Here is a 144,179-nt window from a genome sequence, read left to right on the forward strand (position 1 = left end):
TTGCACGACGCGGGTTCGGGTGTAGCTCGACTATTTGCAGCTTCGCTTGCTGAAACATGTACAGCAGCTCTGGTTCTATAGACATCTGTTTTATCTGGAAAGAACTTTGATGGCAGACGCAACTTATCTCTGTATATCATTTCAGCACTTGAAGCCCCAAGTTCAGTTTAACTGCTGTGTATCGTCCTGACAAAACTAGTGGCAGTGCTGCTGTCCAACAATTATCATGGTACAGAAGTGCAACCTTCAGAGTTCTACGCCATCTCTCCACCATTCGCTGCCTGTGGTATAGTGATGTTGGTATTCACATAATCTAGATGGCCCCAGAAATAATGTTGATTCAAATTGTCGCCCCCAGGCTGTTGTGAAATGTGTGAGACAACTGAATTTCGAAATCCATGTAGTCAAGAATGTCCTTGCTGTCGTCTCTGTTGATATCTCCCCATCCAGAATCACTTCTGGCCAGCATATGTAAGTGCTCACAGCCATTAACAATTAACAGTATCCCTCCGATAGCCACTCATTGAAGTCTTAAAGGGCACTGTTCAGAAAATTCCGAGAAAAAGGGCTATGAAGTTTTAAGTGCAGCTCATAAGGACCTCATATACGGTCAGAAGTAGCATTGCATCATGCAGGTCAAATGACTCAGTCAGTTACATGCCAGAATGTCATACAGCGAATCGATTTTATCTTGTTTTCTTAACTGTTTTATTGTAACAACTTTTAGATACAGTTAATGATCTAAAATATCACCGCTTAAATCATAAATAATTTTATATTGTTTATGAAATGACTGTCACACGCTACTTAAAATATGCATTACACTTGTCAATACTTTTTTCTTAAAAAGTTGAACAATTTGAAATGCATTTTAATGGAGGTGGATTAAAGCGTTAATCATTGTCATTACAATGTCGTTACAAAATTGGGCGATATTATAAGACGTGGAAATGTAAATATTAGTTGTGAATTCGAGGAACCGGTGTCTTTGTGGAAGAGCAAAATATAGCTGTTCCCCTATGTGTATACAAACAGGCAGACGGTCAGGAAGTGTTAAGGCCCGCACGGAAATAATTGAAGAATGGGCCTTACCTGCTATAGTGCCAGTTCATTCCTGGTTTTCGCAGAGACTGGAGCGCTCTGTACTGTGAAACATTATCAGAATTTTTACAATATTGTGGATTAAAAATGTCTGTCACTGAAGACATCGCGAAAGTATGAGACGCATCAGATTCAGTATACAGTGAAGTGTCGAAGGCAATGTTAAAAGATGCTGTTTTTTATTACGGAAGTTTGCTTGCTGCAAATTATTTGACTGCATCGGAATCTTCAACGACAATTTCTCGTGAAGGACTGTTGATGGTTGATGGGTGAAGAAATCTGCAGACGTACTACGGACATGTTGACTGAAAAATACTTGTGACTGATGATGAACTAGCTCACGAAAAAATGAAAACTGGGAAGGTGAACCTATCGAAAAGTAAGAAGACCACAGCTCATCGGATGAATATGAAACTGAAGAAAAGACAGCAAGAGAAGTAGGGCATCTTTCTTTGGATTACAAAATTGATGTTGTTAATATCGCAATGGCTCACCCCACGTGGAACTACAGAAAAGAGGGTGCAGCCGATTAAGAAAGAAGAAATATTCATCCCAACGGGAAGGAGAAAGAAAAAAGAAGGTAATCGATTTGGTATGCAGCAATCAGTTCCTGAATGTATGATCGTTTTGTTGAAGGCCGGAAGAATTATCAGCAAGTGACTACGCGGTATTTACAATAGTGGGCCTTAGCAGCAGCACAAGAGTACATATTTTTGAATTTAAAACTTCCGACAGCTGGGTTCATAGATTGAGAGAGAAACGCGGACTTCGGCAGCAAAAAGTTACGAGATTTGTTTCAAGAAGAGAAATAATGACGATCGAAGAAATCTTGACTGCTGCAGACACTTCTTGAACCCAGACGTTAAAACTGATACTGAATTTCAACAAAGATTTTGTTATCAACACTGACCAGACAGATATTTATTGAAGGGTATCTAAAAATTCATTTTGCTCTCTATTTTTGAGATTCTCTAACAAAATATTGAAACTTCGGTTGTTTTTCTTTCCAGGATGTCAGTATGAGTTACTGTACAACAGGACTCTGGCTGTCAAAAAAAGGCAAATTATTTTCGTCAAAAGACACCACAGGAATAAAGTGACGCATACATACACGGCTCAGTATGCTCTTACGCTGTCTGGAAACCACCTACTTCAAGCTTTTGTTTGCAAGAGGCAACTGGTAACTTTGGTCCCCGAGTTCATAAAACAGCAAAAGAATATGAGCAAAATGATAAAAACGTTGTAATAACATCTTCCAAATGTGGGAAGCTAATTACAGAACTGTATACTGATTTTCTCAACCGGTGTTTGAAGTCTTATGCGAGTCAAGAACAGTTTCTGTCAATTATTGACTCTTGGGATGGACAAGCAAAGTCTGAATTATACGACAAAATCTTTCAGGATTACGAGAAATCACAAGCATGCACAATTAAAGTGATTCCTCCGAAATGTACTCCACTTGTTCAGTCATGTGACATCTACTTTTACACACAAGTAAAAAATCTGATAAAGCATAAACGAAATTGAATTGCGCTTGTCTTATTGAAAGTAATAGGGAAATAAATTCTCGTGAAGACTGTATAAAAATGCAATCAATAGCCCGTCATCAGCTGCCATCGCCATTTTTTTAGGAAATGATCCAATATGCCTGGTGTGGTGTCACAGCCAGACACCACACTTGCTAGGTGGTAGCTTAAATCGGCCGCGGTCCATTAGTACATGTCGGACCCGCGTGTCGCCACTGTCAGGATCGCAGACCGAGCGCCACCACAAGGCAGGTCTCGAGAGACGTACTAGCACTCGCCCCAGTTGTACGGACGACATTGCTAGCGACTACACGTACGAAGCCTTTTTCTCATTTGCCGAGAGACAGTTAGAATAGCCTTCAGCTAAGTTAATGGCTACGACCTAGCAAGGCGCCATTTGTACCATTGCATGTATGTCAAGATAGTCTCACTTGCATCATCAAGAATGCTGTATACCAAAGGACGATAAGTGTTCTAGTAGCTACGTTCTTTTCTTTATCACATTCATTACGAATCCTGTTCCAGACTTAACGCCAGACGGCGTGAGTTGACGCGTGCCCTTTCGGCTACTTCACTGTGGACTGGCTGCCTTAACAGTCCACTACACCTGGTATGCTCCCAGACTTTCTGATGAAAGAGAAGTTTTCAGGAATGCCAACCAAGAATACTTTTCAACAGATCATTTTTTAAAATAAAAAACGTTGTTTCTGTAAACAATCGCCCTTCATAAATTGTGCAAGATGCCAAAATATTTTTTTTCAATGCTTTTATGACAATTATCCTAGTCCTTGCACATAAAATACAAAATTGACAAATGAACATAATGTTGTAAAAATATTTTATGTAATTGAAACTCCACCCAGAATTTTGTGACACACACACACACACACACACACACACACACACACACACACACACACACACGCACGACTGCAGTCTCGGGCAACTGTAGCGACACTGTGAGCAGCAGCACCAGTGCGTGATGGGAGTGGCGACTGGGTGGTGATAAGGAGGAGGCTGGGGTGGGAGGGGGAGGGATAGCACGGTGGGGTGGCAGACAATTCCACTGTCTAGCCACAAAGGAGCACTCCCCTTGTAAGTCAGTACTACCCAGGACTGGAGCAACTGAATTACATTCTCTGCCAGGATTTCAACTACCTGTCATCTTGCCCTGAAATGAGAAATGCCCTGCCCACTATCCTTCCCAACACTCTGACAGTGGTATTCTGGCATCCACTGAACCTACACAATATATTCGTCCATCCCCAGACAACCCTTACTCCCAACCCCTTACCTCATGGCACAAACCCCTGTAATAGATCTATATGCAAAACCTGTCCCATACATCCTCCCATTACCACCTACTCCAGTCTGGTCACAAACATCACCTGTCCAATCAAAGACAGAGTTACCTGTGAAACCAATCATATGATCTACAAGCTAAGCTGCGACCATTGTGCTGCATTCTATGTGGACATGACAACCAATAAACTGTCTGTCCTCATGAATGGCCGCCGACAAACTGTCGCCAAGAAACAAGTGGACCACCCGGTTGCTGAGCATGCTGCCAAACATGACATCCTTCATTTCAATGACTGCTTCACAGCCTTTGCCACATGGATCCTTCCCACCAACACCAGCTTTTCCAAAATGCGCAGGTGGGAACTTTCCCTGTAATATATCCTACGTTCCCGTAACCCTCCTGGTCTCAACCTTCGTTAGTCATTGTCCTCACCCATCCAGCCTCCCTGTTCCCATTCCACAACTTTACAGCCCTCATTCCACCATCACGCATGGTCTTTTTACTTCTCTTCTTTTCTGACACCCTCCCCCTTCACCATCTTTCCTCCGCCCTATGTCTAACCTCCCGACGACATGTAGCTGCCCTATCCTCTCTCTTCCCTGCACACTCCCCAGCAGCCTATACTGTCCACCATCCCTACCCTACTATCCCTCCTCCTCCTTACACCCACCCAGTCACTACTTCCATCATGTATTGTTGTACTTACCTGAGACTCAGCATCTCCACTATATGGTGAGTGGCAACTTTCCTTTTCATAATATTGTTAAGATTTCTATGAGTGGACACCACTGAGATATACTACTAACCTGTGAAGTCTCATACTGAACTGAATTTCTGAGGCCGGAATCTCCCCTTGGAGCTTCTGATACCTATGTGGAGAAAAAAAAAAAAAAACCCACAACTAATGGTTTCCACCAACTCACTTCCACACTTTGCTAAAATACTGCAACAATATTCAACTGTGTGGCATCAATGACAATTGCCAACGGTACATTATGAACTATGTGAGACAGCAGTATCACTTTTTGCAAACATGCTCTTATCTTTTTGAAGGCTTGCTGCGTGATCGGAGTCTAACCAAGGGTTGCTTGCCTGTTGCGCTGCTCCCTGCCATAGCATCCAGCAGCACTGCCTGTATGTCTGCTCCCCAGATAGATGACACCTATAAAAACTGCTGATCTCTAGGAATCATTGCAATTGCAAATCTGTCATTCACAGAATATACTTGACAGTGCGGATACCCACAGCTGATACGTTGAGCCTGAGAAATGTCATTTGTTTCATTTACCACTAGGGAGAATTTCCTTATTTTGTCAAGTCTACTTTAAGGTGCTCTTCATGCAACTCAGATGTCCTAGAGAATATTAATGTGTCATCAAAATAAACACAGCAGAAAACATATCCTCAAGTCTCATCTCCAAATCTCTGCCAGGTCTCATCTGCATTTTTCAATCCAAATGGCATATGGTGGAGTTCAGATAGTCCAAAAGGTATTATCATGACCATCTTGGGAACGTCTTCTTCTGCGACCAGAATCTGAGTATACTGTTTTTTGCAGTTTATTGTAAAATCCCGCAAGTTTGGCACTAAATAGCTGTCAGGTATTGTTCTTACATTAAGCACCTGGTAATCCCTATCATTTCTCCATGTGTCATCTCTTTCTAACAAGATGCAGTGGTGATGTCCACGGGTTATCTAACCTTCATATAATTCCTACCTGCAACATTTTGTGAAACTCCACTTTCACCTCAGCAAACCGTTGGAGGACTGGTTGGCCCACAGCAGTTTCAATATGATGCACTGTTTTACATACTACCTTCTGTTCTATCTCATGTGAGACTGCTTCTTCTGGTAATGCAGCACCTGCATATCATGCCCAACACAACTTCAATTCTCCACCAAACTTGTGCTGGGCTCAGCTGTAATCCCAGCTTTTGGCGGAATATGAAATCTCCTTCAAGAATTGGTTCATGCATGAATCTCCATTTAAAACTCTTGCTCAACCTGATATCCATGGCCTCTGCTCCCCACACATCCCCATGGGGTGAGTTGTTAGGGACGTTTACATTGAGTGTTGTAACTACTGCCTCTTACTGTTTCTGCTCCAACAGAAGTACACTAATGTCTGAGCCAAAATCGATCATGTAGAACTGATTTGTGCCCTTGTGCGTCACATACAAGTAGCAGTAGTAGTAGTAGTAGTAGTAGTAGTAGTAGTAGTAGTAGTTCATTCATCCAGAGACAATGTACATTGCATGGATTTCGTCAAATATATATAAACAAATATGATGTGACTTACCAAACGAAAGCGCTGGCAGGTCGATACAAAATTCAAGCTATCGCAACCAACGGTTGCTTCATCAGGAAAGAGGGAAGGAGAGGGAAAGACGAAATGATGTGGGTTTTAAGGGAGAGGGTAAGGAGTCATTCCAATCCCAGGAGCGGAAACACTTACCTTAGGGGGGAAAAAAGGACAGGTATACACTCGCGCGCGCGCCCACACACACACACACCCAACCGCACATACACAGACATATACAGAACTGTTGGTGTCTGTGTATGTGCGGTTGGATATGGGTTGTGTGCGAGTGTATACCTGTCCTTTTTCCCCCTAAGGTAAGTCTTTCCGCTCCCGGGACTGGAATGACTCCTTACCCTCTCCCTTAAAACCCACATCCTTTCGTCTTTCCCTCTCCTTCCGTTGGTTGCGAAAGCTTGAATTTTGTGTGAATGTTTGTGTCTATCAACCTGCCAGCGCTTTCGTTTGGTAAGTCACATCATCTTTGTTTTTAGATTTATTTTTCCCACGTGGAATGTTTCCCTATATATGCAACTTTGATTAATTACATTAATGTATGAGAAAGACTTATTACATGAAATACACAGTTGATATTTAGATATAACACATAATAATTCTAACAATTTTGTACATATTATTTATTTAGGTCATAGCAACAGTAGGGTAACAATTTCTATTGGCACAGAGTACATAACTCTAATTGCTTTGTATGTAGCTATTCCAGGTATTCGTTTACACTATAATAGCAGTTGATCATTAAAAATATGAGTACTGCTTCATTAAATGAAGACAATTTTTTTTTAATTCTTTTATCTTTACCGGTAGTTTGTTATACAGTCTACTTCCTGGTTTGTTTCTGCACCAAAGCCTTGTTAACTCTTTTAAGATGAATGTCATTGCACTTTCTTGTGTTGTAAGTATGTAGATCCGAGTTGGATTTGAGATTGTCAATATTTCTTTTTACATTAATTACGCTTTTTTGTGTATAGAGGCACAGTAGGGGTAGAATATTTAGCTGTTGAAATAATTGCTTTGAAGGTGTTTGCCTTGAACTGTTAGTAATTATTCTAACAGCTTGTTTTTGTAGAGTGAAGATGGTTTTGTGATTTTTCTTACTATGACCCCAGAAGGTGAGGCCATAGGTAACAGCAGAATGTATATAAGAAAAGTAAACAGTTCTGCTACATTCCCTATTAGATACAAAGCTAATAACACGTAATGCAGAGCTTAACTTATGAGAGAGATATAGGATGTGGGATTTCCAGTCTAAATTTTCGTCTGTATGTATACCTAAGATTTTTGTGGTAGCAACTCGCACAATTTCTTTATTTTGTATTCTGAGATCCAGACCAGAGTGTGAATTTGTTTTCCTGTAATGGATATAATTAGTTTTAGAGATATTTATGGTTAATTTGTTCATTTCAAACCAATTCTGCAAATATTCTATAACTCTGGTTGCAGATGTTGGCAATACCCGGTTTATGTGAGTACCATTTACTGGAATCCTGATATCATTTATGTAAAGAAGAAATAGGACAGGTCCTAGAACACTCCCCCGCGGTACCCCAATTGGCACAGTCTGAATATCCGATCTGTAAACAATACTTTGGTTTTTACTGTTTATTTTTGCAATTTCTACTACCTTGTTCCTATTACAGAGATATGACTGAAACCACTTTTTTGCCACTCCTCGTATACTGGCATATTCTAATTTGTCTAGCAGGATATCACGTTGGACAGTATCAAATGCCTTTCATAAGTCCAAGTTTATTCCTATTGTATTGTTGTTCCTATCTAGTCCCGTTACAATATTTTCTATGAATTGGGTGATGGCTGACTCTGTACTCATTCCTTTGCGAAAGCCATGTAGGTTTACAGACAATAGGTTGAATTTCTTGAGATAATTTGTAATTCTGTTTTTCATGACTGTTTCTACTACTTTTGAAAATAGTGATAATAATGCTATTGGTCTATAGTTTCCCACTTCATGTATATTGTCCTTTTTATACAATGGTTTTATTTTTGCAATTTTTAATCGTTGTGGAAAGACTCCTGTCAACGATATGTTTATGATGTGTGAGAGTGGTTCTGATATGACACTAGCACATCTCATGACTGAACAAAGTATCTCATCAATCCCTGAGAACATTTTATTCTTCATTGTTTTTATTATTCAATTAACTTCCAATTTGTTCATGAGAGGTAGCAATATTGAATTAACACTTTGTTCTCCTGGGATTGATGTTCTACTAATCCTACAACAATGTTTACTCAGTTTGATTGGACTATTTATGAAGTAGTCATTAATGTAATTGGCTAAAGTAAGATTTCTGACTAGGGCACCTTGATCATCTTTTAAAACAAAGTCATCTAGATTTCTAACATTTTTGCTTGGGCGTATTTCTTTATTACATTCCACATAGCTTTTGATTTGTTTGCTGACCCAGCAATTACACTGTCATTGTGCATTGTCTTGGCTTTTTGGATCACCTTCCTGTAAATTTTCTTATAGGTCTTAACAAAATCTGTGAAGTGTTCATCTTTGTTGTCTTTTTTGAGTTGACTGATATGTTTTAGTGTTTGACTAGATACTCTAATAGCAGGTGTTATCCACTGGCTTGTGTTCTTAGGCATGACATTGATCTTTGTTGGAAAACACATCTCAAACAGGGTCATGAATGTACTAGAAAAAGCATTGAAAGATTCCTCGGTTGTTGTTTGTGCAAAGACATCTTCCCAGGTTTCATTAGCTAACAACTGGATGAAAGTATTCACTTTTTCTGTATAGAAGTGCCTGTTGTATTCCCACTTATATTTTACTGCCTTTGGTACAGAGGAATTTATGTATGCTATTAGTGTATTGTGATCCGAAAGACCTAAGTTTACATTTACTGCCTCAGTGATACCATTATCCATACTTGTGAAAATATTGTCTAAAAGAGAAGATGACAGTTCTGTTATTCTGTTGGCATCTGTAAAGAGTGGTTTCATGTGAAATCTGCTTAGTATACTCAAAAGCTGTCTTTTTTCATCACTTTCAATTAACAAGTTAATATTAAAATCCCCACATAACAATAATTTCACTTCATTACTATAAAAAGTGTTTAATGCTGCTTCTATTTTTTTGAAGAATATGTTTTGTCACCCAGTGGTGATCTATATATTGTTATGACAACTAGTTTTTCACTCTTCTCAGTTTTTAACTCTATGGCACATGATTCAAAATGTTTTTCTGTATTTAGATGGTCCAATTCTGTTTTCACTTTGAACTGCAGTCACACTCTAGAGTAAATGCATACCCCACCATTTTTAAAAACACTTTGGCAATAATGTGATGCTAAATGAAAGTTGCTTATATTTATGAGACTTAATTCACTAGCCTTGCACCAGAGTTCAGATGAATACAAGAGACATCAGCAAGATTGTTTAAAGCTACTTCTAGATCTAGCGCTTTGTTTTTGAGGCACTGAATATTCTGATACAAGATCCTAACTGGTTAGCAAGTATTTTTTTCTTTTGTCATTACCTGGTAATGTGCTGCTTTTTCCATATTAGTTGTGACTTATCTGCAAATTTTCTTGCTGGTTTGCCACAGTCTTTTCCTTTTCTTTGTTTGAAGCCATAAAAATCCTTATTTAATGATGTAGATGTACCTTGTCTTTGACTCCTCCTTAAGCAGTGCAGTGTAGCTGCTACTGTTTTTGTTGGTTTTGTTGCTACTGTTATTGTTGGTTCTGTTGCTACTGTTACTGCAGCCAGAGGTGGTGCTGACAGGGTTCTTCATCCGGTTGCTGCCTTTTTTTCTTTTATTGGCACTATTTTTGTTGATGGTGGATCTGTTGGTTTTACTGTTGTTTCTGCTGATGGTTTTGTTGCTGTTACTGATGGTGGTTTTATCATTTGTGATCATTTTACTGCTGCTACTGGTGATGATGAGCCTGCTGTTATTGATTTTTGTGATGTTACTGTTGTCTTTGGTGCTGCAGATGTTTGCTGGTGCCTTTTTATTTCATCCAATATTTTTTGTGCTACAATTTTCTTCCCTAGGCCACCCAAATGAAGGCCATGAGAAGTGTGGAATCTCCAACCAATGCCACTAACATCAACAACACAAACATTTTTGAATTGGCTGTATATACAGGAAAAACTCATTAGCAGTACTAATCTGTCTGATCACACAAGAACAGGGTGGCAGATCATAGCGATGTGGGATGCTGACAAAGAGAATGTTTGTTTGTGACAAATTAGCCAGATTTTTTTTTACCCCCCAATTCTGAGCAGGCTGTAGAGGTTTCATTTTTGTAGACATCGTTAGAGCCACCAAACAAAGCTACAAAGTCTTTTTAAGTCAACTTGATAATTTCATCAGTGTAAACATTCTTAATTACCTCCGAAAGGGAAACCCCAGGCTTGACATAACTCGTGGATTTCACAACTGATGCCTCATTATCAAGAGAGGCTATTCTGCGTCAGTGGCTATCAGCTAAAATGTGCAGTTTTCCCATGTGATTATGTATTTTTTGCTGTGACCTAGGCATACGTTGACATGGATTGTGCGTAGGCCTATCCAAGGGAGCAGCAACGGCTGAAACATGTACCTGCGTATTTTCAAAAATATTTTATGAAGCACCATCATCACTTATTTCGCTTAGCACTTCGTACCTGTTTTGTAGTTGAATAGGTGAGTTTAGTCTGACCCTGTAGACATTGGTATCATATTTCCATTCCGACAATGATTTTTCGTGTGTTTTCGGCGATGGATCAAATTTTGCACACCAAGAACGGAACTTTGTTTCACATACACCATTACTGCCAACTCTCCCGTACTTTTTACACACACTATGTCTTATATTTTTGCTACTATAGTTTATGATTCCTGCGTGAAGTTCACTGAATGATTTATTTATGCCTGTTGTGTTCAGCTGCGGGGATCTGTTGCACTTGTGTTGTAAAATGCATATCTCTTCCACTAACTCTGCAATGATATTGTTTGTGTAATCCATCTTAAGTTTTTGCACAGGTTCGTCTCTGCTACATTTTGCGCAGAACCATATCTTACGTTTAGGATCTATGTAAACACATGAACAATGAAACAGTTTTACATATCGTGCACATTACACCTTTAACTGCATGTTTTTTGCAGTGGCAGGGATCTGAACCTAATGTTACACGTCTTTCCCCGAAAGACGATGTAGATGCTCCACATGTGTAATTCTCCTTTTTACTTGTGGTTCCACAGGTTTTTTTTTTTTCTGTGACTTTATTATGTAGCATGGCATGCACAAGTTTTCACAATACATACTGACTATATTGCAAGATAAACACTTTTCCTCGCTATTTTTACTCTTTTACGGACTTTACACACTCGCGATCCTCACTCAGCTCTAGTTGTCCAGTGTGACAATGCAAGTGGGCAAGCTATCTTAGACATCTGTGTATGTACAGAGAATCCCCCTGAACGACTGTGCCAATCTTGAGTGTTGTATCCTGGTTGCCTTTGATCACATCACCATCTCTGTTGCTGTAATACCTGTATCTTTGTCACTATTCTGGCATTCTAGTGTCGTGCCTACTGCAGACCGCTGTAGCCATTTGGGAATGAACAAGGCAATGTGTATCTGGTGGCCTGCGCACCAAACCTTTTGTGGTTCCAGCAAACTCTAGTAACTACACTTTCAGGATCTTGCTTCCTTTGTACAGACATACCACTGCTGCTTTTGTTTAGAAAAACAAGGATATTTATGTGTGTGGCACAGGGGCAGATGAAATTGGCAGTTGTTTACTGAAGCACTTAGAGTGACATGCCACTCAGGGAGAGAAGTTGATAGCCACATCTGGCAACTGCAGAGGCCAAAACAAGAAGTGGACCAGTGTTGAAGCTTGTAGCAGATGACAGATTCGAAACTATCTCACGCACATTTCTGCAAGTAGGGCGTACAATGTTGCCTTCTGCTGACGATTTTGGTGTCGGGAAGTATGTTCAGAATCATTGTCAGTATGTATTCTCACCCAAGGAATGGGGAGAGGTCTGAAAAAGTGTCAGAAGAGGATACCTATGGTTGTGTACAGCATGAACACAGATAATTTTGTGAAGATTTCAAACCTGCAGGAAAACTTCAATCAGACTCCGAAACAAAGGGTGTGCTGATATGAGACTTCCTGGCAAATTAAAACTGTGCCGGATCGGTCTCAAATTCGAGTCTTGGTCCTGCACAAAGTTTTAATCGGCCAGGAAGTTTCAATCAGCCTTGTACAACATATTCTGGTGAAAAGTATGGAATCAGAAATGTGAAGATCGGGTTTTCAAGTGAGGAACCTGAAAAATGATGGTATGTCATTCATACCCATGGGGAAATGGATCCTGTATCACTAAGATGAGGTGGTCGCCAAGTGTAGTCCCTCGAAGGCTTCAAAAGCTTTCTTCCAATTCTATTGAAACAGTTCTTTTATGATTGAGTCCCAGAAGTTTGAGATCTGAGGCACAACCATTGTTTGACACCAGGTGAGGTAAGATAGTTTAAGGCCCAAATAATTGGAGAGATTGAAGTACCTGCAAGCCTGGTACGAAGAAAAGACAAGCATATCTCAAGTCCTGTTACACTGGACAAACATCAACATATATATAACATCACTGTTCTGTTAGTCCTAAAAACTGACAGCCAGGATGATATATACACGAGAACTTGAAATTACTGAAAAAATAATAATAATGATGCTGAAGGCCTCTGAACCGGGGAGGGGGAGGGGGATGTAACAAATGACTGATGTTTGCAGGTGAGCTCAAAACTGATACGTGTTGGCGGCGGCGGCACATATCTGTACCTTTAATTCTGACACGTTGATCAGGCTTTTTTGTAACTTACTCAAGTCTCATCCTGAGCAGTCTTCTAGACTTCTGTTCGTGGTGTTGGTTTAGCATTCATACCTGTTCTCAGAGATTATATCTCATAAGCTATTTAGATTTAAGATATTCCCTTTGGACAGTTAAGCTGTGATCCTTCATTCCCTATCACAAAAACTATTCTGCCATTGGTACAGCATGATGTCAAAGGAGTGTGCCATTATATGGGATTGTGACACACAGCAGCCTTCAGTTCAGCAACCCTGTCTGCACCAATGCTGTATCCAGCTAACACTAAGAGTTCCCAGAAGCACATAGAATTTAGCACAAACAATGAGACACTAGTGGCTTATAAAATGCTACAGATGCAGCAAGCAGTATCCCTCTACAAAAGATGCACATCAAACTGAAACCTGTACCTCCACTCGTAGTTCATTCCATGATAATATACAAATGTATCTGAAATACAAGAACATGAGAGAAACCTCAATTTAATATTATTCATTCTTTCCAACAAACTTCGTGCAGAAAGTTAGTATTGTAAGCAACCCTGTACAAATATAATACACAGATTTCCATTAAAAAAATCATAGAATAATTTCATACATGTTCTCGATAATTGTGCTGCCAAAGCTGTTCATACTTTAGTCTATGTAAATCAACACACACCTTTAGGTGACTTGCAGTACGGGGGACAGACAGCACTACAGCATCTTCTCCCAACCCTGCAGACAACAGTAACCAGGTGTGTGCCACACATTTAGACATGTAACTATCAGTGTACGATAAAATATTTGAGAATGTTTCTTCTCTTTTGAATATTCAAGTGCCTGGAAGCTTGTGGAGTACTGGTATTTTGACACACATCATCAAAACTATCAGGCCCACTCAGTTTTCTGCAAGTGTCAACATAGTACTGAGATCCACAATGCAGATGGTCGCTAGTTTCTGTACATGTATGAAACTAGTAGGATTACTTCAGCTTGGCTTTTTGTTATTATGTTATAATGGCATTTGTACCTGATGGAGCTGTATCATAAGGCTGTGAATAGAACTAGATGCTACTGAAACTGTTTCAATGAATGTTAAATCACTCCACAAGGTGCCAAGTACTTTGATGTTTTTTGTGTCATCAGTCTACTGACTGGTTTGATGCGGCCCGCCACAAATTCCTTTCCTGTGCTAACCTCTTCATCTCAGAGTAGCACTTGCAACCTACGTCCTCAATTATTTGCTTGACGTATTCCAATCTCTGTCTTCCTCTACAGTTTTTGCCCTCTACAGCTCCCTCTAGTACCATGGAAGTCATTCCCTCATGTCTTAGCAGACGTCCTATCATCCTGTCCCTTCTCCTTATCAGTGTTTTCCACATATTACTTTCCTCTCCGATTCTGCGTAGAACCTCCGCATTCCTTACCTTATCAGTCCACCTAATTTTCAACATTCGTCTATAGCACCACATCTCAAATGCTTCGATTCTCTTCTCTTCCGGTTTTCCCACAGTCCATGTTTCACTACCATACAATGCTGTACTCCAGACGTACATCCTCAGAAATTTCTTCCTCAAATTAAGGCCAGTATTTGATATTAGTAGACTTCTCTTGGCCAGAAATGCCTTTTCTGCCATAGCGAGTCTGCTTTTGATGTCCTCCTTGCTCCGTCCATCATTGGTTATTTTACTGCCTAGGTAGCAGAATTCCTTAACTTCATTGACTTCGTGACCATCAATCCTGATGTTAAGTTTCTCGCTGTTCTCATTTCTACTACTTCTCATTACCTTCATCTTTCTCCGATTTACTCTCAAACCATACTGTGTACTCATTAGACTGTTCATTCCGTTCAGCAGATCATTTAATTCTTCTTCACTTTCACTCAGGATAGCAATGTCATCAGCGAATCGTATCAGTGATATCCTTTCACCTTGTATTTTAATTCCACTCCTGAACCTTTCTTTTATTTCCATCATTGCTTCCTCGATGTACAGATTGAAGAGTAGGGGCGAAAGGCTACAGCCTTGTCTTACACCCTTCTTAATACGAGCACTTCGTTCTTGATCGTCCACTCTTATTATTCCCTCTTGGTTGTTGTACATATTGTATATGACCCGTTTCTCCCTATAGCTTACCCCTACTTTTTTCAGAATCTCGAACAGCTTGCACCGTTTTATATCGTCGAATGCTTTTTCCAGGTCGACAAATCCTATGAAAGTGTCTTGATTTTTCTTTAGCCTTGCTTCCATTATTAGCCATAACGTCAGAATTGCCCCTCTCGTCCCTTTACTTTTCCTAAAGCCAAACTGATCGTCACCTAGCGCATTCTCAATTTGCTTTTCCATTCTTCTGTATATTATTCTTGTAAGCAGCTTCGATGCATGAGCTGTTAAGCTGATTGTGTAGATGATGCTTTTCCGAAAGTCAGACGGTATGTCGCCAGACTCATATATTCTACAGACCAATGTGAATAGTCGTTTTGTTGCCACTTCCCCCAATGATTTTAGAAATTCTGATGGAATGTTATCTATCCCTTCTGCCTTATTTGACCGTAAGTCCTCCAAAGCTCTTTTAAATTCCGATACTAATACTGGATCCCCTATCTCTTCTAAATCGACTCCTGTTTCTTCTTCTATCACATCAGACAAATCTTCACCCTCACAGAGGCTTTCAATGTATTCTTTCCACCTATCTGCTCTCTCCTCTGCATTTAACAGTGGAATTCCCGATGCACTCTTAATGTTACCACCGTTGCTTTCAATGTCACCAAAGGTTGTTTTGACTTTCCTGTATGCTGAGTCTGTCCTTCCGACAATCATATCTTTTTCGATGTCTTCACATTTTTCCTGCAGCCATTTCGTCTTAGCTTCCCTGCACTTCCTATTTATTTCATTCCTCAGCGACTTGTATTTCTGTATTCCTGATTTTCCCGGAACATGTTTGTACGTCCTACTTTCATCAATCAACTGAAGTATTTCTTCTGTTACCCATGGTTTCTTCGCAGCTACCTTCTTTGTACCTATGTTTTCCTTCCCAACTTCTGTGATGGCCCTTTTTAGAGATGTCCATTCTTCTTCAACTGTACTGCCTACTGCGCTATTCCTTATTGCTGTATCTATAGCGTTAGAGAACTTCAAACGTATCTCGTCATTCCTTAGTACTTCCGTATCCCACTTCTTTGTGTATTGATTCTTCCTGACTAATGTCTTGAACTTCAGCCTACTCTTCATCACTACTATATTGTGATCTGAGTCTATATCTGCTCCTGGGTACGCCTTACAATCCAGTATCTGATTTTGGAATCTCTGTCTGACCATGATGTAATCTATTTGAAATCTTCACGTATCTCCTGGCCTTTTCCAAGTATACCTCCTTCTCTTGTGATTCTTTAACAGGGCATTCGCTATTACTAGCTGAAACTTGTTACAGAACTCAATTAGTCTTTCTCCTCTTTCATTCCTTGTCCCAAGCCCATATTCTCCTGCAACCTTTTCTTCTACTCCTTCCCCTACAACTGCATTCCAGTCGCCCATGACTATTAGATTTTCGTCCCCCTTTACATACTGCATTACCCTTTCAATATCCTCATACACTTTCTCTATCTGTTCATCTTCAGCTTGCGACATCGGCATGTATACCTGAACTATCGTTGTCGGTGTTGGTCTGCTGTCGATTCTGATTAGAACAACCCGGTCACTGAACTGTTCACAGTAACACACCCTCTGCCCTACCTTCCTATTCATAACGAATCCTACACCTGTTATACCATTTTCTGCTGCTGTTGATATTACCCGATACTCATCTGACCAGAAATCCTTGTCTTCCTTCCACTTCACTTCACTGACCCCTACTATATCTAGATTGAGCCTTTGCATTTCCCTTTTCAGATTTTCTAGTTTCCCTACCACGTTCAAGCTTCTGACATTCCACGCCCCGACTCTTAGAACGTTATCCTTTCGTTGATTATTCAATCTTTTTCTCATGGTAACCTCCCCCTTGGCAGTCCCCTCCCGGAGATCCGAATGGGGGACTATTCCGGAATCTTTTGCCAATGGAGATATGATCATGACACCTCTTCAATTACAGGCCACATGTCCTGTGGATACACGTTACGTGTCTTTAATGCAGTGGTTTCCATTGCCTTCTGCATCCTCATGTCGTTGATCATTGCTGATTCTTCCGCCTTTAGGGGCAATTTCCCACCCCTAGGACAAGAGAGTGCCCTGAACCTCTATCCGCTCCTCCGCCCTCTTTGACAAGGCCGTTGGCAGAATGAGGTTGACTTCTTACGCCGGAAGTCTTCAGCCGCCAATGCTGATTATTTATCAAAATTTAGGCAGTGGTGGGGATCGAACCCGGGACCGAAGACGTTTTGATTATGAATCAAAATACTTTGAGTACTGAACTGCAAAGCAGGGCCACCCTGTTCCTGAGTATGCCAAGCAACACAATGTGCTCAAGTTCCATGACTGCTTCACAGTCCACGACAGCTGCATTCTTCTGTATTGTGCAGGTGGGACCTCACCTTTTCACATATTTTTAGTTCTTGTAACCACCAGGCCTCAACCTTTGCTACTTGTCCCCTCCCCCCTCCCCTGCCTTTGTCCCCGTTCCTAATCCTACTGCAGCTTTGCACATGCCTTCTGTACCCTCCAACTCACCTGCACAGTCCTTTTCCTCTCTCTCCTAACCCCCCCCCCCCCCCCACTACTCTCTCGATGCTGCAGCTAGCAGCCCATCATCCTGTACACACCATGCCTCTGCACGCTCCTACAAGCAGCACTACAGCATCTTCACCCACGACTACGCTGTTATCCCTCCTCTTCCTCCCTGCCTCATGCCTCTTCTGGACCCCCACTACCCACCCCAGTGGTGCCAAAGCACCTGGAGGTGACAGTGGCCACACGTTTTTGTCTCTCATCTGATGAAGGACTTTGCCCAGAAGCTGATATTTTCACAGTTTACTTTTAAATGTGTGTCTGCTGCTGAACACTTCTTTTATGCAGTGAAACGCTATCTACCAAACTCATATTGTTGTTCAAAACAATGGAAACTTCAGATTGGAATATCAACAATGTAGGAAAACATAAGTTTGCTACCTACTGTAAATGTAAGTTGCAAACAGGCACAATTAAGACACTTACACATAAGCTTTGGCCACAGCCTTTGTCAGAAAAAGAAACACACACACACACACACACACACACCATTCAGTCACACAAAAAAGCACTCCTCTCACACATGACTGCCCACTCCCGCAGTTCAGACCACAACACAACTGTTACATGGAATCAAAGCAGCAATCTTAAGGTAGTAGAGAAGGAAAAGAGATAGCAGTGTATGGGTGGCGGGACAGAGCAGCATTGTTTGGAGGAGTGTGCAGGGACAAGACTGTCAGCAGTCCCAGTGTGAGGAGGTTGTGACAGGGAGATAGGAAAAATTGAACGGAGAAAGTTAGGCGGGTACGTTGGGAGAGGGTGGCACACAAAGAAGGTAGGAGACAAGAATGGGGAGAAGGTGACAGAACAGAGGGGCCGGAAACTGTTGCGTCGAGGATATGGGAACAGTATGTTACCGTAGGTTGAGACAGGGATAATTGCAGGAGCGGAGGATAAATCTCATCTGCACAGTTCAAAAAAGCAGGTGGTGGATCTAGATGGGTCGGGTGGTGAAACCATAGAAATCAAGCCCGTTATATTCAGCTGTATGTTGTGACAAATTGTGGTCTACTTTGCTCTTGGTCACAGTTGGGCAGTGGCCATTCATCCTGGTTGACAGCTGGTTGGTAGTCAGTCGAATATACAAGGCTATTACAAATGATTGAAGCGATTTCATAAATTCACTGTAGCTCCATTCATTGACATTTGGTCACGACACACTACAGATACGTAGAAAAACTCATAAAGTTTTGTTCGGCTGAAGCCGCACTTCAGGTTTCTGCCGCCAGAGCGCTCGAGAGCGCAGTGAGACAAAATGGCGACAGGAGCCGAGAAAGCGTATGTCGTGCTTGAAATGCACTCACATCACTCAGTCATAACAGTGAAACGACACTTCAGGACGAAGTTCAACAAAGATCCACCAACTGCTAACTCCATTCGGCGATTGTATGCGCAGTTTAAAGCTTCTGGATGCCTCTGTAAGGGGAAATCAACGGGTCGGCCTGCAGTGAGCGAAGAAACGGCTGAACGCGTGTGGGCAAGTTTCACGCGTAGCCGCAGAAGTCGACGAATAAAGCAAGCAGGGAGCTAAACGTACCACAGCCGACAGTTTGGAAAATCTTACGGAAAAGGCTAAAGCAGGAGCATTTCTTAAACAGGAGATTGGAAAACCGATGGATCGGTCGTGGTGGAGATCATGATCAACAATTCATGTCATGGCCTCCACGCTCTCCCGACTTAACCCCATGCGATTTCTTTCTGTGGGGTTATGTGAAAGATTCAGTGTTTAAACCTCCTCTACCAACAAACGTGCCAGAACTGCAAGCGCGCGTCAACGATGCTTTCGAACTCATTGATGGGGACATGCTGCGCCGAGTGTGGGAGGAACTTGATTATCAGCTTGATGTGTGCCGAATCACTAAAGGGGGCACATATCGAACATTTGTGAATGCCTAAAAAAACTGAGTTTTTATATGTGTGTGCAAAGCATTGTGAAAATATCTCAAATAATAAAGTTATTGTAGAGCTGTGAAATCGCTTCAATCATTTGTAATAACCCTGTATAAATCTGTGCAATGACTGCAGCCTGGTATATGACATGGCTGCTTTCACAGGTGGTCTCTGATGGGTAGCAGAAGCCTGTAAGAGGACTGGAGTAAGAACAGCTGAGTGGATGGATTGAGCAGGTCTTGCACCAGGGTCTTCGCCTGGGATATGATATCCTTGTGGCAAGAGGTTGGGATTGGGAGTGGCATAGGGATGGACTAGGATGTTGTGGAGGTTGGGTGGACAACAGAACACCACTTTAGGAGAGGTGGGAAGTATCTCAGGTAGGATGTCCCTCATTTCAGGCCATGATGATAAGTAATCAAAGCCCTGGCGAAGGATGTGGTTCAGTTCCGGTCTGGGTTGTTACTCGGTGATGAAGTGGGCACTCCTTTGAGGTTGGTTCTTGAAGATGGTGAAGAGATTGGGGGTGTGAGGGGAAATGGCATGGGAGATCTGTTTGTAGACTAGGTCTGGGGGCTAGTGCCAGTCCGTGAAGGACTTGGTGAGACCCTCAGTGAGGACAGAAGTTTGGATGGTGTCATCAGAGAGGAGAAACTCAACATCTAGGAAGGTGGCACACTGGGTTGATGAGGACAAGGTTAAGCAGAGAGCAAGTGTTGTGGTTGTGAAGAAATGAAGATCGAGTGTCTTTGCTCTTGATCTAGATGATATAGACATCACCAATGAACCTGAACCAGACTAGGGTATTTTGGGAGGCTGGAAGGTCTCCTCTGAATGGCCTATGAACAGGTTGGCACAGGAGGTTGCCCATGGCTATGCCATGGATTTGTTTGTATACCTTCTCTGCAATGGAGAAGTAGTTGTGAGTTAGGATGAAGTCCGTAAGGTGTATGAGGAATGGGGTAGTGGGTTTGGTGTATGAAGGATGTTGGGAATGGTAGTGTACAATAGCGGTAAGACAATGGGAATGATGTATGTTGTTGTCCAGGAAGGTATCATCAACAGTGATGACTAGAGATCCAGGTGGTGAAATGGTGGGGGTGGTAGAGTGTCAGTGGAGAAAATGATGTGGGAGGCTGGATTACTGGCAATAGGTTGGTGGTGTTGGTGTGTGTGAGGGCTAAAATTCTTTCAGTGTGGGCACAATAAAAAGCCACAATGGGGTGTCCATGATTGTAAAGTTGGATTTTAGGGAGCATGTAGAAGGTGGGCTTGGGGTGTGTCTTAGGGATGAGGAGGGACATCAATTTAGGGGAGATGCTCTGGGAGGGCCTATGGCTTTAAGCAGTAACTGGAGGTTGTGTTGGACTTCTGAGATGGCATCACACTGGCAGAGTTTGCAGGTGGAGGAATCTTAACTGGCACAGCCTTGCACCAGGCAGCCATTGTGATTCATAACAACCTTCCCAGAACCTCCCCCTTGAATCCATTTCTCTCCTCACCCCTACGACACCCCACACACCCCTGTTCTATATGCTCTCCAAAATCCAGAAATCCAACAATCCTGGGTGCCCCATTGTGGTTGGTTATCATGCCCACATTAAAATAATTCTAGCCCTCATTGACCAACACCTTCAACCTATCGACAATAGTCTAGCCTCCCACATCAAAGATACCAACCACTTCCTTCACTGACTCTCCATAACACCCATGCCTTTACCTCCTGGATCCCTACTCATCACTGTTTGCAACACCTCCCTGTACACCAACATTTGTCATGCCCATTGTCTTATCACTATTGAAACTACATTTCCCAACTTCCAGACTCATTCCTCATACATCTCACTAACTTTTCTCCACTTAAGGGAAAGTATATAAACAAATCCATGTCACAGTCATGGGCTCCCTCCTCTGCCAACCTGTTCATCGGCTATCTAGAGATCTTCCTAGCCTCCCAAAATGCCAAAACTCTAGCCTGGCTCAGGATCACTGATGATATCTTCATGATCTGGACTCATGGCAAGACTCCCTATTTTCATTTCTTCACAACCTGAATAGCTTCTCTCCCATCCACTCCATTTGGTCCTCCTCAACCCAATGTGCCACTTTCCTAGATGTTGACCACCTCCTCTCTGATGGCTCTATCCACGTTATACCCACCAACAGAACCTGTATTTCGATAGCTGCCATCCCTTTCTCACCAAAAAATCCCTCCCATACAGCCTGGCCACCCAGGGACAGTATCTGCAGTGACAAGAACTCCTTTGCCCAGTATGCTGAGGGCCTCATCAAGGCCGTCACAGATAGGCACTATCCCCCAGACCTAGTGCGCAACAGGATCTCCTGCACCATTTCGCCTCACACCCCCAATCCTCCCACCACACCCAAAAACCACCCACAAAGGAGTACCCCTTCATCACCCAGTACCACTCCACACTAGAACAACTGAACCGCATCCTTTCCTAGGGCTTTGATTACCGATCATCATGCCCTGAAATGAGGGGCTCTACCAGAGACCCTTCTTACATCTCCTAAATTGGTGTTCTGTGGACCACCCAACCTCCTAGTCCATCCCTAACCCACTTCCAGTACCAACCTCTTGCCACGAGGATCACATCCTTGTAGAAGACCCAGATGCAAGACCTGCTCAACCCATCCACTCAGCTCTTCTTGTTCCAATCCTGTTTCAGGCTTATCCTACCCCATCAGAGGCCAGGCCACCTGTGAAAGCAGCCATGGCATACAGCAGCTCTGCTGAAGTCATTGCACATCTTTTTATATTGGTATGACTACCAACCAGCTGTCCACCAAACTGTGGCCAACAGCAAAATAGACCACTATCAGTCACAACATGCAGCTGAACATAATATGCTTGATTTCTATGGTTTCATTCCCCAGCTGTATGGATTCTCTTCTCCACAACATGCTTTTCTGAACTGTGCAGATGGGAGTTATCCTTAAAACACATTCTCCTGTTCTCCACTTCAATAATTATCATGGCCACAACCTATGGTAACATATTGCAACTACATCCTCCAACCAGCAATTTCCAACCCCTCTGTCCTATCACTTTCTCTGCAGTCTGTTTTGCACCCCACTTTGTGTGCTACACTGTACCAGTGCACCCACCCACCTTTCTCCGCTATGGTCCTTTTCTGCTCTGTTTTCCCCACCTTCTTGCCCTATGACCTCCCAACGCTGCACCTGCTGGCAGTCTAGTCCCTGCGCACTCCTCCAGACGCACTCCTCTTTCTCCCAACCCATACACTGCTATCCCTTCCCATTCACCACCCCCTCCAGACTGCTGCTTCCATTCCATGTGACAGTTGCATGAGGTGGCGGTCATGTGTGCATAGGGTGTGCTTGGCCTGTGTGACTGATTGGTGTGTGTTCTCTTTCTTTATCTGATGAAGGCTGTGGCTGAAAGCTTACGTGTAAGTGTTTTTTAATTGTGCCTTTCTGTAACATAACAGGAGGAGGAGATTAGTGTTTAACGTCCCGTCGACAACGAGGTCATTAGAGACGGAGCGCAAGCTCGGGTGAGGGAAGGATGGTGAAGGAAATCGGCCGTGCCCTTTCAAAGGAACAATCCCGGCATTTGCCTGAAGCGATTTAGGGAAATCACGGAAAACCTAAATCAGGATGGCCGGAGACGGGATTGAACCGTCGTCCTCCCGAATGCGAGTCCAGTGTGCTAACCACTGCGCCACCTCGCTCGGTGTAACATAACATGTCATGGTTACAGTAAGTAGCAATATATCTCTCCTGCATTGTTCATATTGTTATTTCAACTGTGAAGAAAGATACTTAAATGACTATAAAGTTTTTTTGTGACAGAATCCTTGAAAATTCTCAGTTTATGGCAAGGCTCCCACGTTTAAGCTTCATGATGGCATCCGACTGAATGAACACATCATAATGATATCAAGGAAATGGCATTCACTGAATGGCACTCCTTACGTCCACAGATTTTGTTTGTGGTCTCTATCCAGTGTTGCTTGCAGCACCATTCATCGTATCAGGCAGTAAACTGCAAAACGTCTTGCTCTTTGCTTTTCCTGCATCAAGTGCATACTTCCGTGTATTGATAGGTGTGTAGCCAGTGTCTTTATTGAAGTGATTTTCATTAAATCCAATTTCAGCTGTTTCCCGTAATCACAGGTCCCAACAGGCTGATGCATGACCAAGTATTCTCATTTGTCCTAAAAAAATCTTATTCTTATATAACAGTGTGTTCTGCAACTGTTGATTTATTACATACCTGCATTTAAGGTGATGCTGATGCTTGATGCAGCAATCGGCGACAGTCTATATAGACTAGCACACACAACTTTTGCCACACTCGCAAGGAATGTTAAGTTCCCAGAACTCTCAGGCCAATATTATCTTTAACTGGTCACAAAATTTCTTTAATTTTTCCAAGTGGCCAGAAAACTGGTCTGATTCCTTGCCTGTTTTTACAACTCTCCCTATCTTGCTAGTAGTTGCACTGGAGAATGGAAGCCACACTGTGTGCTAGTTGTATTGGCTTGTTTGAATGGAGTTACATCTTGGGTTTCCTTGACAGCAATGCTCTAGTATCATGGACGGAATACCCATTCCTTCTGAATATTGTTGTCAGATGTTTAATCTTGGAACTGAGGTGGTCCTTGTTCAAAATAGTCATGGCTCTGTGTACAGAGGTGTTCAGCATAGGTCTCTTCTGGTCTGTATGGTGAAAGCTATGTCTCTTGAGACAGAGACCCTAATACCTCCATTTCTGTACACAAATTGGCAAATTCGTCCATCTTATTTCCATTTGACCAACACATCTAAGAAAGGTAACTTCCCATTCTCCTCCACGTCCACTGCAAATCTTATGTTGAATGAACACTGCTAAAATGATCAACGAATTGCTGCATCGTCTCACTGCATCGTAAATATATATGAAGAAGCATGATGGCCGGAAGGTGGCACTGGAACCCATATCAGTCATTTCACAATAATTTCCATCACACCAAAAGAAAGTGGTCACCAGAATGTATCTATCTGAAAACATGATGCCGTTCAAACAAGCTAAGAGGACCAACACATTGTGCGGCTTCCATTCTGTGGTGCAAGATAAGTAAACTTCCCCCCCTCTCCCCACCCCAAACCACGGCATGGACCTTACCATTGGTGGGGAGGCTTGCGTGCCTCAGGGATACAGATAGCCGTATGGAGGGGTATCTATTTAGACGCCAGATAAACGTGTGGTTCCTGAAGTGTAATTGCAGAGGCAACAGTCTGGATGATTGACTGATCTGGCCTTGTAACATTAACCAAAACGGCCTTGCTGTGCTGGTACTGTGAACGGCTGAAAGCAAGGGGAAACTACAGCCATAATTTTTCCTGAGGGCATGTGGCTTTACTGTATGGTTAAATGATGATGGCATTCTCTAGTCTCCCATTTGGATCTCTGAGCAGGGACTACTCAGGAGGACATTGTTATCAGGAGAAAGAAAACTGGTGTTATATGGATCGAAGTGTGGAATGTTAGATCCCTTAAGTGGGTAGGTACGTTAGAAAATTTAAAAAGGGAAATGGAAAGGTTAAAGTTAGATATAGTGGGAAAAAGTGCAGTTCGGTGGCAGGAGGAACAAGACTTCTGGTCAGGTGATGGTTGGTTGGTTGTTTTTGGGGAAGGAGACCAGACAGCGTGGTCATTGGTCTCATCGGATTAGGGAAGGAAGTCGGCCGTGCCCTTTCAGAGGAACCATCCCGGCATTTGCCTGAAGTGATTTAGGGAAATCACGGAAAACCTAAATCAGGATGGCCGGACGCGGGATTGAACCGTCGTCCTCCCAAATGCGAGTCCAGTGTCTAACCACTGCGCCACCTTGCTCGGTCTGGTCAGGTGAATTCAGCATTATAAACACACACACAAAAAAAAAAAAAAGAAAAAAAGAAAAGAAATAGTGGTAGTGCAGGAGTGGGTTTAGTAATAAATAAAAAAATAGGGAGTGCGGGTAAGCTATGACGAACAGCATAGTGAATGCATTATTATAGCGAAGATAGACACGAAGCCCACGCCTACCTCATTAGTACAAGTTTATATGCCAACTAGCTCCGCAGATGACGAAGAGATGTATGATGAGAGGAAAGAGATTATTCAGATAGTGAAGGGAGACGAAAATTTAATGGTCATGGGGGAATGGAATTTGATAGTAAGAAAAGGAAGATAAGGAAAAGTAGTAGGTGAATATGAAATGGGAGTAAGGAATGAAAGAGGAAGCCAGCTGGTAGGGTTTTGCTCAGAGCATCAGTTAATCATAGCAACATTTAGTTTAAGAATCATAAAAGAAGGTTGTATGAGCGGAAGAGGACTGGAGACACTGGAAGGTTTCAAATAGATTATATAATGGTAGGGCAGAGATTTAGGAACCAGGTTTTAAACTGTAAGGCATTTCCAGGGGCAGATGTGGACTCTGACCACAATCTATTGGTCATAAACCGAAGGAACTGCAAAAAACTGGGTATTTAAGAAGATGGAACCTGGATAAACTGAAAGAACCAGGGGTTGTGGAGAGTTTCAGTACTAGGAAACAATTGACAAGAATGGGGGACAGAAATACAGTAGAAAAACAATGGGTAGCTTTGAGAGAGAAAATAGTGAAGGCGGCAGAGGATCAAGTAGATAAAAAGACGAGGGCTAGTAGAAATCCTTGGGTAACAGAAGAGATACTGAATTAAATTGATGAAAGGAGTAAACATAAAAATGCAGTAAATGAAGCAGGCAAAAAGGAATAAAAACGTCTCAAAAATGAAATAATCGACAGAAGTGCAAAATGACTAAGCAGGGATGACCAGAGGACAAACATAAGGATGTAAGGCATATATCACTAGGCGTAAGATAGATGCTGCCTACAGGAAAATTAAAGAGACCTCTCGACAAAAGAGAACCACTTGTATGAATACCAAGAGTTTAGATGGAAAACCAGTTCTAAGCAAAAAAGGGAAGGCAGAAAGATGGGAGTATATAGAGGGTCTATACGAGGGAGATGTACTTGAGGGCAATATTATAGAAATTGAAGAGGACGTAGAAATGGGAGATACGATACTGCGTAAAGAGTTTGACAGAGCACTGAAAGACCCAAGTCAAAACAGGCCCTGGGAGTAGACAACATTCCATTAGAACTACTGATAGCCGTGGGAGAGCCAGCCATGACAAAAGTGTACCATCTTGTGAGCAACTTGTATGAGACAGGTGAAATACCCTCAGACTTCAAGAAGAATATAATAATTCCAATCCCAAAGAAAGCAGGTGTTGACAGGTGTGAAAATTAAAGAAATATCAGTTTAATAAGTCACGGCTGCGAAATACTATCACAAATTCTTTACAGACAAATGGAAAAACTCATAGAAGCCGACCTCGAGGAAGATCTATTTGGACTCCATAGAAATGATGAAACACATGAGGTAATACTGACCCCATGACTTATCTTAGAATATGTATTAAGGAAAGGCAAACCTCGGTTTCTAGCATTTGTAGACTTAAAGCTTTTGACACTGTTGACTGGAATACACTCTTTCAAATTCTGAAGGTGGCAGGGATCAAATACAGAGGGCAAAAGGCTATTTACAATTTGTACAGATACCAGACGGCAGTTATAAGAGTCGAGGGGCATGAAAGGGAAGCAGTAGTTGGGAAGGGAGTGAGACTGGGTTATTGTCTATCTCCAATGTTACTCAATCTATATATTGAGCAAGCAGTAAAGGAAACAAAAGAAAAATTTGGAGTAGGAATTAAAACCCATGGAGAAGAAATAAAAACTTTGAGGTTTGACGATGACATTATAATTCTGTCAGAGACAGCAAAGGACCTGGAAGAGCAGTTGAATGGAATGGACAGTGTCTTAAAAGGAGGATATAAGATGAACATCAACAAAAGCAAAACGAGGATAATGGAATGTAGTCGAATTAAATCAGGTGATGGTGAGGGAATTAAATTAGGAAATGAGACACTTAAAGTAGTAGATGAGTTTTCCTATTTGGGGAGCAAAAATAACTGATGACGGCCGAAGTAGAGAGGATATAATATGTAGACTGAAGAAGAGAAATTTGTTAACATTGAGTACAGATTCAAGTGTCAGGAAGGCTTTTCTGAAAGTATTTGTATGGAGTGTAGCCATGTATGGAATTGGAACATGAACAATGAACAGTTTAGACAAGAAGAGAATAGAAGCTTTTGAAATGTGGTGCTACAGAAGAATGCTCAAAATTAGATGGGTAGATCACGTAACTAATGAGGAGGTACTGAACAGAACCGGGAGAAGATAAATTTGTGGCACAACTTGATTAGAAGAAGGGATCGGTAGGTAGGTCATGTTCTGAGGCATCAAGGGATCACCAATTTAGTATTGGAGGGCAGCGTGGAGGGTAAAAATCGTAGAGGGAGACCAAGAGATGAATACACTAAGCAGATTCAGAAGGACATTATTGCAACAGGTACTACGAGATGAAGAAGCTAGCACAAGATAGAGTAGCATTGAGAGCTGTATCAAACTAGTCTCTAGACCGAAGACCACAACAATAGGTAGAGTTATAAACAGGCAAGGAATCAGAGCTGTCTTCAAGGCACATACAAGAATTGTAGGAATGTTGCGAACAGCTACAGATAATTTCGGCCTGAAAGTGTTGGGAATTTTTGACATTCCTTATGAGTGTGGCGAAGTTATGTGGGCCAGCCTATAAGGGCTGTTGAAGATCGCTGCGTCGAACATAAGCATCACCTTAAATATTAGCATTTGGATGAATCAGCTGCTGCAGAACACAGCCTGTTAACTAAGAACAAGATTTTGTTTGAACAAAGGAGAATACTTCCTCATGCAACAACCTATTGGGGCTCTGTGACCATGGAAGCAGTTGAAATTAGACTGTGAAAATAACTTCAGTAGACACACCAGCTAAGCACTTGATAAAGAAAAAGACACAGAGAAAGATTTCTTGCAGTTTACTGCCTAATGTGAGGGATGGTGCTGGATAGAGATTGCAAACAAAAATCTTTTGACACAGATGACACCACCTCAGTAATGCTATTTCCTTGTTGTCATCATCATGCAGTCCATCCACTCGGATGCTGTTCTTTGGATATAAAAGTGGGGGCGTCACCAATTTACAACAGTCAGTCTTAATTCTGACGGACAATGATGGAGGCAATCATTGAAAGCTTGGCATTTTATTGATGCGGCACATAAACAGAAAACTTTTCATGCAAGATACTGAAATGTTTGATCTTATGGCGATAGCTACATACCTTAATGTATTAACCAGAGCAACAGAGTACTACAGTACTGTGAAAGATGGTAGAAGATTAACAGATCGAACTGTGGACAAGCACAGTGAGCAAATAGAATGTGAGATAGCAAACAAATGCAACACAAGGGGAATAAATACAGGATACAAATACACAAAGGAGAGGTCAAGAGAACATACATGTAAAATAATAATATGAGGAAGACAGAGCATGTATGGTCAGAATCTCAATAAGAAATGACCATGCTACTGAAGGTACCATGCAAGAAAGAAAGGTGAATATATATATATATATATATATATATATATATATATATATATATATATATATATATATACCTAAAAACAAAGATGATGATGACTTAGCAAACGAAAGCGCTGGCAGGTCAATACACACACACAAACACACAAAATTCAAGCTTTTGCAACCAACGGTTGCTTCATCAGGAAAGAGGGAAAGACGAAAGGATGTGTGTTTTAAGGGAGAGGGTAAGGAGCCATTCCAATCCCGGGAGCGGAAAGACTTACCTTAGGGGGAAAAAAGAACAGGTATACACTCGCGCACACACACACATATCCAACCGCACATAGGTTAGGGTAGGTTAGTGTTTAACGTCCCATCGACAACAAGGTCATTAGAGACGGAGCACAAGCTCGGGTTAGGGAAGGATGGGGAAGGAAATCGGCCGTGCCCTTTCAAAGGAACCATCCCGGCATTTGCCTGAAACAATTTAGGTTAATCACGGAAAACCTAAATCAGGATGGCTGGAGACGGGATTGAACCGTCGTCCTCCCAAATGCGAGTCCAGTGTGCTAACCACTGTGCCACCTCGCTCGTTGTCCAACTGCACATACACAGACACAAGCAGACATTTGTAAAGGCAAAGAGTTTCGGCAGAGATGTCAGTCGAGGCAGAAGTACACAGGCAAAGATGTTGTTGAAAGAAAGATGAGGTATGAGCGGCGGCAACTTGAAATTAGCGGAGGTTGAGGCCTGGCGGATAACGAGAAGAGAGGATATACTGAAGGGCAAGTTCCCATCTCCGGAGTTCTGATAGGTTGGTGTTAGTGGGAAGTATCCAGATAACCCGGACGGTGTAACACTGTGCCAAGATGTGCTGGCCGTGCACCAAGGCATGTTTAGCCACAGGGTGATCCTCATTACTAACAAACACTGTCTGCCTGTGTCCATTCATGTGAATGGACACCTTGTTGCTGGTCATTCCCACATAGAAAGCTTCACAGTGTGGACAGGTCAGTTGGTAGATCACGTGGGTGCTTTCACATGTGGCTCTGCCCCCAATCATCCTGGCCGCCCCATTGTAGCTGGTTACCAAGCCCCCACAGAACATATCTCTGCCTACGTAGATCAACACCTCAAACCCATTACATCCAGTCTCCCATCCTTCATCAAAGACACCAATCACTTTCTTGAATGCCTGGAATCCTTACCCAATCTGTTACCCCCGGAAACCATCCTTGTAACCATTGATGCCACTTCCTTATACACAAATATCCTGCACGTCCAGGGCCTTGCTACGATGGAGCACTTCCTTTCACGCCGATCACCTGCCACCCTACCTAAAACCTCTTTCCTCATTACCTTAGCCAGCTTCATCCTGACCCACAACTTCTTAACTTTTGAAGACCAGACATACCAACAATTAAAGGGAACAGCCATGGGTACCAGGATGGCCCCTTCGTACGCCAACCTATTCATGGGTCGCTTAGAGGAAGCCTTCTTGGTTACCCAGGCCTGCCAACCCAAAGTTTGGTACAGATTTATTGATGACATATTCATGATCTGGACTCACAGTGAAGAAGAACTCCAGAATTTCCTCTCCAACATCAACTCCTTTGGTTCCATCAGATTCACCTGGTCCTACTCCAAATCCCATGCCACTTTCCTTGATGTTGACCTCCATCTGTCCAATGGCCAGCTTCACACGTCCATCCACACCAAACCCACCAACAAGCAACAGTACCTCCATTATGACAGCTGCCACCCATTCCACACCAAACGGTCCCTTCCCTACAGCCTAGGTTTTCGTGGCAAACGAATCTGCTCCAGTCCAGAATCCCTGAACCATTACACCAACAATCTGAAAACAGCTTTCGCATCCCGCAACTACCCTCCCGACCTGGTACAGAAGCAAATAACCAGAGCCACTTCCTCATCCCCTCAAACCCAGAACCTCCCACAGAAGAACCACAAAAGTGCCCCACTTGTGACAGTATACTTTCCGGGACTGGATCAGACTCTGAATGTGGCTCTCCAGCAGGGATACGACTTCCTCAAATCCTGCCCTGAAATGAGATCCATCCTTCATGAAATCCTCCCCACTCCACCAAGAGTGTCTTTCTGCCGTCCACCTAACCTTCGTAACCTCTTAGTTCATCCCTATGAAATCCCCAAACCACCTTCCCTACCCTCTGGCTCCTACCCTTGTAACCGCCCCCAGTGTAAAACCTGTCCCATGCACCCTCCCACCACCACCTACTCCAGTCCTGTAACCCAGAAGGTTTACACGATCAAAGGCAGAGCCACGTGTGAAAGCACCCACGTGATTTACCAACTGACCTGCCTACACTGTGAAGCTTTGTATGTGGGAATGACCAGCAACGAACTGTCCATTCGCATGAATGGACACAGGCAGGCAGTGTTTGTTGGTAATGAGGATCACCCTGTGGCTGAACATGCCTTGGTGCACGGCCAGCATATCTTGGCACAGTGTTACACCGTCCGGGTTATCTGGATACTTCCCACTAACACCAACCTATCCGAACTCCGGAGATGGGAACTTGCCCTTCAGTATATCCTCTCCTCTCGTTATCTGCCAGGCCTCAACCTCCGCTAATTTCAACTTGCCGCCGCTCATACCTCACCTTTCTTTCAACAACATCTTTGCCTCTGTACTTCTGCCTCGACTGACATCTCTGCCGAAACTCTTTGCCTTTACAAATGTCTGCTTGTGTGTGTATGTGCGGTTGGATATGGGTGTGTGTGCGCGCGAGTGTATACCTGTCCTTTTTTCCCCCTAAGGTAAGTCTTTCCGCTCCCGGGATTGGAATGACTCCTTACCCTCTCCCTTAAAACCCACATCCTTTCGTCTTTCCCTCTCCTTCCCTCTTTCCTGATGAAGCAACCGTTGGTTGCGAAAGCTTGAATTTTGTGTGTATGTTTGTGTTTGTTGGTGTGTCTATCGACCTGCCAGTGCTTTCGTTTGGTAAGTCACATCATCTTTGTTTTTAGATATATTTTTCCCACGTGGAATGTTTCCCTCTATTATACACACACACACACATTGTGACTAAATACTGAAAAAGGGAAAGGAATTAGGGTTGACCATCCCAGCAATAACTTGGTCATTACATGTGGAGCACAAACTCTGAGTGGGGAAGCAAATCTGATGTGCCCTCTCCAAAGGAATCATCCTAGCATTTTATTTAAGCAAATTATGGAACACAAAAAACTTAAATCTCGAAGACCATGGTTCTCCGGAATTAAAGTCCACTGACTTAACCCCTGCACCATCTAATTCTGTTAAATAGTCGAATTACTTCCCTTGCAACTACTGTTATATTGGTCATCATTACTGGCTATAATTCAGGAATGAATCGCATACTATGATTTTAATTTTTCTGACAGGTTGAATGCAACAAAATTACAGTATTGTTTCTTTTCAAACTATGTAGTGCAATATTAACTGAAAATGTCTCTTGAGAACTTGTGGAACACTTTTTGCCTGTCTTCCATGCATGATCTTCATTCTTGCTGCCAATACTAATCCACCCAAGATGAAGTTCAACACACTAAACGGTATTGCAAATATTTTCCATTCATTCCGTACAGTCTGACAAATTATAAAGCATCTTGTATCAATCAGAGAATCCTCTTGAAAAAACTATAAAATATGAGAGAATAGCTGGCCAATAGGGCTTACTTACCTTCAGGAGAAATGTCAGTACTGCCGACAGACACATGTCAAAGGACATACATTATCCTAGCTTTTTGAACACCCAGTTCCTCCCATCAGGGAGGATATACGGTGGGTCCCTCCCATTTTGGGACCTGAGTGATGTACTCTTCCATTCTACCTCTCTCCTCCCTAAGGGAGAAACTTATTTCCAAAAGCTAGGAAATGTATGTATTTTCATAAAATATTATATATAAAAATAAAGATGCTGTAACTTACCAAACGAGAAAGCGTTGGTATGTTGAGAGAGACAATAAAAAACCACACACACACACAAATTTCAAGTTTTCGCAACCCAAGGTTGCTTCATCAGGAAAGAGGGAAGGAGAGGGAAAGACGAAAGGATGTGGGTTTTAAGGGAGAGGGTAAGGAGTCATTCCAATCCTGGGAGCGGAAAGACTTACCTTAGGGGAAAAAAGGACAGGTATACATGTGCGCGTGCGCACGAACACACACACACACACACACACACACACACACACACACACACACACACATATATATATATATATATATATATATATATATATATATATATATATATATATATATACAGGCAGACACATGTAAATGCAAAGAGGTTGGGCAGAGATGGCAGTCGAGGCGGAAGTACAGAGGCAAAGATGCTGTTGAATGACGGGTGAGGTACGAGCGGCGGCAACTTGAAATTAGCGGAGGTTGAGGCATGGTGGGTTACAGGAAGAGAGAATATATTTAAGGGCAAGTTTCCATCTCCGGAGTTCTTATAGGTTGGTGTCAGTGGGAAGTATCCAGATAACCCGGACGGTATAACACTGCCAAGATGTGCTGGCCGTGCACCAAGGCATGTTTAGCCACAGGGTGATCCTCATTACCAACAAACACTGTCTGCCTGTGTCCGTTCATGCGAATGGACCGTTTGTTGCTTGTCATTCTTACATAGAAGGCTTCACAGTGTAGGCATGTCAGTTGGTGAATCACGTGGGTGCTTTTACACGTGGCTCTGCCTTTGATCGTGTACACCTTCCGGGTTGCAGGACTGGAGTAGGTGGTGGTGGGAGGCAGCATGGGATAGGTCTTACACCGAGGGCAGTTACAAGGGTAGGAGCCAGAGGGTAGGGAAGATGGTTTGGGGATTTCATAGGGATGAACCAAGAGGTTACGAGGCTCTCCAGCAAGGATACGACTTCCTCAAATCCTGCCCTGAAATGAGACCCATCCTTCATGAAATCCTCCTCACTCCACCAAGAGTGTCTTTCCGCCGTCCACCTAACCTTCCCAACCTCTTGGTTCATCCCTATGAAATCTCCAAACCACCTTCCCTTGTAAACACCCTCGGTGTAAGACGAGTCCCATGCACCCTCCCACCACCACCTACTCCAGTCCTGTAACCTGGAAGATGTACACAAGCAAAGGCAGAGCCACATCTGAAAGCAACCACATGATTCACCAACTGACATGCCTACACTGTGAAGCCTTCTATGTGGGAATGACCAGCAACAAACTGTCCATTTGCATGAACGGACACAGGCAGACAGTGTTTGTTGGTAATAAGGATCACCCTGTGGCTAAACATGCCTTGGTGCACGGCCAGCACATCTTAGCACAGTGTTACACCGTCCGGGTTATCTGGATACTTCCCACTAACACCAACCTATCAGAACTCCGGAGATGGGAACTTGCCCTTCCCGTTACCCACCAGGCCTCAACCTCCGCTAATTTCAAGTTGCCACCACTCGTACCTCACCAGTCATGCATCAACATCTTTGCCTCTGTACTTCCACCTCAACTGACATCTCCGCCCAACCTCTTTGCATTTACATATGTCTGCCTGTGTGTGTGTGTGTGTGTGTGTGTGTGTGTGTGTGTGTGTGTGTGTGTGTGTGTGTACCTGTCCTTTTTCCCCCCCTAAGGTAAGTCTTTCCGCTCCCGGGATTGGAATGACTCCTTACCCTCTCCCTTAAAACCCACATCCTTCCCTCTTTCCTGATGTAGCAACCTTGGGTTGCAAAAGCTTGAAATTTGTGTGTGTGTTTGTGTTTTTTATTGTCTCTATCAACATGACAACGCTTTCTCATTTCGTAAGTTACAGCATCTTGATTTTTATATATGTTTTTCCGACATGGAATGTTTCCCTCTAATATATTTATAAAATATTATTATTTTATGTGAATTTTCAGATTTCTAGGATGCAAGAAATAATCCATTTAGTTGCAGACAACTAGCCACAGCTGCATGCCCCAAACTGAATAGGTTTTTTGTTACTTTTCTCAGCATTTAACGAAGTGGTTATTTCAAATAATACCTGCAGTACACACTATATTCAAGAGATAATCAGATCCAACGAAGCCACACAAGAAAGAAAGTATTTTTATACAACTTTATTGAAGTTTTTCACAACTGTCAGTTATGTGAAGTTCCAAACAGTGGCACAATTTCAGAGGATGTTCACATTCACAAAAAATATATACACACAGCTACACTGACACTATTGGACAATTACCATCACTTTCTACACTGCTCCACATTTAGATCACTGTGTGTGGGGATTTACTGACTGAAGATTTTTTTTCTGTGGAACAAACAGCATACCATTAGCATAAGATAATTCATTATCATAACCTGTCTAAACATTCATGATTGCAAGTATAATACGAAATCAATTCCAATGACAAAATATCACATCACATTACATATACACAAGAATATGTAAAAGAAAAACTTTCCTGGACACAAGTATGGTGCAGAATCTTGAAACAGTACACACTACAATAAATATATGTGGTTTTCAAAGCTAATATTACTTACATTAAAGAGATTACAAGCATCAAGAATAGAGCAAGGAGTGCAGAAACAAGGAATGGAAAAATTGCTTATTCTAATGAGTAGAAAAAAAAAAAAAAAAAGAAAAAAAAAAAAAACACATTGCGCAATGAGGTACAAAGTTCTCATGTCTCAAATGATAAAACAAGGCTTAACAATAATATTTAGTGTTGCAATACAGAAAAGTTAAATATAAAATCGGGGGAAAAATATAAGACTAAGGGATGACAATGGAAAGAAATCAAAACAATGAGATGTGAATGGGATCACCTTAAGCCGACGGGGGGTTGCAGTCTGTCACAGACTGCAAGGGTACAACTTTGTAGAATTTTGTACGGTTATTCATACCAAGCAGTGTTTAGATTTGACAGCAATTACACTGTCCAGTCACATTACTGTGAGAACCTGTCAAAGCATGGGACATGCAGGAAGAGTGTCATTGAGGTTCTACAAGTACCAATGGGGATGTGGAGCTATGCCAACTCCAGAGCTGTGGCCAGCTGCGCTGTGTTACTTATTTGAGGATGGATGGCACTAACAGCCCAATCAAGGTGGTTACACGTATTCTTCATTGGGTTTTAATCCTGTGAGTTTGATGGCCAGGGGAGTATGGTGAACTCATCCTGGAACTCAACTGACACGTGTGCACTGTTAGCTGTGTAACATATTGTTCTGCTGGTGGAGGAGTCCCAAGAAAAAACCATACTGCATACAGAGGTGGACATGATCCACAAGGATAGGCATCTACTTGTGTTGATCCACTGTGCTTTCCTTAATGACAGGATCACCCAGGGTTATGCCACCAAAGCACTTCCTGGACTACAAGGCTCCCTTCTCTGGCAAGGACCCTTACGAAGATTGTTACTGGCCATCTGTTTGATAGAGCATAAAATGTGATTCATCTGAAAAGGCCACCTGTCACTACATGATGGACATCCAGTTGTGGTACTCGTGTGCAAATTAAAGCTTTCATTGCTCATGAACAGCAGCCAGCATGAGCATATGAAAAAGGTGCCTGCTACAGAGGCTCATACACAGCGAATTTTACTGAATGGTCATTGAGGAGACACTGTTGGTATCCCCTCGATTCACCTGGTTGGTCAGTTGCTCAAAAGTGCATGTCTGTTCACCCATACATGTCTCCATAGACGTATTCACCAGTCATTTATGCCCTGTGGTGCACTACAGTTGCCTCGGCACTCGTTTTGGATAGTGCCATTTTGTAATGCGTGGTATACTTAAACCATAGAGGCACACAAACAGTTTACACACTTAGGCACACAGTGTATTCGCATTCAGGACGACAATGGTTCAATCCAGTGTCCAGCCATCTTGATTTAGGTTTTCCATTATTTCCCTAAATCGCTCCAGGCAAATGCCGGGAAGGTTCCTTTGAAAGGGCATGGCTGACTTCCTTCCCTGTCCTTCCCCAATATGATGACCTCATGACCTAGCTGTTTGGTCTCTTCCCGAACCAACCCCACCCCCCTCCCACTTAGCCATTTCAGAAATGCTTCCACCCTTGGCCCAAAAGCCAATGAGCATGCCCTTTTGGACATCTGGCATTTCGACCATTACAACAAAGACTGCACTGTTTTCCACATCGCCCAACATGCTTTATATACCCTCCACTGCTATTGCTGCCACCTGCCATCTATGAGTGGTTATTGTATGTTGAACACAGGTGATTGTCACATTAATGCAACTGGGCTGTGTATAAAGAGAAGGTACATGTGCCTGAACCATGAGTAAAGGGAAGTAATATGCATATGGTTTTTTTTTTCCTCTAAAACAACCAAAATACACTCGTGGATTGAACAATAAAGATGTTGGCATTCATGCTTTTGTTTGTTAAATGTAGCCTGGACAAACATGGAAGAGTCTTCCAGGAAAGCAGTATTCTTGAAAGGGAACATCCTCTGCACTGTAGAATCCTCTTTGTTTCTTACAGTATTCATACCAGGACAAATGATATACCACATGAACACCTCATCTGCATAATCATGGAGCCGCTGTCATGTTTAATAGTAGAAAGCAAGCAGTCTGAAATCGAATTTGATGTGACTGAAATTTGGTCTGAATATAGTCTATTAATCATAGCTCAGTGATCATCCTAAAGCCAACGAAGTTAGATTTTGCAGTACAGAATTTAAGCAAAAATCTGGTTGCCTGTAACAGGTTTATCTCATGAAAATAGTGAGTGCATCTAATTGGTTGTAATTTCAATAAAATTCTGAGACAAATAAACAGAACTAGAATACATATTGATCTCTATCAAGCACTGGAAAATCCTGGGTGGAACAACAACACCATGAAAAGGATAGTTTGCTACCCCCCACATAAAAAAGGTGTTGGATTGCAGACAGGCACAATGAAGAAAGATTGCTAAACATTTAAGTTTTTGGACAAAACAGTCATTCTTTCACAATAGAAAATACACACACACAATATTTGTCTTACAGCTGAAGTGTTTAGCAGTCTTTCGTTGTGACTCTTTGCAACTCAATGGCTTCTCTAAGTGATGAGAAGCAATTTATGCTTTTGAAAGTGTTGTTACTGATCTCTACTGCATCTCCTGTCAAAATAGCGCTACAAATAACCCAAATTCAGGTTTTATTAGGGATTAAGTAAATTGTGAATGCAAATGAGATCGTATACTAACTGGAACCAGAAAAGATCCTGTTTTAGTTGTACAGTATAAAAACTGCCCATAAAATACATTATGAAATTTTATTAAAGTTCAAAACTTTCCAAGCGAACATTGATGCATTTCCTCTGAACCATTTTGATAAACCAGCAATTTAATCATAAGTACACCTCTGGGTACGGAGTAAATCACATAAAATAGAACCTTGGCACTTTACACAGAGGTACTTCACAAAAAAATCGAGACAACTGTTTAGCAATTTTACATATATTTTGGAATATCAGAAAAAGGATTAAAATAAATCTACGAAATGAAACCACACTGTCAGTTTATTACAAACATATGACCTGTGGAATCAGCTCTGGGAGAAAATCTTTGCAATGGCCTACAGTAGTGTACATGTTCTTTTGTTGATGGCGGAAAATGAACACGCAATTTCAGCATAATGTGGAGAAAATCATTACAAAAATGTAGCTATGTCTTTTCACAGTATGCACTCTTCCAGATACATGTTCAAATATGAAATATATTTTAAATTTATGTGAAAAAAATGTAATTTAAGAATATTTTCATAAATGACCAAAATACAATGTAAGCAGCAACTGAAAATGAACACAATGGAAAATAATTATGCACTAACAAAATCAGTTGGTGACTGAAAGTAAAGTTTGCACAAAGGAAAAAAGTAATGACGTGTGTAATGAGAGTAGCATGTGCTCCTGCAGAAAAATGTGTTAAAACAGTCTGTAAACTTAATAATCTTATACCATTATATGTAGTACTTATTGACTATGAGCATGTTTCAGAACAACTAATATCCTGTCAACAGATATGCTCACACAGCAATATATATGGGCAGCAAGCTTCTGTTTGTCAATAGAGAAATCACAGACAGTATTGTTCCCCTTCTTTTGCTCACAGTGTAGTAATTTCTGGGTACTGATCACTCTACACTACACTGTGTTAAAGAAACCTAACAATCTTGAAGAGGGAGACAGTGATTAAATTTTGTGTGTCCATGCAATGAAAAGTTATGAAATACTTAGAATAAATTACCCTTTTGGTGGTTCTTGCTTTTCGAAGCTTTTTTCCTTCTATTTACAGTCTTAAAATTTCAAATTCTGTCATTTACATAATTTCATTTAGATTTTTACAACACAAGATTCATTGTTCCATTTGAGATATTCTTGGTAGTGCTATTGCAATTTTTACCCTATTTATGTATTTTTGATGTTCTTTTAACTTTAATGTGAGTGCATGTAAACTTCAGATGGTTACACACTTCATAAACTGTCAACACTTTTATTTTCTAAAATAATTTTATAACTTGTCTTTTAGACAAACCTGACAATTTAGGGACCAGTGTTACATACTGCATATAAATTGTCACTGTCTGCAGCACTGAATTTTCTAGTGATAACTGAACAGTTAAATGCCTATATTCTTTTCTTTAGTTTTCAAGAACCAAAATGTTTCCTCTTATACATCCTGTTTCAAGTGATTACATGGACAAGGGAATGACGAACTTTTGTCTAGCATACCACTTCAGGAAAACTGTATAGCCTTGTCACATCAGACAAGTCTAAAACCCCAATACATAACATCACTACTCTGTTCAGCAAGTGCTACTAAGTTATTGTATGGACTTGAAACCCCAGCATCATTGGATTTGCCACCAGGGAGAGGAGAGGACAAAGGGTTTAAATCAACTCGCTCTGTTTCTGTTGTTTTACTTTGTGTTTGTGTTAATACCTGAGTATCTTTCTGAGCTGTTACTGGTGGGGCATCTGAAGAATGCTTCAAGTCACCGGCCATAGGATTTGATGATTGTGTATTTTCTGGTTTAACTGAAAAAATTACATGAAGAAATTGAAATTAGTAACTATAGAAAGTAATCCTGTAAAGTTTCAGTGTGTTTCGTTTATAAAACATCAAACTGATTGACTGTGCAATATTATTATTTTCATCTTGTACAAAGGAATGTCTTTTATGGAAAAAGCTAACTAAATAACGAAGTTAATAACGATGCTTAAAAGTTGTGGACAATGAAAGTGGCAATTTAGATTGCACATGTATTGTTACTCAATAAATTTGGCTGGTAGCAGCACTGTTATTCTGTTTGACAATCAGATAATATAGTTTTAGTCTTTTAATGTGCATACACCTATGGAGCAAAAAACAGAATGATTCACTGGCAGCAAAAGCATCACAGGTTGGCCAACAGAGCAATGGTGATTGGTAACATGAACTTCAAATACAAATAAAACAGTTTCTGTGTTAGTCACTTGTTTATTTTGCCACTACACATTGCAATGGTTCACATCATCATATTCAGGTGGAGGATTGTTTATTAACAGGGCTGGTGTTGAAGAGTAAAGACATCTTTTCAAAGTCGCTGACCAAGGACAGTGTAAGTTCAACATCAACATCTACATCTACACAGATACTCCGCACGCCACTGTACGGTTCATTGTGGAGGGTACCCTGTACTACTACTTGACATTTTCTTTCCTGTTCCACTCACAAACAGAGCAAGGGAAAAACGACTGTCTATATGCCTCCTTATAAGCCCTAATTTCTCGAATCTTATTTTCATGGTCCTTACGTGCAATGTAAGTTGGTCAGTAGAATCGTTTGGCAGTCAGCTTCAAATGACTGTTCTCTAAATTTTTTCACTAATGTTTCTTGAAAAGAAGATTGCCTTTCCTCCAGGGATTCTCATTTGAGTGCCCCAAGCATCTCCATAACACTTATGTGTTGTTTGAACCTACTGGTAACAAATCGAGCAGCCCGCCTCTGAATTGCTTCGATGCCTTCTTTCAATCCAACCTGGTACAGATCCCAATCACTCAAGCAGTTTTCAAGAATAGGTTGCACCAGCATCCTATATGCTGTCTCCTTTACAGATGTACCACTCCATCCTAAAATTCCTCCAACAAACCGAAGATGACCATTCGCTTTCCCTACCACAGTTCTCACATGCTCGTTCCACCTCATATCGCATTACAACTTTATGCCTGGATATTTAAATGACCTGAGTGTGTCAACCAGGACACTACTAATACTGTATCCAGACATTACTGGTTTGATCTTACATTTTTCTACCTGCCACTCATCACACCAACTGGAAATTTTTTCTAAGACATCTTGTATCTTCCTACAGTCACTCAACTCCAACAACTTACCGTACACACGGCATTATCAGCAAACAACTGCAGGTTGCTGCCCACCCTGTCAGCCAAATATAGAGAACAGCAGCAGTCCTGCCTCACTTGCCTGGGACACTCCTGAAGATACCCTTGTCTCTGATAAACACTCACCATCAAGGAGAACACACTGGGTTCTATTACTGAAGACGTCTTTGAGCCACTCACATATCTGTGGACTTATTCCATATGCTCATACCTTTGTTAACAGCCTGCAATGGGGCACCGTGTCAAAGTCTTTCTAGAAATAAGCGATCTGCCTGTTGCCCTTCATCCATAGTTCTCAGTACATCATGTGAGAAAAGGGCAAGATGAGTTTCACATGAGTGATGCTTTCTAAAACCACGCTGATTCATGCACATAAGCTTTTCAGTCTCAAGAAAGTTTATTATACAAGGGTGGCAACTATTTATTCACAACCGATACAAAAGAGTTACATGTTTGCATCTGTTACTGTCCTTCAAAGTAGTCACCAGCGTTGTGTAGAACCCATTGCCAGCGACGTGGAAGGCGTAGTATACCAATAGCAGAGCCTGTCCAGTGGATGGTGCGAATGGAGCGGTCTACTGCCTGTCGAATCTCTGGAATAGTTATGAAGTGAATGCCACTAAGTGGTTCCTTCATCTTTGGAATCAAATCAAAGTCACAAGGACTTAAGTTTTATTACCGTTCGCTTTTGGAGCATCACCTGCAACCAGCACAACCCATCCATCATTTTACACAAAACTGCGTGGGCGCATACAGCGCAAGCTGTGGCTGCTCTGTTCAGCTTCAGAACTGTTCCAGAGATTCGACAGGCAGTACACCATTCCATTCACACCACCAACAGAACAGGCTCTGCTAACGGTATACTATGCCTTCCACATCGCTGGCAAAGAGTTCTACAGAATGCTGGTGACTACTTTGAAGGGCAGTAACAGGTGCAAACATGTAACTCTTTTTTATCAGTTGTGAATAAATAGTTGCCATTATTTAAGTTCCAACCCTCGTATTCAAACTGAAAATATGTTCAAGGGTTCTGCAGCAAACAGAAGTTACGGATACTGGTCTGTAATTTTGTGGGTCCAATCTGTACCCTTTCTTTACATGCTGGAGTTATCTGCACTTTTTCTCCATTCACTTGCGACTTTGTGCTGGATGAGAGATTCATGAGAAATGCAAGCTAGGTAAAGGGTCAATGCCATGGAGTACTCTTTGTAAAATCGAACTGGGATTCCATCCAGACCTGGTGATTTATTTGCTTTCAAATCTCTTGGTTGTTTCTCTACACCAGTCTGATGGTACATTTGTACAATTCTCCTGTGTGAACAATTTCTTGAATGTGACATTTAAAACTTCAGCTTTTGTTTTACTATCTTCAACTGCCACCACACTGCTCAACAAGGGACTGAATGGAAGCCTTAGACCCGCTTAGTGATTTTACATACGATCAGAATTTTCTCGGGTTTTCAGCTAGATCTTTTGCTAAGATGTGGCAGTGGTAGTTGCTTTGCACATAGATCTCTTCACAGATGCACGACCCTCTACTAACCTTTGCTTGTTGTCATTTACGCATTCCCTTTTGAAACCAAGTGTACAACAACCTCTGCTTCCTCAGCATCTGCCGAATTTTGTTATTAAACCATGGTGGGACTTTTCCATCCTTTATCTACTTACTAGGCACATAACTCTCCAGACCACGATTTACAATCTGCTTAAACTTTGCCTGCAATTCCTCTACATCCACTTTAGTGGAACTAAGTGATGCCAATTCACTGTCTAAGTGAGATGTTAATAACTGCTTGTCTGCCCTATCTAGCAGAAACAACTCTCCTATCTTTTTTGACTGATTTATTAACTTCTGTCATCATAGTTGCTATAAAGACATCATGATTGCTAATTCTCATTTCTATACTGACATTGTCAATAAGGTCCAGCCTATTTGTAGCTACAAGGTCTTGTGTGTCTTTTGCTAATGATATAAATTGTTGATTTCAAAAAAGCACTTAAGAGATTAAAAAACATGAATTTATGATAGTGAATTGTACTTACAGAGACGGCAATGTTGTAAAAGGTCTGAAAACTGTTGCCTGATGTATGTCCTCTCCACTGCACATTGCATTTACACTGTCGTTTGTTGTTTCAAAGTTATACATGTTACAGATATGTTCATTTACATCGGATAAAGAGATACAAGATTAAATGAGTTCTACAAAAATATGTCAAAAAAAATAAATAAGGGGGAAACAAAGATCATGTCCAAGACATCCTCCAAACATTCAACAAAATGCACAAGAATATTAAATCACCTATGAACAGGAAATAAATGATACCATCAACTTCCTTGATTTAACCATCTGCAAACAAGATAACAAATATGTCTTCCAAATTTATAGGAAAACAACCACCACAGACATAAACACACATGCTTCCTCCTGCACAAACCAGCAGCTTACCACTCAATAATCCACAGAGTTATAAAAACCCAGAGTGATGGGAGCCTCCAGAATGAAATAAAAATCATAAATCAAATAGCTGTTGCTAATGGGTACAAACCCACACTAACAGACAGTTTAGTTTAAAAATAAAATTAACAAAATAACCACTAAGAACCAAAAGAATACAGTAAAAGCCTGCACACCCTCCCTCAGTAACACCTCCCAAAAAATTGACAATATCCTCAAACGACACAGAATAAGAACTTTAAATGCCCGGCTCAGTGCATAGATCAAACAGGCCATGACTTCCGCACCAGATTCAAGGAACACATCAATGCCTTCAGATACAACACACCACATAAATCTGTAACAGCCTCAAATATAAAAGATACAGGACATCCATTTGACAATGTAGTAAACAACCTTGAAATACGGCAGACACTGAACAAAGGACACAGAATGTGTCTATACGAAGAGCTAGAAATCTATGTACGCAGAAAAAACTTGGGGAACATCTACTCCATGATGACAGTGGAACAGGCTCAACCAACTTTTCCAAAAGCTTTGACAAAGTACTAAACACATTCTCATAATTTACAGTTTCAATGCACAGCAATTAATGTAATCACTCAAGTTCATCCCTCAATAAGTTCAAAATACAATGTATATGTATGATCTGTTGTAATCCTACGATGACAGTGTAAATGTGATGTGCAGTGGAGAGGACATACATCAGGAAAAGGTATGCAGAAGTTTTACAACTCTACTGTCCCTGTAAATACAATTCACAGTCAGAAATTCATGTTTTTTAACCTCTAAAGTGTCTTTTTTAAAACAATAATTTTTATCATTAGCAAAAGACATAAAATATCCTAGACAATCCTTGGTCTGCAACTTTGAAAAGACGTCTGAACTCTTCACCAACACCAGCCACCTAAATAAACAATTCTCCACATGACAATGACTGCGTGAACCATTGAGACGCACAGTAGGGGGCAAAAAAGGTTGCAGCCCTCATAATGCCATCCCTTATGGATGAAATATTCAGAAGCACTTCACTTCAAATATTACATTTTCTGAATCATTTCAAAATGAATGCATCCTTATCATGGATAGAATATGGAGACCTTAAGTTAAATAATGGAGCTATATACTTTTTTACGAGCCTGACTACTCAACACCACTGGTAATACAATGAATGGTTGTCTTTTCTCATACCATGTTAACTAGAAGATATTTTCTATGCATTCTCCTTTGATTCCTGAACTAAGACATTAACAGTAACTGCTTTACAAAATGAATGGTTATGTCAAATGATTATCAATAAAGGAATTTATAATTTTTCAAGGCTAATGGGAAGCACAGTGTTATGATTAGTATACTTACTGAAAACTGATTCAGCTGTGTATAAGACCATTAACATGAAATGAAATTGTGTCATGCATAACAGTCTGATTTCCACAATGAGGCAGTACAATATTCTGCGTAGTTGCTGAGAATACACACCGTTTCTACAAATCAATAAAGTTACAGCCTTTCATGAAATGGGAAAATCAACAGATTTTTTGGAACCCTTAGGGAAAAAAGGTCATCCAAGATGTTATGTTTACCTGATGATCAAGAGGTACAGTAAAACTGGGCCTGCTGAAGATCATCAGAGGCTTGGACATCCATCACTCATTCACAGAAATCCTGTCAAGAGGCAATCAGTGATGGCACGTGACCTGGAAATATTAAAAAGTTTGATGTCTCAGGGAGTCAAACATGATCTGAGGGCGAGAAGTTTTCACTGAAGAATTGGTCACTGTGTTAGTCCATTGCTGAGGAAACTGAAATGAAAATTCCTTCTTCATAAATACACAAAAATCATTTCAGATCATCAGTTATTCCCCACAATTGTAGTGGCTTTCACAATTTAAATAATATTTTAAGGAACTCAAATGACAAGTGTGAGATGCAGTGAAGGAAAAATTTGTTTTGAATGTCCCAATACCTTCTGAGGTCCTTCAGATGTGATATGGTCCAACAGCAAAAAATAATTTATTGTCACAGCCATTTTTGTCAGTAATTGTGGTATATTTCACTCACATCTATTACAATGTAATGCTGGAGTCAAATATGACACACTTTAAAAATAAATTATTCAACACTGGAAAGAAAGTATGCAATAGTGGCTAGCAAAAGGATGCAGGCCAAAACTGATCAAGGCCATCTCAAAAGCATGGGACTTTTATCCCTTGTATTGTCCTCCCACCAACACATAGTTCATCTATTCTGGAGTAGTACTAAAGAACATGTGTTGCAAGAGTAATATCCTGTAAGCTGTAACAAGAAACTATACCACATTCACCACCCTCAAGAGATCAAGCAAATTTTTCCACATAAAATCAAACGAAAGTTTAACACTATGTAATTTTATATGAGCATAAATCTGCAGTGGAAGATAAATAGTGTAATGAATAATGACAACCACTCATTGTGTGGCAGAAGTGTTGAGTGATGCATAGCCACATAAACACGAGGTTCTGTAGTGTAGTTCAGGATTTGAACATATACTGTTCTTAAATGTTCTCTGTCCCAATTGGGATAGGTAAGGTAATACAGTCAATATCATGTAGAAATGGCTAGTAAATTCATAGCAGCTAATCCTGGATCAATATTAGTTCGTTTTTTAATTTCTGGCTAAAGTTCCCACAAGAACTGTACAGGGAGATTTTTATTATCATCACTGTTATTATTGCTGAATCAATTATTACTGTAGTCGAAGATGCAAGTCTGTAATGTATATGCGTGTTATCTAGTAGCTTTCTATGATCCACGTTCTGATACATGAATGGTATTTAACTTCATAAATCATTAACTACAATCCCACAACAGATTAAACTAAAGACAAACCATACAGCATGACCGTCTTAATTTCCTTCAAGAAGAGATACTTTGAACTTTTTTGGTATTTTGGTAAATGTTATTTAATCAAAAGATGACTTGTGTGTTGTATAAAATTCAATGCTAAAGCTTTCAAAGCTATACTTAGATGATATAATACTAAAGATACCATACCATCTTTCTAAATGCAGATTGCATTTCATTAACTATTTCAAGATTATTGATAACAGGATATCTAAACTTCAGAATACATCTTGCTGGTGGTACAACAGACACATACAAATTGAAAAATATTAGAGAAATTTTAACAGGATGGTTAGTTTTGGTGGGACTGTTTACGCTATTTTTCAAAAGAATAACATTACTTTACAAACCTTTAATATCTCAGATATACTATAAATTCCATTTTAGTAAATGTGGTATAGAGTGGTTTACAAATAAGATGAACTCTATTTTTAAAAACTGTAGCTGAGAGGCAACAATAATCCTCTCTACTGGAGTTTCAGAATTCAGAAACATCTTTCATAAGCTGTTTGGGTGTAACACAATGCAATTAAAAAGAAGCATCCAGAAAGCTAAGTAATGAGAAATCACTTTGGTCTTCGGGTCTTTTGTTGATCTTCAGGAGTCAGCTTTTAACATTTCTACAACCTTTCTGGTGACTGCATGGTTTTAAAGGAAGCCCAATGAATAGAATTTGAAAGCCAATATTTTCAGAGGTGTAGTTGAAAGAATCCCATGGAAAAATAATTATCATTATTTTCTAAACAGCTTTTAGAGTACCCTTTTGTTCTATTGGTACTTAAAAGGCATCAAATTTATCATCATACCATCTTACCTCCATAAATAAAGTTATAAGTAACGGCAACATATTTCTTTGCATAGGTTAGGGCTTCTTGCGACACTTCTGAAGCTTGCCGAGGGTAGCACAAAGCAGACATTGCCAACGACCCAGCAGCACCATATGTCAGCCTCCGGAACCAACCACCTCGCAGGCCAAATATGACACCCGTAAGGCCTCCTAAACTGATGGCACCAATGCGTGGCAAATAGTTCCCCTCCTCCTTCAGAAATGCCAAAGTAGCTGTTAATGGAAATGCAAGTTTGAAAAAACTATTAATTTTCAAATCACAATATCTATCAAATTAATGGACAGGACATGTTTTCACATATACATCTACATTTATACTCTGCAAACCACTGTGAAGTGCCTGGCTGCAACTTTCAATTTCAATATGATGATCAGCATTAAGTAAAATGATGTTTAAAAAGCACAAATGCACAATGAATTTTCACAATTAACACACTTAATAAATATAATAAAGCAGACATTTTACACGAAAATAAAAATAAATAAGTAATAAAATTACATGAGAGAGTTCCCGGCCAGCATTTATTTTAAGGAGACAAAATGTTCAGTATTGCCAACAGGCACTCATAAAGGTACATGACACTGACCTTTTTTTCCCCTCGTGCATAACGACAGGTGGCCAGGTCTCTCTCTCTCTCTCTCTCTCTCTCTCTCTCTCTCTCTCTCTCTCTCGGGTCAAAGCGACCTGACTTTCCTTTTTAACCTTCGCTAACCTATCTCTCTGCCATCCCTTTGCAAGGAATTAATAATTGTGAAAGTCAGAATAGTGTCATGTGTTTGTGCCTTTATGCCCATTGGCAGTACTAAATATATTACCTACTTAAGTACTGGCTACCAATTCTGTCTCATAAATTTATAGTTTTCTCATGCGAATTTTTCTTTTGATATAAATAAAAAATAATTCTGTCGTCAACTCAAATGCTGGACTGAACACCACAGTGCTTTACTAGGTCTGGTCGTATTGAAGGTGGCATGCCATTGTCTTTACCTTGTTATACATCACACCTCTGCTGGCTGGGACAGGAGTCTTTCCACTTAGTTTCATATAATGTTTACATCTTATTTATTTCACCTGATCAGGTGCTCAATTTAGCAGTTTTATACCTACTACTATCTCATTTTCTGTTTTCTTGAAATAAGTGAAAAAACAAAGAAGCAGATGCTTTTCTTCTTCTCTTACTGGATGCCAAAGTGAGTGTTAAGTTACCTTGGTGTGGACTACATTAATTATCAATCTTATCAATTATTTTATATTTATGACATTGAAAACAATCAATTATGGGTGAAATTATTTAACTGGATAAATAAAAAAATCCACTCACCAAGCGGTGGCAGAACACACACATAAAAGACTGTTGTGACTGGCAAGCTTTCGAAGCCAATGGCTTCTCCTTCAGGCAGAATTGTTTAAGCGGAAGGAAGAAGGGTGAAGGAAAAGGACTGGAGAGGTCTAGGAAAAGGAGGAGATTTTGCAAAAGTCACCCAGAACTGCAGGCCAGGGGAGACTTACTGTACAGGATGAGAAGGAAAGCACCCCTGACCCGCAGTTCTGGGTGACTTTCACAAAATCTACCCCTTTTCCTAAACCTCTTCAAGTTCTTTTCCTTCACCCTTCTTCCTTCCCCTTCAACCCTTCTGCCTGAAGGAGAAGCCATGACTCCGAAAGCTTGCCAATCACAACAGTCTTGTGTGTGTGTTCTGCTGCCGCTCGGTGAGTAGATTTTTTTATCTATCCAGTTAGAAATTTTTATATTTATGTTGTTATATGCACAGCAGAAAGCATCATCCAACAAGGCAAAGGAAAGATTTCTTCTGTCAGTCAAATTTAAGTTGGATATGAGAATCTGACATTTGAACAGACATACCCGTCCAAGTTATAGGGGCACCACCCACAGTGTAACATGAATTCAAGTCATGATGCAAGTCAGGCATTTTTCATATTGGTAAGTCATTGCTAGACCTGAAAGTGGTGATATGTATGCAACGCAAAATATACAATAAATTTAACTACAGTCCTACAATGGACAGTTAACTTTCCCAATAAAGTAGCCTGCATTTAAAGCACATATTAATCAGGTACAACAATAAAGCAAGAAACTCTATAGCAGATGTCCCAAATAATGCAACAATGAACAAAGTCAAATATCCAGTGGCAATCTACAGCATGAGGAATTTCAAAAGACAATGTTAAAACAGGAGTTAAATCAGCCAAAACTAGCAGTAAAAATACAGAAACATGATTCCAGAAAATGAAGACACACAAGTCAAATTAAGAAGATGGGTTACTGTATGCTGTTTACAGAATCTTTAGCTCAGGCATCTCCAATTGTTTGGCAGCTTTGTAGACACTTAAAAAAATGTCAAACATAATCCAATAACAAAGACAAAAGATTAACAGAATGTGGAAAACGAATATTAAGGGTTAACATCATGTTGTCCATGATATCATTACAGATGGAATTCAATCTTGGTGGGGGTATGGAAGGAATAGGCAATCAGCTACAAAGAAAACCACTTTAGTATTTGACTTCAGCTTTCAGTAACTATGGAAAACCTAAATTGGACAGGAAGACAATTTTAGCCTCATTCTTCTAGGGGCAAATCCAATTCTTTCATCACTGTGCCACTTCAATCAGTAGCACAACAATGTTAAGGAACGCAATAAGTACAACTATAGCCACAGAGTTGTTCTTGATGAATTTGTTGTCTGTACTGTTCTTAGTGTGTGTGCCACATTAACACATTATGCTATCCTGACAAATACAGTGATGGTGATGGTTGCTGAAAGCTCTTATTTTCTTAGTGAATTAATGTGATAAGTACACCACGAACAGTTTCTGTAATAGGTTCTACTACAAAATACATGAATGGCAGAGGTACATTATGTGATCAAAAGTATCTGGACACCTGGCTGAAAATGACTTACAAGTTTGTGGCGCCCTCCATCAATAATGCTGGAATTCAATACGGTGTTGGTCCACCCTTAGCCTTGATGACAGCTTCCACTCCACAGGCATTCGTTCAATCAGGTGCTGAAAGGTTTCTTGAAGAATGGCAGCCCATTCTTCACAGAGTACTGCACTGAGGAGAGGTATCGATGTTGGTCGGTGAGGCCTGGCGCGAAGTCGTGTTCCAAAACATCCAAAAGGTGTTCTATAGGATTCACGTCAGGACTGTGTGCAGGCCAGTCCATTACAGGGATGTTATTGTCATGTAACCATTCCGTCACAGACCGTGCATTATGAACAGGTGGTTGATTGTGTTAAAAGATGCAATTGCCATCCCTGAATTGTTCTTCAACACTGGGAAGCAAGAAGGTGCTTAAAACATCAATGTAGGCCTGTGTTGTGATAGTGTCACACAGAACAACAAATGGTGCACACCCCCTTCACAAAAAAACACAACCACACCATAACACCACTGCCTTCGAATTTTACTGTTGGCACTACATTCGCTGGCAAATGATATTCACCGGTCATTTAACATACCCACACCCTGCCACTGGATCGCCACGTTGTGCACTGTGATTAGTCACTCCAGACAATGTTTTCCCACTGTTCAATCATCCATTGTTTATGCTTTTTACACCAACAAGGAATCATTTGGCATTTACCAGCACGATGTGTGGCTTACTATCAGCCGCTTGACCACAAAATCGAAGGTTACTCACCTCCCGCCTGTCATAGTACTTGCAGTGGATCCTGATGCAGTTTGGAATTCCTGTGTGGTGGTCTGGATAGATGTCTGCCTATTACACATTATGACCCTCTTCAACTTTCGGCAGTCTCTGTAAATCAACAGACGAGGTCGGCCTGTGTGCTTTTGTGCTGTACATGTCCCTTCACGTTTCCACTTCACTATCACATCAGAAACAGTGGACCTATGGATATACAGGAGTGTGGAAATCTCGCATACAGATGTATGACAAGTTACACCCCATCACCTGACCACGTTCAAAGTCTGAGAGTTCCGCAGAGTGTCCCATTCTGCTCTCTCATGATGTCTAATGACTACTGAGGTCGCTGATATGGAGTACCTGGCAGCAGGTGGCAGCACAATCCACCTAATATGAAAAACGTTTGTTTTTGGGGGTGTCTGGATACTTTTGAGCACATAGTGTATGTTCAATCTACATACTTTCTTTGGTAGTTACTATAAGTTCACAAGTAATTTAAACTAAGTAATGGAGCAGTTTCTCTTACTACCTAGTGGATATGAATTCTTAAAGTAAAGACTTCTAAACTGATTGAAATAAAACTTTCTAAGTTGACAGGCCATTTTTTATTTCTTCCTTTGGGCTTATTGACTGCATCACACAACATTGGTCTTTCTCCGGAATTCTTCAAATGGGCAAAGACGGTTGAAAGAGACAGTGTAATTGTTGGTATTATTATGTGCTATTTGACGTGACACAATGTACAGCTTCTTCACTTGTGTTTTTGACCTGATGACAGTCTGCCAAAATGCGTTATATGTATGACAAAATAAAGTGTAATGCAGACAGACAATTTTGTAGAAGTGCATTATGGTAGCAGACGTCTACAAAGAGTTCCTGCTTTGCATTATCAAGATAATGTAATGAACCTATAGATAGAAGGTTCTCCTTCATTTGTTAGGTCACTCCAGGCCAACTTGTCTATCCTCCAGGCCAAAGACATGTCTGGAGACGCACCGGACAGTGGTGGGATGCCAACCTGGCTGTCACCTGCCATACGGCCCGATAACGAGGAGACATGTTGTGAGGCTGCAATTTCATTTCACAGCAGGACTCCTTTGGTTGTTATCCACAGCACCCTTAAAGCATAGTGGTAAATCATTGATATTCTACACCCCGTTTGGTTGCCCTTCATGACAAGCCATCCTGGGCTCATACATTTCAGCAAGATAATGCGTGTGTGTGTACACAGACAGACAGACAGACACACAGACAAACACACACACACACACACACACACACGCACACACACACGCACACACACACACGACAGTTCTTACTGCCTGTCTTTGTGATTGCCAAACCCTACCTTAGCCATCAAAATTGCTAGATCTCTCCCCAACTGAGAACGTCTGGAGCATTTTGGGCAGGGCCCTCCAACCAAGTCATGATTTTACCAGTCTAACACACCAATTGGATGGAATTTGGCAAATTATCCCTCAGGAGGACAACCAACAACTCTATCAATCCACACAAAGCCAAATGACTGCTTGCGTAAGGCCCAGATGTGAACCAACACATTACTTACTTGCTCAATTTTTGAAGCTCTTTCTCTGGAATAAATCATCAAATTTTCTGAAATTTTAATAATTTTTTTATCTGTACATATACATCACATTTACCGATTTTCATCCCATTCAGACAATTCCTTCGTGGCACGTCTTTTTGTCTTAGAGGTTAATTACTTACTTCCAGAATTTTCTAATGTAAAGTGGGTTTCAAGAGTAAATCTTAAGCCAGTTTTAAAGTCCTGTACCTCAAAAACCACATCTATACTTTTTCAGCTCTAACGGGCATTTGTTTCATGTGAGCCATCTGTGAATAGTATTTATATGACAAAGATGAGAATGCTGTGTCATTGTTGGCTCTGCTGCAATGGATTCAATCTGTGTGTTAATTATTGATCAAAATATAAAACTGGTATCATCTGCCTGCAAATTTTTAGTGGGTTTCTACATTTGCAGTATAAAATCAAAAGACTACTTGCTTCACCATTGTGACACAGGCAAAGAAAAAGCAGGAGTAAAACAAACTTTCTTCAGCGCACAAGGGTGAATATCCTGAAGATATCACTCAGTTTAAACAGTGCATTCAAAGCGATCAAGCTACACTAATTGAACAGCAACTATCAACTGAAGATTTTGTTGAAAAATTGTGAGACAGAGCTGCAAATCTTTCAATCCACCATTTTTTGTTAAAGTACTACACTGAATATCTGGAGGTTGTAACAGAAAACCTGAAACTTAATGAAGTAGTGGCACTGATGCATCTTACAGAAGAATATTTTTTGCTGTTTAGAATGCTTTTCAGGGTTGTCACTGGAAGAACAGCCAGACAATATTTAATCCCACTGTACATATTCTGTTGTATTGATCAGTAACAGTGCAAAAACCTAAACACATGGAACTATTGCAGTGCATGGCTCTGTTCAGAGCTTAGTCTTTTTTTCTCCCAAACTGATTTTTTCCTTTATAAAGTGATGGCTCTGCTGTCCAGCACAAGAGCTTTAATAACACTTCAGATTTTTCATGAATCAAATTCTCAGACTGTATGATCTGTACTCATTTTGTGATGATGGTTAAATAAACAAAGTTTGCATTTGCTGAAAAATCAGTTTGTATCTGCTTCCACAGTTGCTCAAACGATGGAAAAACCATCCTGCAGATTTGTATGGTATTCAGAACAGTAAATTTTCAGGTGACACAAGTTTATTTTTAATGAAGCTGTATGATGCCAGTATTGAGCTAGCAAAAAGATTTTTCTGTTGCTTGCATTTACAATGACAAATGGTGGGTTGGAAATGTGTGTGATATCTTGTCTGAGTAGCAAGATGCACTGATAAATTTTATGCATCCTTCTGGACCATCACATTCTCTCCACTGCCATTAAGAAAAGATTCATGGCGGTTTTCTGGGCAGCATCTTTAGGCTTCTCCTGCACAATACCACCTTGATGGTCCATCAGTACAAGGACCTAGTTCCTCTTTGTTAAGTCCCCAAAACACAGACGTATTGTCCATGTAACAAAGCCAGATTTTTTTTCCCTTTTTTTTTAAAGCAGTACCCAGTGCCTGTTCACTGAATTTTTTTCCTTAAGAAATATGGTGCCTCTGGGCTTAAGGGGTTCGCCATGGATACACGATCTATCTGTCCATAAAACTGGTCATGCCCTTTTAAGTCTATGGTTGCAAGACAATTCAAAGATTCAGTCCAATCTGATAAGACTCAGATCCTGGCTGGGGTTATTACAACAGGCTGTACAGAGATACGAGAAGAAATTATTAAAAATGACAATAATTCTAATCAGACAGAGGAGGGTGCGAAACTGAATGGTATCTGGGTACCTGAAAACAAGAACCACTCTTCCATCATAGGTCAATCAAAATAGCTTATGGCAACAATTGATAACAGCCAAAAGCACTCCAATTTTGTACACATGTGATGTCACGCATTTGTGCAGGAGCATGCAGAAACTAAATTCACCTCAGTCAGCAGTGAACCAGGGCATCTATTAAACCTTCATACAAGGTTTCCTCAATAAATTCAGTTTACTATGGCATAATAGCTTAGAATATTTAATAAGTACAGCAGTGTGCAATGTTGTGAAACTTTTTGGCAGATTAGAAGTGTGTGCCACACAAGAAAAACATTCCCCTCCGCAACGTTCCTATTCACGGAACTACACAGGCACAAATGAATGACTGTGCACTTTCTTGTATGATGTCTCCTTCATGAAATTTCCAGTATCTTCATACATCTAATACAAATTATGGGAACAAGATAAAATTCAAGTTGTCTTAAGTAGATAGCTATAGGTTTGTCCCTGCTGTAATGCATTCTTATAGAACACTGACTAGTAGTTTCTAATTTTATGTAACACATTATATTAAGTCTGTACCTCAGTTGCAGACATTTACATTTTTTAATATCATCGTCCAATGTTTAATGTTTGTTTGGATTTACATGTCATGAAAAAGTGGGGGGTAGGTTTTTTTTAATCTATTGCCATTTTTAGGTCCCTCTTTTCATTCTTTACAATTCAGACATGATATGATACTTCATGGCACTCTCAGGTTATTGCAAATGACTGACATTTTGGGATTGTAGCAATTTTCATGACTGGCAATGAAGATGACACTTTATTAACTTCATGTCTACATAATTAATCTTATGGGCCTGTCCACTGCTCACTAGATCTTTCATTTGGGAAGCAGCGATATATTTTCATACTAATATTCTATTTATTAAGCTACATACTTTAGACAAACAACTTTGAACATGTTACTAAAATTGATAGTTTCTGAAAAATTTTAATAAGTATGAGATCCCTAGATTATCAATACCCCCCCCCCCCTGTATTTGGCAACTACTGAAACAGTACATGGTATTCAATTCCAATGCTATCCTTTTAAGAGGCCTTTTTGAATGCTACTTTATCATCACATTATAATATTATACCTTACACACAACAAAACTCTGAGAAATATTATAATTATCATACCTGGCATGTGGGAAATCATGAAGGAAATACACACATTAATTTATGTCACCAAATGTGTTATCCAAAGAAAAATGGCCAGAAAAAAATCCATGTTACTTCCTTCTGCTTCACCAATGAACCAGATTTAAAAATAGATGATTATTGACTCCAAAGTATTATTCATTTTTGATGTCCTTAAGTCTCTTTAGTTTACGTTTACACTTCAACATTGATTTCAACTCTTGGTCTTGACCAGTGCAATCACATGAAGACTTCTTTATCACTGTAAACAACATTTTACAGTATTTGATAATCATCTATATCTATGTGCCAAAGGCGGTATGTTATGCAGTAATAATTATATTTATTACTCTCAACTCACTCTCTACATCTACATCTACATTTATACTCTGCAAGCCACCCAACGGTGTGTGGCGGAGGGCACTTTACGTGCCACTGTCATTACCTCCCTTTCCTGTTCCAGTCGCGTATGGTTCGACTGCCGAAAAGCCTCCATGCACGCTCGAATCTTTCCAATTTTACATTCGTGATCTCCTCGGGAGGTATAAGTAGGGGGAAGCAATATATTTGATACCTCATCCAGAAATGCACCCTCTCGAAACCTTGACAGCAAGCAACACCCCAATGCAGAGCGCCCCTCTTGCAGAGTATGCCACTTGAGTTTGCTAAGAATCTCCGTAACGCTATCACGCTTACCAAATAACCCTGTGACGAAACGCGCTGTGCTCTTCTTTGGATCTTCTCTATCTCCTCTGTAAACCCGACCTTGTACGGATCCCACACTGATGAGCAATACTCAAGTATAGGTCGAATGAGTGTTTTGTAAGCCACCTCCTTTGTTGATGGACTACATTTTCAAAGGACTCTCCCAATGAATCTCAACCTGGCACCCACCTTACCAACAATTAATTTTATATGATCATTCCACTTCAAATTGTTCCGTACGCATATTCCCAGATATTTTACAGAAGTAATTGCTACCAGTGTTTGTTCCGCTATCATATAATCATACAATAAAGGATCCTTCTTTCTATGTATTCGCAATACATTACATTTGTCTATGTTACGGGTCAGTTGCCACTCCCTGCACCAAGTGCCTATCCGCTGCAGATCTTCCTGCATTTCGCTGCAATTTTCTAATGCTGCAACTTCTCTGCACACTACAGCATCATCCGCGAAAAGCCACATGGAGCTTCCGACACTATCTACTAGATCATTTATATATATTGTGAAAAGCAATGGTCCCATAACACTCCCCTGTGGCACGCCAGAGGTTACTTTAACGTCTGTAGACGTCTCTCCATTGAGAACAACATGCTATGTTCTGTTAGCTAAAAACTCTTCAATCCAGCCACACAGCTGGTCTGGTATTCCGTAGGCTCTTACTTTGTTTATCAGGTGACCGTGCGGAACTGTATCGAACAACTTCCGGAAGTCAAGGAAAATGGCATCTACCTGGGATGCCTGTATCTAATATTTTCTGGGTCTCATGAACAAATAAAGCGAGTTGGGTCTCACACGATCGCTGTTTCCGGAATCCATGTTGATTCCTACAGAGTAGATTCTGGGTTTCAGAAACAACATGATACGCGAGCAAAAAACATGTTCTAAAATTCTACAACAGCTCGATGTCAGAGATATAGGCCTATAGTTTTTCGCATCTGCTCTATGATCGTTCTTGAAAACTGGAACTACCTGTGCTCTTTTCTAATCAGTTGGAACCTTCCGTTCCTCTAGAGACTTGCGGTACACGGCTGTTAGAAGGGGAGGGCAAGTTCTTTCGCGTAATCTGTATAGAATCGAATTGGTATCCCGTCAGGTCCAGTGGACTTTCCTCTGTTGCGTGATTTCAGTTGCTTTTCTATTTCTTGGACACTCATTTCGATGTCAGCCATTTTTCCGTTCATGCAAGGATTTAGAGAAGGAACTGCAGTGCGGTCTGCCTCTGTGAAACAGCTTTGGAAAAAAGTGTTTAGTATTTCAGCTTTACGGGTGTCATCATCTGTTTCAATGCCATTATCATCCCAGAGTGTCTGGATATGCTGTTTCGATCCACTTACTGGTTTAACCTAAGACCAAAACTTCCTAGGATTTTCTGTCACGTTGGTACATAGAATTTTACTTTCGAATTCACTGAACACTTCATGCATAGCCCTCCTTACGCTAACTTTGACATCATTTAGCTTCTGTTTGTCTGAGAGGTTTTGGCTGCATTTAAATTTGCAGTGAAGCTCCCTCTGCTTTCGCAGTAGTTTCCTAACTTTGTTGTTGAACCACAGTGGGTTTTTCCCGCCCCTCGCAGTTTTACTCGGCACATACCTGTCTAACACGCATTTTACGATTGCCTTGAACTTTTTCCATAAACACTCAACATTGTCAGTGCCGGAACAGAAATTTTCGTTTTGATCTGTTAGGCAGTCTGAAATCTGCCTCCTATTACTCTTGCTAAACAGATAAACCTTCCTCCCTTTTTTTATATTCCTGTTTACTTCCATATTCAGGGTTGCTGCAATGACCTTATGATCACTGACTCCCTGTTCTGCGCTTACAGAGTTGAAAAGTTTGGGTCTGTTTGTTATCAGCAGGTCCAAGATGTTATCTCCATGAGTCGGTTCTCTATTTAATTGCTCGAGGTAATTTTCAGATAGTGCGCTCAGTATAATGTCACTTGATGCTCTGTCCCTACCACCTGTCCTAAACATCTGAGTGTCCCAGTCTATATCTGGTAAATTGAAATCTCCACCTAAGACTATAATATGCTTAGGAAATTTATATGAAATGTATTCCAGATTTTCTCTCAGTTGTTCTTCCACTAATGCTGCTGAGTCGGGAGGTCGGTAAAAGGAGCCAATTAATAATCTAGCTCAGTTGTTGAGTATAACCTCTACCCATAATAATTCACAGGAACTATCCACTTGTATTTCACTACAGGATAAACTACTACTAACAGCGACAAACACGCCACCACCGGTTGCATGCAATCTATCCTTGCTAAACACCGTCTGTGCCTTTGTAAAAATTTCGGCAGAATTTATCTCTGGCTTCAACCAGCTTTCTGTACCTTTAACAATTTCAGCTTCGGTGCTTTCTATCAGCGCTTGAAGTTCCGGTACTTTACCAACGCAGCTTCCACAGTTTACAATTACAATACTGATTGCTGTTTGGTCCCCGCATGTCCTGACTTTTCCCCGCACCCTTTGAGGCTGTTGCCCTTTCTGTACTTGCCCGAGGCCATCTAACCTAAAAAACCACCCAGTCCACACCACACAACCCCTGCTACCCGTGTAGCTGTGTGTAGTGGGCTCCTGACCAATCCAGCGGAACCCGAAACCCCACCACCCTATGGCACAAGTCAAGGAATATGCAGCCCACACGGTTGCAGAACCGTCTCAGCCTCTGATTCAGACCATCCACTTGGCTCTGTACCAAAGGTCTGCAGTCAGTCCTGTCGACGATGCTGCTTTCATCCCGCTAGCGAGACTGGCAGTCTTCACCAAATCAGATAGCCGTCGGAAGCCAGAGAGGATTTCCTCCGATCCATAGCGACACACATCACTGGTGCCGACATGAGCGACCACCTGCAGATGGGTGCACCCTGTACCCTTCATGACATCTGGAAGGACCCTTTCCACATCTGGAATGACTCCCCCCTGGTATGCACACGGAGGGCACATTGGTTTTCTTCCCCTCCCTTGCAGCCATATCCCTAAGGGGCCCCATTACGCGCCTGACGTTGGAGCTCCCAACTACCAGTAAGCCCACCCTCTGAGACCGCCCGGATCTTGCAGACTGAGGGGCAACCTCTGGAACAGGACAAGCAGCCATGTCTGGCCGAAGATCAGTATCAGCCGTAGACAGACAAACTGGAGAGGCCTTCCGTTCAGCCCTCTGGAATGTCTTTCGCCCCCTGCCACATCTCGAGACGACCTCCCACTCTACCACAGCTGAGGGGTCAGCCTCAATGTGGGCAGTATCCCGGGCAGCCACAGCCGTAGTCTGATTGGGGGATGCGTGGGACAAGCTGGCCGTCCCCGACAAACCTCTGTCCGGACCCCCACAGTGATGCCCATTGGCAACAGCTTCAAACTGTGTGACCGAAGCCAACACTGCCTGAAGCTGGGAGTGAAGGGATGCCAGCTCAGCCCGCATCCGAACACAGCAATCACAGTCCCTATCCATGCTAAATACTGTTGTGCAAAGAACGTCTGAACTAATCTACAGAGAGCACAAACAATTCAACACAGAATTTAAATAGTTACAAAAATACAAGACTGCCTAGTAAATGCAGTAATGCTGCTACTTGCACACTGCTTGGCGGCAGAAGGCTAACTGTACTGTCAGTAACGTACAAAGACTATTTGAAAGAAATAAACAAATGACAGACGACTATGCGACTTTACACATCACAGATATTAAAATGCAAATCTGCCCCTGCTAAATACGAAACTACACAATGATTTGGTGGATTTACCTAAACAAGTGTGCTAAGAACACTCAAACAAATTTTCAACTTGACTACAACACTTGTATGAACGCTAAATAAGCCACTTGCTGCTACTTGCGCACTGCTGACACACTCTCAGTTGTGGCATGTAAAAAGGGAAGTCGCTGAGAGTTTTCTCACCTTTAAATGCAATTAGCACTTGTTCCATAAATCAATGTTAACCTGGCCAAAATACAGATTGTCTGTTTCCTTGTGAGCACTGACGGAGTTACATCACAGGAAAATTTAACTGAGAAAATTGTTTAGTTATAAGGAGGCAGAGTGGCTGGACAGTATTTACTCCAGTAAGAGACATGTTAAATACCAGTGACAGAAACACTATAAAAACAGCAGAGAAAACTTTTCAAGCATTCAGAACTTTTGTGTTCTTTTGTCAGAGAGGAGAAGGTAGATTGGTTGGCGAAGGTTGCAACAGAGGAACAGGCAAACCAGATCCCAAGTTGAGATAGATCCAACTCCCCTTTCTCCTTGCATGCACTCTGTTGGTCCAACAAACTGCATATCAGCTCTTTGCCCATCCCCTGCCAAAGTATGCCCGTCAGTGCCTCCCTGCCCGCTAGTGCACAATGTGAGCTGAAACGGGCTGATTTACAATGAAAGAAAATCCAGTTTTCACCATTCTATTAACTTTGTAAAGTCTTTTAATCAACTAATTCTTTGTGATCATCCCAAATATTGTTTACAGAAATTACACACGAGGGATTTATGAAGTTAAGAGTTACCAATGTTAAGAGACTCCAAGATTAATATAGGTGGAGGAGGGCGTGGGGGAAGGAGTGGGGGCGGATGCAGGGGGAGGGAGTGGTAGAGGGAGGCGGGAGTGTGGTAGAGGTAGGGGGGTGGTAAAGGGAGGGTGAATGGTACAGGAAGGGAGAAGGAGTGGATGAGGCGAGTGGTAGAGGGAGTGAGAGGGTGAGGGGTCATGGTAAGGGGAGGGGAAGTGGATGGGAAGTGTTGGGTAATGATGAGGAGGGGTGGGAGAAGGGAGGGGATGGGAGCAGGTGGGATGGTGGGGGAGGGGAAGGAAGGGGGAGGGGGCAGAAGAGGCTGGAAGAGGGATTGGGGATAGGGGGATGCTGGCTCGTGGTTTGGAGGGAGACAGCCAGTTTTACAGCTAGGAATGCAGGAGATGGAGGTGACAGGTATAACAGCTTGGCATAAAATGCACTGCTGTATGAGCTGGTGGAGAGCTTCACATGCTGAAGGTGATGTGGGGATAATAAATGGGAGGGGGTGACAGGATGAAGTGGAAATTGTTGGGCGGAGGGGGCACCCCGTTTCCCACCTCCCTCTCGCTCTACCCACCACACTTGACACCACCCCCACCACAACCAGACCATCTCCCAAAATGCAGCACTGACACTTACAGTCTAGCTGGCACTATATAGGGGCATAGGCAGTTGGGTGGGCAGGCACACGCTTGCTGGTGTGTGTGTGTGTGTGTGTGTGTGTGTGTGTAGTGTTTTACTTTAGGTTGTAAAAGAATTACTCTGAAGTGAGAGTAGTGAGAGTAAAGAAGGTTTTTCTATTCTTTGGTTACCAACAGTGTAGAATATTATGTCATATTGTATTTTTCTATTGGTAATATACAAATAATGTGATCAATATCCCCACCAAAAACAAATGTGTGTTCACTTACAAAATGAGCACAATTTCTGGGCTTGTACGTACCAATTGCGATTTAAACATTGTGACCACATTCTCAGAGTAAATATCATCATCTTGGAATTGTCTGTACTCAGTAAACATCTTTGGCTAGGAGCTTTATTGCACTACATTGCTCTATTAACAACTTTGTGACATGGCACATCATCAACACACCTTTCAATGCTTACTATGCACAGATAACAGAACTACAACAAAAAAAAAAAAAAAAAAAATTCTGACAGACTACTAGTACACAGTCAGGATTCACTCAGAGGTGTGACACTGATTAAATCTCAAGACCCCCCCCCCCACCCAAATATTTACAAAAGATCTTGTTTGAGTAACTGTTGTTTCAGTTATTGAGGCAATAATATCCACTGAGACAATAATACCCAAATGTGATTTAGAGGAAATCTGAAAAAAATTTAATAACACTAATATCTCCCACCGGTGATAACATAATGATTAAGATTAGCAGATTAGACAACCTGGATAATATTTGCCAATAGTATTCAAAAGCGATTTATCAAAATGTCAAGATGATAATATATTGCTAACAAGCAAAGAACAAAGCCTATATAAAGTTTCTTAACAGATATACAGCAATTTGAAACTTCCTGGCAGATTAAAACTGTGTGCCGGGCCGAGACTCCAACTCGGGACCTTTGCCTTTCGTGGGCAAGTGCTCTACCAGTCCCGAGTTCTGAGTCTCGGTCCAGCACACAGTTTTAATCTGCCAGGAAGTTTCATATCAGTGCACACACTGCTGTAGAGTGAAAATTTCATTCTAGAAACATCCCCCAGGCTGTGGCTAAGCCATGTCTCCGCAATATCCTTTCTTTCAGGAGTGCTAGTTCTGCAAGGTTCGCAGGAGAGCTTCTCTAAAGTTTGGAAGGTAGGAGACGAGGTACTGGCAGAAGTAAAGCTGTGAGGACAGGGCGTCAGTCGTGCTTGGGTAGCTCAGTCGGTAGAGCACTTGCCCGCGAAAGGCAAAGGTCCCGAGTTCGAGTCTCGGTCTGGCACACAGTTTTAATCTGCCAGGAAGTTTCATATCAGCGCACACTCCACTGTAGAGTGAAAATTTCATTCTATCCACATTACTGATTGGAAGTATAGTGTAATAACATTCCTCAAAATACACCAACTCAAATAGTGCTCCCATTCACATGTATATCCATCCAACCACTACCGGTAAATTAAGCACTTGTTGTTGAACACAGAACCATTCGTTGATGGACAGCAATAACTACAAACATTTTTAAGAGCCCACCGGATGACAAATTGGACACTTGGCATGTTAAAGCCAAATGTGTCCTGACAAATGGCAACAAATATGATAAGAGGTGGATGAGCATTTGGGGGGAGGGAGGTGGGGTGGGGTGGGGTGATGGGTAGCTGTTTGGGGATATAAACTATATACAGTCTACACTGCAATGGAATAGAGGATGGAGGGAGTACACATCTAACTCATTATGCATGGCCAACATGACTGAGTGACAAAAATGAATACTGTCTTCCAAAATACAAATCATCTTGTGAAGAAATTAGTGGATTTCCTACACTGTCATCTGTATATAGCAACCTACCTGCTTACCAGAGTCAAGTTTTGTTCTCCCTCCCTCCCTTTACATTTTTTACCCCAACCCCCCACATACTACCCTTCACAACCAAATTGGCTATTCCTTGATGTCCTTTGAAGGATGGCCATTTAAATGAATGTGTGGTAGTTGCTGTGGAACAATTGTGACCATCTCAAGTAGAGCATTTTTGGATGAGGCCATTATCTAACATGATGATTATGCATTGGATGCAGGTAGAGGTAGACAATATCTAGAACCAGCTTGCAAATATTTATAATATTTTTGCAGCACATTCTCTAGCTCTGGACAAAAGTGTTGGCATCATGGGTACAGCAAGGTGCAAGAGGAGATCCTTGATGTGATAGCCACAAAGAACACAAAAACTGAAAGTGACATTTTAAGCTGTATTGAAGAAAGTGTGGAAAACACAAGACTGTCGTGGACTTCTGTAGTTTATTTCTACAGACAGTGTGCCAGCAATGACAGAAAAGAAATAAGGGTTCATTCCAATGCTGAATCAGAAAATGCAAAAGCTTTCTGTACTGAATGAAATCAGGGTTGCTCACTGCACGATTCACCAACAGATCTTACATGCAAAGAGTGTTAGTCCAAAAAATACAATGAATGGGGATGTTCGTACAACCATTATGTAAGGAAGCATAGTCTACAACATAGGCAATTTAAAAACTTTCTTGAGGATCTTGAGAGCCAATGTGGTAGCCTACCTTACTACAATGGAGTATGCTGGCTTAGTCGTGGCGAATTATCAAATCACTTTTTTTGTCTATTCCATGAGATAAATATGTTCATGGAAATAAATAACGCGTGTTCATGGATTGAAAGAGCCCCTATAGTAAAGTGATCTTGCTATCTTAGCAGATTTAATTAGCCATCTGAATGCTCTCAACATTTCACTTCAGGATAAGGATCTGCTGATTACTCATTTCATTGACCGAATACAAGCTTTTAAAATGAAATTGACACGTTGGGTGAGCCAGCTGGAAAAAGGAAATCTAGCTCATTTTCCTAAATTATCATCTGTGCAAGATGCGGTTGTTCACAAAGTCATTCAATGTTAACCACATATTTTAGTTTCCCTTAACAAAGAGAGAGAGCAACGTTTTCAAGATCCAGTGGCACTAAAAGTGATTTTGATCTGTTCTCCTCACCACATTCAGCGAGTGTTGAAGAGATTCATTCTGAACTACAACTAGAAATTATTGACCTGCAGTGTGACAGAATACAAAGACAAATTTCAGAACAAGAAAAATTTTGGAATTCTATAGAAACTTCCCTCCAGATAGATTTCCTTATTTCCACAGACTGGTGGCTATAATAATATCAGTGTTGAGTTTCAAGAATGTTTGTGAACAATTGTCCTCTGCAATGAAAAGTAATAAGACACACATGAAAAACTTGCTGTCTGGCCATAATCTAAACTGCGCACTGCTTATGCAATGCACAAGAACAATTATTCTGAACATAGAAGCAATTGTTAAGGGAGAAAAGTGCAAGACAACCAAGGATCCTACCCTTAATGACTTCATCTTTGCATAACAGCTCACAAAGTACATTACAAAAAAATGAAGTATGCATTAATAAAATCATATGTAGCATGTGTATATTTTTGTTTGTTGTTTCACTTGTAGTAATAATAATTCACACAGTGCAGTTGGCCATGGATTTTAACTGACTGACGAACATGAGGCGGCAGCTGTTCTGTCCACCCATTTGGCCTGGCCTTCTCTGCTCTGTGCTCGCCAAGCTCCATGCTCACACCCTGCTGCTTACAACGTGCTCCATGAACACATTTGTTGTGAAGCCATGCTTTAGAGCTAGACTTTGCTGCTGTCAAAAAAATTTGTTCAAGTTCACTGCAACCATTTCAGGTTTCTTTACAATACTGTCATCTTGTTTAATTTCTGTGTGTATCACATGTTGCCCATTTTTCTGTCAATTTCCCTTTTTGTCACATTCTTAGGTTTATTTATTTTCTTATTTAGGGTGCTTCAGGAAGTTTTCTGCCATTTCTTTGAGGTATTACCAGTTCTGAGACAACTATATATAATCATCTTTGTTCTGCAAGATTTTTTTATCCCCATAGTGAGCCACATAACTGTTTCTAATGACTGTTTTGGGGAAAGTTAGCATCAAAAAGAGAGATAAATCCATTTACAATTGATTACACTTTTCATTTACACCTGTTTCGTGGAAAACTTGACTCCAGTGTATCTCTTGCACACTGTAGTTGAAATTTTTAATGGTTTTTAACATTTATTGTCCTAAAATGGTTTTCAAGAATGCACAGAACTGATGCACAGATATGTCGGTGAGTGTAAGCAATTGACCAACATGGTCAAAAAGCCCATTGACAATTTGATGTACACTGACACTGTTGATTTTTTACTCATCTATAAATATATTGCCCATCAGATTGTCATTTATCAGTATCCGTGGTCAGAAAATGTACTACTGTCATGAAGTTGCATAAACTCATTGGAATGAGTGACTATTCCATCAGTTCTTTGTAGAATACTTTATACATTATGAACAAAAACACACACAACACTGGTGTAATATTGTACAATATTTATTTTTTGTTTTGTTTTGAAAACCATTTTTCAGCTGTTACACCACCATCAGGTACAAAGATAAGGATGTTGTGGTGCAATGAAATTTTGTTGGATCAAAGATTTTGAACAACAGCTCTACAGAGTATCTCCATTTCCTGAGATGAACAATTTGAAAATTAGATTGAGGAGCAAAACAAGAGGTATTATTTCAGTGTTAATGTGATATAAGATTATTTAACTAACATGAAATATGTGACACATTAACTAATGGACTATATATAGATTACAATGGTTGTCCGTAGAAGAAAATAAACTGAACAATGAACTTTGGTAACATGTTCCACAGGCATGGCTGAACAAAATAATTTTGTCTTTAACAGGTCCTACATTACAAACAGATAAGATATACTAGTGTGATTAAGCAGGTAAGCAAAGCAGGGGAGGCTGTCATCCCCATGAGTAAAGACAACTTCCAAATGGAATTAATTGCAAATCAAACAAATAGCATCAAACAATGGCTACCCTTCTAACTTGGTGGACTTCAAAATGCACAAAAGACAGAAACAACAGATGACCACTCCTCTTTGTTATTTTTTCGACCCGTCACCTCAAGAACACAATAAATGTTGCACAATTCCATATGAGGAAAATTCTCACTGGATATAGCCAGAAAGCTTAAATCCAGAAGAATAAAAACATTTCATGTGTGCAACACTGTTGGACACTTTTACCCAACAGTAAAGACAGCACTCCGCCTTTGGAAAAAGAGTGGAATATATAAAATTACTTTTAACTGTGGCAAATTCCATATAGGTCAGTCTGGCAGGGAAATACACACCTGCTTGAAGGAACACCACAGAAGATAGAAACTTAGAAAAGGAGATTCTACTTTTGCAGACCAACTGCTTAAAGAATGCCATGATTACAAGGTGAAACATGAAGTATTACATCACATCCATAAAGGAAGGATGATTGACTATCTTGAAATAATGGAAATTAAGAAACATATGTCAGCCCAAGTTTAGTACTGAATGACTGGACACAGTTCCCTAACTTGCCACTTATAACTGCAGATACTACTCATAATCCCATCCAGGCCCTGTTGTACATTACCCATCTTACTCACATGCCCCATTCCCTTCTCAACTAGTGTTTTGCTTTCCTGTTCTACAGTCTGGTTTCTGTAGCCTCCTGCTTCCTATATTTTATCCCTGTAGCCTTCTGAAATTCAGAGTATGTATTCCAGTAAACACTTAAAAGTTTTCTATATATCTGAAAATGCTGAAAATGTAGGTTAGCCTTTCTTCAATCTATCTTGTAATTATTTGCCACACGTCTTTCTATCCAAACTGATTTTCCCCAAGGTCACTCATCTACAAATCAAGTGTATCAGTATTTTGCTGCAATGACTTATTAAACTGATGGTTCTGTAATCCTATCAGAAATGGGAACAAAACCTGCCTTCATTGGAATTCTTACATTCTTGTTAAAATCTGAGGGTGTTATTTCTATCATATCTTGCATACAATGTGGGATAATTTTGTCATGGTATTTCCTCTCTAACATCCTAGTAATTCTGAGGGCATATTGTCTATTCCAAGTGCTTTGCTTCAATTTACATCTTTCTGTGAATGCTTTATCAAAATCTCCTCACAATATTGCATCCTCCATCCCATCTTCATCCTTTCGGTAATACTGTCCTCAGTTTTCCTTCCTTTATATAGTCCCTCTATATATTTCCTCCATCTTTCAGCCTTTCATCTAAGTTCTTGATATTCATACAGCTGCTTCTCTTTTCTCCAAACATTTCTTCAATTTTCTTATACTCAACATCGACGTTTCCCACAGTCATGCATGCTTCTACAGTCTTGCACTTCTCTACCCATTTTTTGCTTTGCCATTTTGCATTTCCTGTCAACCTCATTTTTAGGTGTTCGTATTCCATTCACCAATTATATTCAGTACACTGTGCATTGTTTGAGGATTTATACTGAACCTTGTCTTTCTACCTATTTGATCCTCTGCTGCCTTCACTATTTAATCTCTCAAAGGCATCTATTTGTCCACGTCTTACTTCCTTTCTTATTTCAGTCTTACATTCTTGTTAAAATCTGAGGGTGTTATTCCTATCGTACCTTGCATACCATGTGGAATAATTTTGTCACGGTATTTCCTCTGTAACATCCTAATAATTCTGAAGGAATTTCAATTTATCTAGTCCCATTTCCTTCATTTCGTACCCTTCTGCAATTTCTTCAGTTTTCATTTACAATTCCTAGACAATAAATTGTGGTAAGAGCCCACACAGAAATGTTCTGCAGTTTGTAAGTCTCTGTCTTGCCTTTACGTAATCTTTCTGAATTCTTCTAGGTCTTCAGGTCTCATTCACATACACAACCACCTTTTCTTATCATTAAGTAAAAAAGCACCCTCTTTTTAACTAAATTTCTCAATACTCCTGTCCTCAACTTATTAATATATTTCTCACCTCTTTATCTTCCATTTACATCTGCAGACATAATTTCATTAAAGTTAAACTTAAATTTTAACCAATCAGTTCCCTGCAACTCATCTAATCTTTTGACCTTTGCTACTATTCTACTTTTGCTTCCAACCCATTACTGCATCTTGTTTTTCTCCTGAGTCTGAATTTAGAGCTACATTTCACCTCTTCAAGACCCGATCCTCTTAATTCCCCCCCCCCCCCACTCCTCATCTGTGTCTTCACTCTGATGAAGCAAATGCTTAACAATGTTCAGAAAGTTAAGTCCATATTACACGATGTGCCTAAACCATACACCTATGCACCAGCACCCCTAACGTGCATACCTGTAACTACAGACGATAAACGCAAGCAGCAGTCGATATGCACAAAAAGAAAATAGAACTGTCTGATGTCTTGTAAAGTCGTTCGTTCAACCGCGCGCAACTCAAGGGCAACTGTATGATATACCGGAACGTCATACGTACAAATTATTTCTGTGAGCTAATAAGAAATTGTTTTTTACCATTATTTACTAACTAATTGTTTTTCTCTTATGTAGGTTAGTATTGTTGTGAATTAAATACTCAACAGTTTTATATGACACTTGGTATACGTATATCGAAATTTACGTTTACGCAGCATATTGCACATGGAGGATCCACTTGTTTTTGGAGCTATTGCCCTGGCAGTGACAGTAAATCTTCGGATTAGGGCAGAACAGTGACAAAAACGAAAAATCACACGTTGTTGGGTTCGACCCTGGCTGATAAGAAGGGATGAAGGCAGGTGAATATATTCACTGTTAATGAAAGAACTGAGGCCCTAAGATCTGCAAGAATTTCAGAACTTCATTAGGATGGACATGGCCTGCTTCGAGAAGCTGTTGTCTACAATAGAAGATGGGATCAGAAAGTGTCATGAGGGAGGCTATCTCACCCACTCAAAAGTAAGAATTGTATGTTCATACATTTTGTAATGATACCAGCCTAGATCACTGATAAAATACCGGTGAATGCCCTGTTATGTTTCAGGTTGGTTGTAACATTACGTTTCCTGGCGGATGTGGAATCTTTTAAGAGTCTGGCTTTTAGCCACAGAACAGCACAGCCCAGCCCACCATTTCAAAAGTTGCTGTGGATATTTGCACTACAACTTGCAACACTTTAAAGGACCAATACTTAAAGATGAACTTATGTTATTTTTCCAAGTTTGGACTATATATATACACACCTTTCCTCGGTGTATGTCTTATTCAAGACGTTAACGCCTCTTTGCTCCATTTTATTTCTAGAATATGAAGCTGTCAATAGAAAAAAATCCTTTCACTAAAAGCTAGTATAAAAGAGTCTACTGCAAAAAAAAAGGTCTCTTTTCTGCGTTTATGAAACCTGCTTACTGGGGGAAAAAAAAGAAGCAGAAGATCCCAACACGAAAAATTCCCAACACAAAAATCTGAAATTAGCCACTAGCCACCTAACAATAACCAAACAACAAGCAGAAAGCACTGTGGTACACCCTTTTGCGCATGCGCGAGTTATCTCTGCCACTGTACATGAGCGGATGAATGGCAGTTTAGAACTGCTCTCTATTATGGCGCGCAAATAATATGTCTTGGTAATTTTCATAGTTTCACCCATTCTACCGCTAGATGGCTGTCGCACTAGACCAGTACCATTCGCAGCAGATCGTCGTGTAATACCCGCTTTAGAAATTCAGATCTCCCTACCCCTTCCTCCCGCCCTCGATTTGTAATCTGATACCTCAGGCATATCTGATACTATTTCGGACAATGATAAACAACAATCCCTCTTCCATTTCAAACACTTTCAATAATCATTTTTATACAAATCTTTCAACTGTATAGTGTCCAACTTCACCAACAGTGGATTTTTGGGTACCATATATCACTCTTCCCCCCAATACTTTGAGAGTTTAATAGGATAATGTGACTTCATGGTATTGAATAAAAATGATAAATTCACAGTCAATTATGAATGAGAGAGAAACACAGCTAAAGTAGATGACTTCAGTGCTGAAACCTGATCAAACAAAACAAATATTTACCCATACCACTTCGAGTATGACAAGTTCTTCAGGCATAGAACTTCAGTCTGGCGGTACTATCTGCACTTGACTTAGCACTGACATTCCCAGAGATCACAAATTACATCATTTATTGTTAAATACTACACTTATTAACTGTAAAATTAATGTTAGTAAAAGCTGCAGAAAGAATATGCTGGAAGTCTCAACACAAAGCCACAAAACAAACACTGTTCTACTCTATTTTCAGCATAAATACTTGTAGCTGAACAACAGAACAGGATCTCTAAATAATTGTAAACATGTTACACATATGACAATGACAATCCACTTGGCTTACATTCACTATGAGCTTTCGCAACCTCAATTTTTTCCACTAGTTTGTCTCTATATCCTTTGTACTGATCGTGCCAGACCCACAGCTCCTTCCGGATCACACGTATTTGTTCTTCCAAAGCACTTGAAGTTTGCTGTTCTAGAGCTCCTAAATGTGCACCGCCCTTTCTCTTCGGCCTGAAATAAGTAAAAAAATTAGACTTAGAACTGACAGGTTTTCATGTTTGAAATAGAGCTGTATAATTCCTCTCCCCCAGGCAAAACAATTCACTCAAAAAAATATGGAGACAGTACAAGAAAAATAAAATTCGTTAAATTCAGCAAAAGCTAGATGGTTTTAACAGTGTAACTCCAGCAACAAAACTTTTTAAAGGATGTCATTAATACAACTGTCTGATTTCGCAGTCATTTTTGAACAGATGTGCAGTGGAGTATTTGCTACAACCTTCTAACAGTTGGGCTTCCAGAACTGCTGTCGCTATTGACAAAGCTATTCGTTATTTCTTACATTACAAATAGATGGTATAACCTCAGAACATGGAATGCTTAGTACTTCTGATAGACACACATAAAAGAATACGAAACTATGCTGTCTTTCAGCATTATTAGTTTCTGCCTCAGAGAGGCCAGAGAACTGGATTGGGGAACATCGACAATTCTCGCCATCTCTCTCTCTCGTGCAGGTCTTCTGGACTGACCACCACTCAGTTGTAAGTGAAATGTCTCTTCTCACTCTTCCTACAACCTTTGTTTTATTCAGCCACCTACACTAGCAGTCGCTCTCTATCCCTAAAACATCTGTTCAAATGGCTCTGAGCACTTTGGGACTTAACATCTGAGATCATCAGTCCCCTAGAACTTAGAACTACTTAAACCTAACTAACCTAAGGACATCACACACATCCATGCCCAAGGCAGGATTCAAACCTGCAACCATAGCTGTCGCGCGGTTCCAGACTGTAGCGCCTAGAACCGCTTGGCCACTCTGGCCGTCTGCAGCATCTGTAACCAGTACTGTCAGAATATATTCAAACGTTCAACGTATTTCTCTCTTTTTATTTCAACACTTCCTTCCGATGCCCATCCTCACAAATCCTTGACCAGTCTCCTTCTTTTGTGCCTGTACAAATTGGTGTCAAGAAACTGACATATACCACTGTTTTATACAAAGAGAGAGTTCATAAAACTTCAGTTCACATTCAATCCTGTATGGCTGATGAGAAAACATCGCCACTGTTACTCTGTGCGATTTGTGGGTTGAGGCTGCATCTTTTTAAGTGGCATGGAATGCGCCACATTCACACGTTCTTTCACTGGCCGAGATAAAGTCCAGCCCGCAGCACTCTTGCAGCTGGCCACCCAGTGCTGGATGGAGTCATCCGGTCACCACACATCAACACTGCCCAGTCATCGTCGTTAAGCTGTCCGAATTCATGAGCACATGGCATGCAAATCATACTATGAGTCTGTGATGCTTCTGCAGCCTTGCCAGTGCTTGCCTGTGAAGGGGCAAGTGCACAGGCGCAGTATACAGTTGGCACAGCTTGCAATCTGTCTGTCACCCACTAGTGTCAGCCATCTACCACTGCTGTAGCACAGGGCATCATACACGACAAAATACAAACACACAGAACACAACAGTGGAACCAAAAACTCTAAGGGCTGGACACCACGTGACCTGGCATGTGGCAACTAGCCCGACACTTCACCAGGGAGAAAATGTACACCCCAACACACCAAGGGCCTGACGGACCTGCATACTCAGTGGAGGAGAAAGCAGAACTAATGGGCCCCACACTCGCAGTGTCATTCACACCGAACCCATGAATGCCATACTAGAACACCAACACTTCCCCGCCTTTTGGAAGACGGCCAAGGTCCTGATGTTCAGGAAGCTGAGGAAAGACCACAGCCTCCCACAAAATTACCGACCCATCAGTCTTCTGAGCCCACTCAGCAAGAATGTTGAGAAGGTGATTTTCAAACACATCACTAGGCACTGCATTAGAAATGACATCCTGAGACTGGAGCAATTCAGCTTCAGGAATCACCACTCCACAACACAACAACTCTTACAGGTCGTTGAACATATAACACATGGCTTCAATACAAACAAAGCAACAGGGGCGGTGTTCCTAGACATAGAAAAGGCTTTCGACCGTCTATAGCATAACGGCCTGATTCGCAAACTCAGCGACGCAGGGTTCCCCGACGGGCTGGTGCGTCTCAGACACTCATACCTCACAGACAGGAGTTTCAACACTGACGTGCAGGGAAAACAATACGACACGGTAAACACGCGGAAGTATCCCAGGGAAGCATCCTAGGGCCCCTACTGTTTAACCTCTACATAAACGATCTCCCAACCACACAAAACACAATGATGGCAATCTACATGGATGACACAGCCATCCTCGCGCAAGATTGGAAACCATCAAACATTACGTCATGCTTACAGACCGCACTCAAGAGTGGCTGAGCCTTGGTTAGAGAAATGGCGTGTTAGAGTAAATGTCGACAAGTGCGAAGCCATTCTGTTCACTAGAAGACCGCAAACACCAATACTGCAGAGCAATAACTCTACATGCACGCCCAATACGTTTCCGCGAGAAAGTCAAATACCTCGGTGTCTGGATGGACCGGAAATTACTATGGAGGGACCACATACAACACATGACCAACCTAGCAAGCACGAGGCTCAAACAGCTCTACCCTATGCTCAACAGGCGTAGCACACTGAACAGAAGGGCGTTGAAGTCCATGTACATGACACTTATTCAGCCCCTGATGATGTACGCAGCCCCTGTCTGGGGATATGCTGCGCCCACACGCCTGCGCCGTCTGCAGATCATACAAAACAATATAGTCAAAATCATAAGCAATGCTCAAAGATACAAACGCATCGTGGACCTTCACTGGGAATACCGACTTGAGAATCTCACGGAGGTAATCCACAAACTCACCACAAGACTATACAGAAACTCCAGACATTCGCAGAACCCGTTTCTTCTGAATCTGGAGAACTACAACCACAACCATAGATGGAAACATAAAAGACCAAAAGACATACTTTTAAGGACCTAACCTCTATGGCCAAGTACACGCAAACACAATGGTACATGTGAGCCCCTGTTAATCAGCCACCATTACTGGATATCAGTTGGAAGACACTTGCCGAATAACTGGCACCACACAGGGAAGCCGTACAGTACACTACATGCAGACAAGCTCCACACACCCCCCACACAGTGAGATGACCTATGGCCGATCTCCCACTAATATATAATGATCCCGATTGTTCCAGGAATGCAGCAGCTGCAGCAAACTCTGATACATTGCCATTGCCTGCCACGGTAATGATGCATGATATCCATACTAACAAACCCAACCTTGCATGAACTATCGCAGCTAGTAAGCCACTACTGCTCTTACTACCCATCCCACTGTCATAGAGGTTTTTCTCCCACGGCACGAGGCTTGGCACTTTTTTCCCTCTGCTCTTCAAATTGCTACCCTCATTCGCATTTTGTCCACTCTCTATCACCTGATGGACCGTGTTAATGCGTAGTCTTACCCAAACGCACAGATAGCATCACAGCCGACCATCCTGTGGTCCACCTATTAGATAACTAACATGTTGACGGAGGTGACAGTAGAACTTTTGGTTCAGTCACCACGTTGGTGCGGGCATGGCGGGGCCCCATCTCTATTATCCGCCGTGGCATTAGTGGAGACCATGGGGGAGAGGGCCCCAAGGGACCCCTTCCGCACGAGAAGAGCCAGAGGAGGCTGTTGCTTCACCGGCAGGGGGGAGGGGACAGATGTCCCCTGTGTTGGGGTGTTGTTCCTGAAGTAAGTGCTTTCGGAGCAACAGAGGAAGATTTGCCCCCTACCACCAAGGGGGCGGGTGCATTCTGGTGGCCCGGAGGGCCCTCTGTTCATGGCACAGAATGAGGAATCACTGGCACTTGGGACGGCGATAGTGATGTAGCTGCATCGTATGTCGATGTCAACCAAATGGGGTGTAATCTTTCGAATTTACGTTTACCCTCTGTTGTTAGTCAACCTGTCCATGGTCTTGTACTCCATGATTTTTCACTCCTTTTGGAGTACTGGGAAGTCTGGTGAGCAGGGGGAGTGGTGTTTTCCAGAGATGATGCAAGTGGGAGGTGGTGCACATGGAGTATCTGGGGGGCAGTGGATGTCCACAGTCTCGACATGTGGCGCTGGAAGTGCAGCAGGAAGACATGTGCCTGAACTTCCAGCACTTACAGCACTGCATAGAGGGAGGTACATATGGTTTAATATCACAGCGGTAAACCATCACCTTGACCTTTTCAGGCAATGAATCAGCCTGAAAGGCCAAGATGAAGGCTCCGGTAGCAACCCTGTTGTCTTGGGGTTCCCTGTAAACACACAGGATGAAATGAACACCCCAATCTTCAAAATTGGTGCGGAGCTCATCGTAAGACTGCAAGAGGAGATCATGATGGAAAATAATCCCCTTGACCACGTTGAGGCTTTTATGGGTAGTGACAGAAACAGGAATGTCACCCAGCTTGTAACAGGCGAGTAGCGCTCAGGATTGGGCTAGGGATGCTGCCTGAATTAAGACTGCGCAGTTTCACATCTTGGACAGCACTGTCACTTCTCCAAACTTATCCTCAAGGTGTTCAATGAAAAACTGAAGCTTCATAAGTAGAAAAGAGTCCCCATCGGTTCTGCTACAGACTAAAAACCAAGGCTAATATGGCTCTCTGTAGCTCTACGTTCCTCCCAAGGTGTAACGAGGGAAGGAAACTATTTAGGGTCATACCTGTCGGCATTGTATTCTATCTTGCCCTCCTGAGAGACTGCAGGTGCCTTACGGTCACCAGCAAGAGATGACTTAGTCCACTTCATTGTGGGTCATCCACCCTGATGCCACCCACTCCAATCAGGGGCTCTCCCCATGGGCACCACCCAGCCACAGCAAAGGCCAACTGGCATGATGGCCATTGCCGGGAGTCCTGATGGCCCAGGAAGACAGACATCTACTCCTTGGCATACATGGGGAGTTTACAGCTCAAGCATCAGCAGTGTGATCCCTGTGTTGTCAGGGGGCTCCCACCAAATGGATACACGACGGCCCCACCACAACGGTCTGGCTACTGTGCTGGATATTGGGCGCAGAGAAATCCAGTACTGTCACAGGGACGAAAGAGGACAGGAGACAACAGAAGAAGATGACATACCATGGAAGGTGTCCTCACCCAAGTAGTTGAATCGCAGGTGGAGATGCAAAGCCATGACAAGAGATTCAGGAGATTGAATCTAGGGCACTCATGCACCACGTAAGGCGTCCTTCCCCATATGGCCCACACTTCAGTAGAATTTTGAAAGTGGCAGGTCAAACCATAGAATGGGACCTGAACTCACAGGGCCGAAAAGTGGGAGACTCCTTTTACTCGCCTCTTATGACAGGCAGGAATACCTCAGGCCTATTATAACCCCCAGACCCGCACGGGGTTCTGGTGTATGATTTGGAGTTGTAGCTTAACTGGTCCTCACCTTTTTAAAGATGAACAAGGAAGGGCTGTCCCACTGAATGGAGTTTGTTATCATGTGATGCCCACTGCTTTCCTTTGGCCATGTTTGGATCAAATGAACATTGGGAATTTATGGTCCCAACAAAACAGCGCAACTTTCCACTCTTCAGGAGAGACAATCACACTGCTGCGTGAGAAGTTCCCGAGCAAACTAATCCTGTTACAAGGTGACCAAACCTACCCACCTTGATCTTGTGACAGGACACCTTGTGGCTTTTCCAACACACACACACACACACACACACACACACACACACACAAAACATATCTATTGGACCAGTGAGCTACAATTTGGCTTGGGCTTGATTATGTCCTGTACGTTATCTCTTGATGATGGACTTAACCAATTTCTGTGCTTATGCTTGCACAGTCAGTGGGCTGAATAGTTCAGCTAAAAACCATGTGTGAACATGATATGCTCCATTCGAGTTTGTCTACTGTGATGAATAAGCACATTAAGGGGAGCTGGAACAATGAAAATGACAAAACTAACATTATTTTAGTTTTTTCACTACAAAATTATTTGGAGTTTTCTGAATAAACAAATCAAGTTTCACCCTTCTAAGTGTCTTTATCGCTGCAAAGGTGACACGCCGCGTAAACGGTTGTAGTGACTTGGTGTGTCACCTCTGACGGTGCCAATTGCTGGCTGCAAGCAGGGTATCTTTCCGGAATTAGACAGTGTTTTGTTTTCCAATGTTGTATGGCTTTATCTCTGTGACAAGTGACTGTTCATATCGGTAACCATAAACGCTATACCGTGTGTGTTGACTTGCGGAGTTTGCTTTGTGTTGTTTAGCTGTAATTGATGTAATTAAGCCCATATTCAGAGATTTATCACAGCCAAGTTCATTGGAAAAGTGTTTACATGAGAAAACACAAACTCCAAATGAAAGTGTAAATACACTCCTGGAAATGGAAAAAAGAACACATTGACACTGGTGTGTCAGACCCACCATACTTGCTCCGGACACTGCGAGAGGGCTGTACAAGCAATGATCACACGCACGGCACAGCGGACACACCAGGAACCGCGGTGTTGGCCGTCGAATGGCGCTAGCTGTGCAGCATTTGTGCACCGCCGCCGTCAGTGTCAGCCAGTTTGCCGTGGCATACGGAGCTCCATCGCAGTCTTTAACACTGGTAGCATGCCGCGACAGCGTGGACGTGAACCGTATGTGCAGTTGACGGACTTTGAGCAAGGGCGTATAGTGGGCATGCGGGAGGCCGGGTGGACGTACCGCCGAATTGCTCAACACGTGGGGCGTGAGGTCTCCACAGTACATCGATGTTGTCGCCAGTGGTCGGCGGAAGGTGCACGTGCCCGTCGACCTGGGACCGGACCGCAGCGACGCACGGATGCACGCCAAGACCGTAGGATCCTACGCAGTGCCGTAGGGGACCACACCGCCACTTCCCAGCAAATTAGGGACACTGTTGCTCCTGGGGTATTGGCGAGGACCATTCGCAACCGTCTCCATGAAGCTGGGCTACGGTCCCGCACACCGTTAGGCCGTCTTCCGCTCACGCCCCAACATCGTGCAGCCCGCCTCCAGTGGTGTCGCGACAGGTGTGAATGGAGGGACGAATGGAGGCGTGTCGTCTTCAGCGATGAGAGTCGCTTCTGCCTTGGTGCCAATGATGGTCGTATGCGTGTTTGGCACCGTGCAGGTGAGCGCCACAATCAGGACTGCATACGACCGAGGCACACAGGGCCAACACCCGGCATCATGGTGTGGGGAGCGATCTCCTACACTGGCCGTACACCACTGGTGATCGTCGAGGGGACACTGAATAGTGCACGGTACATCCAAACCGTCATCGAACCCATCGTTCTGCCATTCCTAGACCGGTAAGGGAACTTGCTGTTCCAACAGGACAATGCACGTCCGCATGTATCCCGTGCACCCAACGTGCTCTAGAAGGTGTAAGTCAACTACCCTGGCCAGCAAGATCTCCGGATCTGTCCCCCATTGAGCATGTTTGGGACTGGATGAAGCGTCGTCTCACGCGGTCTGCACGTCCAGCACGAACGCTGGTCCAACTGAGGCGCCAGGTGGAAATGGCATGGCAAGCCGTTCCACAGGACTACATCCAGCATCTCTACGATCGTCTCCATGGGAGAATAGCAGCCTGCATTGCTGCGAAAGGTGGATGTACACTGTACTAGTGCCGACATTGTGCATGCTCTGTTGCCTGTGTCTATGTGCCTGTGGTTCTGTCAGTGTGATCATGTGATGTATCTGACCCCAGGAATGTGTCAATAAAGTTTCCCCTTCCTGGGACAATGAATTCACGATGTTCTTATTTCAATTTCCAGGAGTGTAATTTAATCTGGATTAGGATTCCCAAAAGAGTGTTTGTACAGATAAAAACATTGCATTTTGGAGTGTATGATGCAGTGGCAACATACAATGAAGGAAATAATATCAAATGTGATGTGCTGAAACATTTAGTTTCCAACCAGGAGAACACCATTTCCACAATGCGCCCAATTGATGAAGAAAGACTAAGAGGTGCAGGAAGAAGAGACAAAAGCCTACAACTTGCAGCAAAAGGTAAGAAAAGACCAGTGAAAAGGAAAAAGAAGAGGACGCTGATACTCCATCATATGGGGCATGAATGTATTAAAAAAACTTTGGAAGCCATTTCCTGTAACTTTAAAATTATCTTTGAGGAACATTTTCTCAAAAACTGCTATAAGTATATCAATGAAATTTATACACAATATTGTTTACTTATTTACCTTCATTTTTATAACAAATTGTAAAAAAAATTGTATAACTCAAGAGTTATAGAAAATGTGCAAAATTTTAGAGAAAAAAATAAGCACCTGTTTAAAAAAAATTGTAAAACAAAAATCAATAAATATTTCTTATTGTGGCATTGTAACTTTGTAGAGAAATATTCACTGAACATGTAGTCCAAATTTCAGATCAATATGTTTATGGTTTTAGAAAAAAAATTTCCTTCTATTTGCTAAAATTAACATGGAGGAAATGGATTGTTCCGGCTTCCCTTAAACATACAGATTTTTGACTTCATGCTGATGTGTTGTATTTTAACACAATCAAAAGAAAATAAAAAGTAAAAAGTTTAATACATATATGGGTTTAAGGTTGTGTGCAATTTCAATGGTTGCCTTCTTGTCACTGCTTGTGCTTCAGATGGATACAGGTGTGACAGCGCAGTGAACTATGGTTTGAAATGAAATAATACACTGAGTATTACAAGTTTCAGTCGTACGCACGTTGATGGCTATTTCTTGGTTTCTATGTGGGTCTTGGAATTTTTTCCTGACATTTAAGATCACACAGACTCCTGGCAATGTCCTGCCCTATGGTTCATATTGCACATAAAACTTCCCATCTTGTGCTAAATAATTTATTTCTACTTCCAATCTTTCAAATATTGTTGGGATGCAAATTAAAATTACTGCACTGATGTGTTTTCTTTCCCTTTTTCTTCTGATTTACTGTCTATTTGCCTTTAATGCCATGTACATCATATACTTACTGTTCATTACAAATACAGATTAGTGTCATAGTAGTCAATATTTGTAATGAAGAAGCTGGGGCCCATTCCTTTAGTACTCATTTCTTGCATTCCATTACACTGTGAGGACGAAGTTAATTCAATGCTTTAGCCATTGCCACTGCCTCGTTAATGACAAAGAAAGCCATTCTTAATTGGATTTCTTCAGTTAGCACACCAACCAAAGCAATTCCTAATTTCAAATCATCAGAGCCTTTAGCTGAGCATCAAACCAATTACTAATAATGAATGCTGTTATCTGCACAACAAGTGTAAAACTTTATTCTGTAAATGAGTAAAAATAGAAGTACAGATTTAAAAGAAAGCAAAAATATTTCTATGACAGTTTCTGTTCTATGAACATCTCATAGTTTTAACATCTGTTTTTGGAACCAAGATCGGTTTGCAACTAAACTGGATCTACTTTTATGTTTAGTGTCTGATTAACAAATAATAATAATAAGTCACAAAAAAGGAAATAACTTGCTCAAAATAAAACACAATTATTTTATTTTTTTTTGCACTCACCTGCATCCACAGCTGTCATCCTCATAAAGTGGCAGATCGCTTGGACGACATGGTTTAGCTTCTGTACTGTCTTTGCCACTTTCAGACTTAATTACAGCCGCAGCTAAAGAAGTGGGTATGACAAACTTCTTTAAAATCTGTAAAAGAAGTTATGTCATTAAAATTTTAAAATACAAATGTAGACAGTGACACCTTTTACCCCTGCCAAAATTCAAGCCAACTAATAACCATCCATTCCTGTCAGATAAACTTATAAGAGGCACAAACATCACAGAAGCCAGCCACTGCTTGTTTCACAAGCAAAATACAAACTAAATATTGTAATTCACTAACTACATATTAAGAGAATTATTTACTAGTAAATGTTTCAATAAGCTTATGATTTTCTTAAAATGTGGCAAATCTGTATTAAACACAAGCCTAAAATTATGCCTCACAAAAAAATCAAACTTCCATTTTCATTCAGCTCTCTAATAATAATATTTCTTCAGAGAACTGTCAGAGGAAAACAAGCTAAGTCATTGGGTCTTTCCCTTTATGGGTAGCATGCTCTATGAAAATTAAAATATGATCATAAGAAAACAAATATTTACATTTAACACAAATTGGTAAAATAATCTGCTACACTGTGAAGCTGGACCCCCAACCCCCTTGAAATCCTTGATGCGGTGACAGTCTGAACTTCAGCATAGTTCGAGGCCTAGGTTAAAAGAAGATAATCTGATTGCGAGATGGCGAAGCCAACAAATATGTTTAATAAATAAAGGTGATGTAACAACAAAAGTAATCAGTTATTGACAATATGACAAACGGATAGATAAAAAATGGAATCAGTCTTTCCTTCTCATCCCCTCCGGTAAGCCTCCCCTGATGTGGGTTCTCGTTGACTTTTCTGAACTGTACCCCTTTCCCTAAGCCTCTCCAGTCCCTTTCCTTCACCCCTCTTCCTTCCCCTTCAACTCTTCTGCCAGACGAAGGAGCCATGGGTTCTGAAAGGTTGTAAAAGATAAACCTTTTTGTGTGTGTGTGTGTGTGTGTGTGTGTGTGTGTGTGTGTTCTCCTGCCGCCACTTGGTGGGCAGATTTTTTATCTTTGAAATAAAGGTGGTGGTAACAGATTGAACTGTATCATATGCTAAGGCAATAATTCCCAAGATCACTTGCGAACAACATATCAAGCACACAACTGCCATGGCGCGAGATATTGATTTTGATTAGTGTTACCGACTACAGAATACCATCTAACGGTGAACCTGTCAGCAATGTTCCAAAGATGTGTGAAGCTGGCACAGTGTCAATCAGTGGCGGATACAGAAAAACCTCAAGGAGGGGGCGCTAAAATTATCTCCAGCAACCTTTACTTTTAACGTAATAAAAAAATAATTAAGACACATGCAAAGCTTAAGAAAGTTTTATTTGAACTGATTATACACATATACAAGGCAATGCCATCATACGATATAAAAAAGTTATAATTGTGGTTCTCTTCCTTAAATGATGAATTCTATGTGCCTATTCTTCCTGGAAAATTGTTTAATTACATTGTTGATCCTCCAGGAAGATTCCTCCTTCACTGTCGACCTCAGTCATGTCTTTGTATGCTGCAATATCAAAAAACTTCTTTCTACTGTAGCAACAGATGCAGGTAGACAAGCAAATATTTTGTACAGTGTGTGCAAAGTAGCATAGCGAGAGATAGGATGCACATGCTGGGTAGGAAAGTAAAACTACTCGATAACTCCATTCAGTCGAGTCAACTGACAAAAGAAATGAATGAATAGCGTGCGGGCTGACTGGTGGTGGCGGTTGCCAATAAGGGCAGCTCCACAAGGCAGGGTGGAGTGCGCACTCCCCATATGTATCTGCAACTGGTGTCAATGTGCACTAGTTACCTGGTGGAGGTTATTTCCAAGATTGTGTACTGCGGAAAGGGATTCAGACTTCATTTATTGCCATATCGCAATTTTCGGAACTGTGTGGATTGTCATGGAGAGATGTGTCAAACTTTGTGAAAGATACAGCTACAGCATACCCCAGATATGGCGAAACAGGATTGCTCCTGCCTGTTACACAAAATGCGGAGTAGTTGTTGATGGAGACCTGAATCACAAGTAAGGTAAGTCAGATTCTTCCTGGTAGTAATTTTGGTACATCTTTTGTCATTACTTGTCAATGCTGTAAACAAAATCGATATCTGGCATCATTACAAGCTGCACGCTTGATCATCGTTGTCAATGCTGTAAAAAAAACCGATAGTTGTGCTCTGACAAGTCACACTCTCTGTACATATCATTCACAAGTAATCTTGGAAATTACCCCTAAAACTCGCATTTGCTTCATATTTAACACGAGTTCTGTCATAAAAATCAAAACTGCTAGGTGAATTCAGAAAACACGTTACATAATAATTAAGATGCCAACGAATATTTTGATGCACATTACATGCATATAATGTACATAAAAGATAACGGTGAAGTCTGTGACATAAGCCCATGACCAACTACAGGCCTGCAAGCCCATGACCAACTACAGGCCTGACTGCAGGCAGGTCACATGCAGCCTTTCTACTTGCTGTGGGACTAGGAGGTGGAGAGGTAGCAGGCCCCTCAGGCGATAGCCTTTTACCCTCGAGTAAAATTCTCAGTAATATTTTGACAGCACGCTTAGTAGACCTGGGGCCATCCTGCAATCGGGAAGTCTCCATCTCTTTACAGGATTCAGCCCAGGTCCTCCAGGGATAAAGTCTAGTGCTCTATCCACTAAACCAACACAACCATCTCACATTTATTCATGCGTCAACTTTGAAAAAAGCAAGGAGGGCCACTAAGTAAATACAACCAAATAACCAATCTAAGTCCTGTCACTTGTTTTCAGGTATTTGCAACAACCACAATAGTATGTACCTCATTTCTAGTAACTTCAACAATCAGTACCTTGAAGTCATAGTTGTCATTGTCATAGTGTAGTTGCAGTAGTGTAGTCCAAAGAGAATTTTACAATGATATACAGACAGTAAGCTTAATGCAAGCAGAAACAAAAGCCATGTAACAGACGTATGAATATACACACACATTTAATGAGGTGAGGACAGATGGCAGGTCATAGCCATGTTGAAGGAACCAATTTGGCATTTACCTAAAGTGGTTTAGGAAAACTAAATCAGGAAGGTGGGAGAGAACACAAAGCTCCCCTCTATCAAATCCGAGGTCAGCGTCTCAACAAATGCACTACCTTATTCAGTTGTGCCTAATGTAGAATTCTCTGAGGTATGTACATATTTGGAACAAGTTAGCTTCACAAATGATGATACTGTAAAGCAGGAGACTGCTTTCCTTCATTTTCCAAAATTTTTGAAATAATGATGATTTATTTTAGAATAGTATCTCAACTTACCAACAACAGTAACTTCAGTAAGTCACAATCTGTTTTTCAAAAGAGTTGCTCTACTGAATGCCATTCAGTAAATTTTACAAGCATTAAATAATTAAATAGTGTCAGTTCGTATTTTCTGAACCAGTCTAAGGCATTTAACTGTAAATCATGCCCATAGGCACCTACATGGCTCCCTCCTATGCCAATCTGTTAATAAGCCATCTAAAGGAGACTGTCATAGCCTCCAAAAACACCAAACCCCTTGTCTGGTTCAGGTTCGCTGATGATATCTTCAGGACCTGGACTCATTCACAACCTCAGCACCTTCTCTCCCATCCCCTTCACCTGGATCCTACTCAATCCAGTGTCTCACCTTCCTAGATGTTGACTACCTGATCTCTGATGACTCCATCCACATCTCTGACCACATTAAACCCACCAGCCAACAACATTACCTGTATTTTTAAAGCTGTCATCCCTTTCACACCAAAAAATCCATCCCATACACAGCCTGGACACCCAGGGATGGCGTATCTGCTGTGACAAGGACTCCCTTGCTTGGTATGCTGAGGGTCTCACCAAGGCCTAGTCTGCAAACACACCCCCATACCTCCCACCACCACCCCAAGAACCAGCCACAAAAGAGTGTCCTCTTCGACACCCAATACCAGGCTAGACTGGAACAACTGAAGTACATCCTTTCACAGGGCTTTAGTTACCTATCATAAGCCCTGAAATGAGAGATCCTACCCAAGATCTTTCCAATCTCTCCGAAAGTGGTGTTCTGCAACCCTCCCAAACTCCACAACAGCCTAGTCCACTCCTTTGCCACTCCCAATCCCAACCCCTTGCCACAAGGATCATATCCCTGTGGAAGACCCAGGTGCAAGACCTGCACAATCCACCCAACCAGCACTTCCATTCCTTTCACAGGTTTATCCAACCCCATCAGGGGCCAGGCCACCTGGGGAAGCAGCCATTTCGTTTACCAGCTTGGCTACAATCACTGCACACCTTTTAATGTTGTTATGATTACATACCAGCTGTCCACCAGGATGAACGGCCACTGACAAACTGTGGCCATGAGCAAAGTAGACCATCCACTGGCACAACATGCAGCTGAACATAACATGCTTGATTTCAATGGCTGCTTCACAACCCGAGCCATCTGGATCCTCCTCCCCACCCCCACCATCATCTGTTCTTAACTACTTAGATGGGAGTTATCCTTACAACATATTCTCTGGTCCCATAATTATCTCAGCCTCAACCTACTGTAACATACTGCTCCAACACACACTACCCAACAGTTTCCACCCCCCACCCAGCTTATCATCTCCTCCCTATTCTCATCTCGCAGTCTCTGTTTGCAGCCCTATGCCAATGCACCCGCCCATCTCTCCCTGCTGCTCTGCCTTTTTCCCCACCTCCCTGCCCCACATCCTCTTGACACTATGTCTGTTGGCATTCTAGTCCCTGAATACTCCACCACACAGTGTTCATCTCTTCCCCCACCCATATATTACTATACCTTCTCCTTGACCATCCCCTCCAAACTGCTGCTTGTATCCCACATGATAGCTGCATTCTGGCCTCAGATGCCAGAGTTGGTAGTGATATGTGCAGAAGGTTTGCTGTCTTCTTGCTTGTTTATATGAATCATGTGTGTTTCTCTTTCGCAAGGTTGTGGCTGAAACCTTTATGTAAGTATGTTTTGCAACTTAACGGTAAGTGGCAATCCATATTTTCCTACATTGTTGGTAAATCATAGCATTCCCCTACACAGAATGAAGTTTTATGGGATTGATGGTATCACCAACCCATAGAAAGTGTCATATGTAACCAAAAGAATGCAGAAAGTTGTATTCAGTGCTTCAACAAACATAGTCCAGGGACGTTATTCTGACTGGAGGGGAATCACATACGGGGTTCCCAAGGTTCAACTTTTGGTCCACTATTGTTCCTCATATATGTAAATGATCTTTTGTTTAACATACAACAAGCAGAATTAGTTCTTTTTGAAGATGACAAGTATTATGATCAATCCAGCATACATACCAAAACAGAGGAAATGGTGAACAATGTTCTTAGAAGTATCATTGTTTGGTTTCTGCAAATGGTCTCACCCCTCACCCTCAATTGCAAAAAGACAGGACACATCAAGTTATGCACATTTACGGGTACCCCTCCAATGATAAGTGTAACACATGGTGAGGAAATAATGATCAGGGGGAACCTTCAAAATTATTGGGTTTCAATACTGATGAGAATTTAAACTAGAAAAAATGCATTTTGGAATACCTAAAGCACCTTAGTTCAGACACATTTGCATTTAGAAATATTGCAAATCTTGGGAAGAGGCAAATCAGCAAGCTGTCATATTTTGCATATTTTCACTCAATAATGTCATACAGAATAATGTTTTGGGGTACTCATTTACAATAAAGAATGTCTTCATTGCTCAATACAGGTCTGTACGAATAATAGGTGGTGCTCAACGATGATCATCTTGTAGACACCTGTGTAGCAGTTAGGCAATTTGAGAACTGCTTCACAGTTTATTTACTCTCTCATGAAGTTTGTTGTAAATAACCCACTGCAGATCTAAAGGAACAATGACATACACTATATAATTATAATACCAGAATAAAAATGGCATCCATTACTCCACATTAAAGTTGTGTTTGGCACAAAAGTGGTGCACAATGCTGCATCAAAAAATTTTATCACTTACCCAGTGATATAAAATGCCTGACAGGTAGCAACATAAAACTGGTAAACTGAAAAAGTTTCTCCTTGACAACTTTTATTCAGGAGAAGAGTTTCTATTATTGTAATGTGTAAGAGGTGGTGGGTAGTGCTCACATCTATGCTATATGAACTCACATTTATGTTTCTTTTTTAAAAAGCACTTACAACTTTCAGCATATTTACAAATTAATTTGTGATGTGAGCATAAAATGACTGTCTACATCATTATGATTTATCATACAAAACAATCTATGGAACATGAAAGTGTGCAAAATGATAATGAAACATCTGCTCATTAACTGTGTTCAGTAGATATAGTTCCCAAGAATGAGCCACTTGCTTAATATATAACTGAGTACACTATTAACTGTCAAAGAATAAAATAAAATCTCTAAGATACAGCAATTTGATTTTAACAATTTCATAAACTGATTTTTTCTTCACATATAAAGGATATCAGTTGTCACATGCAGCTAATAGTGTTTTCATTCTTGAATCTAAACAGTCTGATCATTTATTGAAGTCATTAATAAAAATTTATTCAGTTTTCAGTGAAAGTTGCTAAGTGGCCCCCTTGTATTTTTCATAATTTATATTATTATTGATAGATGTATTTAACATCTGTCAAAATACTTTAATGCAAAATTTTCTGAATTTGCTTTGCAGTTTTAGTTTTTATAACTAAGTGCATTAAAAATGCTACCAAATGTTATCAGGCTACACTACAGGTCTAGGTATCGCCACAATCTATACTTGGCATTCACATTCGTTTGACCTCACAAACGAATTATCGCCTTTCAACCTAACCTACACTTCAGGCTATGCTACACATCAGTTTGTTTCCCCAACTAAGATTTAGTATATGTGTGTGTGTGTGTGTGGAGGGGGGGGGGGAGGGGGGGTATCTCACACTTCAGCCCAATTTTCTTAGGAATTTTTACAAGATTTTACAGTATGCTTCTTGGTAGCTTGTTACAGGTTTTTGCACCATAACGCACAACACATTGAACACAAAAGGGAAAGCAAAATCTACAATCTAATTAGTTTTGTCATTTTTGGCGATTGTGTAAAGTCACTACTACACTGAAAATGGTCATTAGCCATACATGATTAAAAAGCAAATATTATGAAAAGTTAATGGAATACTTCAAAGACGTTTCACGTGGCTTTTTCTAGTTTTCAAATGTGTGTTTCATAGAACAGTTTTTTTGTACAATGTTTTTATCAACATTATGCTCAGAACATAATACCAAGGAACAAGATTGCTGAAGTATGTAAAATAATACATGACTCTGGCCGGGGGTAAATACCAGAGAAATCACACCAGGTCTTCTTTAAATAATTTTTAATACTCTCTCGTGTGGATTACATTTACACGAATTCTCATCTCTGCAATTTTCGCACAGGAATTATTTTCACAAATAAAGTTCACAGTAAGATCAATGTCAAAAAAGTGGATCTCTGTGCAACTGAAGGGAATGTTATTCTAAAGACGAAACTGAAGAATTCGGTGACATCCTTTAGTTTACATACAACTTAGGAGTGCATGGACTATTCTCGGTGGCATAGATATTTTCTAAAAGACAAAGTTTGCTATTTTTAGGATGCCTTAAATTTAATGTTTGTTAAAGTCATCTCGAGCTCATTTTATGGATTAGCTTATTAGCATTTAAGTTTTGTTTTGAGAATTTTGGTCCACATTTTTAATTTTGAACGGAATATCTACAGATACTCGTCTAGAAACAATCCACACTACGTATCCACGCTGGGATGATTTACATCTCAGGCACTTTAAAAGTGTTGACACTAATTTCAAACGAAATGATATTCTCATGACAAAATATCGTCTGCAACTAACGTTCTCGTCGTACAATAGAGTGGTATAAATGGAATAGACCAGTTGTATGAGTCCCCAGCATTGATTCGGAAAGGAAAAGTAATCACAGCAAACATTATGAAGATTTGTATGTCAAATTTCTCTCTGTACCTGAAATCGAATCATTCCCTACCACTGTTTGCAACTTCACTCAATTACCACTTCTCTCACTCCATACAAAGTTGTGAGCGATGAAGGTACTACATACGCCGCGAACTTCTACAATCGATATTACGATATCGGCTACCCTCGATGTAACCGTGATCTGAGCAGAGATCTTTGCGTGTGAACAGAATATCTACGCAGATATGAGATGTTCGCAGAATTTGGAGTTGGAGGTTTGAGTGAATTTGCTCAAATCTGTGGGTTCATATCACATCTGTGCAGACAAGTTGGGGCATGTGGACAGGATATCGCCGCAAATCTGGCACTAAAGAGTGTTTGAGACAGCTGGTTATTCATTCGGGTGTTTCTCGTCTGCTTACGCAGAGTGAATTTTAAAGTGAAAGATACCCGTCAATCGCCGGCCGCGGTGGTCTCGCGGTTGTAGGCGCGCAGTCCGGAACCGTGCGACTGCTACGGTCGCAGGTTCGAATCCTGCCTCGGGCATGGATGTGTGTGCTGTCCTTAGGTTAGTTAGGTTTAAGTAGTTCTAAGTTCTAGGGGACTGATAACCACAGCAGTTGAGTCCCATAGTGCTCAGAGCCATTTGAACCATTTGATACCCGTCAATCGTCTAGATAGTTCATTTCTGAATTTATCGAAATGTATGGGAGCCATACATGTTAGTGAAAAATTTCAAGCAGCGAATAGAACTATATGGAGATGAAGGCAGCTGCTTATAATTCTTAAATCTTGGTCTAACGGCCAACAGGGAAATTATACATAATTTTAAAAATAAAAGATTGGTTGCAAACGGGGTACCGCTAAGTGCTAAGTGAAGTAATGAAATCTATTCGATCTGGTGCCTGGGAATTGCTAGTATACTTTCACACAGTACTATCCTATGCCATAGTATAATGTGAGATGTGACAGCGATGAATCCTATGAAACAATTTTGAAATATTATAATCACTGTTGCCCAGTTAAAGATATTAAAAGGACTCTAACACATAGAAAGGATCCAAAGCTGAAATTACCCAGTAATCTGATTAAACTCAAGAAGATTGTTCATAAACTCTTCTTACGAAAATGTTTAAGACAGAGCTTTGGCATTTCAGGAAAAAACCTTCTCAGTGGTTCAGTCATTAAACTTCAGAATCTGAATAAAGCATCTTGGAAGCTCATTAATCAGTACTGGAAAGCAAATGTGAATATGGAAGAAATAAGCATATTGTATGAGAGAAAATTAATAGGAGATCCAAGGACAATCTGTGACATTTTTAATAAATATAAGAAAAAAATCAGTAAGTTGTCATATTTTGCATACACTCCTGGAAATGGAAAAAAGAACACATTGACACCAGTGTGTCAGACCCACCATACTTGCTCCGGACACTGCGAGAGGGCTGTACAAGCAATGATCACACGCACGGCACAGCGGACACACCAGGAACCGCGGTGTTGGCCGTCGAATGGCGCTAGCTGCGCAGCATTTGTGCACCGCCGCCGTCAGTGTCAGCCAGTTTGCCGTGGCATACGGAGCTCCATCGCAGTCTTTAACACTGGTAGCATGCCGCGACAGCGTGGACGTGAACCGTATGTGCAGTTGACGGACTTTGAGCGAGGGCGTATAGTGGGCATGCGGGAGGCCGGGTGGACGTACCGCCGAATTGCTCAACATGTGGGGCGTGAGGTCTCCACAGTACATCGATGTTGTCGCCAGTGGTCGGCGGAAGGTGCACGTGCCCGTCGACCTGGGACCGGACCGCAGCGACGCACAGATGCACGCCAAGACCATAGGATCCTACGCAGTGCCGTAGGGGACCGCACCGCCACTTCCCAGCAAATTAGGGACACTGTTGCTCCTGGGGTATCGGCGAGGACCATTCGCAACCGTCTCCATGAAGCTGGGCTACGGTCCCGCACACCGTTAGGCCGTCTTCCGCTCACGCCCCAACATCGTGCAGCCCGTCTCCAGTGGTGTCGCGACAGGTGTGAATGGAGGGACGAATGGAGGCGTGTCGTCTTCAGCGATGAGAGTCGCTTCTGCCTTGGTGCCAATGATGGTCGTATGCGTGTTTGGCGCCATGCAGGTGAGCGCCACAATCAGGACTGCATATGACCGAGGCACACAGGGCCAACACCCGGCATCATGGTGTGGGGAGCGATCTCCTACACTGGCCGTACACCACTGGTGATCGTCGAGGGGACACTGAATAGTGCACGGTACATCCAAACCGTCATCGAACCCATCGTTCTACCATTCCTAGACCGGCAAGGGAACTTGCTGTTCCAACAGGACAATGCACGTCCGCATGTATCCCGTGCCACCCAACGTGCTCTAGAAGGGGTAAGTCAACTACCCTGGCCAGCAAGATCTCCGGATCTGTCCCCCATTGAGCATGTTTGGGACTGGATGAAGCGTCGTCTCACGCGGTCTGCACGTCCAGCACGAACGCTGGTCCAACTGAGGCGCGAGGTGGAAATGGCATGGCAAGCCATTCCACAGGACTACATCCAGCATCTCTACGATCGTCTGCATGGGAGAATAGCAGCCTGCATTGCTGCGAAAGGTGGATATACACTGTACTAGTGCTGACATTGTGCATGCTCTGTTGCCTGTGTCTATGTGCCTGTGGTTCTGTCAGTGTGATCATGTGATGTATCTGACCCCGGAATGTGTCAATAAAGTTTCCCCTTCATGGGACAATGAATTCACGGTGTTCTTATTTCAATTTCCAGGAGTGTATTTTCATTCAATAATGTCATATGAAGTAATGTTTTGGGGTACTCATTTTTAAGAAAGAAAATCTCCATTGCTCAAAACAGAGCAACGTGAATAATAGGTGGCGCTCGACCATGGTCATCTTGTAAACATCTGTGTAAGCAGTTAGGCAGTTTGACTACTGCTTCAGAGTACATTTATTCCCTCATGAGGTTTGTTGTAAGTAATCCACTGCAGTTCAAAAGAAACTATGATGTGGGTAATTATCAACTCAGAAGAAAGAATGACATTCATTATACCACATTAAGGTTATCTTCAGCACAAAAAGGGGTGGAGAGTGCAGCAAGAAAAATTTTTGAACACTTACCCAGTGATGTCCCACGTGGAGTTGCTAGACTCCCATCGGGTGCCTCCCCAGGTGGCCGATAGGGAAATGCTCACCAGATATGGTGGGTATCGGGGAAATAAAATACCCAAGGTGGCCAAAAGTAGTAGCTGCTGCCTTGTAGCGTGATATTGGGTTTCACATGCTAAAGAAAGAAAAACTTGAGAATAAATTACCTGGTCCCCCAGGCCGGGGGTTGTGCAGTGGGCCAGCTCCTCACTCATGTGAAAAACTTAAAACGCTAAAAAACCTAATAATATGTCTCAGAAAAACTGGAATCTTGGGCGATTAACTGGCGAAGAAAAGAGGAAAATGACATTTGGATGCTGGAAGGTGCAAGGTATCTCCACAAAACTGAATGAATGACCAACAGAACTTGACAGTTTCAAAATGGATGTTGTCATACTCTCTGAGACCAAGAGGAAAGGCAAAGGAGAAGAAGAACTTGGTAATTATGTACGTATTTGGAGTGGGGTAGCCAAAGTGGTAAGAGCCAAAGCAGGAGTCACCATTATGATGAAGAAAGCATGGAAAAAGAGAATTAAAAATTGGAAATTTATTAATGAACGTATTATTATAGTAGAAATGACTCTATTTGCCGGAGAAGTTATAATTATTGGCGTATATGAACCCACGAATTATTCAAGAGACCAGGAGAAAGATACTTTCTGGACAATCCTTAGGGAAACTATAGAAAAAATCCCAAGGAGGAAGGAACTGGTTATCATTGTGGATATGAATGGAAGAGTAGGAATTACAGAATCATGCCCAAAAGTGGGAAAACATGGAGAGACAGAATGTAATGACAATGGAGAACGACTGATTGAACTTTGTGAACAGTGTGAACTGAAAATTACCAGCACATTTTTTAAACACAAGGATATTCATAAATATTCTTGGCAACAGAATACTACAGAACTTCATTCTATAATAGATTATATTATCACTAGACAAACAAGCAATTTCGAGGCACAGATGTTAGATCTCATACAGGAACCCAGTGTGGATCAGATCATTATTTAGTAAAAATGAAGAGTTTTCGGCCATGGAAGAATGCAAAGAATGATTCTAACTACATTAAAACGAATTTTGCTCTTAAAGCTCAAACTATATACTTCAGTACTTACAGCCTACAAGACAAAAGTATATGAACATTCTTTGCTGTCAGAATGGAGAAAACATTGGAAGAATTGTTTGAAGGAAGTACAGAGGAGATGTACAATTACATAAAATCCAATGTTATAAGTATAGCAATAGATGTGCTGGGCATAAGGGGAAACAACCACAGCCATACAGCAGAATGGTGGTCAGAGTAAATAGAAGTGGCAGTTAAAGAAAAGATGAACGCATTCAACTGGTAGCTGAATGACAAATCGGAATTAACAAGAACAATCTATACGGAAAAGAAGAATGAAGTGATAAAAAAGAAATAAGAATAGCAAAGAATGAAGTGTGGGAAACGACATGTGCCAGTGTCAATAGCAAACTAGGATTTGGGCGACCGAAACAAGCATGGTCAGTATTAAAAGGACTTCAACAAGAGAAAAAAGCCAAAATCAATCTTCAACTGATAACACCAAAAGAATGGGAAGAATTTCCAGAAATTATCAAATGAGTATAGAGAAGGGTATCTTTAGGAATGAACAGTAGAAGAAAAGGTGCAGGAAGGGGAGGAGATCCAATGTTTAGAAAGCAAGGTGAGTAAGGTATAAGAACAGGGAAGAATGGTAACTCACTTGGATCAGACAATATCAATCTGGAGCTCTTAAAATATGGTGGTGACAAAATTGTGAAGCTAATAACACGATTATTCAATAAAATGTTAACATGGAGATTAGACACCCAAGGAAATGAAGCTGGGTCATATTAATACCATATTTAAGGAAAGAGATCGCAAAAGCTGCTTGAACTACCGAGGAATTTGTGTTGTAAACACATTAATGAGAATTTTTGGGAAAATAATTAAAAATGAGCTGCACATAAATTTTAAAACCTGGGAAGAACAACATTGCTTCACAGCTGGTAGATCATGAGTAGAGCATATTTTCACATTATGACAGATCCTAGAGAACCATAGGGAAAAATCAAAAAAACGTAGGATTAATTTTTATAGATTTAGAAAAAAGCGTATGATACTGTCCCAATAAAACTACTTTGGAGAGTGTTTGAAAATAAACTGAAAAATTTTCTCCTTGAGATCTCCTTCTATTCAGTAGATGAATTTCTATTATTGTGCTGTGTAAAAGGTGTTGGGTAGGAATTTCTTATTCTCGTCTGTACAGTTACAATATAATTTGTGAGGTGAATTCCGCATCATTACATTTTATCACACAAATTATCCTTAGACTACGAAATTAGCTAACTAACTAACTAACTGGCTTCTTTGAGACAGTACTGCATGTCAGATAACATCATCTGCAAAAAGTCTGCAAGGTCATTAATATGCAACATGAACAGCAAGGACATCAACACTCTCAGTCGGGGCACACCCATAGTTACTTATACATTTATTGATGACTCTTCATTCAAGATAAAATGCTACATTGTCCCTACCAAAAACCATTAATCCAGTCACAAATTTTGGTTGATAATCCACTGATATTATTCTGATAATAAGGGTATCTGTGGTACTGAGTCAAGTACTTTTTGGAAATCGATAAATTAGCTACTATATCTGCCTGACTGCCTTGACCCATGATTTTCATGATGTCATGTGAGAAAAGTGTAAGCTGTGTTTCTTATGATCAGTGTTTTTCAGAACCCATGCTGGTTGGCATAGAGGAGATAAATCTGTTCGAGATATGTTATCATGTTTGAACTTAGAATATATTCTAGGAGTCTACAAGAAATTGATACCAAGCATATTGCAAGATAATTTTGTGGATCACTTCTGCTATCCTTCTTGTTGATGGGTGTGATCTGTGCTTCCTTTCAACTACTGGACATTGTTTTTTGTTTGAGGAATCTGCAGTAGATTATGTTTAAAAGAGGGACTAACACACTCGCAAATTCGGTACAGAATCTGATAGGGATTGTATCAGGCCCTAGAGCTTTGTTTAATTTTAGTGATTTCAACTGTTTCTCAAGACCACTGACGCTAACATCTATATCAGTCATTAGTGTAGTGGTGAGAAAACTAAGTTGGGTAATGCTCCTGAACTTTCATTTGTAAAGGAACATTTTAAAACTTAGTGCACAGTTACTGTTTTTGCTTTGCTGCTCTCAATTTCAGTCTGTGTTTCAGCTGTGAGTGTCTGCCCACTAACATCCATACCACTACCAGCCATTACATATCACTAGAATTTCTTACAGCTTTGTCAGAGGTCTTTCAATAATATTATGTTATGGCAGTTGCTGAAAACTTCACACACTGCATCTCCTTATCTCTAGCCCTATACTTTGTTAGCCTCTGTCAAAAACCGTAGGATGGATTGCAGAAGTAGAAAGGCAGTGTGGAACCTGGCACAGTGTCATACTGTTTGCCTAACTCAGATACAACCGTCCCGCCTCCCCATACCCCCGTCTTTTCCTGCCATTTTAGCGTTCTTGGGTGAGGTATAAATGGTGGGAAATTAAAAGGGACGTGGGATGGGGCATTATCCCATTGGTACAACCTGCATGCTTGTACAACCTGCATGCTTGACAAGTTTGTCTTGACACTAAGATATCATAATCTAAGATGGCAGATCCATGATGCCAGAAAGTCAAAGGGTTAGCAAAATGGCTGCTACCAAGAATTGTCATATACTAATGATATATCTTTTTGTAATATTATGTTAAATGCTTGCGTGCCTAAAAAATCGAGAAGTCAAAACGTATGCGTCTCTTTACACTTCAGTTCTTGTTATGATCTTTAACATACACATAGTATGCATCCAAATTATAATGGAAATCAGCTAACTATACCGTTAAGTATTTGTTTTAAGTAGGGACATTGATATATAGAACAGATAAATGGCTGTAATAAACATACACAACGAACAATGCAAGTATCGTAATTTCTAAATATCTTGTCCTGAATATACTGCTGCATTACAATGTGATCTTTACACTGCCTCTGAAAAAAGAAGCAAACATTAAAGAACCATGATTTTAGTGCCAAAATGTTAAGTTATTAAACAAGAGCCTGTACAGTGCCACCATTTGCTGATATAGAAGGTCTTCCATGGGGTTAAGAAACACCTTTTTATTCCCAGAATAGTATTATTTAGGCCTGTACTACACAGCTCTGTATCATCTGTTAACAAGTGCTTTGTGATGTGAGAATAATATACCACTCGAATCTAGTAAAAGCATATCAGAAAGAGCGGACCCAGTAACAGCTCAAGGTAGCAGCAGGATGTTTGGTGTGGATAGGCTAATATATGACTCAGTTATCATATAAATCATCTATAATGTAATGATTATATAAATCGCTGCCTACAGCCACATGTCAGAATCCCTTACAACTCCCTCTTTAGTAATATTACACATATTTATAGGTACTTTTAGAAAAAGCAGTATACAGAGAAAGTAATCGAAATTTGCAACAGTAGCTGTCGGGCTTTAACATAAAAGTATGCCAACCAGCATGGATTCCGAAAACGTCGATCATGTGAAATGCAAGTCACACTTTTCTCACATGACATCCTGAGGGTCATGGATGAAGTAAATCAGATAGTCACAGCGCCTATTTCTCAATTTCCGAGATTTATTTGACCCAGTACCACAACTATGATTATTATCAAAAGAGTGATAATATTGGCTGTCAAGCGAATTTTGTGATTGGATTGAGGACTTTTTGGGAGGAACGACCCAGGATGTTGTCTTGGATGGGGAGTCATTATCAGGTGTAGAAGTATCTCCAGATGTCCCCCAGGGACCCTTGCTGTTCATGTTGTATGTTAACAATCTTGTGGGCAATATTAATAGTAATCTCAGGCTTTTCGTAGATAATGCAGTTATCTATGATTAAGTACTTTGTGAATGAAGCTGCATTCAGTCAGATCTCGTTAAGATTTCAACGTGGTCAGATATTGGCAGCTTGCTCTAAATGTTATGAAATGTAAAATTTTGCGCTTCACAAAACGAAAAAACGTAATATCATGTGACTGTAGTGTCAGTGAGTCACTATTGGAGTCTGCCAGCTCATACAAATACCTAGGTGTAACACTTCGTAGGGATATGAAATGGAATGATCACATAGGCTCAGTCGCGGCTAAAGCAAGTAACAGATTTCGGTTTACTTGTAGAATACTTGGGAAATGCAATCAGTGTACAAAGGAGATGGCTTACTAATCAATCCTGTGATTGATCCTACAATAATGCTCAAGTTTGTGGGACCCATACCAAACAGTTCTTAGAGGGGATATTATATGTATATAGAGAAGGGCAGCACAAATATTTACACGGTTGTTTGACGTGCAGGAGAGTGTCACAGAGATGTTACAAGAACTGGACTGGCACATTCTTGAAGACAAATGGAAACTATCCCAAGAAAGTCTACTAACGAAGTTTCAAGAAACAGCTTTAAATGATGATTCTAGGAACATTATAAGAACCCCTATAATCTCTCCCTTATGGAAAGTGAGGATAAAATTAGATTAATTGCAGCACACCACACAGAGCCATCCAAGCGATAATCTTTTTTTTTTTTTAATTTTAGTGGTTTGCAGAGTGAGATGTGGATGCAGATATGATGGTATCAAAGTGACCAGCTGATTGCAGGTGGTATCACTGGCATATTTCCAGTGATTCACTGCTTGTTTGTGAAGCCTTTGAGAAGGCTGGGGCATGATCCTTTCTGTACAAACAGAGATTGTGAGTATTCTGTGAGGTCGCCAAAGTGTTGTCAGTCTCCGTCCCACATCAGACAGCTCATGTGTTGCCTAAACGGGTAATGCTGGGGTAAGAGCCACGCCACGCCACCGTCTCTGCTTCTGTCTGCCTTAAAAAACTTTATACGCTCAGAATTTTTTTATGGCTCTTCTTAACACAAAATTTGTCGTGTTTCTTTTTTGCCTTCACTGTACCCAACCTGTTGGGCCAGCTGTTCTAGCTACAAGCACATGGCTGGAAAACTGAAAGGTCGTACGATTGAATCCAGTCAGCACAGTGGCTCAGCATGTTCGGTCAGGAAACTGGTCACCCTGTGCAATAAAAAAGACTGAGTGAAATTGTCATCGATAGAATTTGAAAGACGTCGTGCGACATCAACAGTTCTTTGCTAATGATGCTGAGGTGTACGGGAAGGTGTCAGAGTTGAGTCACTGTAGGAGGATACAAGATAACTTGGACAAAATTTCTAGACTATGTGACAAATGGCAGCTAGCTCTAATCTAAATGCACAAAAATTTAAATTAATTTGGATGAGTAGGAAAAACAAACCTGTGATGTTCTGCCACACATCGCATGGTGGTTTTCGGAGTATGCATGTAGATATAGACATCTGCACTGAATCACTGACAAGAAACGACAACGATGGAACACATCGAGAGAACAAGGAAAAAAAAGGCCTGAACAGACCATGGGTTTTACAGTCTGCGCTTTAACCTAGCATTCACCTCTCAGTGGTGAGAAGGTCCGCTGGAAACGACACATGGTTCGGATTCCATGTTAAGCTGTAGGTCTTTTCCCCTGCCTAGTAACAGGGGTAGGTTCTGGAGACGCAAGTCGCTGAAGTGATGTCTAATTGCAAGACTCGCACCAGGCAATTGAGCTACATGAAATTATTATAATTATAGTTATACCTAAACCAACATTAAACTGAACGCTAAATGCTCTTCGCAGAGCCTTTAGCGCATGCTACACGTAGACGTGATAGGAGGACGCTATTGGTTGGAGCGTCACGTGGAACACGGTCCTTGCAATTGCGCATCGCCCAGTTGCCCACTTCGTTACGTGCACGTCACTATATGACGGAGGTTCATTGCGAAATACTAAGTAAACAGTCAGAAACGACCAATATCTCTCTGCAAGCTAAACTCATCTGTAAAGAGGACTGTCTGTTTGGACCTATAGCCCAGTGTGTATGTTAGCATGCCAACTGACGAAGTTTGATTGTGAGTGGAAGAAACGTTGCCGATCGCCTCGCATACTTGCCACTTTCATGAAGCACTCGGTGCACAATACTCTATGATGCAATCACCCATCCGGAGGATACAGTGAAGAAGACTCTGGTTGAAATGCAGACTGACTATCTACTTAATGGCTCTTAGTACCGTGAAGATGTAAGAAGAAGGGTTAATGAGGGCGGTAATGATCAAAACTTATATTATTTATTCGTGGGAATGCTATATCTGGTGCACCAATTATTAATGGTACAAGTCAATTACCAAATCCACCAATTATAATAGGCATTACTATGAAGAAAATTATTACAAAATGCATGGGCTGCAATAATAACACTATAAATTTGGTCGTCCCCAATTAGAGATCCTGGTTGACCTAATTCAGCACGAATAAGCATTCTTATTGATGTTCCTACTATTCCTGCTCATGCTCCAAATAAAAAGTATAAAGTACCAATGTCCTTAAGGTTTGTTGAGAATAATCATTTTTGCGGTAAGATGGCTGAATTTTAGGTGGTAAACTGTAAATCTACTTATGAGATATTTCCTCTCTTACCATATTTTGGTCTTATATTCTGTTATGATTCTGGACTGCATAAGCTGAAACGCACAAGCTTATAGCGTGTTTGTCTGTGATGAGCATTCTAAGGCGTGTATTACTCATTTAACGTTGATTTTCGCATAGTGCACATTTGGCGACTGCTATTTTGCCACTGCTATGTTCGTTATTGGTGACATAAACCGAACCCAACAAATATTACATAATATATGAGTGATCGACGGCGTTTCACGCGTACAAGACTAGTTTTGTTAATTCTGTGGAGAGAAAACAGCTGGAACATTAAGTGTGGGACAAAAACAAAGTAAACTGTCGATACAGCGAAATATTCTCAATCCCTCTCTAGTACTGTTATTTTTATACCACTTACGGCACCCGTCATGCTCTTAAATATGATTCTCTTTGCCAGTTTTTCACGTATAGATAATGTAAGAGAATGAAACTGTCACTAGCTTCATGTGGCAGTGTTGTATAGCATAAATGTGATAAGAACATATGCCGCTTATGTGCCAATTTATTCCACCGAAGTTTTGCTATTTATTTTATTTCTCCTTATTTACGGAAAACACAATATTTCAATTATGTCTGTTACAGCTGCATTCCGGTAACAGATGAGTAAAAATGAGGCGAAGAAACATGACATAAAAATAAGATTGAGACTTCGTACGCAATGATTCGTAAGCTGGGAAGCACGACATCTCACTTAATGTCGTAAGTTACGTCATGTGATGATACGAACGAAAACCACATAGAGATGTTTCATAAGAGAGTGCAGAAACTGCAATGTTTTTTATCTCTGTTTTAAAAATCACACGACCGTGTAAAATCTGGATACAGTGAATCATCTACGATGTTGCTCCTGTATCGCCTTAATTAAACAGTACGAAACTGCAGATTATTCCTAGACGTTGATCCTTACAGGTGCAAGCACAAGGTATTATTAATGTTATTCCTCCTAAGACGGTCTCGAAAAAGTTTCAAAGTTTTGCAAATGCGATGCTTCTACTTACTAGTACGATATATAGAAAAATTACAGTTCTCACACAAAAGAGGTGGTTCACACAACATTGAACAGCCAATACTACATACTAGAATACTCCTCAAGTGCGCGGGGGCCTAAAGAGGATGACTAACAGGAATTATCGAGCGAAGGTAATAAAGATTAAAATAAATGTCACAGGCTTGTTTGACTTGTGAAGGAATGCTGAATAATCAGATACACAGAGATGTCAGTTTAGAAAGTATGAAGAATCGGCTTTGAAGATAGGCTGAGAGTACTAACAGCAAACATAGAGGCACAAGGGCAGTCATTCTTCCATGTTCCATTCGTCATTCGTGAGTGTGTCGGGAAGAAAACTCGATATAGTGGAAGACAGAAGGTTCCCTTTTGCCACACACTTTATAGTGGTCTGCAGAGTACAGACGTAAATGTCGACGTAATTCGTTACTGTAATTTTCCGTGTGATTTTTCACATATTTGTAAATCCTATCAGTCAACTGACGACAGCGAAAAGCGAGAGAGAAAAGGCTGATTGCTCGTACTCATTTCTTTAAATTAATGGCTTCAAAACAAAAGACCAAAGGATACTTCTTACGTGTTGAAAAATCTCTAGGAGGCTGTAACGCACTCACCATGTTTAACAGCATCCACGGGATACTAGATGTACTGAGCAATTTGCGTGATGTCCAACTCATTAACATATGACTCCATCTTTGGTTTCCATAGATTAAGTGGACTAAACAAATGGCAGTCAACGAATGATCGTTATGAAATATGAGCAGGAAGTTAACCGGTTTTCCAGAGGAATTATTGTAGTATAGCACATTTTAATGGAGTAGTTTCAAACTGGTTGCCGACATCGCTTACTGCGACAGATGCCATTTGCTCATCCAAAAGACGGCAGCAACAGACGACTGTGTCTGTTCCTTTTATTATGTAGGACAATACATATATCTTGTATGGTGCGGAAGTGCCGATGAGAATATGATTAAACAAATCATCTGTAGGACAAAAAAAGGTGGAAGTTGTCGCCCGTATGCCCCCCGGACAAAAAAGGTCATGTATTGAGCGGCTTCTCATCTGTCTTTACGAGGCTGAGTGGATCTGTCCTAGATCTTCCCGCCACAGAACCTGCGCGTTGACAGGCACCAGCCGTACGTAGACCACAGTCGATACATCTCGAGCAGCTGGTTTGGAGGGGGTGGGGAGGAGGGGGGGGGATTCCGTTTGCTGGTGGCCTTTGGAACAAATATTATTTTTCTTTACTGCAACACATTCAATAAAGACTTTCTCAGAGACAATTGTGAAGCAATGTGCAACGTCTGATAACATTGAAAAATAAGCGATAAAAAATAATATTTACCAAAAGTAAGGTTGTTTTATTAAATTTTTGCAAATAGAGTTTCCGAGTTAAATTGAATGAATTCTGGTCTGAAACTAAGGAGTGATGTCTTAAATGATCGGATATGAATAGTGTTCTGTTTGAGAGTCGTTACTGGTGTATATATATTACGAATTTAGTCGTAACTTGCAAAAATTTACGAAATAATAACTGCATGACCTTTCTCTTTCTGTTACTGCTGCGAACTTCATAACTTCTTTTTATGGTATCAGACTGATAAGTTTTCCCATTGCTGATGTACTCTGGAAAGTCTGGACTCTTGGCTTGGCTCGGCTTTAAAAGACTTTTAAAGCTAGCGACCATACTAAACAAAACATTTTCGCCCCTGTGTTTCGCCAGTGATGCGTTTCGTGTAGGGACTAAATTGAAGCCAGTATTTAACACCAACTGAATACTAACAGGACTCCACCTATTTACAGAAATCTATTTGCTCCGTTGTAAGCTGATTAATTCCAATAAAACTGAGAATTTTACAATTTTCCCGACGAACTGCATGTTCAAACAAATTTCGGGCTTGTGGTCGGTCGTCGTTTAATTCATTGCACATATTTTGACTGGGCACCTGCCAGTCATCTACAGGTGCGCCAACGAAATATCGTGCAATGACAAGTTTGTTTGCGTGGCTATCCTCCACAGTATAGAAATAATTGTTTGTAAGTACAACCGCCTTTTCTTGCTGCACTGCAATTTATTTTTCCGGGACGCGTTTCGCCTTTTTTATAGTATAGTTAAGTCCAGTAATTTACAGTAATAGTGCACCGCAAAAATAAACATTGTGAACAGTGTGAATAAAAAGTTTGGAATATAAAATGTGCTTAGTGTGTGATGGAGACGGAGGGGGTTGTATGGGCGCATGACGGCAAGGTCTTCAACGCCCGCTCAGTAACAGATTGAGACGGGTGTCACGAAAATACTCAGACCAGTAAGTTAAAACAGAACGTAAAACACAGGTAACAAGGTTGGAAAAATATGTGCCTACCCACACCGAAACGTGGGACGAAGCATGCCGTCAGCAGTAAAACATGGACAACACAAGAAGAAAGTGGTTGAGGGAGCTAAAACAATATAGCAGATGGAAGTGGCTGGCTGACCGCAAGGAAAAAAGGGAGGAGTCAGCCCCTTTGCAATACACCAAAACCTCCAGCCTAGAAGTTTAGGCCAGAGTCCAGACACATCACAAAACTTTAAAACGCTAGACACACACGTCTCATCGTTAGCTAAAACACAGGGCAGATCCCCATCAACTTGTGCTTCTGCCCTTGCATCACGGTATAAAATGCAGTCTGTTAAAATGTGCCGGAGAGAGATGTTCATACCACAAGCATCACAAAGCGGGGGATCCTCCCGCCGTAATAGAAAGCTATGTATGAGAGGACAGTGCCCAATCCGAAGACACATGAGGGCCACTTCCTCCCGCCTGAGCAACCGGCAGGAGGAACGCCAAGGCCGAGTTGTTGACTTCACCAACCGCAATTTATTGACCGTCACCGCCAGCCATTCTTCCTCCCACAACTCCATGCACTTCTTGTGGAATGCAGAAATGACAGACTGCAAGGGAACAGAACACTGGACCACATCCTGCTCTCTGCAGGCTTCATTGGCAGCCTGGTCGGCCTGTTCATTGCCCCATATTCCTACATGACCAGGCACCCAGCAGAAGGACACCTCCTTACCCCGGCGTTGGAGCAGATACAGTTGGTCATATATCAGCTGGACCATCTCCTCAGTTGGGTACAGATTCTGCAATGATTGTAAGGCACTAAGAGAATCGGAGCAGAGGAGAAATCGACTGCCCCAAACACGATTCATCCGCTCCAGTGCCTTCAGGATCGCGTGGAGCTCCGCTGCGAAAACGGTATATTCATCAGGGAGGCGAATCCGGGTAACATGATCAGGGAACACTACAGAACAGCTAAGGAAATTCTCCTGTTTGGAGCTATCAGTGTAAACGACGGTAAAACCGTGATGCGCATCTAAAATGTTAAAAAGCAGAGATTGGAATGTAAAATCTGGTGTACTATCGTTCTTAAAATTAGTCAAATCTAAAATAAGTCTGGGTCTCCGGAGCAGCCAAGGTGGAAATCTGATCCAACCGCGACGGAAAACATGAAGACCAGCCATATCCTTCGCTGAGAGGCAATACTGTGCGCGAATCTCTAGGGCCGCGTCGCTCGTTGGCGGTTATGAAACAGCCGTAACAGAGGAAGCTGAGCAACGGTATGGTATGCAGGTGTGTATAGTGTGGATAAAGCTTTATACGCCTGGCGCTCCGTAAGTAGCCGCCGCCGCATAAGAAGTGGCGGTTCAACACCCTCTACACAGAGGCTTGGTATGGGGCTAGTTCTGAATGCCCCAGTGCCCAACCGAAGCCCTTCTTGGTGCACAACGTCCAACATCTTAAGTAAGAAGGCCTCACAAACCCTTACACCGTGCACCCATAATCGAGCCGAGATCGCACAAACGCCTTGTAAAACTGGAGCAGACAAGTCCTGTCGGCTCCCCACGTCCTGTGGCTAAGACATGTTAAAATACTCAAAGTCTTAAGCGACCGTCGTTTCAGGTCTTTTTTAAGATGAGATGCTTATGTTTCGAAAATGAAGTGATAGTGTGACCTCCAGACCAGATAGGAAACGCAGATGCCAACAAGCTCTCAGTAATTTATATAAAAAAAGCGCGACGTGAACTGTATGATAATATAAAAATAACACATATTAAAACAAAACTATTAAAACAAAACTAAATCCCACTGTAGATGCCTTACAGTAAAAAAAAAAGGGGGGCGGAATGCGTCTGGGAAAAATGAATTGCAGTGCAACAAGAAAATGTGGTTTTCTTTATAAACAAACAATCGTGCAATGAATTATACGACGACCGGCTGCAAGCCCGAAATTTGTTTGAACACTAATAAAATTCCCTCCAGAAATGTAAACACAAGTTATGGAGTCAGTATTGAGCATTTGGCGCGCACGTAATGCAAACGGGAGGACAGTCAAATACCAATATGTGAAAGTAAACTTCATTCCTATTGGACCATTGCCTCAGACTTACTATTAATTTTCCACTAGTTTATATGTTGACACCGACCGAAAACTATCAATTCACACAACACCTCGTTCTCAGAAATACAAACGATTTGTTTACATGAAACTTCCTGATAGATTAAATCTGTGTGCCGGACCGAGACTCGAACTCAGGACCTTTGCCTTTCACGGGCAAGTGCTCTGCCATCTGAGCTACCCAAGCATGACTCACACCCCCTCCTCAGAGCTTTACTTCTGCCCATACCTCGTCTCCTACCTTCCAAACTATACAGAAGCTCTCCTGCGAACCTTGCAGAACTGCAAGGAGAAGTGCAAGTGCAAGAACTGCAAGTGCAACTGCACTCTTTCAAGAGTGCTAGTTCTGCAAGGTTCGCAGGAGAGCTTCGGTAAAGTCTGGAAGGTAGGAGACGAGGTGCTGGCAGAAGTAAAGCTGTGAGGATGGAGTGTGAGTCAGCTCAGATGGTGCCGGCACGGTAGCTCAGCGTGTTCGGTCAGAGGGCTGTGTGCTCTCTGTAACAAAAGAACTGAGTCAAGGGATCAACCAACAACTTGAAAGGATGTCTTGTGACGTCCGCCTAGACAAAAAGTAATGAACCATATCGAACAAAATGATAAAAAATAAAGGTAGAACACTTGCCCACGAAAGGCAAAGTTCCCGAGTTCGGGTCTCGGTCCGGCACACAATTTTAATCTGCTAGGAAGTCTCACATCAGCGCACACTCTGCTGCAGAGTGAAAATCTCATTCTGGAATTTGTTTACGTTCTTTTAAAATTTTGTACGTGGTTAGAGCAGCAATCGTAGGATAAAATTTTCTTGTAGAAATAGTAAACAGCCAATCAGTTTCAAAATGGAATTTTTATTAAACCCCTTTCCCATGGTTTCAACGTTTATGAAACCGTATTCTTCGGAAGGAAATACTGATAAGTGGATTGCATGTTGTTCCAGAGGTACGATAAAATATAACCGAAAGGCGTTAGTTAAATATAACAAGATAACAATAACTGTACACTGGTGAGGAAATACCAAATGACAATAACCATGTTGTCTGTGTTTTAATTATTGCCGGCCGTTGTGGCCGTGCGGTTCTGGGCGCTTCAGTCTGAAACCGCGTGACCGCTACGGTCGCAGGTTCGAATCCTGCCTCGGGCATGGATGTGTGAGATGTCCTTAAGTTAGTTAGGTTTAAGTAGTTCTAAGTTCTAGGGTACTGATGACCACAGATGTTAAGTCCCATAGTGCTCAGAGCCATTTGTTTTAATTATTATGGAGGTGAAATTTTATATTTGACTGACGCCTTTCGGCTATATTTTAACGTACTTCTGCCATAACATGTAATCCAGTTGTCTATATTTCCTTCTGAAGAAGACGTTTTTTATAAACGTTGTAACCATGGCAAAGGGGTTATAAAACCTTCCATTTTGCAACTGATTGGCTGTTTACTCTAGAAGACAAATAATTTGTATTGTTGTTAGCTTCCACGGTATCAGAAAACACGTGTGTCGACTAATATTATAAGTTTGTTCAAAGCACTATTATTTGAGGAATGTACTGACGGCAGGTTAGGTCGAGTCTATGGTCATAACTTGCGTTACTTTAATTTACTTAGTGTCAGGTCTTCTGGTGTTTACTAGGAATTTTTTGTTATTAAAGGAAAATGACATTATTCAGCAAATGTCTGTACTTTACAAGATAATCGTAAATAAACGGTCTTGTAATGCACCGTTTCCTATGTCCCAGGACCCTTAGGAAACTAAATAATCACAAATGAGGTTATTGTCGATTTCTGTGGCACTACGTACGCTCCATATTGTAAAAAATGCATCACAAATCTTTATAATCGTTAGTATTCCCACTCAACCGACACCGTATTCAGAAGTATCGCTCGCTGGCCGCTTGGGGCGCTGCTAGCGCTGAGGGGGTATGAAATGAAATGATCGTATGGCATTTATTGGGCGGGATATCCCCTTCGGGGTTCGGCCTCCGTATTGCAAGTGTTTTTAGTTGATGCCACTTCAGCGACTTGCGTGTCAATGATGATGAAATTGATGATGAAGGACACACATCACACAGTCCTCTGCCGGGAATCGAACCCAGGCACCCTTGTTTGGTAAGCGGTAACGCTACCAACAAAAACGAGACGTCTGTCGAGCCTGTTTTGGTAGCCCCTGGTATAAAGTATGTTGTTTATTGCAGATATGACACTATTTATGAGTGTGTGGTTAGACAGGATGCTGAGAGCAAAGCTTAAATAGCTTCTAGAGAAACGAGTAGCGATCACATTCGTTTCACACAAATATTTGGCTGTTTCTTGCCGTAGGCGAAACGATTAGTGATAATATTTATAATCTTCTTTTTCACAAATATTAGGCCGTTCTTCGAATATGGTATGCATTTCGAGGGTGAAGTTAGGCAGGAACAGAAGAGCACAGCTCAAATTGTTGCTAGTGAAACAACTAGTGGTCATATTTATAATCTTGGTTTCTTACAAACATTTGGCAGTATTTTCTCGAATGCGGCGTGGTGGAGGCGTGGCGTATCTGAAGTGGATCGTTTTGTAGGTGGTGTGTTGTTTTTAGTGGTGGTGCAATCTTGTGGCGGATGTTTGTATTTGTAATATGGTTTGTTGTAATCGTTCCTGTTATCGATATGTTAGCTTTTATAGACTGACTTCTATGTTTGTCGTTTGTAACTATGAACCAGACAGTGAAATTCTAGGGCACGTGATGCTGCGATGGACGAAGATAGGCCTAGTACTATTATACAGGGTGTTTCAAAAATGACCGGTATATTTGAAACGGCAATAAAAACTAAACGAGCAGCGATAGAAATACACCGTTTGTTGCAATATGCTTGGGACAAAAGTACATTTTCAGGCGGACAAACTTTCGAAATTACAGTAGTTACAATTATCAACAACAGATGGCGCTGCAAGTGATGTGAAAGATATAGAAGACAACGCAGTCTGTGGGTGCGCCATTCTGTACGTCGTCTTTCTGCTGTAAGCGTGTGCTGTTCACAACGTGCAAGTGTGCTGTGGACAACATGGTTTATTCCTTAAAACAGAGGATTTTTCTAGTGCTGGAATTCCACCGCCTAGAACACAGTGTTGTTGCAACAAGACGAAGTTTTCAACGGAGGTTTAATGTAACCAAAGGACCGAAAAGCGATACAATAAAGGATCTGTTTGAAAAATTTCAACAGACTGGGAACGTGACGGATGAACGTGCTGGAAAGGTAGGGCGACCGCGTACGGCAACCACAGAGGGCAACGCGCAGCTAGTGCAGCAGGTGATCCAACAGCGGCCTCGGGTTTCCGTTCGCCGTGTTGCAGCTGCGGTCCAAATGACGCCAACGTCCACGTATCGTCTCATGCGCCAGAGTTTACACCTCTATCCATACAAAATTCAAACGCGGCAACCCCTCAGCGCCGCTACCATTGCTGCACGAGTGACATTCGCTAACGATATAGTGCACAGGATTGATGACGGCGATATGCATGTGGGCAGCATTTGGTTTACTGACGAAGCTTATTTTTACCTGGACGGCTTCGTCAATAAACAGAACTGGCGCATATGGGGAACCGAAAAGCCCCATGTTGCAGTCCCACCGTCCCTGCATCCTCAAAAAGTACTGGTCTGGGCCGCCATTTCTTCCAAAGGAATCATTGGCCCATTTTTCAGATCCAAAATGATTACTGCATCACGCTATCTGGACATTCTTCGTGAATTTGTGGCGGTACAAACTGCCTTAGACGACACTGCGAACACCTCGTGGTTTATGCAAGATGGTGCCCGGCCACATCGCACGGCCGACGTCTTTAATTTCCTGAATGAATATTTCGATGATCGTGTGATTGCTTTGGGCTATCCAAAACATACAGGAGGCGGCGTGGATTGGCCTCCCTATTCGCCAGACATGAACCCCTGTGACTTCTTTCTGTGGGGACACTTGAAAGACCAGGTGTACCGCCAGAATCCAGAAACAATTGAACAGCTGAAGCAGTACATCTCATCTGCATGTGAAGCCATTCCGCCAGACACGTTGTCAAAGGTTTCGGGTAATTTCATTCAGAGACTACGCCATATTATTGCTACGCATGGTGGATATGTGGAAAATATCGTACTATAGAGTTTCCCAGACCGCAGCGCCATCTGTTGTTGACAATTGTAACTACTGTAATTTCGAAAGTTTGTCTGCCTGAAAATGTACTGTTGTCCCAAGCATATTGCAACAAACGGTGTATTTCTATCGCTGCTCGTTTAGTTTGTATTGCCGTTTCAAATATACCGGTCATTTTTGAAACACCCTGTATTTTTGTAACTGACTGGGCTCATTACCGAATGTGTGAAGTGTCGATTATTATGGATGTGTTTGTGTTTACAGTTGTCTGGTGTAGCTGTCTTCATTTCACCTATATAGGCTAAGGGAAATTTACGACACCGATTTTTATGGCTGCGTCGGGTGAGTGTCTGGTATAGCTGTCTTCCAAGAATGATTGCCTATCGAAGTCGCGGGGTCCAAACGATAAATATCTAACGTGCGATTCTAAATCGATCGCATGACTCGGGTGGCGGGCGTTATGATCAGTTATTTGTGATTGTCATTTTTATCTGTTTTCCGTCGTTCCCTTAGTTGCTCTGTTACATACCTCCGCGAATTAATGGCAAAAAGGGAATTGTTCCCGTAGCGTACACATCACATGGACTTTCACATGACGACAACACCGACGACGAGTAAGGTAAGTCATCTCCTTTGTAATTACAAGTATTTTTGTAACGGTTTTCTTTTGACATCGCTGTAGTGACGACCGTAAACATACTCATAACGCCCGCCATCCGAGTCGCTTGATCGATTTACGATCGCACGTTCGATATTTATCCTTTGGATCCCGCGACTTCGATAGGCAATCATTTTTGAAATTACCCTATTATGAAACGCCTGTTTTGGGGTAATAGGGGGAAACATTAGCGATAATGAAAGTTTTAATCGGGCCTAGCGACGCACTCACACAGTCTGATGATTAAGGCGGCAGCCCGCGTTTAACAGGAACTCAAGATTCGAGATCCCGTCTGAGACAAATTTATATTGGTTACATTATGATCTTAATACAAGATATACCGGAATCTGATGAGTATATTTGTGATCTTAGTCTACACTCCTTTAGTTTAAAGCGATCCATGCACGTTCAACCGGATTTCAAGTCTCTGCTGTGAACCTGCCACACTAGATTTGAGAAGCTCTCAAACTGCAGGTACTCATTCAACGTGCTCGTCCTGTGTAGTCAGGCAGCGTCAAGCATCAGTTGCAATCCATACTCATAGAGACTACGAGAAAGGTGTACATTCTGTTCTACGATGTCATTCCTATACACTACATCCGTGGCAGTAATCGATAGGAAATACGTGGTGAGGCGAACATTTTCCTAACATAGTGTCACTCCAGACGACAATGTTTGCACCGCCACATAAATCCCAATCCAAAATACTGGCAATACTCGCAGGATTGTATCGCGTCCTTGAGGTGCAACTAGCATTAGGTCTACTTACCAGGTTATACCATCAGTCATCTTAGAATGGATTCTGTATAATTACGCTATCACTCTTCGTTCAGAGCCAAGCGTTGCGTTCAGGAAATATTCGTTCTGGATCGAACTGACTACGTATCCCGTAAGAAAAGTATTTCTTCTAGGAGACGTCGAAAGCTTTAGAAACACCCAAGTAGTACTAACTGTCTCTAGTCGTGGTTTACACTGCTTGTTTGGTTCAAATGGCTCTGAGCACTATGGGACTCAACATCTTAGGTCATTAGTCCCCTAGAACTTAGAACTACTTAAACCTAACTAACCTAAGGACATCACACACACTCATGCCCCAGGCAGGATTCGAACCTGCGACCGTAGCAGTCCCGCGGTTCCGGACTGCAGCGCCAGAGCCGCTAGACCACCGCGGCCGGCACTGCTTGTTTGCTGCGAAGCTGTAAACAATTATATGATCCACTGTACTCTGATCTTTTGTCAAGTCCGTTGAGGCCTACTGTACTCGTCATTGCTTTTTTCTAAAAGCAGTGTTTTTAGGCAAATCTTTCTAACCAAAATTACATATTTGTAACACGCTAAAGGATTTATTATATTACACCATTATAGACACTAACGTGATTATGCGGTATGAAATACAAGAAACCCTCCGTGTGGTAACATCGACTGTCTTTGGAGACGTCCTTGAACAAAACACAAGAATATTCTTGTACCTACATACAAGCAATCAACAAAAGTATGAGTGTCTCTTACCCGTAAGGAAGTTTTTCCCACGGTGTACAGGGGGCGAGAATTGAACGTACAAACTGCGTCTTGTTTGGCTTTTTCAGCTATATCATATCCAAAAATCTCGCCTATGCTCTTTTCTATGACTGACTGAATCATAGCATAAATGCCTTGTAAAAATGCTACAAAATAAAGAACTTGTATACACTCTCAAAAATTTGTGTGTAGTTCACATGCCTTCTATGTATCCTTGTCAAAAGTCTCCTATAAACAATTCATAGATATTCTATTACGAGACATTTGCCCTATATAAAAATAACCAAAGATTCACCAGCGACATATTCATGGAGATATAATAAGGGGAGATGCCGCTGCAGACTTTTAAGCTGCACGTTGCTCTGAAGTTTGCACCGCCATGTTCGATGCTTGACTATCAGACTACTGTTTACTATTGCTTCTTGTTTTCATTTTCACACACAACTGTTGTTTTAAATAGAAAATGTTACAGTGCTTTCGAAAATAACACAGAACAGGAAGGCATTTTCAGACGTTTTTCTGGTCGTAAATGCGTATGTGCTCAAGTAATACGACACATTTTGTCTTGTTAAAGTAACTTCCTTTTTGTTATACGGTTCGAATAACCAAGAAAAGAAGTATACGATGTGTAAGGGCTGCTTGCATAATCCAGCACTTTCCTTAATACAGTTTGATGAAACTGATGTTCGGTCATGTCCTTCTCCCGAAAATGCTGAGGAAAGATTCTGCTACGTCTTGTCGATTTCCAATCTTTCTTTGCTTCTTACAGCGTTGACCCAGAGAGCTCTTCGAGTTGTATTTACGGGAAATCTAAAGTGAAATGACACAAATAAAACCACTACAGTAAAAGTAGACAGCGCATCCAAAATTCAGCTATATGAAAGAAAATATCGCTTGAACGATTCCACTTACAACTGAAATGTGATTCCTTTACACTGAGTGATTAGGACACCCGTAAATGACGTAAGCTCGCAATTTCGGTCAAAACGCTTCCACCAGAAGCTAATGTTGGGGCAACTATCACGGCGGACATCGGATACAAGTTTGCGAGACACTGGACTCGCATTCGGGAGGACGACGGTTCAATCCCGCGTCCGGCCATCCCGATTTAGGTTTTCCGTGATTTCCCTAAATCGCTCCAGGCAAATGCCGGGATGGTTCCTTTCAAAGGGCACGGCCGACTTCCTTCCCCGTCCTTCCCTAATCCGATGAGACCGATGACATCGCTGTCTGGTCTCCTTCCTCAAATAAACCAACCAACCAAGTTTGCGACATCGTGACAACTCGCCTTACTATACATCCAAGGGTATGGTCCTTATTTCTGTAGAACGTTTTGTCTTGAATTATTATTTTATTCAACGGCATGCTCATAGTAATGTTGTAAGCTAGTACTGAAAATCAAAATGTTTTTACTTATGTTCCATGTGATTAGATTTCTGCGTAAATTTCGAAACTTTTTGGTTCATGAAGGTTCTTAATTAACTAAATTGGACTGATTTCTACGGAGTAGCATTTCCACACCTGTGAGACACAAATGAAACTAATTGAGGCTGCATTTGCGTGTTGTGCTTACGGAAAGAGTTACACCAGTAGCTGAGCCAAGCTCATAATAGTATTTTGCAAAATCGGGATAAATCTGGATCATGTCGAGACAAGAAGGTCCATAATGGTGGTGGCCCCGATACACTGGGACGCAAGACTGGGACGGATGGCAACCCTAGTATAATGGTCCCACCCGCCCAGCGAATCGGCGATGACTGTTGCACACGTATGCGGTCTAAATCAACGTGACGATGAAGACTTTGTCAGGTAAGGCAGATAGTGATGCCAATGAGCCTGTAGGTGAACCAGTCACCGCAGATATTCAAAATATCAGTGAACCAGCAAGCGCTGAACCAGTAAATACATATCCTGATTTTGGTGTTACCATCGCTTCTTCCTCCGATTCCGAAAAAGAGCCTGTGTATGCGGCTGACAAATCTGTCAAAAGACAAAAGAGATGACTTTAGATTCGCTGTCTCTGATTTGAACCACAAAGTCTATATAATTTCGAGAATACTCATTGTCAATATAGGTGATTCATCTATGGCCGGACGCGGGATTGAACCGTCGTCCTCCCGAATGCGCGTCCAGTGTTCTAGCCACTGCGCCACCTCGCTCGGTGCTGAGCAATGTAATTAATATCACAAGCACCTTTGCGACACCGCCCGTGGAAAGTAGACTGCGGCGTTGAAAAAAAACACAAACAGTGATGGAATTTACTGGTCTCTTGCCATACATTTTCTGATAGTTCAAGTGAGAAAAAATGAAACAAACAGTTGTTGGATTAACGATCCGTTACTATTCCAATGTTTGTGCAAATCATGCCAAGAGACAAGTATCTTCTGTTACTAATCGCGTTGCCAGCCGTCTCGATATATCGGGACCACCACCGTTGTGAACGTTCTTGTCCCGACATCCCAACATGACCCAATTTTGTCCCGACGAAATACTGTTACGAGCTTGGCTCAGGTACTGAAGTAACGCCATATTTTAGCACAACATCTAAATGCAGCCTCAACTTTGTTTATGTCAACAAGTTTATGTTGACAACGTCGATTCACAGATGGCGTTGCATATTGCATATCCTATATCGACGATGCAAGCTTCTTTTAGATCTAGCGCCATCGTTCGAAAAAGTACCAAACTTTGCCAGTAGTATGAGGCTGGAACCATTTAAGCAGTGCAACGTGGAAGATTCGGGCAGTTTTCATTTCAGTATAGATCTGATAAGGCGATTCTTGCTAAACGTAATACAAACAACGAGTACAAGTTAGTAAGTTTAAGTGTTTACTGTGGATATATAGGGGGTGAAGTGTTTAGTGACGTGTACTTCGATGACTAAAGTGTTATTGTCGACTGTTCACCGTGTAATTAACTTTTCGTAGCTTAAGAAAATACCTAAATATTGAAAGAGAAAGTGTCAATTTTCGGAAAGGACGTATAGATCAGGGAGTGTTGTGTGAGATTTGAAGCTGTTTCATCTCAGTAATTCACGGAGGTAAGACAGATTTGAGGGATCACATTTCTATGAAGAATCATAAAAATAGATTCGTGGCAGCATCGACATGAAAACTTGTTTCTACATTCATGATTAAAGAAGATTCCCAGGAGAATTGATGTTGTTGCTGCAGAACTAACAACAGCATAATAGAGTTGTCAATCATCATCATTCCTTCAGTTCTCACCACTGTAACGTAACACTGAATGCCGCAATGTATCCCGACTCCAAAGTCGGCGCAAAGCAGTCTACAGCCAGGACCAAAGCTACTGCGATTGTTGAAAATATTCTCCAACACAATCCTTGCCCGAATGCATAAAACAATTGCAAGAGCCTTCATTTTATGGCATAGGCACCGACGCATTGAACCACAAGGGTGAAAACATGTTATATTTAGTTGTTCAATTTTCTTTTTATTTTTTCCCCTCTTCTGACTGGTTTGAGCGGTCCGCCACGAATTCCTCTCCTGTGCCAACCTCTTCACTCGGAGTAGTACTTGTAGCCTATGTCCTCAATTATTTACTGGATATATTCCAATATCTGTCTTCCTCTACAGTTTTTACCATCTACAGCTTCCTCTAGTAGCATGGTAGTTATTCCCTGATGTCTTAACTGATGTCCTATCATTCTGTCTCTTCTTCATGTCAGTGTTTGCCATATATTCCTTTCTTCATCGATTCTTAGATTAGATTAGATTAATTGTTCATTCCATAGAGCCACAAAAGAGGGGATCCTCCTGGGTGTGGAACATGTCAGATAAACACATTACAAAAATGTAATTAGAAAAACTTAAGTTACATTAATTTTAATGATCCTCATTCAATGAACAGTACAATTATGTACATGAATTAAAATTAAACTTCTAATATTTACAGGTTTAATACTTACATCTGCTTTCATTAAATCCATCATTCACACAGTAGCTAGTTACTTGGCTATTACAACCAAGTATTGTCAAAAATTAAAGCAAATTATTCATTTCAATGATCCTCAGTTAAGAACAGTCAAATTATGTACAAGTTTTAAAATTAAACTTCCACTATTTACAGACTTAAGACTTACATCTGTTTTCCATACATCCATCATTCACACAGTATGTAGTTACTTGGCTGTTACAACCAAGTATGGTCAAAAAATTAAAGTATAATAAATTTTCATTAAAATGACCTACTGCACTTGTTGAGAAATTCATGGATGGAATAGAATAAGTTGGCCACCAAAAATTCTTTTAAAAAATAAGTTTAAATTGTGCCTTGTCTGATACTAAGCTCTTAATAGTTGCTGATAACTTATTGAAAATACGCATTGCTGAATACTGGACTCCTTTCTGGGCAAGAGTAAGTGATTTTAAATCTTTATGTATATTGTTCTTATTCCTAATATTGATATTGTGTATTAAGCAGTTAGTTGGAAAAAGAGATGTATTATTTACAACAAACTTCATTAAGGTATAAATATACTGAGAAGCTGAGGTTAATATGCCCAATTCCTTGAATAGGTTTCGACATGATGTTCTTGGATTTACACTACCCATTACTCTTATTATCACTTCTGTACTCTAAAACTTTTTTCTCAGTTTGTGGAGTTACCCCCAAAATATTATACCATATGACATAATGGAGTAGAAATAAGCAAAATATGCCAGTTTTTTATATTTATATCTTCTATGTCTGACATCATTCCCATTGCAAACACAGACTTGTTTAGACACTTTAGCAGTTCGTTAGAATGTTGCTCCCAACTGCATTTATTATCAAGTTGTAATCCCAAGAATTTTACACTCTCAACTTCTCCTATTTCCATATCATTATATTTTATACACACACTAGCAGGAAATCTCTTGGAAGTTCTGAACTGCATATAGTAGGTCTTTTCAAAGTTTAATGACAGTAAAATGGCTATGAACCACTTATTAATGTCAGTATAAATTTGATTAGCTGCCCTTTCTAAATTTATATTTGATTTACTATTTATTGCAATGTTTGTATCATCTGCAAATAAGACAAACTTGTCATCTTGTAATGTAACAGATGACAGGTCATTAATATACACAAGAAGTAGTGGACCTAGCATGGAACCTTGGGGAACACCACATTAAATTTCTTCCCAGTCAGATGATATCTCATTGCCTACTTCTGAAGTGTTACATAATGACACCCTTTGTTTTCTATTAGTAAGATATGACTGGAACCACTTTGCAGCACTACCAGTGATGTCATAATACTTTAATTTACTTAAAAAAATGCTGCGATTCACACTGTCAAAAGCCTTTAACAGGTCACAGAATATGCCAGTTGCCTCTAATTTGTTGTCTAATGAATTAAGGACATTTTCACTGTATGTGTAAATAGCCTTCTCAATATCAGAACCCTTAAGAAAGCCAAAACTGTGACTTTGACAGTATGTTATTTTCACTAAGGTGTTTAAGTAGATAATTGAACATAACCTTTTCAAAGATTTTTGAAAAAGCTAGCAAAAGTGAGATCAGTCGGTAATCTGACAGCATTTTTTTGTCCCCTTTCTTGTGGAGAGGTATAACTACAGTATATTTAAGGCAGTCTGGGGATGTCCCTGTGATAAGTGATTGATTACACAAATAACTTAAGATATGACTAAGCTCACATGAACACTCTTTTATTAACTTTGTTGATATGTTATCATAACCACTAGAATGCTTTGATTTCAAGGACTTTATGATGGATTCTATTTCTTTGGGTGAAGTAAGTGTCAATTCCATTTTACTGAGATTGCTTGTGTGCACGGGTTTCAGATATTCCATTGCGTTATTTACTGAACCTGACAACCCCATGTTATCAGTAACAGAGACAAAATACTTGTTTAAATGGTTTGTAACACAACATGCGTTTGTTACTTGGAGTACCTCCTCATTCCTTATCTTATCAGTCAACCTAACTTTTAACATTTTTCTGTAGCACCCCATCTCAAATGCTTTGATTCTCTTCTGCTCCGGTTTTCTCACAGTCCTTGTTTCACTGCCATACAGTGCTGTGCTCCAAACGTACATTCTCTGAAATTTCTTTCTCAAATTAAGGTCTATGTTTGATACTAGTAGACATCTCTTGGCCAGGAATGCCCTCTTTATCTGTGCTAGTCTGCTTTTGATGTCCTCTTTGCTCCGTCCGTCATGGGCTCTTTTTCTGCCTAGGTAGCAAAATTGCTTAACTTCGTCTACTTCTTGATCACCAATCCTGTGCCCACTGTTCTCATTTCTGCTACTTCTCATTACGTTCGTCTTTCTTCCATTTATTCTCAATCCATATTGTGTACTCATTAGATTGTTCATTTCATTCAGCAGATCATGTAATTCTTCTTCACTTTCACTGAGTATTCCCTCTTGTTTCTTGTACATATTGTATGTTACCCGCCTTTCCCTATAACTCACCCCTGTTCTTCTCAGAATTTCGAACACCTACCATTTTACATTGTTGAATGCTTTTTCCAGGTCGACAAATCACATGAACGTGTCTTGATTTTTATTTAGTCTTGTTGCCATTACCAACCGCAGAATCAGAGTTGCCTGTCTGGTGCCATTATCTTTCCTAAGGCGAAACTGATCGTCGTTTAACACATCCTCACTCTACTTTTCCATTATTCTGTGTATTATTCTTGTCAGTAACTTGGATGCATTAGCTGTTACGCTGATTGTGCGGTAATTCTCGCACTTGTCGGCTCTTGTAATCTTCAGTCTTATGTGGATGATGTTTTTCCGAAAATCGGACGGTATATCGCCAGACTCATACATTCTACAAACCAAGGTGAATAGTCGTTTTGTTGTCACTCTCCTCAATTATTTTAGAAATTATGATTGAATGTTATCTGTCTCTTCTGTCTTATTTGATTTTAAGTCTTTTAGAGCTCTTTTAAATTGTGATTCTAACACTGAATACCCTATCTCTTCGATATCGAGTTCTGTTTTTTCTTCTGTCACGTCATTAGACAAGTCCTCCCCCTCATAGAGGCCATCAATGTATTCTCTCCACCTATCCGCTCTCTCCTCTGCATTTAGCAATAGCGTCCCCATAGTGCACTTAACGTTACTGCCCTTGCTTTTAGTTTCAGCGAAGGCTGTTTTGACTTCCCCATATGCTAAGTCAGGCCTTCTAGCAATCATTTCCGGCCGGCCTGTGTGACCGAGCGGTTCTAGGCGCTTCAGTCTGGAACCGCGCGACCGCTACGGTCGCAGGTTCGAATCCTACCTCGGGCATGGATGTGTGTGTTGTCCTTAGGTTAGTTCGGTTTAGGTAGTTCTAAGTTCTAGGGGACTGATGACCTCAGATGTTTAGTCCCATAGTGCTCAGAGCCATTTGAATCATTTCCTTTTCGATCTCTTCGCCTTTATCATGCAGCCATTCCGCCTTAGCTTCCCTGCATTTCCTATTTATTTTATTCCTAAATGACTTGTATTTCTGTATCCCTTCAACATTTTTGTACATCCTCCTTTCATCAATCAACTGGAGTGTTTCTTCTGTTACCCATGATTTTTTCGCAGTTGCCTTTGTGACGTCGCAAGTTATTACTGGGTAACATTTATTGCAGTAAGATACGCAGATGTGGAGGCGGTGGCTGTGAGGAGGCTGCAGGAAGACAGACGCCTCAACTATGAATCACGCGCAGCAGACGCTTGCGTCCGTGCGAACGATCGCAAGTAACGCCTAGTAGGAACGCAAATTCGTGGCCCCTACGAATCTAAATAAATTATAGTAAATATTAACCAATTGTTTTCAAACTCGGTATACGACTTTTTGTTATTCAGTAGAAGAGCTCATGAAAATTACAGCTTTCTAACTATTATAGTTTCGGAGATTGAGAAAATTACTTAAAAACCATAAAACCGACACTTAGGGGTATAAAATTCAGTTAGGAACAATAACCGTTTGTTTTTTTGTTATCAATTGAAATCATATCCAAAGTTCTCAATGTGTAGAATCATCTCAGGATTTTTATTTTCAAAAACTTTAATTGCCGGCCGCGGTGGTCTCGCGGTTCTAGGCGCGCAGTCCGGAACCGCGCGACTGCTACGGTCGCAGGTTCGAATCCTGCCTCGGGCATGGATGTGTGTGATGTCCTTAGGTTAGTTAGGTTTAACTAGTTCTAAGTTCTAGGGGACTGATGACCTAAGATGTTAAGTCCCATAGTGCTCAGAGCCATTTTTTGAAAAACTTTAATTATTTCGCATTTTGAAGTATGAAATTCATGAAAAATTAAAATTTGTTTATTATGTTGTAGTGGGAATAAATGGGAATGAATGAGAGTGTGTAAGTGAGACATACGTAAAATTTGATATTACTTTCTGTAAAACATTACGCAATCGGATCGTGGAAAAGCTGTATTGTACCCACATTGCTGATAACGTATGTCAAGGTGTGATTGCTTTTGTAAGAAGGTAGCCAGAATATCAGTCTGAACTGTAATCGGTTTCTAAATTAATTTCAAGATTATTTTTCTTTTCGGTCTTTTTATTAAACATTATATTAATATTTGCATTTTAGAATGATCCAAATGACTTTCTGTTTAGTGATTGGCTAAGGCAATTTTTAGCGCGAGAATAATCTCGAAGGATCATTCTGATTGGTCAGTCAGACTGATCAGCCAATCAGGATTAAGCTGTTCCCATGTGCAGAAACTTAGATATGCAGAGAGTGCGGAGGCATCGAGAGAGTCGATCGCCAGCTATCGGACGCGAAAGGTCATGGTAAATGTCACGGTCCTCATTATGTGTAAAATGAAGAAATATTGAGTTCTCGCGTTTAGTATGAGTCGTGACTAAAGCTGTCGCAGTTACGAACATTTTGATGAAAGTTTGAAGTTTCTGGACTGTTTTGTTGGAATGTTACTAGCGTGTGAACTTTCGACCTTAGTGAAAATTCCGCGAGGCACAGTCTGTATTCATTTATGGAGAATTTGGCGAGCACGTCTTTTATGTAAGACCACTGACTGAGACAGAATGCAGAACTCGCAAGTAGTGGTGAATCAGAGACTGTGAGATGAACTGGTCGGACTTGTGTAGATTTCTGGCTGCTTTGCGTGTGAAATTTGTTGTTCGACTGGGAACTGAGAATGATGAATAGTATCTCACTAAATGTAGACTTGATAGACATAAACGTGTGTTATTAAGCAATAAATATTACTGGTCTTGAAAATTTAGGACGCTTATTTCAGTCAAAATACACCATATTACCACCCGAAATCTTGATAAATAAGAACTTTCAGGAACTGTTTCCACCACTAGATTTGTGCGGACTCTATTGGGTAGGTGTTAGGCGACGTTTTCTTCGACGCTGCTTTTTCGCCGTCTAGCAAGTAGCTGCGATTGCAGAGTGAAGGGACGTCGAGCGGAAGCCGTACTGAGTTAGGATGGACATTTAATATGAACAGTACGACGAATGTTCGAGACAAATATATTTTAAACCTCCCCGCAACATCTTCTTTGTACCGACGGTTTTTTTCCAACTTCTGTGATTGCTGTTTTTAGAGATTCCCGTTACTCTTCAACTGAACTGCCTACTGAGCTATTCCTTACTATAGTATCTATAGCCTCAGAGACGTAAAAGCGTACCTCTTCGTTCCTTAGCACTTCCATATCCCATTTTTTTTGCGCATTGATTTTCCTGACTACTCTGTCAAACTTCAGCTTACTCTCATCACTACTAAATTGTGATTTGAGTCTATATCTCCCCCTAAGTAAGCCTTAAAATCCAGTACCTGAGTTCAGAATCTTTGCCTGACCGTGAGGTAATCTAACTGAAATAACGTATCTCCCGGCCTTTTCCAAGAATATCTCTTCCTCTCATGATTCTTCAACAGAGTATTCGCTATTAATAGCTGAAATTTGTTGCAGAAATCAGTTAGTCTTTCTCCTCTCTCATTGCTAGTACAAAGCCCATTTCCCCCGTAACCCTTTCTTCTACTCCTTCCTCTACAATCACATTCCAATCCCCCTTCACGTATTTCATTATCCGTTCAATATCGTCATACACCTTCTCTGTCTCTTCACCTTCGGCTTGCGATGTCGGCATGTATATCAGAACTACCGTTGCCGTTGTCGGTTTGCTGTCGATTTTGATGGGAACCACCCCATCACAGTAATGTTCACAGTAACTCGCTCCCTGCCCTACCTCCCTGCTCATCGAATCCTACTCCCGTCATACCATTATCCACTGCTGCTGATATTATCCTGCACTTACCTGGCCAAAAATTCTTATCTTCTTTCCACTTCACTTTACTGACCCCCACTATATCTAGTTGGAGACAGCATTTCCTCTTTCACATTTTCTACCTTCCCTACCACGTTGAAACTTCTGCCATTCCATGCCCCGAATCGTAGAACGTTATCCTTTCGTTGATTATTCTATCTTCTTTTTCTCATGGTCACTCCCCCCCCCCCCCCCCCCCCCCGTTGGCAGTTCCCTCCCGGAGATTCGAATGGGGGACTAATCAGGAATCTTGGACAGATCATCATGGATTGTTAGCTGCAATAGGAAGAAGACGTGCTTTGTTGGTGCTGTACATTTTAGCGACTTTGACCGACCGAGATAAGTTCACGCTGCAGTGTTCTTCTTCAGCTGTGTAGAAGTGTGCACAGAATCAGCTAAGCGAAAACTCTGTGCAGTACGCACGTTTATTTATACATGAAAACCGACTTAGTAATTTTCCCTTGTGTGAGACAGTGTGTACAAGATCGTGCGCCGATTTAAAGTTCTAGATTCGCATATTTACCTGTTCGGTCGCGTCTTTTGCGTAATCTTTCATTAATTATATCAATACCCGTTTGTATTGTGATTTATTGTGAAATTTCGAAGATTCGCGAGTGCCGTGATAAACTAGTACTGATATCGTCAATTGTAGGCTCAAACTAAATGTACTCTTTTAGAATTTTTGAAAGCAGTAGGCCTATCCTCGTTCAAAACAATTGTTCTCTAACTTAATTGTACAACTACTTAACAAATGGTTGGTTTAAGAATTTTCGGACGCTTACAGAACTATATTTTTATAAGTTGTCGGTACTAGTGTTTTGCTACGTAATTTATTTCGTAGAAAATCAGCGATTGTGGTTCACAGTTTAGCTAAAGAATACATCATCTCTGAATTTCATTGTACATTAGTGCAAATAAACGTGCGTTTTTTGAGAATTTTCGAAAGCTACCATTCTGCTTTGCATAATGTACAACCAGTTTGTAGCAAATCTGCGTTTGTGATTTAGTTACTGTAGCAAATATTTTGACTATCATATTGTGTTACATCTAGTTTTCCCTTAAAGAGGAGTAGCCCACCATATTACCTGCATTTATCGTAAATTAACTGTTTTAGAGTTTGATAACGAATATAATTAACATCAAAACGGTTTAGAAAACAAGTAATTTTTTCCACAGGTTTTTGTGTTGCCTTGATAGAATTTTCGTTTTGTGTATTTGCTTCAAATCTTAAAGGGAATTAGCAATTGTTTTAGCTCATTAAAAGACAGTCACTGGGCTTAATTTAAAGTTATTTGTTCACTGACTTGTAATACACTGCACCAGCCAAAATGCAGCCCCACTGTGAATGCTGTTCCCAAAAATGGGATGGATTAGTTGACGTTGGGAAGCAGCTGGAAATCGCCCTGACTACCGTCAAACGATTGGCGGCTGCTGTGGATCGCTGAGCTGGAGGAGCTCCTCAGAGCAGTGTACCTGTGGTACCTATACCAGAGGTACTTCATGTACTATCCTCTCCTGTGAGAACTCAGCTTGTTGTATCGATCCCCCTAACCAACATGTTTGAAGTTCTGTCTTTCTCTGAATCTGAAATTGAGCCAGTGGGACTCACTTCACCTGTTTTGGGGAAAGCTGTTTTGTCCAGTGTCAGGAGGCGGCAAATGGAAAACGATAGGGATCTAGTAATCGTCGGTAGTTCAGGTGCACAGCGAACGATGGTACCCTTCGGGAAATAGCAGCAAGGACAGGAAAGGGCACCAGGTGCAATCAGTGTGTATGCCTGGGGGCGTCATTCACCATGTTGTAGAGGCTATTCCGGTAGCCACTGAGGGAACAGGGTGCAACCAGCCGCAGATTGTGGCACACGTTAGAACAAATGACGCCTGTCGTCTGGGCTCAGCGACTGGGAGGGAAGGTTGAGAGGGCTAGCCTTGCGCGTGGTGTTTCAACGAAACTCACAGTTTGCAGCATTGTCCCCAAAACTGATCGCGGCCCTTTGGTTCTGAGTCGAGTGGATCCACAGTTCTATGACAAGCTAGGCTGCGACTTCCTGGACTTGCGCATTAGGGTTGAGAACTGTAGTGTCACCCTGAATGGATGACGCGTGCATTACACATCAGAGGCCGCTACTGTTTGTGGGGCGCACACAAAAGTTTTTTTTTTTTTTTTTTTTTTTTTTGATAGCCGTTTCTCAATCCAATCAAGATAACGATAGCTGTAGGAAACCTAAATCTATTAGTGTATGATCGGCAGAAATGCCTCTCACAGGTGAGAGTATAAATATCTTAATGGTAAACTGCCGAATCATTTGATTTGCAACAAAGCGCCAGAGTTTGAAACGCTCATGAAAAGCAGTGAAGCTCACGTACTACAAGGTACAGAAAGCTGGTTGAAGCCTGAAATTGATACCAGTGAGATTTTTGGGGAAACTTTAAGTGTATATCGAAAGGATAGGCATATGGGAAATCGCGGTGGTGTGAGTAGACAAGAAGACAGTAGAAAAGATAGTAGACAAGAAGCTCAGAAGCTGCATGTGAGATTGTTTGGACAAGACTCAGTGTCAGAGGTGGGCATAAAATGATAACTAGATCCTTCTATCGCCCACCAGACTCATCTCCTGATATAACCGAAAACTTTAGAGAAAACCTGGGTTCACTTGTAAGTAAGTTCCACAATCATACTGTAATCATCTGTGGAGACTTTGCCGGCCTGTGTGACCGAGCGGTTCTAGGCGCTTCAGTCTGGAACCGCGAGACCGCTACGGTCGCAGGTTCGAATCCTGCCTCGGGCATGGATGTGTGTGTGATGTCCTTAGGTTAGTTAGGTTTAAGTAGTTCTAAGTTCTAGCGGACTGATGACCTCAGATGTTAAGTCCCATAGTGCTCAGAGCCATTTGAACCTTTTGATGGTCCTAGCGAGATGTGGCAACGCTAGCTATTAAGAATGCTGCGCTTTGTGTTGATAACAGTGAGGGCCCTGGAGATGACAAAATGTGGAAAATTAGGTGAATTGTGGATCATCTAAGAAAATCATTTCCATCCTTTTAAAAATTTGCGCACTGACGAAAGTTTAGTTCTCTACAAATGTCGTGACCTCTTCAAACAGTACATTCCATCCAAACGCCATAGATTTTGCGTAAAGTTTTTTTGTCTTGTGTGAGTGTGAAATTGGATATATTCTTGACTGGAAGCATTGTTCGTCCTTTATTGGAAGGCTACTTTGGTGAAGGTCACGCACTGTATGTTGACAATTGTTAACGCTAGCCCGGCCTTATATTCTTATCTGCATGACAGTGACTGATATGTGTAGAACTGTAAGGATAAACCCTAAAGGCACTCGATCCCACCTGTCACTCGAACCCATCTGTTTCAAAAAGGCTTAAAACAGGTGGGATCGAGTTTATGTCAACAGATAACTTTTTGCTCTCAAGTGGCAGGGTAAGCGGGAAATAAGGACGCTTGCAACTCTTCAGAAAAGCGAAATTCTAGCCACTGACGAAATTGACAGAAGCACAAATGGATCGAAAAGAAAACCACTTTACAGCGCAAGCTACCCTGAAAATATTGGGGCCGTCGACACGGGCGACATGATGCTAACTAAGTTCAGTAGAAAGTATACGAGAAACTGTAAAATAGTATAAAAAAGTATTTTGTCATTTAGTGTATCTGGCTCTGCTGCACACGAATGCGTTATATAAAACTCAAACGGGAAGAAATATTTCAACATCTGATTTTCAGCAGAAACTCATCAAGGAGATCCACCACCGACGTCAAACAGAGGGCCGTCGGCGAAGGAGATGGGCTGATGGTGATAACCCCTTAACGCATAACAGAACGCCACTATATCTCGCTAGCCTAGCAACATCAAAGAAAAAGATCGACCAGAGAAGGTGCATTGCATGTGCAAAACATAACAAGCGAAATGACACTAGATGCATTTATATAAAATCTTATGCACCTTTATGTTTGAGTTTCGGTTTCGTAAGATACCACATTTTGAAGTTTAACTAAAGTAATAACTTACGTATTTTTGTCTCCTAATTAAGTACATTTTTGTAAAAAGTAAGTATTTCTCTATAATATCTTTAAAAGGAACAATTTAACACGATAATACTGCATTTTGCGTCTCAATTTTTGTCAATAATGACAGACTGTTAGAGTCGTATATATACACATCACTTGAAAATGACACGCACATGGTAAGCGGCCGCTCGGACTAAATGCACAAAATGCTCAAAAATCTACTAGATTTTGCCTGTGTTTCGGCAGTTTTCAAGATAAAACTGTCTAAGAACGTTTGCAGATTATGCGAGCGAACCGAGTCTTTACGTGTAAATGCATGTACCTTTGCGTCTTTGTAGTCTCAAATTTTCATCTTGTGTATACCATAAATACAATGAGATCATGAGTCGAGTTCGTTACCAATTACGAACGTCAATTTTTTAAAGTATCTGTCCTGCCTGGATTCGTCGTTCAATTGATTCTGGGTCATTGTCCGCATTACAACCTTAGTCAGCGATTCTGTTTCGCTTAGGTTGCGAAATAATGAAACAATAATCGCTCAGATACGAATGTTGTGTCACTTCCGCGGTCTTCAGCATTTCATTTTTATATGAAAAAACAACACATTCACCGATATTATGGAAATTGATGCGAGTATGCTTTTCTTTCATTTCCATTCATATTTTATATTTGACATTGTAAAAGCTAGATTAATGTGAGTACTGGAACATTATGTCACTTCTTACTGTTGCAGTGGAGGAATCAACATACACTGACCGGAAAAAATTCACAGCGACATAAAATAATTAATTTAGAGTAATGAAATTTCGGGAATATATTTGTCCAGGTAGCATATTTAAGTGATTAATAATGCAAGATCACGGGTTAATGTAAGAGCGAGATAAGCCATTGCAATTGGGAAATGCTGGTATATTAATAACCGGTATAACCGCCAGAATGTTGAATGTAAGCATGCAGATGTGCATGCGTTGTGTTGTACAGGTGCCGGATGTTAGTTCATGGAATGGAGTTCTATGCCTGTTGCAGTTGGTCGGTGAATACAGGAACAGTTAATGCTGGCTGCGGATGACGCTGGAGTTGTCGACCGATGATGTCCCATATGTGTTCGACTGGAGCAGATCAGAAGATCGAAAATGTCGACACACTGCCCAGAGCACGTTGGGTTACAACAGCGGCATGAGGGCGAACGCTATGAACGACGCGCTCTTCATTCACCATTCAGTGCTCGTATTTCATATTTCTAATCCCAGCATTCTGGTATTCGGTAATATAATAATTGAGGCAATATTAATAATTTCTATGGGTTGCCTAATTTATTTGACGATGTTTACAGTTTGTCTTACACTGATCTGTGAGAGGAGCTTGCCGCTAGGAATTTTCTTTATTTATGGGCGAGGGCAGCAGTCTTCCTAGCAGCCATGATGGATTTCCGTTTACCATCCTTTTTCCGATCGCCAGGGTAGCACGTAGTGTCGTTTGAACGTTCAGTAGTGGCCAAAGTTTCTTCTGTTCTCAGTTCCCCAACCTGCCTTACCAACCTTGTAACTGCTATTTTTGCTCGATTTTAACGTCACGAGGTCGCCTCCCTGTGAGATTCCAGCCCTCTGATTGGCGCCAACCGTCAAGTGTGACCGTGCCTGAGACCGGAGGTGCTGCTTCCAGGGGATGAAGTTCGGAAGCATGAGCGCCGACGTGCACTGTAGCTTCGCGCCCTGCGGCCCAGAGGGAACCTTATAGGTAATTTTGCTGATGTTCGTTCCTGAAATTACGGTTTACGCAATTTTCCCCAGTTATACGACTGTAGGATTCCTCGTACAGTTGGGCATAATGTGCGAGATGTGTTGGTTAGTCACAGTAGTTTGCAGTACGGCACTAAAGTGTATACTTTCATGCTCACTTTTCCGCTTCGTCTGGCAGTAGCTCTTTCAGTTCTCCCGTGCAAAATTCGACTCAGAATTGAGGTCTTCCTAGCTTGAAAACTTGTGCCCTTTGTCCTATGCCACTTGGTGAGTGTCTGGCGCCCCTTCACGTTTCGTTAACGTAGTCGGACAAAAGTTATTTAGTATCGCCCGTATGAATAGTTTCGCGTCTAGCAGGTTTATTCCTTTAGTACAGGAGGCTACCTAGCGATTCACCCACAGTAGCATCTTTCTCAGTCTTTGGCTGGTTCATGGTGGTGATCGTTGCATGTCTGCAGCCCCTTCCTTTAGTAAATTGGACTCCGTTTGATAAAACGGCGATCGTTCCTAAAATTCCTTTTCTCCTGCTGTAGTGGCTTATTATGAACGAGCGTTGGGGCAGGCTGCTGAACTCAATTCTTTCTCCCCCCCCATTTGATTATATAATTGCTCAATATTCAACTGTTAAATAAATAAGTCCTTTAATCTTTACATTCTCCCTTTCATTACGTGACATCAGCCTTAGTGTCACAGTAGAATAATGCAGAACTATAACGGTCGCTATAAGGTCGTGCCGGTCTCGCGCCATTAATGATAGGATAAAGATTCAATATCGCGCGCCTGGCACGACCATTGCACGCATGGCACCGATTATAGTAATAATAATTTTAAATTATCCCCCATTGATAAACTGAGAAAGGTTCAAGGCTCAGTGTGAGTACGTGAGCACTAAATCCACTTGATGTGGTGGAAGTAGTGGCCTCTGTTTTCCCTTGCTGGTTCAGAAAAAAATATCAAAATTACAGCCCCTACAGCAAGCGATAGTATCCTGTAAAAGTAAAACGAGCCACCGCTTTTAGTTATCCTGTTGGAAAACACCCCCTCGAATGCTATTTATGAATGGCAGCACAACAGGTTGAAACGCCAGACAGACGTACAAATTTGCAGTCAGGGTGCACTGGACAGCCACGAGAATGCCACTGCTGTCATACGAAATCTCACTCCACACCTTAACTCCAGGTACAGGTTCAATGTGTCTAGCATGCAGCCAGGTTGGTTGCAGGCCCTCAACTAGTCTCCTTCTAAACAACACACAGCCATTACTGGCACCGAGGCAGAACGAGCACAACAGACCTCCACCATTTTCTCCAATGAGCTTTCACTTGACACTACTGAAGTTGCAAACGGTGGAGTTTGGGATCTGTGGAATGGACGCTACAGGGCATCTGGCTTGGGACTGTCTTTGAAGTAACCGATTTGTAACAGTTCTTTGTGTCACTGTGGTGCCAGCTGCTGCTCGAATTGCTGTTTCATCTGCAGTACGTTGCGCCAGAGCTGTATACCGAACACGATGGTCTTACATCCCGTTAGTGCCACGTGGCTGGATGGAGCACGGTTTTCTTGTGATCGTACATTCCCGTGAGTATCGCTACCAGCAGTGATGAAAAGTGAGCCTATTCCACGACCTCGTTCAAACTCAATGAGGTGTTGATAACGGCGTCTTTGTCACCTTAAAGGCATTCTTGGCTAACGTAAACTCATCACGTTCAGTCTCAAAGCTAACTAACGACCGTTGTTGTTGTTGTCTTCAGTCCTGAGACTGGTTTGATGCAGCTCTCCATGCTAACCTATCCTGTGCAAGCTCCTTCATCTCCCAGTACTTAGTGCAACCTACTCCTTCTGAATCTGCTTAGTGTATTCATCTCTTGGTCTCCCTCTACGATTTTTACCCTCCACGCTGCCCTCCAATGCTAAATTTGTGATCCCTTGATGCCTCAGAACATGTCCTACCAACCGGTCCCTTCTTCTTGTCAAGTTGTGCCACAAACTCCTCTTCTCCACAATTCTATTCAATACCTCCTCATTAGTTATGTGAGCTACCCATCTAATCTTCAGCATTCTTCTGTCACACCACATTTCGAAAGCTTCTATTCTCTTCTTGTCCAAACTATTTATCGTCCATGTTTCACTTCCATACATGGCTACACTCCATACAAAAACTTTCAGAAACGAATTCCTGACACTTAAATCTATACGCGATGTTAAAAAATTTCTCTTCTTCAGAAACGCTTCTCTTGCCATTGCCAGTCTACATTTTATATCCTCTCTACTTCGACCATCATCAGTTATTTTGCTCCCCAAATAGCAAAACTCCTTTACTACTTTAAGTGTCTCATTTCCTAATATAATTCCCTCAGCATCACATTCCATTATCCTCGTTTTGCTTTTGTTGATGTTCATCTTATATCCTCCTTTCAAGACACTGTCCATTCCGTTCAACTGCTCTTCCAAGTCCTTTGCTGTCTCTTACAGAATTACAATGTCATCGGCGAACCTCAACGTTTTTATTTCTTCTCCATGGACTTTAATACCTACTCCGAATATTTCTTTTGTTTCCTTTACTGCTTGCTGAATATACAGATTGAATAACATCGGGGAGAGGCTACAACCCTGTCTCACTCCTTTCCCAACCACTGCTTCCCTTTCATGCCGCTCGACTCTTATAACTGCCATCTGGTTTCTGTAGAAATTGTAAATGGCCTTTCGCTCCCTGTATTTTACCCCTGCCACCTTCAGAATTTGAAAGAGAGTATTCCAGTCAACATTGTCAAAAGCTTTCTCTAAGTCTACAAATGCTAGAAATGTAGGTTTGCCTTTCCTTAATCTTTCTCCTAAGATAAGTCGTAGGGTCAGTATTGCCTCACGTGTTCCACCATTTTTGCGGAATCCAAACTGATCTTCGCCGAGGTCGGCTTCTACCAGTTTTTCCATTCGTCTGTAAAGAATTCGCGTTAGTATTTTGCAGCTGTGGTTTATTAAACTGATAGTTCGGTAATTTTCACATCTGTCAACACCTGCTGTCTTTGGGGTTGGAATTATTATATTCTTCTTGTAGTCTGAGGGTATTTCGCCTGTCTCATACATCTTGCTCACCAGATGGTAGAGTTTTGTCAGGACTGGCTCTCCCAAGGCCGTCAGTAGTTCAAGTGGAATGTTGTCTACTCCCGGGGCCTTGTTTCGACTCAGGTCTTTCAGTGCACTGTCAAACTCTTCACGCAGTATCGTATCTCCCATTTCATCTTCATCTACATCCTCTTCCATTTCCAGGTCTTTCAGTGCACTGTCAAACTCTTCACGCAGTATCGTATCTCCCATTTCATCTTCATCTACATCCTCTTCCATTTCCATAATATTGTCCTCAAGTACATCACCCTTGTATAGACCCTCTATATACTCCTTCCTTCTTTCTGCTTTGCCTTCTTTGCTTAGAACTGGGTTTCCATCTGAGCTCTTGAATTCATACAAGTGGTTATCTTTTCTCCAAAGGTCTCTTTAATTTTCTTGCAGGCAGTATCTATCTTACCCCTAGTAAGATAAACCTCTACATCCTTACATTTGTCCTCTAGCCATCCCTGCTTAGCCATTTTGCATTTCCTGTTGATCTTATTTTTGAGACGTTTGTATTCCTTTTCGCCTGCTTCATTTACGGCATTTTTATATTTTCTCCTTTCATCAATTAAATTCAATATTTCTTCTGTTACCCAAGGATTTCTACTAGCCCTCGTCTTTTTACCTATTTGATCTTCTGCTGCCTTCACTACTTCATCCCTCAGAGCTACCCATTCTTCTTCTACTGTATTTCTTTCCCCCATTCCTGTCAATTGTTCCCTTATGCTCTCCCTGAAACTCTGTACAACCTCTGGTTTAGTAAGTTTATCCAGGTCTCATCTCCTTAAATTCCCACCTTTTTGTAGTTTCTTCAGTTTTAATCTACAGTCCATAACCAATAGATTGTGGTCAGAGTCCACATCTGCCCCTGGAAATGTCTTACAATTTAAAACCTGGTTCCTCAAACTCTGTCTTAGCATTATATAATCTATCTGATACCTTCTAGTATCTCCAGGATTCTTCCATGTATACAACCTTCTTTTATGATTCTTGAACCAAGTGTGTTATGCTGTGTGCAAAATTCTACTAAACGGCTTCCTCTTTCATTTCTCTGCCCCAATCCATATTCACCCATTCACCCACTATGTTTCCTTCTCTCCCTTTTCCTACTCTCGAATTCCAGTCACCCATGACTATTAAATTTTCGTCTCCCTTCACTACCTGAATAATTTCTTTTATCTCATCATACATTTCATCAATTTCTTCATCATCTGCAGAGCTAGTTGGAATATAAACTTGTACTACTGTAGTAGGCAAGGGCTTCGTGTCTATCTTGGCCACAATAATGCGTTCACTATGCTGTTGGTAGTAGCTTACCCGCACTCCTCTTTTTTATTCATTATTAAACCTACTCCTCCATTACCCCTATTTGATTTTGTATTTATAACCCTGTATTCACCTGACCAAAAGTCTTGTTCCTCCTGTCACCGAACCTCACTAATTCCCACTATATCTAACTTTAACCTATCCATTTCCCTTTTTAAATTTTCTAACCTACCTGCCCGATTAAGGGATCTGACATTACACGCTCCGATCCGTAGAACGTCAGTTTTCTTTCTCCTGATAACGACGTCCTGTTGAGTAGTCCCCGCCCGGAGATCCGAATGGGGGACTATTTTACCTCCGGAATATTTTACCCAAGAGGACGCCATCATCATTTAACCATACAGTAAAGCTGCATGCCCTCGGGAAAAATTACGGCTGCAGTTTCCCCTTGCTTTCAGCCGTTCGCAGTACCAGCACAGCAAGGCCGTTTTGGTTAGTCTTGCAAGGCCAGATCAGTCAGTCATCGAGACTGTTGCCCCTGCAACTACTGAAAAGGCTGCTGCCCCTCTTCAAGAACCACACGTTTGTCTGGCCTCTCAACAGATACCCCTCCGTTGTGGTTGCACCTACGGTACGGCCATCTGTATCGCTGAGGCACGCAAGCCTCCCCACCAACGGCAAGGTCCATAGTTCATGGGGGTAGTTACAAGGCGTATTTAAAGCAAACCTAATTTGCATCCTCATAGTGGTGCTACTAGCGTCACTCTTATGCGACTGGCGCAAAATTTGAATAGACATCATCTTTCAGGTGTAGAAAAAAGCCTACCAATTTTCGTTTTATGTTGCACAATTCCTTCTTGATGTTGCAGTTTTTTCCTGTCATTGTATTTCTCTCGATCAAAGAATCAAGTACACTCTAGGAAGGCAATCAACTCTCATTTAATAGAACACCGCCTTTCTCTCCTCTGCCTCCATCCCAGGCAATCCAAACTTACTCATTGTGAACTTAACAAACAAAAGCGAACGTTACTAATGAACTAACTATCGTTGTGAATTAATGCGAGACTTTTTTTTTACCTTGTTCCGTGTCCCTACGTAGGGACAATTTATGACCAAATCGATCAGCTCCGTGTTAGCGAACGAGTTAATTACTTACATAAAATCGATCAACTCGAAGGTGGCAAATGAGTCCACACTACTTAAAGTAAGTACTCGCTTGCTGTCACCGAGAAGTAAACCGCCTCTCCTTCGATACCACTTTGCCGGAAACCCGTATATTTTCTGAAAGCTTGTGAGGTAACGGGCGAGTTGTGGCACCCTGAAAATATTCTAATTTCGCTGTTGGCGTGGCCACACGGCCGCTCGGCAGCTCGTTAGCAACCGCATGGTCCCGAACATTAGCCAGAGTAAGAGGGGTAGCCCCAGCACGTGGTCCAGGTCGACCGCGTGGCGAAGAAGATGATGGGTACGAAACTCGTTGAAACGTCGCGACAACACGACGCCACCACTTAGCTGAAAACCCGAGAAGAATTCATCAGTGGAATACGCCGAGAAAGACTGCCATCGCATTTATTTAATCTGTTTCTGTATTTAATAATGTGTGTTAAGAGTTTGTTTATGATCCAGCTGTAGGAATATTAGTTAATTTCAAGTTATTTAAATGTAAATCCAGTAATTCGTATGTATTTCAATATGTTTGTGAGTGTGCGTCGGCTTGAAGACATGGCGGGAGCGCTCTAGCCAATCACAGCGCTCGTTACTACGGTAGGCGACTACCGAAATCAGTGGGGAGATTGGATGGAAGTGGGGGAGGAGCATCGGGTCGCACGGTAGGCGACTACCGAAATCAGTGGAGAGATTGGATGGAAGTGGGGGAGGAGCATCGGGTCGCACAGGACAGGGGACTGCTGGACGGGAAGGTGCGACGGACGGTCGCAGAAAATAGTTGGAGAGTGTTGAGCAGTTTGCACGTGGTCGCGGGAGATAGAAATATTTCATAGTGCCGACTTAAGCACTTGTGATATTTCCATGGCTTTTGCTGTGAAGACGTAGTATGCGTTTAGAAATGAATATATCGCGAGCTATGTTGTTGCTCATAACTAATTACGTGAAGTAGGAATCTTTTTTTTTCTCTGTTATCCAACTTATATTTTATTTAACTGCTGGACCATCGACACCAATAAGTGTTTTACAGTAATAAATGGCATTTTTAAAGGTACTTCTGCTATCGTACTCATCATTTAAAGTCGTTAAAATAGTACCTGCAGATTTTATTTAATTGCAATCTTTCATTTATAAATTTCTATGTTACATTCAAAATTCGCAATTGCCGAGTGATAGGAACCTTCGACTATTCGATTCATGCGTAAACTCATATTGTATACTGTAGACTCAGGAGTATCTGTCTTGTAATGCGCAACTACGTATCCCAGCCCCTAGACAACTAAAACAGCCAAAACTTTTAATATTTCAACTCTGAGTCTGAAGGTACGTAGTTGAGGGCCACCATTAATTTTTTTAAGCCCGCAGGCTTATGTCACAAGTAGAAAAACTGTGAAGTCTTAGGGTCAGAGGGACAAGCGTTTAGGAGCTATAGGACCCACAAAGTATCAGTAAAGTAGTGGAAATATTACACCAAAAGTCGCTAAAATGCTCGGTTCACGTACTCACGTGAATCAATAACATGGTAGGACGTTGGCAATCTCAAAATACAGGAAGAAACAAGTCGTTGAAGAGAAACAATATACGTTGGGATGTTGAAAATGTGACTTTTCACAGACGTCAAATAAAATCTATTACAAAAGACAAAGTTCGATGCAGTTCATCAAACAAACAGTGAGACTGGCAGAAAGACAGTTCCCAATTGGCACAATTTACAAAAGCGGTAGCCTCACACTTTGCACACCCATCATTTGTCAATGAATGGAAGCAGTAATCCAGTGGCAGAATCCACATTCCAGGTTCGTCGTCCAAGTATCCGTCCTTATAAACAGCAAGCTCAATCAAGTTCTTGAAACGAGGAGCGCTGAACTGATGAAGAGAAAAGGACTGCAGGGCCAGAAAACTATCGCTATGCCAAATGTGATGCAGTGTCTCGATAATGATTGTGTCCGTTATGTAATGAAAAAAAGATTTATAGTGCATGAAAAATTGAATATCCGGAGGCTGGATCTTTCCCGTACACCCTTCAGATAGCAGTTCCTTTTGTATACCATCAGGTACTTCGGAAACAGACAATGCACAATCTTCGTCAGAGCACCATGAATCCACTAAAAGCAGAATTTTCTTCCTGTCACCGCGCATACTTGGCCAACGTACGTCACAACAGAACGGTTTGGGGTCTGCTTTCGACATGTTTGCTGTTTTTCCAGCATACGATTGTATATTCGGAGGATTTGCCGGCTTTGACTGCGGGAATTTTCCAGATGGCCCCAATATTTCGCCTTCCATTGATATCGCAGGCAGAGTCATTAAATTGTGCTGCGTTGTAGAGACTTATCCAACAACAGTGCGAACAACAAGTTGTTCCTCTGGTTCCTTTGTCAAATCTGCTCTGGTCAGCATTCACCTAAAACATGTGCCGCTGGAATGTTTTCTGTAACGATGAGGATCCGAATCTTCGCGACAAAATAATAGCACGCGTGTGGCAAATTTGCCTCCTTATGGTGGCAGTTCCTGCCGACTCTGTTGATTATTGTTCTGTCAGCTTCTTGAAGCGATGTGGCCAGGAATCAGAAGCTTTGCAATCGACTGCGTATTGTCGATCCATCGCTATCTTAAGTTGCATGGCTCACAGTCGCAACGCCCGATCGTGAATAATTGCTCCTTCTGTTTCCTTCTCTTTGAATTTCTGCGGGACAGCCTGACTGATATTTTTCGATCGACTGAGTATTATTTTTTTCTCTAAATTGTACAGAATGTTCATGTCCTTAATTTTCTTTCACTGACTCATTACTGACCCATGCGAATGACGTTTTGTCCGAGGTTCATCTGACTTAGGATCTGTGGTCCAGAACTCTAAAAGTGCGCTGCATGTAAGCAGCCCAGTCCTCTTCTCTCATACCTGCTGGACCATCATGCTCTCGCCTTTCGGGCGGACCCACGTGCTCGGATGCCGATTAACTCGAAGCAGAGGGAGGCGACTGTTGAGCATTGCTGTTCCTTATCGACAAGTCATCTCCTAAGCCTATTTTCTTGTACCTTCTTCTTCATCGCCTCCAACAAATCCAAATGTTCGTATCTCTTTCACAATCTCGATATCGTTTTCCAGAAGAGTAGTTGTGTGTTTTATTATCTCCGATTCCTCGTTATTAGGAGATCGATTGCTTGTTCAGAATCTGGAGACCAAATCCGCTACAACGACTATCGGATCTATCTGTAATGTAAGAAGACACACAATACGTTAATCCTTGACAGTAGCTTAGACAAACACAGAAGAAATAGAGACATCACGACGGAAATATGCTCATCTATACACACTTTACTGATGTTCTCTGGGTCCTATACCTCCTACACGCTTGTCCAGCTGCCACTAAGATCTCACAGTTTTTCTGCTTGTGGCATAAGCTTTCAGAAAATATACGGGTTTCCGGCAAACCGGTATCAAAGGAGAGAAGGTTTCTTGCACTACTCTAGAAGGTAATAACAGCGGAGCTCCTTAGCACCGTTGCCGAAAACGACTTACAGAAATGGCCTCCCAATTTTTCTTGGTAGCATTCGGGTATAAAACGTTCTCGGTGTTCAAGTGGCATCAAATCAGAGATATGGGGATATTCTCGATCTTCGCCGTTAGCAGCCGATTGAATGCCGAGACCGACGTTTGTCTTACAATGTAGTGGCCTTGCTTACTATTGGTGGGATAACCTTACAAGAGGTGGTAGACTGCTCGTCATTAAAACTGGATCACGTTGTAGACGGCACGCAACAAACGTCGAACTGGCATGAGGTGAACTACATGCTTGGATATGAAAATGGTTAGCATTGCAGACAACCACACAATGTATGAGGGGCAGTCAAGCGGAAACTAAATACCCGCCGCAGTGGGACCATGGAATGGTTCCATTCAAAAGTAATCACCATATGCATTAAGACATTTATCCCTCTCGGAAACGAGTCGGTCAGTTCATGTTCCACAGAGGGCTTTCGGCAGCTGACGGATCCACAATCGTACCACTTTTCCACATCCTCGTCCCACTTCAACACATGTCCACACATGTTTTTCTTCAGGTCATCAAAGACGACAGAATCACATGGGGGGCCATCTGGATTGTGCGGAGGATGTTGCAGTGTTTCCCAACCAAATCGCTGAAGCGTAGTCTTTCGGTGATTGGCAGTGTTGGGGCGGCCGTTAGCGTGCAGCAGAAGGATGCCGTCCAACAGCATTCCTGGGTGACTTTATGACGCGTCGCAGTTTCTGCAAAGTGTCTTCATAGTGCTGCGCATTGATTGTGGTTCCACACTCGAGTATCTCGACGCCTGCAGTCGAAGGAGGTCGTCATATCCCTAAGTGAACTTGTGTAAACAGCTTTGGAAGGTGTGGGATGTTTCCACTGTTGATTTTGCCGTTTGCCCTCCATCCGTCGGAATGCTGTCGGGTGGAATCATCCTGTTGCACGATAACTCCCGGCCTCACACTGCCAATTGGACGAAGGATACGCTTCAGTGAGTTGATTGGGAAACACTGCGACGACATCTTCCAGACACCCCAGATCTTTCATCGTGTGGTTTTCACATCTTTGCCGACCTGAAGAAAGACATGCATCGACGTCGGTTTCAGTCAGACGAGGAAGTGGATCTGTCGGCGGATGACCGCGTTCTATAAAACAGCAGTTGATCGTCTCGTTTCCCATTGGGATAAATGCCCCCTTGTGGCGGGTGGTCAGTTCTCGTTTTATTGTCCCTTATAAGTAGGTGAAACATAATCAAGAACCGGCATATAAGGAGTTGTTAGGCAACGGGTTTCCCTTTCGAAAATCGCATTTAAATGTTGTTTTTTGTGGGTCGATCGTGATATGCCACGTATGAGAAGGAATCCAACAGTGCCGGGATGGAAGCTTATGCGGACCGCAGTTTACCATTCTGCGATATTTCGAGAGAGGTGCACTACCGTTTTGCGCCCAAACGACAGCACTGGACGCAAGAGTTGTAGCGTTTCTGCTACAAATGGACATGAAACAATTTTCGAAGGCTTTCGTTACTGCACATTATGCAAAACTGTTCAAGGATTCAAAGAGGGATGTTTTCACATTTTTTATACTGTGTACACCAGGTGATTATAATTAAACTGACGGTGTTCCGAGTATTGCAGTGCGGGATGTATATATCTTAGGATTCTGAAACGTCGTAAGTACACTACTGGCCATTAAAATTGCTACACTACGAAGATGACGTGCTACAGAGGCGAAATTTAACCGACAGGAAGAAGATGCTGTGATATGCAAATGATTAGCTGATATGAGGAAAGTTCCCAACCGATTTTTCATACACAAACAGCAGTTGACCAGCGTTGCCTGGTGAAAAGAAGTTGTGATGCCTCGTGTAAGGAGGAGAAATGCGTACCATCACGTTTCCGACTTTGATAAAGGTAGGATTGTAGCCTATCGCAATTGCGGTTTATCGTATCGCGACACTGCTGCTCGCGGTGGTCGACATCCAATGACTGTTAGCAGAATATGGAATCGGTGGGTTCAGGAGGGTAATACGGAACGCCGTGCTGGATCCCAACGACCTCGGATCACTAGCAGTCGAGATGACAGGCAATTTATACGCATGGCTGTAACGGATCGTGCAGCCACGTCTCGATCCCTGAGTCAACAGATGTGGACGTTTGCAAGATAACAACCATCTGCACGACCAGTTCGACGACGTTTGCAGCAGCATGGACTATCAGCTCGGAGACCATGGCTGCAGTTACCCTTGACGCTGCATCACAGACAGGAGCGCCTGCGATGGTTTACTCAACGACGAACCTGGGTGCACGAATGGCAAAACGTCATCCAGGTTCAATTTACAGCAGCATGATGGTCGCATCCGTGTTTGGCGACATCGCGGTGAACGCACATTGGAAGCGTGTATTCGTCATCGCCATACTGGCGTATCACCCGGCGTGATGGTATGGGGTGCCATTGGTTACACGTCTCGGTCACCTCTTGTTCGCATTAACGGTACTTTGAACAGTGAACGTTACATTTCAGATGTGTTACGACCCGTGGCTCTACCCTTCATTCGATCCCTGCGAAACCCTAAATTTCAGCAGGATAATGCACGACCGCATGTTGCAGGTACTGCACGGGCCTTTCTGGATACAGAAAATGTTCGACTGCTGCCCTGGCCAGCACGTTCTCCACATCTCTCACCAATTGAAAACGTCTGGCCAATTGTGGCCGAGCAACTGGCTCGTCACAATACGCCAATCACTACTCTTGATGAACTGTGGTGTCGTGTTGAAGCTGCATGGACGGCTGTACCTGTACACGCCATCCAAGCTCTGTTTGACTCAATGCCCAGGCATATCAAGGCCGTTATTGCGGCCAGAGGTGGTTGTTCTGGGTACTGATTTCTCAGGATCTATGCACACAAATTGCGTGTAAATGTAATCACATGTCAGTTCTAGTATAATATATTTGTCCAATGAATACCCGTTTATCATGTGCATTTCTTCCTGGTGTAGCAATTTTCAGTAGTGTATGTTCAGTAATCGTTGCGCTCGCAGTGTGTGCTGAAAAAAAAGTTATTCTTTCTGCCACCAGGTGAAAATATGATACTGTAAGCAGTCAGAATGTCGTGTGGGTGCAGCAAAAGGGGAGGAACGATCAAACACATGATTACGGTGGTTCTGGCACGTTTATTAGCATATCGTCACAAGTTACAACATATATTCAGTATGGTCTCCCGACTCAGCAACATCATTCATTTGTAACATGGCATGGTCAATAGCTGATCGTAGCATTTCCGGTGTAATCAGCATGATGTATCGTTGTACGCTATCTTTCGGATCCGGAAAAGTCCATATACGAGGGTTGTCCAGAAAATAAGGTCCGATCAGTCGGGAATTGGATAGCACTGGGAAAATCTGGTAAAGCTTTGCACATATGTGTTGGGCAGTGTCTCTAGTATGCCCGTCGATTGTGTTGCGTCGCTCTTTTCAGTTTTTAGTGAACAGTGAGCACGTGAAGGCCAAGTATTAGGGCCTGGTTAGAGATTTCGCCTGTGTCATGCAGCCCATGTAACACAACTGTCGAGCAGTTCCTTCTTCATGCCAATTCTAGGGCGCACACTGCAGGGGCAATGAAGAAGCTCCTGCAGCGTTTCCGATGAGGAGTGTTTGATCACCCACAATACAGTCTGTAATTGGCTCTCCCTGAGTCTCATCTCTGCTCACAAGAACTGCTGGCTATGAAAACTAATTTTTTCCACAGACAACGTGCTGCAGAGCAGTGCAGATAACTGGCCGAAAGCACAGGTGGCTTCTTTCTATGACGAGGATATTGGAAAGTTGATGCAACACTACGACAAAACTCGAAGTTGGAGTTGCGACTATGTAGAGAAGTATGTGCAAGGTGTACCTAACTGTTGCAAATAAAACGTTTCTGGTTTTCACTGTGATTTCCATTTTGTGACCGATCGGAACTTACTTTCTGGACAACCCTCGTACATCCCCAATAGACATTATCTTTCAGATATCCCCACAGCCAGAAGTCACATGGATCTAGGTCGAGGGATCTAGATGGCTACAAATCTTGAAATTACCTAGAAAGGATGTGGTTGTCAGCATCCTGAATAATCTGTTCCTCATCCATCCAAAGAATATTCCCTGTAGGGATGCCAGTGTAAAAAGCACCGCAAAATCGTTTGAACTGTTGACCAGGTGTAAGACAATTCCCATGACACAGATCGAGCGGCTCCTGAAATTGAAGTATGTGGTGCACGTTCCGCTATAGCTACAGCAACTTCATCAACATATGCCATGGCAATGGTTCTACACCACGTAATTCACCTGTTTCTTCTAATTGCCTGATCATATTCATTCGCCCATTTATTGAGAGGGGCCCTTTTTGCAGTTGTTTCTATCGAAATACTCCCACAATGCAGCGTTGCTATTGCTGCCAATACGCTGAAACAAGTTTACCAGCAATGCATGGTCTTTCTTCTCAACAGTCATTGGATTTCATACTTCAGCCTTCATAAACCTTTGTTGTATGACGGTATTGATTTACATCTGGACTGAGTGCCATAGACAGCAGTGTTCTCTAATAGTCTCTTGTGGTCCTACTGTGTGTAGCCAAACAACTGTACTGCAGAGAGTTTAGAGGACCTGCGACACAGCTTTGCTTTGTTAGTTGGAATTTTTTGTGTTGTCGAGTGTGCATAGAGGTACCAGTTGGTTATAATTAAATTGACGGTGTTCCGAGTACTGGAGAGCGAGCTGAATGCATCACAGGCTTCAGTCGAAGGAGGTCGTCACGTCCCTACATGATCTCGTGTGAACAGCTTTGGAAGATGTGGGATGTTTCCACTGTTGGATTTGCCGTTTGCCATCCAACTGTCGGAATGCTGTCATGTGCAATCATCATTAGCTGGTGTGCTTGAAGAGCACGCTGAAAAAATAATAGTTTCACTTTCTGCCACAAGCTGAAAATATGGTACTGTAAGCAGTCAGAATGTGAAATGTTTCCTGATTTGACGGCTGTATGCTGTTTGTCGCTTAGAGATGCGTGTTGATTTCTTTTGTGAAGTGACCGCTGGATTAAAGGACTACGATAATTGAAGTTTTGTGTATGAAACGCAGTGGCTGTTGAGAAGAAAACCGTGCACTGCTGGTAAAATTGTTTCAACAGAACGGCAGCAATAGCAATGCCGCATTGCGGGAATATTGCCGACAGAAACAGCTGCACAAAGGGCCCATCTCAGTAAATGGGCTAAAGAATACGATCAAGAAATTTGAAGAAACAGGCGAATTAGATGGTGCAGGCCCATTCCTATGGCAGATATTGACGAAGTTGCTGTAGCTACATTCAAACGTGCAGCACATGCGTAGTGGTATTAGTTTATATGTGGTCCGCCTTTCATAATTAGCAGTGTTCTCTGGTGGTATCTTGTGGTAACCATTGTGTATAGTTAAATGACTGTACCTCACAAGATTTCGGCGTTTAGAGGACCTGCGACACAGCTATGTTATGTTGGTTGCATTCAGCTGTGGCCCACTTTTTTGCTGTCAAGTGTACACTGTTATTCTCTTTATTAAGTAAGCTCCGAGCTCTCTGTCTAATGTTCTTGTGGACATAGACGGAATGCTAACTCCTGTATTAATAGTATATGCCTTCACACAGAATTTCTGTGTATTACCTGGATTCACTGTCTGATAGTAACTGATGGTAACCTAATATTAAATGATTATATATAATATTTGAGCCACTGAATTTCTGTAGAATTTATTCAATATTTTCCAACCTATCTCTCTCTGGTTCAAATATTTCATTTCCTTCGCGTGTGCCCAGTACTAAACGTTCGTTCCCGTTCTCCTATGACAAACAGTGGCTTATTATATTGACTGTGTCAACATTCTATAATCCCTGCTGCAAGCATTCATTCCAGCTCTTCCTTCGAATTTCATCGTCTGACAGAGCCTCTTTTTCTTCTTATGGTATCTTCTCCTACCAATTCTCGTCATCTACCTATTTTATTGTCTCCTCCTGACACCTTCTTCCACAGTAGCTCAATAAATACTTGTAAAACTTACATTGCCATCCGATGCTACCTTCTTCACCTGAGGAATGGGGTGTGGTGGTACAAAATATGAGGCATGTTTTTTGATGTTTATTTTATATGGTGGCTCTTTGATTCTACCTAGTATCTGCCAAACTACATTTCTGTATTTACACAACCTTCACAGCTTTTGAGCACCGCCTTCATCTACGTTATGAGCAGTAGCAATCTCCTTCGAATTTCATCGTCTGACAGAGCCTCTTTTTCTTCTTATGGTATCTTCTCCTACCCATTCTCGTCATCTACCTATTTTATTGTCTCCTCCTGACATCTTCTTTCACAGTAGCTCAATAAATACTTATAAAACTTACATTGCCATCCGATGCTACTTTTTTTACTAAATATAACTTCTATAATTTCTTCGTTAGTTCGTATTTGTACAACCTTTTCTTCATAATCAATCTTCACTTTATTATCTTCCATACTTCCCTTAATGCTTCCATGATTGGATAACATTTTCTGCTTGCAAGTTATTCCTACAACTAACTGTAAAATTCTGTATACTACCTGACTTTCTTTTGAATACTTTGTCTGACCAAGTGTTTGCGACCAGCTACATTAACAGCTGTTGCATTGGTGAGTGCTCAAAAACAAGTCACTGTAAAACTCATTGTTGAGCCAAGAGATGCTTGACCATGTTTTGTTGCACCTCATAGGGGTTGGATTTGCTCTCACATTGATCGAGGTGTAGTAACGGTTACCTCCTATCGATGAAAGCCGGCAACCTTCCCTACACTTCTGAAGCTTCGACACTCACGTGTAGCTGCTACAACGTGAATCCTAAGCTGTACATCAGGATGTTCTGAAGACTGATCTCTCCAATACAGCCCAAAAAGTGAGAGTCGCTGTTTGCCTTGGGTCATTTTTAGACCCTCTGTTATCAATTAAAGCAACCTACAGACGGAAGTTGCACTACTTTTTACGACCAGCGGTTCTAGAAAGACTACACTGGAACGTAAAGTTACCAGGCACTGGTGTCTTCTAATGTCAACTGAAAGCATTCAAGCAGTTCACAAAGAGACCTGTTTTTCAGTTATGATGATTAGCAACGTTTTTAACCCGACTAGGTATTGACTCATAAAAATGTGTGGAAAATATCTCTATACCTATGTAGTCATCATTATCTGTTTGTAATGTCTCTTCTGCCTTCATATTGCATATAAAACTGATATGCACACTCACAAATTACTGTTGTTTCTGAAATAATTTTCAGCCTCAGTAGCATTATTTTCTTTACTCTAAGTAATTATAAATTTCTATCCTTTTCTAGAATGAAAACTTGCAGTGTGTGATTCCATCATTTTATTGCCACCCCTTGAGGCATGACCTCAAAGCTTGTGATACGTTCTTACTCTGACTCGTGCACACCTTCTCCAGTGCTGACTTAACAGGGCGTTCATTTACATGTTTTATTTATTTATTTTTATTTATTTTACTATCCATCTTTAGGCATTAAAAATGCAATTGATTTCGTCATTTATGGTAATATACAGTTTACATAACTAACAGATATGTTGTAATATATTGTAGATCATTATAGTCTAATAAGATACAAAAATTTGTCCTTGATGCTGCACAAGGTATTTGCATTATATTTACATGTATAAGTTTAATCTAAGTGAAACTATATTAGTACCGGTACTTAAGACCATCTTTAGTGCACATTATAAACTCTTCTATTGTAAAAAGCTT

At 41.4% G+C, this 144,179-nt stretch overlaps 1 protein-coding gene across 3 annotated transcripts; it reads right to left on the bottom strand.

The window, feature by feature from the left end:
- Positions 1–35,263: 35,263 nt before the first annotated feature.
- On the bottom strand, positions 35,264–89,024 carry LOC126236031 (MICOS complex subunit MIC27). 3 transcript variants are annotated; one of them, XM_049945054.1, is made up of 6 exons: positions 88,890–89,024; positions 80,781–80,917; positions 71,135–71,307; positions 47,715–47,960; positions 40,120–40,214; positions 35,264–35,469 (listed from the first exon to the last, which is right to left on the bottom strand). In XM_049945054.1, exons 1-6 carry the CDS (start codon positions 88,902–88,904, stop codon positions 35,431–35,433), a joined length of 705 nt encoding a protein of 234 aa, XP_049801011.1. In that variant the 5' UTR covers positions 88,905–89,024; the 3' UTR covers positions 35,264–35,430. The 3 variants fall into 3 exon arrangements, 2 of the variants coding, with proteins under 2 accessions (XP_049801011.1, XP_049801012.1); XR_007544864.1 differs by lacking the exon at positions 35,264–35,469 and adding an exon at positions 45,601–45,714; XM_049945055.1 differs by lacking the exon at positions 40,120–40,214.
- Positions 89,025–144,179: the final 55,155 nt, after the last annotated feature.

The sequence above is a fragment of the Schistocerca nitens genome, chromosome 2 (genome assembly GCF_023898315.1).
Source record: "Schistocerca nitens isolate TAMUIC-IGC-003100 chromosome 2, iqSchNite1.1, whole genome shotgun sequence".
In the NCBI taxonomy this organism is placed as follows: Eukaryota; Metazoa; Arthropoda; class Insecta; order Orthoptera; family Acrididae; genus Schistocerca; species Schistocerca nitens.

Bases quoted from the DNA above. Each gene is read 5' to 3' on its own strand.
- LOC126236031 (XM_049945054.1), bottom strand. The intron at 71,308-80,780 runs GTGAGTGCAAAA...TACTTATTTCAG, and splicing joins GATGACAGCTGTGGATGCAG to GCCGAAGAGAAAGGGCGGTG. The intron at 35,470-40,119 runs GTATTAACACAA...TTTGTTCCACAG, and splicing joins CAGCTCAGAAAGATACTCAG to AAAAAAAATCTTCAGTCAGT.